Source organism: Pantherophis guttatus, chromosome 7 (assembly GCF_059756535.1).
Source record: "Pantherophis guttatus breed Tessera chromosome 7, ASM5975653v1, whole genome shotgun sequence".
NCBI lineage: Eukaryota > Metazoa > Chordata > Lepidosauria > Squamata > Colubridae > Pantherophis > Pantherophis guttatus.
The window spans coordinates 52634340-52778518 of record NC_142069.1 but is presented as its reverse complement, the minus strand read 5'-3'; the positions used below and the strand labels follow the sequence as shown (position 1 = coordinate 52778518).

The window sequence follows — 144179 nt, the reverse complement described above, 5'->3', positions numbered from 1 at the left end:
CACTTATTTCAGTCTGATTGGAAATATGGAAGACCAGCAACTGAAGGCTGTTATATGAAAAAGTCCAGGGGACTAAACAAAATGCCCAAATGATTTGCAATGGCTAAAAGGAAATCACATCTACCTAATGCAGTCAGAAGAAATGGGGTTGGTGTTGTCTTGAACAACTGTTTCTTTTCACTAGATTTGATACATGCTGAAAGCAGATAACATAATCTATTTCCCAAAGATGAAACAGAAGATCCTCTTTAATAATGGTTATTCTATCAATTCTAGAGTTTCCCAGTTTTTCTTTTTGCAGATTTTTCAAGTTTGGTTCTAGTTTGAACTAAAGATTGGTTAGTTGTTTAAATGACAGATTCAAATTATTCTACTTTGGACATATTATGTGAAGACCTAGTTCCCTGGAGAAGGGTTTAATGTTGAGAAAGGCAGAAGGAATGAGAAGAAGAGAATGACCAACAGCAAAGTGGATAGATTCAGTTATAGTAGCGATGAATGCACCATTTGAAGAGCTGAATGAGGAATTCAGGTTAGGGACAGATCATCATGGAGAAAATCTATCTATCTATGTGCTTGCTAAGAGCAACAATGTGATAGCATGTAATCATAATCGTCATCATCAAAATTATATGTAAACCAAACTACTTTCTCTTCTATCCCCAATGTTGATAGCTTCTACAAAGAAGAAATTCAAAAATACTGGTACCAATAGTAGAGAATAGGTTCTTGATGTCTCCTTTTTATATTTCTCAAAAGGTGTTGGCTAATCAGAAGCTTATGACTGAAAGCAATACCAACAGAAGACAACATTTAGCCTTCCCAGCCTTTTCTCTAAACTGAGTATTTGGTTAACAAGGTTATAACTTTCCTAATAGAAATTTGTGATATACGTTTGGCAGCTATTCAGCCATCAGTTGGATGGGAATAAATCTATTTTGCATTGTTGTTAGTTTATTGTCAACTCACACAATCAATTCATAGTAGTTTGAGTGCTAAAATAATGGAAACAATAATTGGTTAAATTACTTTTAATATTATTTTTGTATGGATATTGCCTTAAACACCACTGAGATTAAAATATTCCCATCCTATATTGCAGTTCATTCATCGATAATAAACAGTATCATTTTTATATGCAAATGTTCGTGAGACACCATCTGGAAAAGATAATGAATGTCAAATCCTAGATTAAGTCTCAATTCTTTAATACACACTCTAAAAATTGTTCAAAACTCATTTTATTAATACCACACTACAAAACTTAGATTTTTGTACATATGCATACACATACATATTTATTGAATGCCCAGTGGTATACAGTAACCACAGATGTATGTACGAAGTGAAATTTAGTCTACAGAAGAAACTGCTGTGTCCAGAATGGAAGAATTAACTTGTAATGCAATTTCATTAGAACATTTGCAAGGATAAATTGCCTAAGGGGTCATATAATATAGAAATTCTTAATAGATAATATGTTTGGGTTTGTAACAGAAAATAACCACAAATCAAACTCTTTGGCAAACAGTATAAAATAGATATAACATTGATCAGTGGAAGATATCCAATTGCTATATTAAGAAGAATGGACACAAAATTTAAAAAGTCAGAATAGAAGCTATGAGATTCAGCTGAGAGCACATCTTTTCAGCATTAGATATATGTAGGTTTATTGGTTCTAGTTGGACATTTTTAATGTTTCAAGAAAAATGTCACTTTAATGAGCAATATGTCTGCATAACTTGGAAAATACCTAATTTAGCCTTTCAGAAAGATATTTGGAATTATTTGTCTAGAGACAAATAAGTCTCTAGAAGATATCCCATGAACTGGATGTTCTAGATGGGGTTGGGGGCAGATTAGGCAAACAAAACCTCTTCTTTCTTTCTTTCCTTGGCTTATATGACATGCCAATGACAGTTGACTCTGAGTAGAGTTCATCCAGGAGACAAAGTTGGAAATTAATATCCACCCTGGAATTCACAGTGTGATTGTGCATAAAATAATAAAGTTAGATTGTGGTGTATTGATATTCAGGCCATGAAAAACTAAGGATGTCTTAAGAAAAATGTTGCATTGTAATTTGTTGCAATACTATAGTGTCTGACTATACAACTATTAGAGGTCAGATGACATCTTTTGCATTTGACACATAGAAGGAGAGCCATGTTAGTTTTTTGAGGCAAAAAAAATCAGAAGTCTGAATAACAAATAACAAAGCTACGATCTGCAGAAATCAGGCAATCTGGCCATTCCATTGTCCCTAGCATGTCCCATGTATCAGCTTATGCCAACAGCACTCCCAGTTCTCTAAGAGTCATCACATATTTCCTAAGAAAAATGAACTCCATAAGCAATTTCCCTAACAACACCATTTTAGTCACCATAGATATTGAGATATTATATACCAACCTACATGGACTTCAAGCCATCATGTACATCATCACTGATGCCAAAACAAAATGCTTTGTCACCAGACTGTGTAAAACATTATACAGGAAACTTATAGATTGCCAGGCATATGTGCATGAATCCATCTTCCACCCAGAACACAGCACCAAATCTATCAACAATTGCCAAGCTTCTATACTACAACTGCATTTGTTCTGACCCATGACAGAGATGCTCACCTAATGGAATTAATCATGGATTCAGGAGACTGATTTATGCACCCAACAAGATCAATACACAAAATAATAGAAATCCAGGAAAAATCTATTAAAACAACAGACCACAGAAACAAAATAACAGACCACCGCTGCTTATTGTTTGTAGCCCACACTCAAACTACTCAGCCATGTTATTAATATGTTATTAATAAGACACAGTTCATATTAGACAATGATGCTGTCTCAGGCACTGAGTGGCAGTTCATACTTGCATACAAACAACTATCAAATCTGAAACAGATTTTTACAAGCAATAAGAAATAATAGGACAACGATGCCAATATGGGAATCAGACACCGCAATAAGCCAGGTGTCTACTTTGCCCCCATATCTACATCAATTGCACTGTCACAGACTGAAGGAATGGTAGGCTAATAATATTTTGCCCAAATGTTTACAGCAGAACGATGATTTCAGTTTCTTGGTTCAAGCCCTTTTCTCCATGGCCTGCTTCTATGGCAGTGTTCTCAAACTTGATAATTTTAAGATGTGTGGACATCAATTCATAGAATTTCCCAACCAGCAGAGAGATCTCAGGAATTCTGGAATTGAAGTCCACATATCATAAAGCCACCATGGTTGAAAAGCACTGCTCTATGGTCTGCCTAACTGTGGTAGTATCTCTGTAGCAGTTACTTTTGCTGCTTTTGTTCAACATGTAACACAAAGCATTGCCAGCAAACACTGCTACAAAACTAACCCTATTCAGAGGAGCCCAATGTGCCCTCTCCAATCCAACCTGGGACCCACTTAAAATGTATGATAACAATGTCCTTGTTTTTAAGCAGTTTCACCTGAATCAGATTGTTTGTCTTTCAAATTTAAGCCATGCCCTCTTCGAATCCAAAATCTTCATTTTTTATTAAATCAAGGCTAATTCACACATATCAAATACAACAATAGTTTTGACCAGAGGTGGGTTTAAGCAGGTTCTGACCAGTTCTGGAGAACCGGTAGCAGAAATTTTGGGTAGTTCGGAGAACTGGTAGTAAAAATTCTGACTGGTCCCGGCCCCATCTATTCTCTGCCTCCCAAATCCCAGCTGATCGGGAGGAAATGGGGATTTTGCAGGAACCTTCCCCTGGATTGGGAAGGGAATGGAGATTTTGCAGTATCTTTCCCCCAGAGTGGGGTGGGAATGGAGATTTTAAAGTATTCTTCCCCTGCCACGCCCACCAAGCCACACCCACAGAACCGGTAGTAAAAAAAATTGAAACCCACCACTGGTTTTGACTATTATTTTCTGGTTACCATTGTTGCTATTTGCAAACAAAGATGAGTTTTTTCTTTCCCCCTTATTTTATCAAATATCTTTCAAGAAAAGTCAGCAGGTTTCCTTGATGTAAGAGGCTGCGAGGAGGCTGAGGAAGAAATGCTAGGAATTTTAGAAATAGACAAGTAATAGATGAGAAAGGAGTTAATTAGTAGTTTATCTTCAAAGTCTGGCTTGCAAGTGGTCTTATAAGAAGAAAAGATTCAGTACATTCAAAGAAATTTTCCATAATGAAGGCACTAATAAAAGAGACCTGCAACTTCAATATCTTGTAATTTAATTCTAGTTCTGGAATTAAATCTCTATAGAAATCTGTACTTATCCTACATATTTATTTATTTATTTAATAAATTTATAGGTCACCCATCTTATCTATATGACATTGAGCAGCTCACAATTAAAACAGAATTTTTTAAAAGTAAAAACCAAAGTTAATAATAAAATATAAAAATAGCAGCTAAGAAGACACAGTCTTCTCAAACAAGCCATGGAATCACTTATACCATCATGTACCAGACTCAAGGGCAAAGTCAGATTTTTAGTACCTTGTGAAAAGCCAGCAGGGTCAGGACAAGTTTATTTTCTTGGCGGCGGGGAGAGAAGAGATGTTGTTACAGAGAGTGGGTAGAGAAAGAGAAACTTCTTCTCCAGTGTCCCAACAGATGCTATTCTCTTGCAGATAGACCCAAAACATGTTTTTCCATCATATCTCATAGAACAAGTAGACACCACTGGGGAGAGATAATCCTATCAGCAACTCTAATTCTAGACAACACCATATTTTAAGGCCAAGGGTCATATTTAACTATTAGGTTGAATGCCAAGACTGTGCTTTAAAAAATAGAAAAGACCAGTGCAGAAAATGGAGGATTCAGAACAAAAATACATTTGTTTAATTTGTTTTCAATGTGATTGTCAAATCCCAGCGTGGGTTTGCCATACCTGAGGGAGAAGGGGGGTTGAGTGGTGGCAAACAATGGTGGTGCTCCCAGCTGCCTGGGACAGTTGATTGACAGCGTGCTGGGAGGCTGCGATCTGGCTACTGAACAGCTGACCAGCAGCAGCTGCATTGTTGCTTCCCCAGCAGTGGCGGCCAGCAATGGTGGCATTTCTAGCAGTCCAGCCCAGCTGATCTGCGGTGTGCCAGAAGGCCACGATTCAGCCACCGAACAGCTGACCAGTGGCAGCTGTGACAGCAGAGATCCACAGCCCTGATCCCTGGCTGGCCAGACTGTGTGGCTGCTGGGTTCGTCTTTCTGTTGTCTGCTGACTGAGGCTGGCTGGTCAGTTACCAGATGGTGGTTGAGTGGCTAGAGGGTTAGGTTTCGGAGGCAGTTCAGGAGCCGGGCAGCTCAGGAGAGTGGTGGCACAGCTCGGCTGTGGTTGAGGGGGTTGCCCACCCTAGGCATCTCCGGTGCCCAGCTGGCGGGAGATGATGAGGAAGAGTGGAGCTACTTGACTGCTCCAGGAAGCTACACCATGGAGGTACTGTGGGAGCAGTTCAGAGAGGCCAGCTTCCATGAAGTCCCTTCCTGGACACACTGGGATGTGGCAACAGAGGTGGCTGCAGCATGGCAGACAGAGCAGTTGGGGCCCCAACTGGCTCAGGCACCGCAGACCCGGTTCTGTCTGGCTTGGTCCCAGCCACACCCACAATGTCCTCCAGGTGAGGGCTTTGGAGCAGAGTTCCTTATTAGCTGACTTGGTTGGATGACCGGGAGCGGCAATGGAGGAGACTGCAACAGTGGGGGTCAGTAGGCCCCAAGGATGGCGGCCAGGACCAGTGGGTCACCAGGTGGTTCAGCAGGGTCTGGGATTCAGGGTTAAGGACCCATGTCCAGCCAGTGTGGTCTTGCAGGGTTCCACATGGCCAATGGGGTTTTTGGTTCAAACCTGGGCCTTGGAGTCCTCCACTCTTGCAGGCCTCCTTCGACAGGAACCCAGACTGCTTGGACCAACCACTTGGGCCAATACGCTCACTTCTACCCATTGCAGTGGGCCATGGTTATGGCGGTAACTGCAGTGCTTCAGGGTGAGATTGCTGAGTAGGGGGTAGACCTAATGAACATGCCCTGGAGTTGGCAGAGTTGGTGCTATGGGTCAGTTTAGAGGATGGGTCCTGCACCCAATGAGCTGAAGGAGAGCTTCTGGCACTGAAACAAAGGGGCCGATTGGCAGTCAAATATGTCCGGATGATCCACTGGGTCACCGCTAGGTTGTGGACCTGGCCAGAGTAGTTGTTGGTCCACCAGTTCAGGGCAGGTCTGGACCAGGATTTGCACCAGGCATGTGTTTACTGGGGCATCCTGCACTGGCTGAGTGATTGGTTCCAAGTGGTAATTGACCTGGACGCAGGGCTGCGGGAGTTCTATCCCAGGGGTGACATGAGTCCTGAGCCTTGGTGGGTTGTGGAGAGACAGACCAATAAAGCCTGGGGGGCCCTGCCCTGGTTGTGGCCCCAACAGCAAAAGCTGCTCAGCTATTGTTACGGTGCTTCTGGTGCAACCAATCGGGCCACCTTGTGGCTGAGTGCCTGGTGCCTGCTTTGCTAGTGAAAGCTGGAACCCCTGGAAAGGTGGTGAGTTCACCCTGGAAAGTTCCGGATAAGTCCAGGGTGGTGTACGAGGCAGAGGCCCCAGTGATAGCCCCAGAGGATGAAGAGGCGATGATTACATCAAAGTATCAGTTGGTTGCCCATGACAGCATGGATGAAGGGCCAGAAGACCCAATGGTAAGCAAGACCATCCACCCCTTCATTATTCCTGTAACCATAACGGGTTACAGGAGCCAGTGTGGAAGGTATGGGGCCCTGATAGACTCTGGGTGCACATGGTGCCTAATCAGCCAGGCAGTGGCTGTCGAGCTAGGGATACAGGTGAGGGAGATGGTCAAGCCTGTGAAGTTCGAGCAGGTTGATGGCTCTTTGTCATGAAGCCGGTGAGGCTGGAGATGGGGGAACATTGGGAAGTGCTTAGGTTCATCATGGTGCCACCGATGACCGAATCAGTGATCCTAGGTCTGGCCTGGTTGGATAAATGGGGTTCCACAATCTGGTGGGAAGGGGCATATAGGAAGATAGAGTCAGTCCCAAGCCTCCTCCTCATGAGCAGGCTCGGAGAGGAGATGACATCAGGGAGGAGGGGGTTCTCATGGAGGGCCAGACAGCAGCTGCTCCTCCTTTCCCCAGGTCTATACGAACTTGGCAGAGGTCTTTAGTGAGAGGGAGTGCGATATGCTACCACCACCACTACCCCACCAATTGTGCTAACAAGATCAAACTGGCACGAAACTTCCAAAACTGAAGATGTTCTCAATGACGCCAAGAGAGATGGAGGAGTTGCGGCATTACATTGACAAAAACCTGGCCAGGGGTTTCATCCAGCCAGCACATTCACAGATTGCAGCTCCCGTATTCTTCAAGGACAAAAAGAATGGGACCCTGAACCTGTGCATTGATTTCAGAGGGATCAACAGGGTTTGCATGGAGAACATGTACCCCCTTCTGCTAATGAAGACATATTGGCCCACTTGGTGAAGCTACACCTGCAGGACTCCTATTACAGGGTCAGGGTGAAATGCGGGGATGAATAGAAGAAGGCTTTCAATTGCCCCTTTGGTAGTTACCAGTTCCAGGTGATGCTGTTCAGACTACAGGGGGCCCCTGCAGTATTCATGCAGCTGATCAACAACGTGTTGCAGGAGCACCTATACTGAGGGGTACTGGTGTACTTGAAAGATATCCTGATCTATACCACCACCATGGCATACACACCCAGCTGGTACGATAGGTATTGCAGAAACTGCTGGCGGCAAATCTCTATGTGAAACTCTCCAAGTGCGAGTTTCACCAGACCCATCTAGACTATTTGGGCTACTGCATCTCCAACACTGGGGTGGAGATGGATCCAACCAAAGTCCAGGCTGTCTTGGAGTAGCAGGCCCTGAAAACACGCAGGCAACTGCAGAGTTTTCTGGGTTTCACCAATTTCTACCAGCAGTTTATCCCCTCATTCACCAAAATGGCCTTACCTTTGATCAATCTACTGAGAACTAAGCACACGGCAGCTAAGCCCTGACCCAGACAGTCACTTCAATGGACAATGCACTGCCAATAAGCCTTTGAGGCTCTGAAGGCCCTGTTCGCAGAGGAGCCCATCCTAAAACACCCAGACCTCAAACGGTCCTTTGTCATCCAGGCTGTTGCCAGTGATGTGGCCATTGGGTCCGTCCTTCTGCAGGTGAATGAGAAGGGCCAGTTTCAACCCTGCGTGTATACTTCCCACAAATTGACTGATACCAAATGGAGCTGGGCAATCAGGGAGAAGGAGGCCTTTGCTGTCTGGTGGGCATTGTTGATGTGACAACACTTCCTGGAAGGCACCAGAGAACCATTCAAGGTCTGGACAGACCACAAGAACCTTGAGGCTCTACAAACCCCACATGTCCTGTGGCAGCTGTGACAATGGCGAGCCACAGCCCTGATCCCTGGCTGGCCAGACCGTGGGATTGCTGGGTTCATCTTTCTGTTGTCTGCTGACTGAGGCTAGCTGGTCAATTACTGGATGATAGTTGAGCGGCCAGAGAGAGGTCCAGGTTGAAGGAGGGCGTGGCCCCACCTACAAAAAACACTGGGAGGCAGAAGGTCCCAGCACTGACTTTGCAACAAACTTTAACCAAAAGACTCCTTGAGTGCCAAGACTCCTGCCTAAGTAAATCTTGTTTCTGTTTACCGGTTCCAGAGCAATTGAGCTTCTGTTTTGCCGTGGTCCAAAGCTTGGACTTTTGAGAGTGATTTTTTAAAAAAAATAATTAAATGTTGAGAATCAGCATGTCTATGGAGATTCTCAGCCATCCAGGTCATGGTTGTCACAAAGGTACTTTTTCAAGAGGCAACTGGATTTTCCATTTTTTCTTTGATGATGTTTTATTTATTTTATTTATTTATTTTATTTTGTCGCATTTCTATGCCACCCAACTCCCAAGGGACTCTACTTGATCTCAAAGTCAACAGCATATAGAGTAAACTAGAGATTTGCCACTATGAGAAAATTACCAAGGGATGTCTTAGTTCATTTTGTAAGAAAAATAATGAGAGACCATGTTTTGTATTGCCACTTTAAATCCAAACTAAAAATGGAAAATGCAGACATAATTGTTTCAAAGGAAATCCCCGTAAGAATTCTGACAAAAAGAAAAGCCTACTCATTCCTTACCAATATTTTGAAGGAGAGAAAAATTCCCTTCCATTGGGATAAGCTTGAGGGAGTAATACTCACATACCATGAGCAAAGATTTTGACTGAATTCTATAGACAAAGCCAAGGATTTCTTGTACAGAAATAAATTAATTTCAGAGTCAGAGATGGAGACAGATAGGGCTTTGGAAGTAGACCAACTTCAAAAAGCTGACTTTGCAGAAGAAGAGACAGCTGAGATGTCCATATAGTAATTTGCCATTTCACTCAAAGATGGAAAGTAAATTTATTACATGGAACATTAATGGGGTTAATGCAGTGGTGAAATGTAAAATTTGTTACTACCAGTTCTGTGGGCGTGGCTTGGTGGGGGGAGGTAATGTGACTGGGTGGGCATGGCCAACTTTTTTTTTTTACTTTTAAAAGCATTTTTTCTACAACCTTAAGAGGTTGCAGGAAAAAAATGCTTTAAGAAGCCTCTGATGATCAGGCAACTCAGCTGGGATTGCCAGAGGCTTTTAAAGGCATTTTTCCCCCTACAATCTCTTCAGTCGAAGAGTTTGCAGAAAAAAATGCTTTCAGAAGCCTCTGACAATCCCAGCTGAGCCGCACGATCATCAGAGGCTTTTTTTTTTTACTTTTAAAAGCATTTTTTTGGCTGAAGAAGTTGTAGAAAAAATGCTTTTAAAGTAAAAAAAAAGCCTCTGATGAGGTGAGCGGGGTAAGCGAGCGGCTGGGGACTGGTTCAGGGGCGTGGCCAGCCAATGTTATTACCAGTTCGCTGAACTACTACAAATTTTTACTACCAGTTCTTGTGAACCGGTGCGAACCGGGAGCAACCCACCACTGATATAATGAATGATATACTACAGGGGGGAAAGATACCCCCAACTTGGAAAGAAGCTAATATTGTGTTAGTTCTGAAGGAGGGTCAGGATGTTACGGTGATAAAGAACCAATCTCATTATTAAATAAGGCCTATAAATTATTCACTGCAGTTTTGGCAGAAAGACTGAAGAAAGTTTTCCAGGTGATGATCAATCTGGCTTTCTGCCAAAAAAAACAAGTAAGGAACAAGGTGAGAACTGTTTTGAATATTATTGAATACTTAAGGTAAAGGTAAAGGTTCCCCTCGCACATATGTGCTAGTCATTCCCAACTCTAGGGGGCAGTGCTCATCTCCGTTTCAAAGCTGAAGAGCCAGCACTGTCCGAAGACGTCTCTGTGGTCATGTGGCCGGCATGACTAAATGCCAAAGGTGCACAGAACACTGTAATCTTCCCACCAAAGATGGTCCAGAGGTGAAATCCAGCAGGTTCTGACAGGTTCTGGAGAACCAGTAGCAGATTTTTTTTTTAGTAAAAGTTTTTTTATTTTTAAAACACACAAACAAGCATACAATGCATCTTTTCTGAACAGAATATTGGCCCAGTCATTAATTTATACAAATTCTTGTTAATCTTTAACACAATTTTATATATTCGTTTTTTACCATAGTATTTATTTATTTATTTATTTATTTATTTATTTAATTTGTATACAGCCCTTCTCCAACAGGACTCAGGGCGGTGAACAGCCATGGTAAAATATAACATATAAAATTTAAAAGCAGTTTAAAAGACATTAAATAATTTTGGCCATCAATTTAAAACAACCCAGTTAAAACCAATTTCAAATTAAAACCGAAAGGATGGGATCAAGCCAGCCTGGCTTGATTTCTAATTTTAATAAACCAATATTATCCTTCATTCTAACCTCTAATCTTGGTATAATTCAATTTTTCTTTTTACTCCCAAGATTGAACCCCTAAATTTAAATTCTCATAACATAATACAGTTCCCAATTATTTTCTTAAATTCCCTTATTCTGATCACAAAACCAATTAAGTATAAATCTTAACTCAGATGTTCCAACTATTACAGTCATATATATTAAGCTTATTTATATTTCTGAATCTTGTTTTAATTCTTAAACATTCATACATGTTGCCATTACTTCATATTAGCTTAATTAATTCATTATTACCATTCAATACCATCCAAATATCACAATTTTTTAAACCACAAATATCACAATTGCTTACCAATTCATTTTTTAATTTACATTTTCATATATATTCCATCTGTCACAATTTATTCTCATTTCTAAGTCCTAATACCATTCGTAATTTCTCAATTATTACCTTTTCTAACATTCATTTATATCCATAACTTTTCCATCAATTCATTTTAATTCTAAGTGCATACAACATATCACCATTCCTTACCAATTCATTTTTTAATTCACCATTTCATAGATACTCCATCTGTCACAATTTATTCTTATTTCTAAATAAATCATAATCTCAATTGTTACTTTTTCAGACATTCATTTATTTCTATAACTTTTACATCAATTCATTTTAATTTTAAGTGCCTATACCTTGTTTCTATCTTTCTTTCTCCCTTTCTCCCATTTTTTAAATTTCCTTCTTTTTCTTCTCCCATCTTTTTATTAGCATTTTATATATCTTTTGCTCTGTATTTCCCATTATTCTCCATCTCTTTCTCTTTTTTATTCTTTCACTGTTAATCCTAGTGTAATCATTCATATTTTTATTATTTCTATTCCACCCCTTTTTTCCTCGTCTTTTTCTACCCTCTCTATTTTTTTTATTTTTTCCATTGTTAATCCCAATGTAATCTTTAAATTTCACCTCTATTATTAAACTTCCTCCTTTACTCTTAATTTTCCTCTCTTTTATTATTATTATTACCAACATAATCAGTTAAGTTTTCAATGTCTTTGTCTTGATCTTCATCTTTATTCTTAATCTCTCTTTCTTTCTTCTCATTCATTATTTCTTTATTCACTTGAGTCTTGTCTAACACACTTTCATCAGATCTTCCCTGTAATATAGTAATTATTTCTCTTATTTCTGTTTTCAGTGACATATACATCATTTTCATCATTTCCGTTATTTCCTGCTCCATTTTGTTCTGTCTTGACTGTTATTATTCCAATTTTAAGTCCCACTGTAATCCAGTTTCTTTAATCATCAAATTTAAGTCACTTGCAGACAAAACAAAGCCTTCTTAGCAATTCTCACAGCTGGTTATCACCATGAAAGTTTTTTACATTTTTGAACCATAAGAGTCCAATGTTGTAATGATCCAATTTCGCCTGGAGGTGTCTCTCCAGAGTCCACAATTCCAATCAACAGTCTGTAAAAGTATCCATTTTGTTTATAATCCACATCACCAATCTTCACTAATTTTTTATCCTCTTCTTTTTTGTTTTTATTTCACCAAGTCAATTTATAGTCTAATTCAAAATTTCAAAGTCCATTCCCCCACCCCCCTTTTCCCCCCTTGATATAAAACTTCTATTACAGGGCTTTTTAGATTCCCCTTTATTTTTCATCAAATTAAAGAAAGATCTTTTCAATTTCTTTCTTGGTTCTTAATTCTAATTTTTTAAAGTTCTCCAAGTATTTTAATCCAAAAGAAACACTTTTCTGGTTGGGTTTTGTCACTTTGTAGCTTCTGCTTTAATCTTCTTCTTCCATCCTTTCCCCTACACCCGTTAGCTGCTGTTATTCCACTGGGACATTTATAACTAATTTAAAAGTCCTCTTTTTTTTCTGCCTATGAGCTAGTTGTCACTCACCCGGCCTCAAAGTTCTGCTCAATTCACTGCTTCTGCGCAATGCTTAGTCTGGTTGCCCCAGCTTACTAGCGGTCGCAATGGCCGCCGCTCCCTGCTGCCAAGTCGGGGAGAGTTTACTCTGACCTCCGAGGAACTTGCCCATTCCTCTTGGTCTTCCAAGGTGTCTCTCTTTCTTCCCTGTCCCTACAGGACAGGTCCGGTCCAAAGACTCTTCTGCAGCAGTTCATCAGCCTGGGATTTCGCAAGGCTCATCAGAGCCCACTAATCCCTGACTGTCTCACCGCGACGCTTCCAATCGAATCCCTCAGTAGCGGAAATTTTGAGCAGTTTGGAGAACCAGTAGCAGAAATTTTGAATAGTTTGGAGAAGAGTGGTGTGGGAATGGAGATTTTGCAATATCCTTCCCCTGCCATGCCCACCAAGCTACACCCACCAAACCACACCACACCCACCAAGCCATGCCCACAGAACCAGTAGTAAAAAAAATTGGATTTCACCACTGAGGTGGTCCCTATTTTTCTATTTGCATTTTTTATGTGCTTTCGAACTGCTAGTTTGGCAGAAGCTGGGACAAATAACGGGAGCTCACCCCATTATGTGGCACTAGGGATTCAAACCACTGAACTGCGACCTTTTGATTGACAAGCTCAGCATCTTAGCCACTGAGCCATATTGAATACTTACAATATCATAATGAACAATAGGCAGCTCTAATATTTTTAGATACAGAGAAGTCCTTTGACAACTTAAATTGGATCTTTATGTTTAAAGTCCTGGAAAAAATGGATTTTGGTGGGAATTTTATTCAAAAGGTCAAAGCTATCTATACATCACAGCAAACAAAAATTGTTATTAACAGTGACCTAACTAATTCATGTGAAATCCAAAAGGGTACAAGACAAGGATGTCCTTTGTCTCTTTTCCTGTTTATTCCAGTGTTGGAAGTTTTGAATAGAGATTTAAGGCAAGATGGAAAAATAACAGATATAAATATAAAGAAGGAAGTGCATAAACTGAGGGCCTTTGCTGATGATTTGGTGATATTTCTGCAAGACCCAAAATATAATATAGAATATTTGATGAGGAAATTAAATGAGTTTGGGTCTTTAGCAGGTTTTAAAGTGAACAAGCAGAAACATCAATGCTGATTAAGAATATGACTTCACAGGATGGTGACATATTGATTAAAAAGTCTGGTTTTAGGGTAGAGAAAAAGGTGAAATATTTGGGGGTTATGTTAACAAACACAAACACAAGCCTGTTCCAAAACAATTATGTACCTCTCTGATTGACATTAAAAAAGATTTATTAAGATGGGATAAATTTCAGTTATCACCATTTGGTAGAATCTCTGTAATTAAGATTAACCAAAGATGCTTTTTCTGTTTCAGACACTACCAATACTTGCAACTGATATTCCATTTAAACAATGGCAGAGGGACATTTCAAAATTTATATGGCAAGGGAAAAAACCAAGAATTAGATATAGACTACTGCAAGATGCTAAGGAAAGAACGGGTTTGGGTCTACTAAATCTGAAATTGTGACTTTGATGCCTGATGTTTGGTCTGGCTAAAAGAATGGGTGAACCTTCAGAATAAGAGGCTACTGGATTTAGAAGACCATGAATTAAGATTTGGCCGGCATGGTTACCTATGGTATGATAAAGTTAAAATGTTGATTTCAACAACCATTTTGCTATTTTGAGAATTTGGAATCAATATAAAACAAGGTTGTCCATGAAGGTGCCTCTTTGGGTATCCCCACAGGAAGTTTTTTTTAGAAAAGAAATGGTGATGAGGCCAAACTGGTGGACTTATGGTAAAATAATTTATTTTAACTTAGGGGACCCTGCCCTCAAATCTAAGGATGAGCTAGAATCAGAAGGTCATGTCTGCCATTGGTTTACATATTTACATTTGAAAGAAAGATTTAAATTAGACAAAAAGAATCATGACTTTAACTTTGTTAAAAATGAATTGGGAACCCTATTGTGTAATAGTGATGAACATATTATTGCTAAAGTCTATAAAATGTTATTGAATTTAAATCTGGGAAATGAACAAGTAAAGCATTGTATGATTCAGTGGACAAGGAACTTTGGCTATAATGTAATGCTTGAACAATGGGAAAATATGTGGAATAAAGGTTTAAAATTTACATTAAACTATAACTTAAAAGAACATTTTTATAAGATGTTGTATCATTGGTATTTAACTCTAACCTAACCTCTAACCCGACTCAGATCCCGGATTGCTCTTTGGTTTTCCATGGAGCTCCGGGAAATGAAATGTCAGAAAAGACGCCTAGAGGAGAGTTGGAGGTCCTCCCGATCTGAATCTGATCGAACATAGTTAAGAACCCATATTAGGTCTTATCTAGTGGCGATGAAAGCGACGAAATGAGATTACTTCGCTGCCCTCATTGCATCTGCAGAAAACTGCCCAGCAGCCCTGTTTCGTGTGACCAGCTCCCTCCTCAATCAGGGAGCGAGGGAAGACCCTTTACAGGGCAGAGCTGAGGATTTTGTACAGTTTCTGCATGATAAAATCGCTCAGATCCGGATCGGATTGGACTCTGACTGGGCAGAATCCAATCGGGAGACTAGGGTGGGTCTTGAGAATAATATCTGGATTGAGTTTGACCCTGTTTGTCAAGGAAGTGGACACGATTATGGGCAAACTTAGTTCCTCCACTTGCTTATTGGACCCTTGTCCCTCCTGGTTGGTTTTGGCTGCCAGAGAGGTGACTAAAAACTGGATCCAGACAATTGTCAATTCATTGAGAGAGGGGAACTTCCCCACCTCTCTTAAGGAGGCAATGGTTCAACCTCTCCTCAAGAAGCCTTCCCTGGATCCAGACTCATTTAATAACTATCGTCCCGTCTCCAACCTTCGCTTCATTGCGAAGATTGTTGAGACTGTAGTGGCGCAACAGCTCCCACAATTCCTGGAGGAAACGGAATACCTTGACCTGTACCAATCGGGCTTCTGACATGGACACAGCACGGAAACAGCATTGGTCGCTCTGGTGAATGATCTCTGGCGGGCTCGGGATGGTGGTTGTTCCTCCATCCTGGTCCTATTTGACCTCTCAGCGGCTTTTGATACCATCGACCATGGTATCCTACTGCAGCGACTTGTGGGGTTGGGGTGGGAGGCACTGTCTTACAGTGGTTCTCTTCCTACTTCTCTGGTTGCTTTCAGTTTGTATGGGCAGGAGGGCAGAGATCCACCCCGAGGCCCCTAAATTGTGGGGTGCCTCAGTAGTCGGTTCTCTCCCCCCTACTCTTTAACATCTATATGAAGCCACTGGGTGAGATCATTCATGGCTTTGGGGTGAGATATCATCAATATGCTGATGATACCCAATTATACATCTCCACCCCAAACCACCCCAGAGATGCCCTTTCCGTGATGTTCCATTGCCTGGAGGCGGTATGGGCCTGGATGGGCAGAAACAGACTCAAACTCAATCCTTTCAAGACTGAGTGGCTGTGGATGCTGGCATTTCGGGTTTCAGAGGCCCCATCACTTTTGATAGATGGGGAGAAACTTGCCCCCATTGATAGGGCTCGCAACTTGGGTGTCCTCCTGGATGCTTGGCTGTCCCTAGAAGACCATCTAATGGCCGTGACCAGGGGGGCCTTCACACAGGTTCTCCTGGTGGGCCAGTTGCGCCCTTTCCTGGACCGAAATGACCTTCGCACAGTCACTCATGCCCTGGTTACTTCCCGCTTGGATTACTGCAATTCCCTCTACATGGGCCTGCCCCTGAGATGAACCTGGAGACTCCAGTTGATCCAGAATGCAGCCACACGGGTTGTTACGGGAGCCCCTCGTTACTCCCATATAACACCCCTCCGTCGGGACCTGAAGATTTGGTTGTTCAAACAAATAGGCTGACTCTGATTCCGGGTTTTATTATTTACTATTAATTAGTTATTTGGTTTAAAATGGGATTTTATTGTACTTGTCTCTTAACTTGTGTTCGCCGCCCTGAGTCCTTCGGAAGAATGGTGGCATATAAATACATATAATAAATAAATAAATAAATAAATAAATAAATAAATAAATAACTCCAGATAAATGGTCAAGAATGTATAAAGGTATTTCAAATGAGTGTTGGAAATGTAAATGTAAAGAAGGGACTTTTTATCATTTATGGTGGACATGTGATAAAGCAAAGAAATATTGGAATAGGATTCATATCTTAATACAGAACATTCTTAAGATGAATATAAAAATAAAACCATAGACTTTTCTTTTGGGTTTAATGGAAAAAGACTTGGGAAAAAAATGGAACTCTGATGTTATATATGTTGATGGCAGAAATCAACATATGTTATATATGTTTATGTACAGAAATGGAAAGTCATCTTGATCCCGACAATGGATGAATGGCTGCAAAAACTGATGGAGTTAGCAGAGATGGCTAAATTGACTGTTTTGATCAAAGAAAAAAATACAAATACTAGCATTTAGACTTATATACCACTTCACAGTCCTCTCTAAGTGGTTTACAGAGTCAGCATATTGTCCCCAACAATCTGGGTCCTCATTTTACTGACCTCAGAAGGATGGAAGGCTGAATCATCCTTGAGCCTGGTAGGATTCGAACTGCCAAATTGCAGGCACCAGCAGTCAAAGTAATCTACAGGGAGGAACCAGAAGCGTCGTAGTGAGACTGGCTGGAAAATAGCAAAGTTCCGATGAGCTTCATGAAAATCCAGCCAGACAAACCACTGTCGGGGGATCTTTAGACCGGAACTGTCTTGGAGGAATGGTGAAGAAAGAGAGGCACCTCGGAAGACCAAGAGGAACAGGCAAGTTCCTCAAAGAGTCGGAGGCAGCTCTTTGATCCAGCGGTGGGGGTCATGGCCATTAAAATGACTGCTCTAAGCTGGGGCAACTGGACTAAGATTTGTGCAGGAGCCGATGTTTGAATGGAGTATTGTTACCGGATGAGTGACTTGGCCAATTTAAAGGTAAAAAGAAATTCTTTGGAAAAAGCTTAAAAGAGGTCCCAGTGTGAAATGAGCAGCTAATTGGCACTTTGGAATGTTAATTGGAGAGAAAAGAACAAAGAGGAAGTTAAAAGACTAAAGCCCAAAAAAGAAAACTTTCTTCCTGGACTTAAAATTGAATTTGGAGAAATTAGAAATAATAAAAGAAAAAGAAAACTGAGAGAAAGCATTTTTTAATAATAAAAGGAAAACAAATTGAAGAGAAATTATTTTCTATGTGGATTTAAAAGTGATATTTTGTTGCTTGGGGATTTGTGAACTGGAGAGAGAAGAAAGCACTACAACAAATGCTTTAAACATTGAAGGAATACTTGTTTAAACAGCTGGATCCCGACCTTGAAAAGAAGTGAAAAAGAATAAAGCCTTAAATTGGAATGGTCTAGATAAATATTTGAATTGGATACTATTTGGAAATAAAAAAAAGAGAGACACTATATGGACTTGAATTTTAACTACATATAAATTAAAATTTAAAAAATTGAATTGACAATATGGAACATTGGGAATATGAGGAATTAATGGAAATGTTTAAGAAGGTGCGTGAAGCATTTAAGGGTGATAAAGAAATGGAAATCTGGTTAGAATACAAAAAAAAGGAAAAAGAGAATATAAATGTGAAGCAAGAACATAATGTTGAAAGGAAAATAATTGAAGATGAAAAAATAGATGATTACACTGGGATTGACAGTGAAAAACAAAATGTGGATGGGGGGAATATCACCCAAAAAAGAAAGAAAGAGAAGGAAATGGGAAAACACTGAAGGAGAGAATTAAAAGGGCAACAATTTTAAAAATGAGAGAAAGGATTCAGGGGAAAAGATACAATAAAAAGAAAAAGAAGATAAAAAAGAAAATAAGAGAATGGGAGAAAGGAGAAAAATATTAAGAAGTGGAATTTTGGAGAGAAAATGGGTAAAAGAGGAAGAATAATGGAGAGAAGGAAGGGAAATAAAGCATTTATTAGTTGATTTAAGGGAAATGTATTAATAGTAGAAATTGTATGTAAGAAGTAAACAAGAAGTATATTATTTATTGTAAAATGGATCAGCAGGTGTAATATGAAATGTAGATTGGTTTAAATATGAAAATAATGGAAATTTATTTATTTATTTATTATTTAAATTTCTATACCGCCCTTCTCCAGAATAGGACTCAGGGCGGTGAACAGCCAGAGTAAAAAACAATACATACAAAATTTAAAAGCAATTTAAAATAATTAAATATTATTGGCCGTAAATTAAAACAACCCAATTTAAAATCAATTTAAAATTAACTCAAGCCAGCCCAGCTAGTTGAAATAAATGGGTTTTCAGGGCCCGACGAAAAATCCGGAGGTCTGTTATTGTACGTATCTCTGGGGGGAGGTTGTTCCAGAGGGTGGGCGCCGCCACAGAGAAGGCTCTCCCTCTGGGAGTCGTCAGCCGACATTGTCTGGTGGACGGCACCCTGAGGAGGCCCACTCTGTGCGAGCGTACTGGCCGGTGGGAGGCTATTGGTGGCAGAAGGCGGTCTCGTAAGTACCCCGGCCCTAAGCCATGGAGCGCTTTAAAGGTGGTCACCAACACCTTGAAGCGCACCCGGAAGACCACCGGGAGCCAATGCAGCTCACGCAAGAGAGGTGTTACATGGGAGCGCCTCGTCGCCCCCATAATCCCATAATATAAAATTAAAGGCTAGTAAATGATGTATGTAAGAAGTAAAAAAGAAGAAATATATTGTTTATTGTAAAACGGATTAGCAGATGCAATATGAAATGAAGATTGGCTTAAATGTGAAAATAACTGAAATTAAGATATAAAATTGAAAGACTAGTAAATGAGGAAAATAATTGATGTTGGAATAAGAAATTAGGAACTAAGGAAAATAAGAGGCGGAAGGTTAATTAAGTTAAAAGGTTTCAATGTAAAAATGGAATGAGTTGAAATACTTTGTTAATAATTAAAAAATGTGATGGGGACTTTAAAAAATATAGTTAATAAGTGGGAAAAAATTGGGGTTTCCTGGATACCATTGTGGAAAATATTGAATTGAAAATGAATACAACAATGGAAAGAGAATGGAAGGAGGAGTAGAGGGAAGAAGGAGAAGAGAGGAAGGAGAGAGAGAAATAGAAGAAAGGGAAAAGGAGAGGAAGAAAGGGAGGGGAAATAAGAGTAGGAGAGAAGGTTAGAAAGGGAGGAAGGAATGGAGGAGGTGGGGAAGGAAGGGGAAGTAGAGAAGGAGTAGGAAAGGAGGAAAGCGGAAAGTAGAAAGGGATAGAAGAAAGGAGGGAAGAGAAAGAGAGAAGAGAAGAAGAATTGTTGTAAAACAATGGAGATGAAATGGTAGAAAGGCAACCCTGAGAATGTTCAAATTTATTAGGATGAAGAATGAATTAATATGAAAGTTAAAAGGGAATATACTGTATATGATTAACAATGGATAAGATAAGATAACTAATTGAAACAATGTTAAGAAACTAGGATTTGAGGGCAGATGGTGATGCTGTTTATATAATAAGTATAGAAGTATTAAGATAAGATAAAAAAGTATGGAAAAAGAATATTTTGGCAAAAATGGTAAATATGTAAAATGAAATTGGATATGATAAGTGGTATAAGATATGAGACAGTCAATACTCTGTTCATAAAGTGTGCGTGTGTGTGTGTGTGTGTAAGAAAAAAATAAATAAAATTTGATATATTTTTTTTAAAAAAGTAACCTACAGTACTGCATTCTAACCACTGCACCACCATGGCTCATGGTGGTATAATGCCTTACTTTACTGCACCAAAGGAGTCGGAAGTCAATGCCTTTTTTGCCCCTTTGCTTTCCCTCGCTTTTCTCTTCCCTTCTCTCTTCCCTACTATTTACTTTTGCATTTTCTTTGTATGCTATATTATAGACTAATAAAAATTGTTTTAAAAAAGATAATGTTTCACTTCTTGTCCAAGAAGTTTCTTCAGCTCTGACTAGATGGTGGGGAATGAAAGGATTCATACTCCTTGCAGACAGCTGGTTATTTGCATTCTTTTAGTGAGTCATTAAGGTCACCTGAGGTTTATCTGTGTCATCAGGATCACCTGAGTGGTGCAAATGGGTGTGGAGCCTTCTTGGAACTGCTGAAAGGACTGTGTTGTAGTTTGGAGATAGATGATGTCATATCCCTCCCCCTCTGTTGAGAAAGGGCTGTTCAACTTTGACATAAATAGCCTCTTTAACCCCTCTTTCAAACCAGCGATCCTGTAAGGACCAGCTTCTCCCCCCCCCGCCCTTCCAAGAAAGTATGAACTCTTGGGAACTTTGTATTTCAAAAGGAATCTTTTATTGAAAGGGATGGAAGCAAGTCAAAACTCAAAGCAGGCTCTGGGGTCCCTCAGGGCATGTAGTTCAGGATAAAGGAAATTAGGTACCCCTGCCCACCTTCCGATGTGGATTCCAACCAAAAGATTTAAATATGACACTCCAAATCCCCCCCCTTCTTCCACGAAGAATGGCAGATACACGGATCTGACAGATCCTCTTTGTCCAAAATATGGACTTTGTCGTCTTCAAAAGAGTGGCCTGTGTCTTTTAAATCCAGATGGACTGCTGAATTTAGTGCTGGTGTGTTGGTTCTCCTATGTTGTGCCATGCACTTATGAAGTGGTTGTTTCGTTTCCCCAGTGTATAGATCTGCACATGGCTCACTGCATTGTACTGCATATACCACATTGCTCTGTTCGGGTCTGGACATTTTATCCTTGGGGTGGATAAGCTTCTATCTTAGTATATGTTGCATATATGCAACATATGTTGTGTTGATTTAAGACCCTCCTGAGTTTTTCCAATATTCCTGCATCATAAGAAATGACAAAATTGCAATGACAATGGAAAAGCTCAGGAGGATCTTTAGCCAGCTCAACTTACATGCCTGGCCTGGCATGGGGGGGAGGGTGTCTTGTGGTGGGCACATGTGGGCACACACAGCTCCATTGGTATGAGCAGTGAGTGTGTATACCCTCCACTCATGCAAATGGAGCTTTGCACATGAGTAGAGGCTTGTGCCCATGCTTGAAGCTCCACTTGTGTGAATGGTGGGCACTTGTGCGAAGTTCCATTTGTACAAGCAGAAAGCATTTGTGCTTGCGTGCAAAGCTCCACTTGCATGAGTGGAGGGCGGTTATGGGCAAAGCTCCACTCATGTGAGCACCTTCTGCTCACACAAGTGGAGCTGTGCACACGAGCACAAGCATCCTCTGCTCATGCAAGTGGAGATTCATGGCGAGCACAAGGGCCCACCGCTCACACGATAGAGCTTTGTGCATGGGTGCTTGTCCACCATTCACGTGAGTGGAGCTTCATGCGCACTTGCCCATTGCTCACACAGCCTGGTTTCAAACAGGCCACGGCCCAGTAATGGGCCATGGCCAGGGGGTTGGGGACTCTTGCTCTAAATCATCTATTGCTAATCTGTCATAAAACATAAACAATTTTACACAGGGGTCATAATGACCAACTGGCTGAATATTGCTTCAGAGTGGAGAATTTTAATTTTTGTTTTAAATTTCCTAAGATAAGTTATTATCTTTTAATCAATTGTGAGTATGGATTTCGAACACATTACAAAGTCACTTTAGAAACATGTTAACACAAAATTGATTAATGTGAATGATTTCTGACTGTCAAGAAAAATGTAATAACATGACTAAATAGATGTGTAATACTGTTGCAGTGCAATCAGTATCATTTATGGGAGTTTTATAAGCAGCTCACCGCCCTGAAGTGAAGTGGTTGGATTAGGACTAGGAAACCTTAGGTTCAAGTCTAGCCTCAGCCATGGAAACTCTCTTGGTAATTAGCCCATGTCAATCAGCCCATCTGACAAAGTTGCTTTGGGGAAAAATTGATAACTTGATGTTTAGACTACTTTGAGCTCTGAAAAAAAGAAGGAATAGAAATTTAATTAATGTATTGATTATGGTTTCCTCAAAACTTTCAATTTATTAAGTTTGTTTAAACTCTCTGAGAAAAGGCTCTTCAAATTAGTCAAATTTGCTAATGTAGCAAATCATTTCTTCTTACTTAAATATACCAGAGTTCTTCAACCTCAGGAATGTTAAGATGCATGGGCTTCATCTCCCAGAATTCTCCAGAGGTAGTTGAAGTCTACACATCCTGAAATATAGATGAAACTAAACTATAAATCATTTTGCAATAATCTACTGATCATTAAACAATGGCAATCTAATGTAAGCACTAATCTAGGTTTTAAAACAGAATTTAGTAGTAAGTGAATGCAACAAAAATGAAGTTAAAAGGATCTTCTCAATAAGATCTAAATCAGACCTTTTCCAAATACATTTCTGTAATGTATCAAGTTTCAGCGGGAAGTTTAAAGGTAAATGCACATTGGTGATTGGCTAGCTCCCTAGCCAGAAAGGTATATAAAGGGAGCTGTTCCACTGTATCTTTTCTTGGAGTCACACCGTGAATTAAAGAGCTGTTGTTACTGATGACCTAGCTTCTGTCTCCTCATTCACCTGACCTAACATTGGTGACGAAGGTGGGATCGAGGTAGACAAGAAGGAAACCAAAAAGAGCTAACCGTGATGAATCCAGCCCAGTGAACGAGCCCACAATAAGTGCAAGGCAACCATGATGTCTGCTTTCATACCACCAATGCCGTTCGACCCAGCCAGAGAGAAGTGGGGGTCGTACATGACTCGGTTTGAGTGTTTTCTTGAGGCAAACGACCTGCAAGAACTCTCTGATAACCGAAAGAGAGCTCTCTTCCTGAGCCACTGTGGCCCAGAAGTTTTCAACATAGCTGAGTCACTATTGGAGCCAACCCCGGTTCAGTCGGTACTGTGGCAGGTCTTACAGACCACATTACGAGCACACTATGCCCCGGTACCCTCCAAATTCGTCCAGAGATATGAGTTCTGACAGCGGCTACAGCGAGAGGGGGAACTGATCAGTGCTTGCATGGCTGCCCTGCGCAAGGCCACTAGGCACTGCGAATACCAAGACTTCAATGACGTGCTCCTAGAGCAACTAATCTGCGGCATTAGAGATATTCGCCTACAAAGAAGACTTCTAGCCAAGTCGAACCTAACCCTTCATATCGCGCTTGATGAGGCAAGAGCACACGAGTCATCCACTAAGGCTGTGGAGACTCTACAAAGACCGGCACCATCTCAAGCCACACAAAAGTCAGTTCTGGTACACAGCGAGGTGACCCAAATGGACAGCGAGGAAGAATCAGACGAAGACATCTTCAAAACAGAAAAGTACAGATGTGATCCAAAGGATCATCGAGAGGTCTGCATGAGTTGTGGAAGGCCCCACCACCAGCAGACATGCCATTTCCGAGACACCATCTGTAGACGCTGCGACAGAAAGGGACATTTGGCGAGGGTGTGCCGGGCAAGCCAGCCAGCCAACCAGAAGCAAAGAACTACAATGAGCCAACCCGAACTGCAGCAACACAAGAAAACAGTTAAATACGGCCACCCAAAAAAGAGGCACAAATTTCAAAGGTCCAGAGACCTGCAGCACCAGAGTAGGCCAAGCAAGCACGGTTCCTGAAAAGACACCATCTGTAGACGCTGCGACAGAAAGGGACATTTGGCGAGGGTGTGCCGGGCAAGCCAGCCAGCCAACCAGAAGCAAAGAACTACAATGAGCCAACCCGAACTGCAGCAACACAAGAAAACAGTTAAATACGGCCACCCAAAAAAGAGGCACAAATTTCAAAGGTCCAGAGACCTGCAGCACCAGAGTAGGCCAAGCAAGCACGGTTCCTGAAAAGAAACTACACATCGTGGTGGAGTTTGAAGGAAGTCTGTGCAAGATGGAAATCAACACCGGCTCATCTCTATCCATCATGTCCTGGACCAGCCTGAAGACAGCAATACCTAGCCTGAAAAAGTGTCAACTACAACCACTGCGGCTACGAGACTACCAAGGGAATCGCATCCCCGTAAAAGGTGTCGGCACGTTCCAAGTCGAGTTCGGCCAGCACCAGAAGAAGTTACCCCTCACCATGGTCTGCGGATACCTTTCGAGCCTCCTGGGCCTGGACTGGTTCAAGGCCCTGGGAATGGGAGTCACCAGCATCAACCGTACGAGTGGCAGCCTACAAGACGACCTGATGCAGGAGTTCCAGGACGTGTTCGACGACAGCCTGGGCAAGTACATGGGGACCCCTATTTCCTTTAATCTAGACCCTAATGTAGCCCCCATTAGACTAAAGGTGAGAAGAGTGCCCTCCGCACTAAAACCAAAGAGTGATCTGGAACTGGATAAACTCATCAAACAAGGGGTCTTACTTCCCGTAGATCACGCTAAATGGGAAACCCCGATTGTGACACCTATCAAGCCAGATGGGTCAGTGCGCATTTGCGCTGATTACAAATGTACAATTAACAAGGCACTCCAACAGAGTGCCTACCCAGTTCCAATTGAACACCAACTACTCCATTCTCTGGGGCCTGGCAAGATTTTTACAAAACTCAATCTTGTGCAGGCCTACCAGCAGCTGCCGGTAGATGGCGCTACCACTGAGGCACAGACTATCGTAACTCACAGAGTTGCCTTTAAATCAGTGGTTCCCAAAGTGGGCAGTACCGCCCCCTGGGGGGGCGGTGTGATGCCTTAGGGGGCGGTAAGAGACAAGTGGGTGGCAGGGGGGTGCTAGAGGCAAAAGGGGGTGGCAGAGGGCGCTAAGTAGCAAGGAGGGTGGCCCCCACCCTTTGGCCTGTGCCTCACAGCAGTTACCTCCTTGCAAGCAAACAGCAAGAAAAAACAACTCCTTTTAGCTTCAGCATAGGCTAATTAGCCCATTGATTAGATTGGCCTCCCGACTCTCAGCTGATTTGCTCTCAGCTATTTTGCACAGGACTCTGCTGCTTGCTGCAAAGAGCTAAATTGCTGGAGCAGATTTTTTTTCTCCTTGTGCTAATCAAGCTGAAAATGAAACCGAAAGTAAAGCAGGCTGTTGGCTGTTTGCTGCAATGTTTGAAAATTAGGCAGAGGCAGATTTCTTTTTCTTTTTCCTCACCAAAAAAAGTAGATACAAACAATGGGAAATTTAGGGCAAAAGAGGAGAGTTCAAGATTTTAAAATACAAAAGAAAAAAAGGAGAAAGAAAAAGACAAAAAGAAAAATGGGAAGAAAGAAAAAGAAATGAAAAAGAAAGATGTTATACATATTTAAAATTGAAATATGAATAGTAGTAAGAAATAAATGGGAAATCATGATTGTAAAAATGAAATGAATAATAATTGGAATATTTGTCTTTGTATTTTTGAAATCTAGACAATGATAAGTTTTTATTTTTTTATTTTTTTTAGAAATATGAATAAGTATAAATTGTAACAATTGAAATACCTTTAATGGTATATGGTGGTGAAAGTAAAAAGGATTAAGTTGTAGCTTGGATAACAGCTAGAACATTTTTAAATTTAATTAAGGAAATTGTAACGATTGAAATATTTTAAATTATATATTGTAATGAAAGCAGAAATGATTAAGTTGTGATTTGGAGGATTATATGGGCAAAACTATTTGGGTTATTGGGAGAGTTTAAGATGTGAAAATGAGTAACATAAGGGGAAAGCTCTATTTAACTAGGGAATTGTAATAATTGAGATACTATTAATTGTCTATTGTGTTGAAAGCAGAAATGGTTAAGTTGTGGTTTGGAGGAATATATGGGGAAAATTATTTGGTTTATTATTATTGGTAAATATAATTAATTGATTTGTACGAAATTGGATTGCATGGAAATAATTGGAATATTCATATTCATATTGATTAATATACAAAAAAGATAGTTATATAACTAATTGATTTATATTAAAATGTTGAATTTGTATTAAACAACTGTAATATTACATAATTAACCAATGTGAGGATGGATATAAAAATAAATGACTATGGGAAGGGGTATAATATAGAATAGAAGGGAAAAATTGAATTTGATTAAGATTAGAGATGAGGATGAAGGGTAATATTGTTTTTTTAAAAAAATAGATGAGGAATAAATATGACAAAAAGGAAATATAGAAATTGTAAATTTAATTGAAATGACTAAACACAGTTTAAATTTGTGAACCGGCCAAATACTCTGTTCAAAGAAAATACATTGTATATTTGTATGTGTGTTTCTAATTATTGCTATTTATTCATATTTGTTCTCTTTTATTCTTTAAAGTTTAACAATTCATTCTTTATCTTGATATCTTTATATTTGTTTGGGATTGCCTTTCTTCCATTTCATCTTTTTTATTGTACAGCAATCTTTCTCCTCAAACCTACCACCTCTCTCTTTTCTTTCCTTCTTACTTTCTCTTCCCCCCTCTTCTTCTCCTCCCTACTTCCCCTTCCTTTCTCCTTCTCCTCCTCTCTTCCTCCCTCTCTTACCCTCACTCCTACTCTAATTTCCCTTCCCTTTCTTCCTCCCTTCTCTTCTTTCCCTCTCTCCTTCCTTCTTCCATCTCTCTTCTCCTTCCTTCATCTCTTTCTATTGCTGTGTTCATTTTCAATTTTATATTTTCCACTATGGAGTCCAGGCAACCCCAGTCTTTCTTTCATTTATCAAGTATATTTCTCAAAATTTCCCCTCATCTTTTTAATTATTAGCAATATATTTCATCTTATTCCATTTTTTCTTTTAAATCTTTACTCAAACAATATTCCAATCCTTAGACTTTTTACTTTTAACAATATATTTTTACTTTACTTCTTACATTTGAATCATTTTTTGCATTTCAATTTCATTCAGTTTTACATTTAATTTCCATATTCCATCTTATTCAATTAATTCTTATATTATAATTTATTCTCTCCTTTTAGTGCTTCTTTCAATATCATTCTTTCTTTCACATTACATTGTTCTATTTTTCTTTTAACAGCATTTTCACATATAATTTCTACAACTAGCATCCTTCTCGTTATTAACAAATTAACGTTTTCACTAACTCTTAACCATTTTCTCTTAGTCTCTCCACAGTTCTCTTTCTTGATGTTTTCCTCCCTTTCTCCCATTTCTTTACCTTCTTCTTTTTCCGGTTCTTATATCTCCCCTTCAGCCTTTTTCCTTTAATTTTAACTCTATTACTTTTCATTCTCAATCTTACTCCATTTATTTATCTTTTCTTCATATTTGAGATGTATTTTCCCATATCCATTTTTATTCTATCACTATTGAACCCAGTGTAATCATCTTCATCTTTTTTTTCAGTTATTTCCTTTTCAATATTATCTCCTTGTTTCTCTTGCTTCTCATTCATCTTTTCTATTTTTTTTGCAAGCCAACCAATTCTCTGCTTCTTTATTTCCCTTAAATGCCTCCCTTACTCTTTGAAACATCTCCCTTAGTGTCTCGTATTCATCCTCCCAATTCTCCATATTTTCAATTTTAAAAGGCTAAGATTTTTAAGCTTATTCTTTTCATTTACATATGGGGGCGGGCAGGATGCTTTTCAAGGAGCCACAAGGGGGGCTGAGAACAGAGTCATTCTGACAGTGTCTTTTAAAATTGCTTGGAAGACCCATTTTTTCCCTAACAATAATGATTTGTATACTTTGGAATAAAACATATACCTGGAAAAAGTACTTGCAAAACTTGGACAGAAGGAAAAGAAAGGCAGGACTGGACTCATTATCAGTAGCTAGTTAGTTCATTTTTATCAGTGACTCCCACTGATTGGTGGAAGTCACCAATCCCAGTTTAAGACTGGGATTGGTGACTACTGAAATTTAAGTATTCAACAAAATTAAGTATTCAACTTTGGTCTCAGAAATCTTTGATCTGAACTATCAAATCTCTGATTTGAACTATCAAATCTTTGATTTGAACTTTGATTTGAACTATGGCAAAAAAAAATTGTAAAATGGGGCAAAACTCACTTAACCATAATAATTTCTAGATATTTTAAGTGTAGAGAATTCAAGTGTTGAAAATGACCCATTATTTCATCTCTTTTTCCGCACTAGGTACCACTATTTGATGTTTTTTTCATTTTATTCAAATAACAGAAAACCCAATACAGTTCAGTATGAATTGGCTTTCCAGTCCTTACTTGATGCACTTTTTCATATTGGTTATCTAGTTTAAATGCCAAAGAAAAATCAATGATATATTTTTCAGACCTTTGGAGGATCACACTGTCAATTGTTCACACTGCTCAAGCAAAACTAACAGGTGTGAATTAAGTTTTAGCTAAAAAATGAAGCTTTAATTCCAGAAATCCATTCTTTAAACTTGGACTTCTGGAATTAAAAGGCTCTGGATTAAATGGTACTCCAGACAGAAGATGGAGAAGAGTATCTTGCTTTTAGACATGATAATAGCTGTCTAGAAAGGTGAGTTATGAGCTATTTTGACATCATCAGAAATTTAATTTATTACCTGTTAAAAATGCAAAGACAAGGAGTACAAGGAGCAAATAAAAGACCTTCATGTTGGGGTTGGTTCTGGACCAAATCTTACTTGTGGGACAGAAACCAGCTCTCAGCCCTCCTTGTGACTTCTTGAAAAGCATCCCCCCCCTACATGCTCCACCGCCTGAGGAGGCAGGGGAGAGCTGCAGGTTGATCCCAAGAGAATGGGTGTGAATTCATCCCACAGCCCTCTCCATCCCCTCCTCTGTGGAACTGCTTTCTCCCACTTGCTGGTGGTCAGCAAATTCAAAAGGAACCCCCAGCTGAGAATCCCTGCTCTAGATTAGTTGATTCAGGGGATTTCTTTAGTGTTAACTAATAGTGTTAGCTATTTTTGTTACAGGGATAGATTTGTATTGGAGCAGCCTGCAAGCCTCCCAAAGGCTCTGCGCACCCTGTTTTTGTGAAAAATGGGCCCATTTTTCACAAAAACGGGACATGCGGGGCAAGGCTTCAGGAGGCCAAAAATGGCTGTATTCCATATATAAGATGCACCAAAATTTCCAACCTCTTTTTTAAGGGGGAGTGCGTCTTATACTCTGAAAAGTACAGTAAATTGCTGTGTTGGCACTCTGAGATAAATATGTGGGTTTTGGGTTGTGGTTTGTGCACTCGATTTCAAAAAGGTTTGCCATCACTATTGTAAGTATTCTGATTTTCAGAGCAGAAATGGCAAAGGCAGAGAAATCAAAGAAGAAATGCAGACAATATAGTCTGGAATATCTGAAGTATGGATTTATACCAGCACCATCAAACCAGCAGCTGCCACAGTGACTACTATGTGAAAAAGTATTTTCTAATGAAGCAATGAAGCCTTCCAGACTGAATGAACATTTGCAGAAGGCACATCCTGACAAGGCAGACAAGAACCTAACTTTTTTTCAATCACTTTGTGACAAATTTCAAAAGCACCCAACACTGTCACAGATGTTTTACAATGCTTCCCAACAAAACACTGATGGTTTGCATGCATCATACAACATTTCATTGCTGATTGCTAAGTCTGGAAAGCCACATACTATTGGTGAAGAACTCATCCTACCAGCCATTAGTGAGGTTTTGAGTACTGTTTTGCATAAGTCACCACATGATATAATTAAGACAATTCCTTTCAGCAACAATTCAGTGCAAAGACACATAGATGAAATGGCTGAGAATGTGGAAGATGTATTGTGCAGCATACTACGGACAACAGACTTTGCATTACAGCTGGATGAATCAACTTTGCCAGGCAATGAATCTTGCTTCTTGCTTATGTGCGCTTTATTAAAGATGAAAGTTTGACTCAAGAGTTGTTATTTGCGAGGCAACTAAAAACAGATACTAAAGGGGAGTCAATATTTCACATTGTTGAGCAGTTTTTCAAAGACAAGGAAATTCCACTGACCAACACTGACTTTTGCGTGGCCCCGCTGTAAACCAGTAGTAAAGGTAAGTAGAACCCACCCCTGGGTGGGGGACACTGAGGATGAGTTTGTAGTACCAAGGGGGCGGTGGACTGAAAAAGTTTGGGAACCACTGCTTTAAATGCACTAGATTGCAATTTGGAGTCAGCGTAGCCCCCGGCCTTTTCCAAAGCACAATGGAGCGTCTGCTGCAAGGACTTCCAGGGGTAGTCCCCTACTTTGATGATGTCCTCATTATTGCAGCAGATGAATGACAACTAGGGCACCACCTAAGACAAGTACTAGAAAAATTCAGGAGTGCAGGCCTCCGGGTAAAAAGAAACAAATGCATGATAGCACTACCGTCTGTTGAGTTCCTGGGGTATAAGGTGGACGGAACTGGCATTCACCCGACTGAAAGCAAGATTAGGGCCATTAGAAACTTGTCAACCCCCCAAAACAAAGCGGAACTGCAAGCTTTCCTGGGTCTCCTGAATTTCTATTCAATCTTTCTGTGGGACAAGGCAACAGTAGCAGAACCCTTCCACTGGTTACTGGCAAAGAATGCACTCTGGGTTTGGGGGAAGGCTGAGGCTGCCGCTTTTGCTGCGGTGAAGAGACTTTTGTCTGCAGACAGCCTCTTAATCCAGTACAATGCAACGGTTCTCCTTGTATTGGTCTGTGACGTGTCCCAGGGCCGTATTGAGTCACAGACTACCGAATGGGCTAGAGGCAACCATTGCTTACTATTCCCGCACCCTGTCCAGCACTGAGCGGAACTACAGCTAGCTGGACAGGGAGGCCCTGGCAGCTGTCTCAGGAGTGAAGAAGTTTCATGAATACTTGTATGGGCGAACTTTTGAACTAGTTACTGACCATCAGCCGCTTTTGGGCCTCCTGGTGGGGGACCGACCAACCCCTGTTGCATTGTCTCCACGAATGACTAGATGGGCTATTTTACTAGCTGCATACTCTTACCGACTTGTACACCGACCCGGCAAGACTCTAGGGCATGCAGATGCCCTCAGCCAGTGCCAACTACCAGACATTCTGGAAGATCCAACCCCGGGAATACCAGTTTTACTAATTGATGTTCTGGACTCAGGGCCTCTCACTTCCGCTGAAGTGGCAAGAGCCTCTGCTAAAGACTATGTCCTGAAAACTGTAATGAGCTGGGTTGCAAGGGAGTGGCTGGAAAAGATGGAAGGCGGGGAATTTAAATCTTTTGTAAACAAACGAACTGAACTGTCTATGCAAGGGGAGTGTCTCTTGTGGGGTGATTGTGTCATTGTACCCTTATGTCTAAGGGAAAAGGTTTTAAGCATGTTGCACATGGGGCACTCCGTAATCGTAAGAATGAAAGGGCTAGCTAGAAGCTACGCCTGGTAGCCAAAAATGGATGACGACATTACCGAGTGGGTGGGGAAGTGTCGGCCTTGCCAAGAGTCCAGGCCAGACCCACCTACAGCCCCGGTGAGGGAGTGGGAACTGTTGTGATTCGTGGAGGCCCTGGCAACAGGGATGCTGCCAGTGGATTGGCTAGAGGGGAGTGGCTAATGCGAGCGGGAGATTGTCTGAGCTCCTATGATTGTCTGAGCTGCCTGCAATTTCTGCTGGTTCGAATCTCTCCAAGGCTCAAGGTTGACTCAGCCTTCCATCCTTTCTAAAGTAGGTGAAATGAGGACCCAGTTTGTGGGGGCAATAAGCTGACTTTGTATAAAATATACAAAAGAATGAAGGCTATTGCTTAACGCATTGTAAGCCGCCCTGAGTCTCCGGAGAAGGGCGGCATATAAATCAAATTAAATAAATAAATAAATAAATAAATATTGGTTAAGCTCGTTGGACAGCTTGGAGTTTAAAAGAGCTGTCAGTTCCAGAAAGCCCTCTGTTCTATTCCTATTGTTGCTGTTGTGATAAATAAACTGTTCTTGTTCATGCTACCTCACCTCATTAATGTCTCAGCTGACAATGGAACACTGGCGACAAAGGTGGGATTGCTGTGGTAACACCTGCTGAGACATTAGAGGTAGGCAGAAATGGCACCGCCAACATTTGCCCCTTATGATGCACTCGCAGAGTCGTAGGATGCCTACATGGAGAGATTCGAATGTTTTCTTGAGGCAAATGATTTCACTGATCTCTCCAGCAGCAAGAAAAGGGCACACTTCTTGAATTCCTGTGGCCCTGAGGTGTTCGCGACCGCCCGAGCATTGTTCGCACCCGCCCCGGTGCACACGGCCCCATGGGACTTGTTACGTGAAAAGTTGAAGAGCCATTACTCCCCGGCCCCTTCTAAAATAGCTCGCCGTTTCAAGCTGCGGCAAGTAGTACAGGAAGAGGGGGAGTTGATAAATCATTACATGGCTCGTTTGAGAATGGCTGCTCTAGATTGCGAATACAGAAATTTAGACGATGCACTAGTGGAGCAGCTGGTGTGCGGGGTCAGGGATATCCGGCTTCAGAGGCAGCTGTTGGCCAAAAAAAATCTGGACCTGCAGACTGCTCTTGAAGAAGCCCAGGCGGTGGAGATGTCAGAGAAATCTACCACGGATATCAGGAAATCTTTTCCTCCGTCAGCCCAGGCAGCTGCCTCAATGAACCTGCAGGACATCGCATCTGACAACTCCACTGATGAGGAGGAGATGGATGTCAGCCGCCTACTGGCATCCAAACCCCGGCGGACTGCTTCAAGAATAAGTTGGGACCTCCCGCCGGCTGCCTCAGCTGTGGGGAAGACCACCCCAGAGCGACATGTCGTTTCCAGTCGGCCGTTTGCCACCGTTGCGGCAAACAAGGGCATATTGCTAGAGTCTGCCGTTTGATGGCTAAGGCGCCTGCTGTTCCAAAGCCTCGCCGCCCCGGCAAGGAGAGCTGTTTCTCCATTGTCCGCGAACGCAGTGTTGCTGAGGTGACCGCACGCCCGTTTAAAACAAATGGCGCTAAATTCTCGATGACAGTAAAAGTAGAAGGTGCCTCCTGTCAGATGGAGTTGGACATGGGTTCCGCTAAATCCATAGTGTCCTGGGAGGTCTTGAAACAACTGATCCCCACTATTACAAAGAGACAGCTACAGCAGTGCCCAATTAAACTGCGGGACTATCAGGGAAATTTTATCCCAATCCTAGGACAGGGGCATTTCCTGGTTGAATCAGAGGGTTTTGTGGGGCATCTTCCTTTAATTGTGGTCAAAGGGGTCCTGCCTAGTCTGTTAGGCATGGATTGGTTCAGGGCGCTAGGGTTAAAAATATCTGGGATACACTCCACGTCGGTATCTGGGGTAGATGGCCTTTTCACTGAGTTTGCCAATGTGTTCGCAGGCACTTTATGAAAATACGTGGGGTCTCCCATTTCCTTGAACCTAGGTCCTAATGTAGCGCCAATACGGTTTAAGCCGCGCAGAGTCCCTCTAGCACTCAGGCCCAAGGTAGACGCAGAATTAGACAAGCTAATTGCCCAAGGGGTCCTGGAACCAACTGACCACTCCAAGTGGGAGACACCCATAGTGGTCCCCATAAAACCTGACGGCTCTGTGAGAATCTGCGGAGATTTTAAATGTACTTTAAATAGGGCCTTGCAGGCAAATCCCTACCCTGTCCCTGTAATCCAACACCTGCTGCACTCCCTGGGGCCTGGGTCCATTTTTGCTAAATTAGATTTGGCCCAGGCATATCAGCAGCCGAGGCATCATCGGCTGAGGCTCAAACCATCGTCACCCACCGGGGTGCGTTTAAGTGCCGGCGCCTGCAGTTTGGGATTAGTGTTGCCCCTGGCCTTTTCCAAAACCTCATGGAGCGGCTGCTCCATGGCCTGCCAGGAGTAGTGCCCTACTTTGACGATGTGCTCATCTCCACTTCTTGTCGGGGTGAGCTCATCGAAAGAGTTAGGGCCGTCCTTCACGGTTTTCGCTCCTGTGGCCTCAAACTGAAAAGGTCCAAATGTGTCATTGGGGTTTCCAAAATTGAGTTTCTGGGATATTTGCTTGACGCTAGGGGGATCCATCCCACCCCTTCCAAAGTGGCAGCAATTAAACACGCTGCCACGCCCACTTGAACTGCAGTCCTTCCTGGGGCTATTAAACTTTTATAATGTGTTCCTGCCCCACAAGGCCTCCGTCGCCGAACCTCTTCATAGGTTACTAGCAAAAGACACCCCATGGTCCTGGAACCACGAACACGACCGTGCCTTTCTGAATGTGAAAGACTTGTTTTCCTCCTCTGCGGTTTTGGTGCAATATAGCTCAACTCTACCTCTCACGCTAACAGCGGATGCCTCCCCCTATGGAATTGGGGCTGTGTTGAGCCATCATTTTCCCAACGGGGTTGAGGCGCACATTGCGTTTTATTCCAGGACCATGTCTTCCGCAGAACGTCGGTATAGCCAGCTTGACTGGGAGGCTTTAGCCATTGTGGCCTCTGTTAAGAGATTTCACAACTATCTGTATGGTAGGCAATTTGAGCTAGTAACAGACCATAAGCCCCTACTGGGGCTTCTTGGAGGTCACTGCCAAACGCCTCAAGTTCTATCCCCCCATATGGCCCAGTGGGCTGTTTTCCTAGCCGCATATAATTACTCTTTAACTTACCGCCCGGGGAAACTAATTCCCCATGCGGATGCCCTGAGTCACTGCCCCTTGCTGATGCCAGTGTTAGATCCTGCACCTGCCCTTCCTGTACTTCTGGTAGACGAGGTCGCTTTGCCAATGACCACAACCGACATCATTGCCCACTCCCGCCGTGATAGGGTCCTGTCCCAGGTCCTTGACTGGTTGGGAAGGGGGTGGCGGTTAGGGCGGGTGCCCAGTCAATTTGACCCATACCGGGCCCGGCAGCACGAGCTATCCGTACAATTAGGGTGTCTCTTGTGGGGGCATCGGGTGGTGGTTCCCCCCGATCTACGGGTTAAGGTACTAGAATATTTGCACGCGGGCCACCCCGGCATCATCCGGATGAAGGAGTTGAGCCATAGTTATGTGTGGTGGCCTGCGTTGGACAGGGATGTCTCTGAATGGGTGGCTAAATGTCCTAACTGTCAGGGGTTGAGGTCAGCGCCACCTTCCACCCCTCCCCGGGAATGGGAAACCCCTAGGGGGCCCTGGTCTAGGATTCATCTAGATTTCGCCGGCCCATTCATGGGCCGGACCTTCTTGATAGTGATAGATGCCCTGTCCAAATGGGTCGAGTTGGAACTAATGGGTTTCACAACCTCCGAGGCAACCATTCTGGTGTTGTGCCACCTATTTGCTACCCATGGCATTCCAGATGTGGTGGTGACAGATAATGGGCCACAGTTTACGTCTGCCACATTCCAGTGCTTCCTTGCCAGTTTGGGAATTCGCCATGCCCAGGTTGCCCCGTACCACCCAGCGGGAAATGGATTGGCTGAACGAGCCGTGCGATCTGCCAAAGAGGCTCTCACCTGGCTATCGCCAACGACCTGGCAAGAGAAAGTGGCCGTCTACCTAACCGCCCAGCACACAACCCCTTGCCCAACTACTCACAGAAGTCCCGCCGAAGTGTTGATGGGACGACGGTTGCGAACAGTCTTAGACCGTCTACACCCCACTTATACCCCAGAGGGTCCCCAGAGTTTTGAAGGGAAAGCCAGGGAGTTCGTAGAAGGGGATACGGTTTTTGCACGCAATTTCGGGGGGGAGCCTCGTTGGCTACCAGGACTTGTGAGTGCTGTAACTGGCCCCTGCTCTTACAGGGTACTTTTGAATGACTGCCGACTGTGGCGTAGACACGTGGACCAATTAAGGAAGTGACTGACAACGTCCCCAAACATTCCGGACAAGGAGGCCTTTCGGACGGCTCCCCAAGCAGAGCCTAACCTCCTGCCTGTTCCCGCAGCAAATCCGCCACCGCCCACACAGGAAACTCAAGTGTCAAAATGGGACTTACCAGTTGTCGCCACACCCACCGAAGAGCAGGAGGAGCTACCAACAGCATCATCTCTGGAAGCACTACAGGTTCTGGGTAATAGTTCTCCAAATGTTCCTTTCACCAGAGGCAACTACAACGGCTCCTATCCAAGCTTAAACTGACTTATTTTATCTTCTAACTGTTTTTAAGGTTTCTGTTTTAATTTTTAAAATTTTTTAAGTTTTAAATTTTAAATATTTCTATATTTTATATTTTTATATTTCTCAATTTACCTTTAGCTATACCCCGGCTATAGTAGCTGTATTTTTAACAACTTTTAACTACCTGAGCTGGCCTCAGTTTTGGGAGTGTTTTTGCTGCCGCTTTTGTTGTTGCTATCTACGATTTATTGCTTTAGCTTGGAAGCCAAGTACTGCCAAGCTTTGATCTGACTTCTTCTATCTGACAATTATTTTTAACTATCGTTTTGTTACTCCATTTATCTTATTATTTTTATCTACTCCCTGCTCTTTGCTCTGCCGGGAGGGTAGGATCCTTGCCTTACTCGTGAGGAGTTTTGTTGTTATTTGCATCAGGGCTTGTTTCCTCTTGATCCCTCTGCCTCTGGACCTGGACTCGTCCCAGGAACTAGATTTTTCACCATATTATATAATGAAGTCAAGGAAAAGGACCAGATCCCTTACTGACTTGGCTCCCCAACCTTCCTTGAAGCAATCTAAGATTGAGGACTTTGCTTTAATTCGACCTCCCTGCCTGGAAACTCTAGCTCCTTTTTATCTGACTGCTGGTGGTCGTCGTGATCTTCCGTTGGTCGAGGATGTCGTCCCCGAGTTGAGAACAAAGGCTCTTCAAAAACTACGGCCCCCACTCAACCTTCAAATGAACCTACTCTTATAGAACTCTTGGCCCAGCAATGTTTTCTGGTTGCAGAAACAACTGCGAGTATATAGTCACAGCTTGATAAAATAATAAGTACTTTAGATTGTCTAGTTTCCTTGATTACCGCCGGCTGCCCTGGACGGACTGCTCGGCAGCCCGGTGCAGTGACAGGGCCCTCCCTGTCGGGCCCCAGCAAAAGTACCAGATGGGGTGGCCCTGCCAGTGGGTTGAACTCTACACTTCCAGGTGTGAGAAGCCACCTGGTTTTACAGCCAAGACAGGTGGCCCTTAATATTAATCCCATTAACGGCAATTTGCTTTACTGGGGCTCAATTCAGCTGGCAAGGGGTCATATACTACAGCTACTGGGGTTGACTGCTGATGATCTGAAGAAGATTGAACTTTTACCCTCCCCTGCATACTGCTCCAGAGTGTTACTTAATTTCAGCACCCCGAAATTATTCTTCAGGAGAAGTTCTCTGCTAAGATCTTTCGGCATCATGCCAAGCAGAGTCTTCAAAGATATGTCGATTAAGCTACTCTTAAGAAACCGACAATCTGTGACCAGCAGGAGACTTACAGCCCCCAAAAGACCCTTAGCAGCACATACTAATGTGCCAATTTTGAATGCCATCCCTGATACTAGACCATCTATTAAACACAGATCCATTCCTGCAAGACTTCTCGATGGCATCTTCTCAGATGGTACCTTGTCTGTTCCTCCTACAGCTGGTCAAATCTTCTCCCTTCAGCAAGGCCCATCTCATCAGGAAGTTTGTCACGATCTGATCAGCTGGGAAGAAATGGCCCCAAAGGAAGCGACACCAGCCCAGGGTCTCCAAAGTTCCTTAGTGAATAAGCCTCAGGCTAGTGCCTCTGGGATTTCACCCATCTATGAAACCAACCCATCTCAAGACAATTTTTGGAATCTGGAGGAGATACAGCTTTTCGACTCCTTTCGTGCACTTCCACAACCAGAAAGGGCCCAAATTATAAAGCGCCTGTCTGCAGTTAAATCCAAGCTTTGGAGTCTTTCACTACCTGATAAGGATCCCCCTGGACCCCAGGGAGTCCACATCAATTTATCAGAGGCAGTTCCCTCGGCCCTCCCTCCAGAATGTCCAACTTGTAAACTTGAAGGTCCAGGGCTACTCCAAACCCCGTCTGTTGATGTCACCGAATGCTTGCCAGGTAAGCAACCAACGAACGATAGAAGCATAAACTGGACTGCGTGTAGAGCCCTACAGCCTCATGAACAAGGCTCGCCTCCCTTCCACTTTTCTTTGCCTTTATCTCCCAAAAGGGTGACACTTCCATCGAATAACGGCTGTATTTTTTCGGATTTGAAGGGCTCTCTGGAAAAAATTAATTATACAGAATGACTAGCAAACCCGGCATCCCCCCCTTGCACACTTAGATGTCTTTCATGGAATATAGCAGGTTGGGGGAGAAGGTGCAGCACCACCAATTTTATTAACTATATTCAGTCATTTGATGTGGTCCTGCTTCAGGAGACCTGGGCATGCGATAAGATATCCCTTACAAGGTTTACGGCCATTTCTTTGGCTGCTACCAAACAATTCAAGTCGGGAAGACCTAAGGGTGGTTTAGCTTGTTTGGTCTCTACCTCCCTGAAAGTGGAGACAGTGGAGCTGCCCCCCAGTGGGTCCTTAGCTATGGCGCTCCTAATTAAGAGAGGACACAGTAAAATGCTAGTGTTCAACGTTTACCTTCCCCCGACGGTGAGGCAAGCCGACACTAAGGCTCAATGGGGCGAACTGGAGAGCTATATTACCCGTACAGAAACTAAATTTCCAGCGCCGTACATCTTTATAGGGGGCGACTTTAATGCCCGATTGGGAGGCCAAATTCCCCCACCAATTGAGGCACTCTACTCCCAAGAAATCTGCCAGGCCATAGGACACCAGATCTCAGCCAGGCATTCTAAGGATGAGCTAACAAATTTTGCCGGCTTCAATTAGCCCTCTTAGCATCCCAACACAATATGACGGGAGTACGGGAGTACCCCAGGCAATCTAGCAGGTGAATTTACTTTTAGCTCTTCATGGGGGAGTAGTGTTACTGATTTTGTGATGGTTTCCCAGTACCCCAGGCGATCTAGCGGGTGAATTTACTTTTAGCTCTTCATGGGGGAGTAGTTTTATTGATTTTGTGATGGTTTCCCAGCCACTAAGACAGGCAGTCCATGTTTTTTTTGTAGACTGCCTCACGGAGAGCGACCACTACCCCCTGGTCACAATCATTGGGCTCTTTACAAATATACATCTGCCTAAGGGCCCCCAAATACTGGATCCTTATGTGACCTCTTATGCAAGGAGGATCAAATGGTCTCCCAAGACTGAAAGAAAGTTCCACTCTCTTTTATCATCACCGGAGTGTCTTAGCCTATACAATCAGGCCTTAACATGCAGTGACTCAGCGGCAATCTCGACCTTCGAATCATTAATTAACAGTATTCAAAGGGAACTAGGAGCTGATCGTAGGCCAAGTGGCCCATATAGTCCAAGAAGCAATCCCTGGTTCGATGAAGAATGTGTGCTGCTCAGGAACAAGATCAGACAGGTTTACCTGCTCTATCGTAATCAAGGGGATAAATGCCTACCCGAGGACTATTACCGCCTGAAGCGGGAGTATAAAGGACTAATTGTTAAGAAAAAGAGGGCTAAAGAAAAAGAGAAGTGGGACCTACTTCTCCTCTCTATCCAGCAGAAGAACACCTGACTATTTTGGCAAATGGTCTCCTGTTCGCTGCCTGGTCATCAAGAACTCCCTCTCTGTTGTATTTCCAACAGAGATTGGGAAAGCCATTTTGGATCAATCTTCCAGCCTTCAATAGTCACAACCAGACTCGGACCACAACTGCCCCCTGCAATTCCGGATTGGCACCCTGTGACTCATGCTGAGATCAACGAGCTTATCTCTGAACTTAAGTCAGGCAAAGCTCCTGGCCCTGATTCTATACCCCCTTATCTGTTAAAATCTAATCCCAAGTGGTGGTCTCCTCTTTTAGCAACACTCTTTACCCATATCAATACCTCTGGCAGGATTCCTACCTCCTGGAACCAAGCAATTATTGTCCCTATTTTTAAACGAGGAAATAGGAACAACCCAGCCGATTATCGTCCTATAAGTCTGCTCTCCATCATTGGGAAATTGTACGCTAAATATCTCCAATGCAGACTCCTCACCTGGGTCGAGGAGTCCAACATTATTGGTGCTGAACAGATTGGGTTTAAAGCAGGCTGTGCCACATTGGACCACTCCTTTGTCCTAGCGCACATGGTTGACAAATATGCCACCATACCAGGTGGTAAACTTTTTACTGCTTTTATCGATCTAAAGGCAGCATTTGATTCAATCCCAAGGGAATTGTTGTGGACAAAATTGCTCAAAAGCTCCATCGACAGACGTCTGTTGTTCCTAATTAGATCCCTATACAATCAGACTTCTAGTCAGGTCAGGTGTAGTTTGCAGGGAGAACTCTCTAACCCCATCCCGATAAAGAGTGGAGTAAGGCAGGGCTGTCTCCTGGCTCCTCTTTTGTTTAACCTATTTTTATCTGATTTGGCCTCTTATATTGGACGTATTGAGTCTCACGCCCCAAAGCTGTCAACAACGAAGATCCCGCTTCTCCTTTATGCTGATGACGCGGTCCTCCTATCACTGACGAGGCTTGGCCTGAAAAGGCTTCTCTCTGCATTTGGGTCCTACTGTGCTGAGAATCACTTGTCCATTAACTACGACAAATCAAAAGTCTTGGTGTTCTCTAGTGCCCGGAAGTTACACAACTGGGCTATTAAGGGTAATGCTGTTAAGCAGGTTTCCCATTTTAAGTATTTAGGTATACATTTTCAGAACATTGGTGCTTGGACTAGACACCGAACCCAGATGCTGAATTCAGCTTTTTGTAGCCATCAGCAGATTTTAAGATTTTTCTATACCCAAGGTGGCCAATTTATTCCTTCTGCTCTGCGTATTTACAAAGCCAAAACCTTGGCCCAAACTCTTTACGGAATTCCTATATGGATACAGGGCTTCAAGGAGTGTATTGAAAGAACCCAGGCTGCTTTTTTAAGGAAACTTTTGGGTCTCCCTCCCTGTGTTGGCTTTGCTCCGATGTATCTGGAACTGGGCATTCAATCAGTCGAATGCATGGCGTGGATCAACACCTTTAAATGGTGGTTTCGGGCACTCTTTTTGGCAGCCCCTGGCAGCTACCTCTCCCTGGTGTTAGCTGACCCCTATACGTCTCGATGGGAGAGGGATCTGACGAAGAAACTCCACCTGTTAGGTTTTTCGGGGGATGCCATGGGAGACTATGGCCTTAAAGATGCCCAATGTAGGGTAGTCCAACGGCTTGTGGACATAGACTTACAATATCTGAGAGCTAGAGCTAATAAAACCTGCTCCCCTCTGGTCTTCAGCCAACTTAATAATTTTGGACTGAGGATGGCCTCATATTTCTATACTCTAACCATCCCTAAGTATAGAAGAGTCTTCTCCCTTGCTCGTTTTAACGTCTTGCCTTCAGCATTGCTCGATGGTCGATTCAAGAGGCTTCCGAGGGGCGAGCGGCTATGTCCCTGTGGTAGAGCGGAGGTTGAGACTGTGGAGCATGTCCTTTTACACTGCCCCATGTACAACGTAGCCAGGACTAATTTGATGTCTCTCTTAGAGACAGATTTCTGTGGGCCCAATGATAGTGATTTGGCCTTGTATTGTTTAGGGGATGGCTCTCATACACTACCTCTCAGGTCTCAAAATTTTTTCTATGAGCCGTAACCATTAGAGGAGAGCGCTGTGGTTCCTCTCGGCCGGGGCTTCCGGTGGCCGGCTGTTCGTGATGTTCTTTTTCCTATGTTTTTCTGTAGCTATGCTTGCATTTTGGTCTGTGACCGTAAATAAATTTATTATTATTATTATTATCTCCGGAAGCAGACCCAGGCGACATCGTACCGGCACCTGTGCTAAGACGTTCGACCTGAGTGCACAAATGCCCAGAATATCTAAAGGACTATGTATGTTATAGCTGGGGATGAAGGAGTGTTGTGATTCGTGGAGGCCCTGGCAACAGGGACACTGCCAGTGGATTGGCTAGAGGGGAGTGGCTAATGCGAGTGGGAGATTGTCTGAGCTCCTATTGGTTAAGCACGTTGGACAGCTCGGAGTTTAAAAGAGCTGTCAGTTCCAGAAAGCCCTCTGTTCTGTTCCTATTGTTGCTGTTGTGATAAATAAACCGTTCTTGTTCATGCTACCTCGCCTCATTAATGTCTCAGCTGACAACAGAACAGGAACAACCCCAGGGCCCCTGGTCTAGAATCCACATTGACTTCGCTGGCCCTTTTCACGGCCAAACATTCCTGGTCCTCGTAGATGCATATTCCAAATGGCTTGAAGTCATTCTAATGCAGTCCACTAACTCTGAGGCGGTCATCAAGATACTTAGAAAACTCTTTGCCACACATGGGTTACCCAACACCATAGAGTCGGACAACGGACCCCAGTTTACAGCCACCTAATTCGAGGGGTACCTGGCAGAGCTGGGGATCAGGCATGCCCTTTCTGCACCTTTCCATCCGGCCAGTAATGGGCTGGTTGAAAGGTTCATAAGAACAACCAAAGAGGCACTCTCACGATTAGGCCCAGGGGATTGGCAGGCCCGGGTAGACAAGTTCCTGGCCGCCCAACATGCCACACCATGTACAGCCACAGGACACAGCCCGGCCGAGCTCTTAATAGGCAGGAAACTGAGGTGCATCCTGGACCACTTACAGCCCAACTATTCTCCCGATGGTTTCAAGGGGACCAACAGGTAACTAAGAGAATTCCAGATAGGGACAACAGCATTTGCCCGGAATTACGCAAACAGACCCCTATGGTTGGCTGGGACAATAATGGGAATCTCAGGTCCCAAATCCTATACTGTTGACATGGGGGATGGGAGGATCTGGTGCAGGCACATAGATCAGATTAGAAAATGAATAGCCATCGAAATGGAAAACCCAGAAATAATGCCAGTCCCTAACTCTCAAAAACTTCCAATGGCAGCTAATTCAACCCCAAAGTGGTCGGAAGACTTACCTGAGGACTTTGGTGTCCAGTGCTGCCTTCTCAAGAAGCCAGTCCCAGCCGAAGAAATCAATGCCCCCAAAATAATCCAGGAGGTTCCATTGGCGGAGCTGGGAGAGAAGACAGGTCCCTCCGACCAGCTCGACACCATGCCTCAGACTGAACTGCCCAGGTCAACTAGGGTGCGGGTATGCCCTAGTCACCTGTGTGATTTTGTATGTAAATATGTAAATACCGAGCCTAAGTGTTTTCTGGGAAGGGAGGGATGTAATGTATCAAGTTTCGGCGGAAAGTTTAAAGGTAAATGCACGTTGGTGATTGGCTAGCTCCCTAGCCAGAAAGGTATATAAAGGGACTGTTCCACTGTATCTTTTGCTGGAATCACACCGTGAAATAAAGAGCTGTTGTTACTGATGACCTAGCTTCTGTCTCCTCATTCATATAGTAACAATTCCCATTACTATAATATGTAGCAGTGGAAATCCACTAAGATCTACATATGTACTCAGCATACTGTTCGTTTTCAAGCTAAGCAATGTTATGTAAAGCACCAAGAGTGAAAAGAAGTGGCCAGAAAAAATTAAAGATAAGAGATAGTGTCTTTGCAGCTGATTTAAAATAGTATTTGCTACTAAAGATAATCTTTGGGGAAGCAACATTTTTCCCTTGCTCATTTATTTGTCCAATTTACTCCTACTGAATTGATAGATTCTTGACAGGTTGCAATTATATTTCAATAAAACTTAATTGTATAAAATATATATCCAAAATATCAGAAAGTATAATTAAAACCACAAAACCACCAAAAAAACATACATACATGCATACATATGAATATATATGAGAAGCTAAATTCTGGTCCTGTTTTAGAGAGGAAGCTAGCTGAGTGATTTTGGGGTTATCATTGTCTATCAGATCTGTGAAGAACCCAATGGCAAGCCACTTCAAAAAATATTGCCAAGAAAATTGCAGGGATTTGTCAACAACATAAAATGATCTATTATAAAGCCCATTGTAAATAATTATGTTTTGAGTAATTTAGAATAGAATAGAATAGAATAGAATAGAATAGAATAGAATAGAATAGAATAGAATAACAGAGTTAGAAGGGACCTTGGAGGTCTTCTAGTCCAACCCCCTGCCCAGTCAACGACATAAAATCATCTATTATAAAGCCCATTGTAAATAATTATGTTTTGAGTAATTTAGAATAGAATAGAATAGAATAGAATAGAATAGAATAGAATAGAATAGAATAGAATAGAATAGAATAACAGAGTTAGAAGGGACCTTGGAGGTCTTCTAGTCCAACCCCCTACACCACTTCAGACAAATGATTATCCAACATCTTAAAAATTTCCAGTGTTGGAGCATTCACAACTTCTGCAGGCAAGTTGTTCCATTGTCAACAATTAACAACAGTTAATTGTTGACAATTGTGTAACTGTTCTGCAGGCAAGTTGTTCCACTGATTAATTGTTCTAAATTTCCTATTATAATTTTTTAAAGACAATAACATTTATTCATTTCATTTCTATTCTATATCATATCATGATGAAATCTCTATGATTCTGTTTCCCACATTATCTCATTTCAATTTCATCCCAAATAACTCCATCATTCTTTTTCTTAATTTTCATAGTTTTGTGGAATTATTGTTGAGCCTTTTCCACCTATTTCTGAAATTATATTTAAAATTTCCATCAAAATCTCTCTTCGTGGACGCTATAAGTTTTAAAAGCAACTGTTCTTCCCTATTACTAACTTTGACATCCTCAAAACAAAAAACAAAAATATAAGAATTATATATTTTATGAATTACTGAATTTTTATGAACCAAAATAAATGGGCCATTCTAATTCAGATGATTCTATAATGTATTTATCCAAGGAATGTGTCTAGATAAAGTCATAGAATGGCACTGATACTCCAGAAAAAAATTTAGAAGGTTTTTATTAATATTTGAAATCCAAAATATTAACATGCCACCTATATTATCAAGATGAAAACAATGTAGTGACAATTAGGATATTTATATACATGCACTTCAACCACTGTGCCACCAGGGATCCAGAGAACCACATCTGCAACCCTTTTGTTAAGCAATTGGTTAAACAGAGATTACAAACACATGTCTGCCCTTACTTTTATACCCCACCCCACAGCAAGGCAAATAGTGAGGTATTTTTCCCATTAGCAGATGACAAACATCCTATGCAAGAAGAAATGAAGCCAGGAAAACCGCCATTGGCTTTTGCCACTCTAAAACAATGAGTATAGCACTGGTTGCTGGTCTTGCTACTATGGTGGGCTAGGACTTGGCAATTAAGGCAACAAATGTTATATTTTTTTCTCAATGAACAGTGGGCAGCACTTTTTGCCTTAGGCTGTACTCCTGTAATAAAATTTTAGAAGGTGTTTTTTTTCTGAATTGACACATACGGGATTGCTCCATTAACCCCATTGGTATCTCTTAGCAATTCTTGTAATTTACAAGGTAGTGCACTTTAATATTTTAATAATGCTATAGGCTGAGGAATATGGAATGATCAGAGACAATTATTTTCTTCTTAATTCCGGATTTTATCATGTTCTGAAACCATTGCTGAAACAGCTATGAACTTGTCATTAAGATTTTTTTATGCAACCTCATGAAAAACTGCTAGTGCTGATCAGAATAAAATGTATGGCCACACATGAATATTTCAGATAATGCTAAGACTTTCAGCTGATTTTCTAAGATAAATAGCTGCAGTGTATTATTGTACAATGGCATTTTGTTTACATTAATATATTATATTCCTGCCTCACAACATTTATGAACATTAAAAGGCCCAAACCATTTTTAATCTATTTTGATTATAGAAGTACTGGAACAAAATATTGGATGAATATTTGGGATCATAAGGTAGCAACATATCATCTTGTAGTTAATTTATTCACAAATGCTTATTTTGATTTAAGAATACAAAGTGAGAAATATTTCAACTAAAATTGAGCTGATTTATGCTGTGCAGCTATAGTATTAGAAAGAAATATTGAAACATTTCAATATTTAAATATTGAAAAATCATATGTCAAGTTAATTAACATTGATACGAAAATTAATGTAGTACTTTTTAAAAAAATACTTAACTCAAGTGGATTTAACTATTTAATAATTATTAAATTATTATTAAATAATAATAATAATAATAATTGCAAAAGGTAGGCAATAAAAATGCAATCATGCACCTGAATTATGCAAAATCAAGACTGAATTTAAAACATGGTATCATATATTATTATTTGGAAGGAGAGTAATGTTTACAATTACTTATAAAATGATAGTTAATTTTTTTTTCTATTTTAAAAATCTAATATGCTCACTAATTGGCTTAACAGTATAAAGCAATGATATCATCTTTCAAAATTAAAATGTCAAATAAGACAAGTTGGCATTATAAACAAAAGCAAAAGGGAAATCTAAAATAGTAAAGATGAAAGAGTATTCTAATGAATCTCAAACGAGAGAATTCATTCATACTTTTAGAAGTATCAAGTAAAGAGGCATTTTGCCAACTTACAAAAGCAATTGTTAACCTTTATAACTGTTCTTAGTTATAACTGTCTTATTGTAACTTTAATAAGATGAAATCACATAGAGATCTTTAACTGGACTTCTCTAATCTCATTTCTTCACCATCCAGTTTTTGAGTATGAACTTGTTCAAGGAATAAGAATATAGAAGACTTATGAAAAGAGTAATATAACCATGCCCGAAACTTGTTTCAAATAAAACAAGTAATATGCTTTCTTTGTTTTGATTTTTCCTATGATATTTTACAGAAGTGAAATTGGACTTTGAAGAAACAGGAGGGAACAAATATTGACCATTAAACTTTGGTGTTGGAGAAAACTCTTGAGAATACAATGGATCATAGCCAAGAAAATAAAAAATGGATCATAGAACAAATCAACCAAAATTTTGACTCATGTCACAATGTTCAGGCTCAGTTATCATATTTTGGGCACCTGCGGAGACCCAGATCCATTAAATCCATAAAACTCGGAAACATGAAAAGAAAGAGAAGAGGATGACCAGCAGCAAAGAGAGCGGACTCAATTACGATGGCAATGTATGCATCATGAGAAGAACTGAAGAGCCAGATTGGAGAGAGATCATGGTGAAATGTGCTCTTCCTTTTCATGTTTGCATTTCAGTATCATGTGAAAGTATGTGTAGAAATGAGATTTGTTGCAATGTTGCAACACTTGTTTTATTACTTTCCCCTGTTGTTCCCATCTCCTCTGGATACCTATAGCTACAAAAGAGTTTTTTTTTTTTTAAAAAAAAGAAAATCTTTAAAAACTTTGGAGAAAACTGATGAATCTCCATGAAAAACTTTTAAATTTATTTTAGTGGACATAAGAAATGACAAATAAAAAAGGCACTAGTGGAATTGTACTCCATTAAAATGATATTCATAATTTTCTTTCTAATTTTAGTGGCAATGTTATAAGCAAATTAACACATACTTTCATCCTTGGTGAATGTCATATAAGCCAAAGTTTTAGCCTAAAGTTGATTACAAACTTGATTACATCATACAGGTTTTAAAGCAAATCCTGTGATAGGATTGTTGTCTATGTTTCATACAAAATATTAAAAACTTGCACAATTCACTTCCTCAGTTCAATTTTTATTGTTAGCAGTCAGGTTTGTTACAAAAAATGGAAAACAAAAGCACTCTGGTCATTGGCTCAACAATTTTCTAAACTGAAAGAAATTGAATTGGCAGAAAAATCAACTCAGCAACAAAATCATTTGGAAAGTGGACATCTTTTTTATTAGTTACATTAATAAACTAGATTGCATCCATTGGCCCGGATGTCGTTTTGGATGAATATATTAAATGTCGACTATTATTCTCATATATTCTCTTTAATGATATAAATATTAACAATTGTATACTACTTAGGTAGCAGCATTAACTTGGTTTCTATTTGATTGTTTTTATTTCTGGCTTATTTTTGTAAATTTGATTTCTTTTAAAGTAAGGTGACCAGATTTTAACATTGGTAAAGCAGGACACCCACCATTTTGTGGGCGTGGCTTGGAGGTCATGTGACTGGGTGGGCATGGCTAGCTGGTCATGTGACTGGGTGGCCATGGCTATGTGTATAGAAAAATGTCATTTCTGACAGGTCCTCACACTTTTGACTGGTCCTCACACTTATGAACATCCTCACATTTATGCCCGTGCAGCATTCTTAACAACCATGTCACTCATTTCACAACTGCTTCTCTTCACCATGGTGATAAGATAGGGCAAAAAACGTAAAATGTGAGGACAGTCGTAAGTTTGAGGACTGGTCAAAAGTGTGAGGACCAGTCAAAAATAAATTTTCAGCCCTCTGAGTAGTCCATATGCACAAAAGGACTAACCAGAGGGCTGAAAAAAGTCATTTCTGACAGATCCTCGCACTTTTGACTGGTCCTCACACTTATGACCATCCTCACATTTATGCCCGTGCAGCATTCTTAACAACCATGTCACTCATTTCACAACTGCTTCTCTTCATCATGATGACAAGATAGGGCAAAAATGTAAAATGTGAGGACAGTCGTAAGTTCGAGGACTGGTCAAAAGTGTGACGACCAGACCCGACAAAAATAACTTTTTCAGCCCTCTGAGTAATCCATATGCATAAAAGGATACAGCAATAGAGAGGGATGAAGGAAGGGAAATTATTGTAGGAGTGAGGGTAAGAGAGGGTGGAAGAGAGGAGGAGAAGGAGAAAGGAAGAGGAAGTAGGGAGGAGAAGAAGGGGGGGAAGAGAAAGTAAGAAGGAAAGAAAACAGAGAGGTGGTAGGTTTGAGGAGAAAGATTGCTGTACAAAAAAAAAAGATGAAAGGGAAGAAAGCCAACCCCAAACAAATATAAAGATATTAAGATAAAGAATGAATTGTTAAACTTTAAAGAATAAAAGAGAACAAATATGAATAAATAGCAATAATTAGAAACACACATACAAACATACAATGTATTTTCTTTGAACAGAATATTTGGCTGGTTCACAAATTTAAACAGTGTTTAGTCATTTCAATTAAATTTACAATTTCTATATTTCCTTTTTGCCATATTTATTCCTCATCTATTTTTTTAAAAAAACAATATTACCCTTCATCCTCATCTCTAATCTTAATCAAATTCAATTTTTCCCTTCTATTCTATATTATACCCTTCCCATTGTCATCTATTTTTATATCCATCCTCACATTGGTTAATTATGTAATTATGTAATACAGTTGTTTAATACAAATTCAACATTTTAATATAAATCAATTAGTTATATAACTACCTTTTTTGTATATTAATCAATATGAACATGAATATTCCAATTATTTCCATGCAATCCAATTTCTTACAAATCAATTAATTATATTTACCAATAATAATAATAAACCAAATAATTTCCCCCATATATTCCTCCAAACCACAACTTAACCATTTCTGCTTTCAACACAATATACAATTAATAGTATCTCAATTATTACAATTCCTTAGTTAAATAGAGCTTTTTTTCTTTTGTGTTTTAAAATCTTGAACTCTCCTCTTTTGCCCTAAATTTCCCATTGTTTGCAGTTTTGCACCTACCTTTTTTGGTGAGGAAAAAGAAAAAGAAATCTCTCTCTGCCTCATTTTGCCACGTTGCACCCTGCTTTACTTTCAGTTTCGCTTTTAAAGCATAGTTAGGGGAAAAAAATCTCCAGCACTCTGCAGCTAGCAACTACAGAGCCCTGAGCAAAACAGCTGAGAGCAAATCAGCTGAGAGTCGGGAAAGCCGATCTAATCAACTTGTGCTAATTAACCTATGCTGAAGCTTTAAGGGGTTGTTTTTTCTATTTTTGCAGGCATTGGTCTACTCATTTGTTTTCTTTTAACACTGATCAGCTGTAGGACGGCCCTTTGAAGCCCCGCAGCAAGAGTTTAAACAGTTTTTTTCCCTCTAGCCAAAAGCTGGGACTCAGGAGGCAGCCGGGAGCAACCCACCACTGCGCCGTGCATTCTTTCCAAAAATCGGGACTTTTTAAAAACGCCGCGGGATGCGGGACAAATTGTTCAAAAGCGGGACTGTCCCGCCAAAAGCGGGACGTCTGGTCACCTTATTTTAAAGGTTATGTCTGAATATTGTGATTGTTTAATAAAACTAAAACTAAGTTACCATGTTTGTTCAAGCAGGTGTTAGCTTTGGAGTTTCTTTCCAGAAAAAAGGTATCGGTAATATTTTGTCAGTATTTTTCATGGCCATTAAAATAGACTAAGAACAGAGGACATGATGAGAAAGGATACTTTTGAGGATTTTCCCTCCAACTTTACTTCCAATTAGTTGGAGGTATGTTAAAAGTATACTCACCAAATTTATAGTTCTTCTTCCCTGTCCCTTACCAACATACATATATTTACCACTTAAACACTTGCACTGCCTCCTTCTCCTCCATTCATACATGCATATGAAATTTTTGGCTTTTGCATTAGCTGATCATGGATGCTTCCCCTGTTCTGGTAATAGACAGTTAAAAATTGCTCCAAGAGAATGAAGAAAGAGTCAGAAGTAATTCAGACCTAAACCATTTGTCTTATTTCATCCACTTCCTTTTTTTGTCACCTATTCTGTTATACTACCATAAGGCCTTTTGGACACCAGCCAAGTCAGTCCTGTGGAAGTGTGTTATTTTGCTGCTCTCATTTTCTCATCCCCTGAATCTCTAGAGAGTCAGATTGTTCTATTTGGATTGTAAAAATTCTAACAATCCCTAGAAACAGACAATTCTAAACTCTTTGTTATCCAAATATTTGCAACTTTGATATAACAGATATATAAAAATATAAATCTACCCAAAGGTGATGATGGATGAATGTTAAACTTTAATAAAACTATGCTGTTTACAGCAATTCTATATGACTGGCCATCCTACTAAAGCCTATTTTGTTTTGGAGAAAGCAAGTAATAATAATAATACTTTAGGTGGAGAGATCTCTTCAAATTATGAAGAGATATCTTCACAACATAATTGCTAATAAGTAAGCACTGCAATTACTAGTTTATTTTTTTGAGGGAATTTATTCTATAGAATAACACTGTCATCTTATAGTTTTGTAATAGAATGTGTGGGTGATCTTGGGGAAAGAGGGGAAGAGATGCTACCTAAGAAATAGATAAGAAAGGCAGGAGATCCAGTGGTTAAAAATAAATCAGAAAAACGAACTTGGGAACCACCCACCTAATGGATCAAGCAGTTAAAAATAATGGTGGGAAGTTTGTATTTTCAGACTTGCAAGATTGGTGTCAGCCCTCCAGGTAAACCTGAAAACACAATTAAATGAACTAATTCTACCTTATTGTAAGGCTACATTAACAGAATCCTGCCTCTCTTATCTGTTTTCTAGGCAGTATCTCTTCCCCTCCACATCCACATATTCCATTAGAAGTATTTATGTATTTATGTGTGTGTGTATGTATGCATGCATGCATCCATGCATGCATGCATGTATGTATGTATGTGTATGTGTATGTATAGTATGTATAGTACGTACTAGGCAACCTGTGACCTTTGCATCATAATTTCAGTATATTCATTAATGCAGAGGAACTGCTGAAGATCGTGCGGGTGCAGGAGATTTACCTGAGCAACTTATGAACCTCCCTACAAGGTTCCCCATTGACTTTCTCTCTATATGTTTCCCAGGCTTCCCCACTCACTTATGGGAAGATGTCAGAGAACATTGTAAAGGAGGATCACATGACTTCAAGCAGCACAGTGGTGACACTGAACAGTAGCAATGTAGTGGCTCTGAAATGGCAAGAACTCTTCAAAATTTCATTCTCATAGGAATAATTGGATTTTGTAAGTTATCCTATTTGAGATATCTTGGTTGAACAAGTTTTGCCCTCTGGTGTCCCATTTTCCCAATTAAAGGTTACAGTCACAAGAATTTTAGTAGTATATAGATATTATAACCCCTAGATGGAAAATCTGAGCTAATAAATGTGGAAAATCTGAGCTAATAAAGTGGAAAATCTGAGCTAATAAATATTTTTCTCTGTGGACATCTTCGAATTTAAGTAATCTTATATTCTGTCAACAAGTTAAGAGAACTGTCAGCCCTGGAAGCCACTTGGTGGATGGGCATGCTGTGGAAAATAGGAGGGGGTGGATGAAGACAGGATGAGAAGCATAGCCATAACAATATTCTTTTCCCTGGAATCAAGGACATTCAGCCTGCACCTGGAGAGGCATGACTGGGAAACAACTCCAGTCAGGATAGGGACCATGTGATGGACATGTGGGTTCAGGGTGCTCAGCTGGATCCTTCCCAATGGGGCAAAGCCATGGGAGTCGTGCCATCTCAGGAGTTGGCAGTTGGGGTGATGCAGCAGAAGCCTCAGATTGCAACAGCCAGAGTGGAGCATGCCTAGGTCTTCAAATGGAGAACAATGAGACCTCTTGAGCCCAGTGACTCTAGGGAATGGGGTCTCCCACCGCTGTCACAAAACCAGTCGCTAGCAGGTCTTCCAGAATGGTTTGACCAACTCACCATGGGCAGCATCACCCAGACTCCCCCAAGTGGCCAGCCCACTGGGTTCTGGCCCAACCCATATTCACCTTCCCAGACCGAGGAGTTGCAATCATCCAGAGTGGGACATTGGCTTTGTTTCACTCGGTGCAAAGCGGATCGTGCCTTAGCCTCCCTCTCTGGGCCCAGTCTACTGGGATGACAGCTCCTGCAGCAGGAAGGGCCTCTAGGCCAATCCAGCCCAGGATTGCAGCTCACGTTGGGGCTGCCAAGACCCAACACCCCCCTCCCTCGCCAGCTGGTCATCAGACTTCCTCCTGCCAATCAAATCCCCCATGGCTGGGCCTTTTACTCTGGCCAGGGCTGGGTGCAGTACCAGTGGATGCCAGTTCTGGCCCCACAGTCTATACCGGCCCTGCAACCTGCACCACCAGCTGCCCCTCCCCTGTATTTCAGAGTGACGTTAGCTAGCCTACTTCCTGAACTGTCTTTGGTCCCACCTCGACCGTTATGGGGACCAGTACCAAGCTGATCAGAACATAGTTTTGGCAATCACTGGCAGCATGATGGAGGGGGAGGCAGCAGAGCCCAATTACACAATGAAGGAACCCCAAAATTAGAAGACACTGAAGGGTTCGTGCAACTGCTCTCAGTCCAATTTGAAGATATGGCCCACAAAGAGGAAGCTGAAGTGGAAATCAAAAGCCTGAAGCAGGGGGGTCGACCTCAAAGGAATTTGTCTGGGAATTCTGGATGCTGGCTGAAAATGGAGAGACTGGCCTGAACACCTTTTCGGCTACCACTTCAAAGAAGTGCTGGACCAGGACCTCAGGCAAGCTTGGGCCTACAGAGGGGTCCTGGACAGCATACAGGACTGGTATTGGATGGACCTAGAGATCCACCTGCACCAGAAGCCCATCTCAGAGAAGCCACCTAAGAGAGCCCTGGGCCACCGAGCCCTTGCAAAGCTGGCTGAAGCACCACAACCAGCACTGCCAGGAATAATCAAGTGCTTTCAATGTGGCCAGCATGGTGACTGGGCATCTGAGTGCCTGGCTCCAGCCCCAGTCCCCTAACTCTGGACTCCATCTGCACCCCAGGGTAAGAAAACCCCAAGGAAACCGCCAGACAAGGGAAGAATCACTCAACAAACTGCTGAGGTTCTTCCCCTTTCTGCTAGAGGGGAATGGGGAAGAAGATCCAATGGTAAGTGAAGCCATCCACCTCTTCTCCATTAAGTCCCAGATAGTAGTGCCAGGAACTGGGCCCCAAGGGTCATAGAGGACATCATAGACACCGGCTGCACCAATTGTCCAACAGCTAGGGATAAGCACGAAACCCCTTGTGCACCCCATATGCTTTGAGCAGGTCTCTATGGCCCAGGAGGAATGACCTGGGGAGGAGGCAGTCCCAGGTCCCTCAGGCCTCAGAAGAGTAGGCAGGGAGGAAGAAAGGACACAGGATGATCAACTGAGGGAGAGGAGAGGGAAAGGGCAGGCAGCACAGCAGAAGGGCGACAGAGCTCCAGAAACAAGCAACTGCCTCTCCTGCCTGATCCCCAAATGTGGAAAATGGAGAGGAGGAGGGGTCAGCATAGGGCAGCCCAACTACTTGGGAGGAAGGCTCCCAGTGATGGGATTCAGCCAGTTTGCAGCAGTTCAGGAGAACCGGTTGTTACGTTTCTGAGCAGTTCTGTTGGAAGAAATCGCCTTCCAACAGCCTTTTGCTTTTCCCACTTAAGGGGTTAATCCTGTTAGGAAGGCAAGAAGGAGACGTTCTAGTATGCTTCTGTTTGTTGTTTCTAGCCTAATCCTGCTTATCTTTATTGCCCTGCTTAAGTGTTTTCCGAAACTGCCTCTTTGGTTAAGCCTTCTTACATTGTAACAGGTGTTAATGGTTCTTACTATGCCCAGACTTTCTCTAGCCTGAGCTGCTTCTCTGGAGGTTTTTTTTTCTTCCTTTGCTGGTACTTTTATTCCAGGGCTTGGATTTTTTAAAGGGGAAGGGTTGTTTTAAGCTTTTTACACTGCTTTGGTGGTTCCTGGCACTGTCCTTTTGGGGTGTACTTCCAACATGGCTGAATCCCCTCCCAGCCACTCCTTGCCTCCTCCATCCCTAATTAAGGGTGGGAGGGTACAATTGTGGGCCTCTTTTTTCCCTGGATCCATAATCTTCTCTAAATGAAGTTATCTGGCTAGTCTTTGCCTTCTTGGTTTGTTCATTACCAAAAAGGGGGGGGGGCTTTGGGAGGTCTCCCCCCCCTCACTGATGAAAAATGATGAGATAATTTTTTCGGACCACCACTGCCTGCCTGATCAAGTTAAGCAATGCTGCCTGGAAAAAAATTTTTCAAGCTGTGTCTTCCCCTCTTCTCTCCAACACAATCTGGATGATTTCCTTAGGATATCTTGTGAGGTGAGTGAGACCAGCTGGTATCTTTAAGTGGTGCAAATGGATCTAAAGGATTGCTTCTCCTAGGTGGAAAAAAAGCCGCTTTGACAGTTCATAGAGCACAGGAGTCTCCTGTCTATGGGGATTCTTCAGTCATCCAGGTCATGGTTATCCTAAAGGTGCTTTTTTCAAGAGGCAACTGGACTTTCTTGGTTTCCAGAAAGTCCACTTGCCTCTTGAAAAAGCACCTTTGGGATAGGAGACTCTTGCATTGCTTCAGAGTGGCCAAGGCACATGATTGCTCACCGATAGTAAGGTTTTAAAAAATAGGAGGTAGGGGTATGGATCTTGCCTCCAATTCATTTTAGTTTTCTCTCATGATAATAAGGCTTAGTAACATGGCACCAGGCTTGAAGTTTGTTTAGATATCTGTGGCATGTATTAATTTTCTTGTGATCCTGACAAGCTTGGGAGGGCAGACACTTGAACCTGGGTCCTCTATGTACTTTGTTAATTTGTCTCTTTAGCTTAGCATTTTGTAGCCCAAGTATGCCCATCCACTTTCTGGAGACCTTAAATGACCTCTCTGGTAAAGGGTTTCACTTTATGAGCAAGAGTTGGCTGCTGATAGTTATCATTGTATTTTAACTGTTTAAGTTCCTCAAGGTGCTCTGGCACCCTGCCTGATTTGTAACTCTGGGTTGCAGGTATAGCTGATAAAAAAGAAAGTATTTGGACAGAATGGTTTAGGTTTCCATGATGGCTGTGACTCATTGATCTTCAGTGTGTATCCCTCATTTCTAATCTAATGATTGGTATTTAGGGCAGCTTTTTGCAAGCAAAAAAGCTGTTTGTATTTTTGTACAAATAATCCTTGATTTACAAAGTGACCATTCAAAGTTACAATGGCACTGAAAAAAGTGATTTATGACCAGTGGTGGGTTCCAACTGGTGTTACCATCGGTTCTCTTCGCACATGCACTTTGCGCATGATCGCTTGCTCTGTGCAAGCACATTAGGTTTCTAGGCCAGCTGAGGTACAGCAATCCACCCTGCTGTGCCTACCAGCTGGGCCAGGGGTGAAATGCTCCCGGTTCAGACCGGATTGCCTGATCCGGTAGCAATGGTGGTGGGTGGTTCAGAGAGCCAGTAGCAAAAATCCCTGCGCCCCCCCTCCCCACCATGCCCAGCTGAGCCGCACGATCATCAGAGGCTTTTTTTTTTTTACTTTTAAAAGCATTTTTTCTACAACCTCTTCCCACGAAAAAATGATTTTAAAAGTAAAAAAAAAAAGCCTCTGATGATTGCGCGGCTCAGCTTGGTTCGTCAGAGGCTTTTCAAAGCATTTTTTTAAAAGCCTCTCTGACGATTCCAGCTGAGTTGCCTGATCGGCAGAGAGGCATTTTTTAAAAAGCCTCTCTGACGATCCCAGCTGAGTTGCCTGATCGGCAGAGGCTTTTCAAAGCATTAGAAAAAATGCTTTGAAAAGTTTTTTTTTTAAATAAAGTTGGCCACGCCCACCCAGTCACATTACCCCCCACCAAGCCATGCCCATAGAACTGGTAGTAACAAATTTTACATTTCATTCCTGAGCTGGGCTAAAAAAACAAGGAATAAAGGTAGGAATAAAGCAGGGGCGGGCAGGAAGGCCCAGCTCCCATTCAAAGAGAACTGGTTCAGTGACGTCACATCATCACCACTACCAGCTTGGCCAAACCAGGCCAAACCGGGAGCAACCCACCACTGCTTATGACAGTTTTTCACACTTATACTATTGCAGCATCTCCACAGTCACATGATAAAAATTCAGATGGTTGACAACTTCTCACATTTATGACAGTTGTAGTCTCCTGGGTCATGTGATCCTCTTTTCAACCTTCTGACTAGCAAAGTCAATGGGGAGGCCAGATTCACTAACTTAACAACTGCAGTGATTCACTTAACAAATGTGGCAAGAAAAGTCAGGAAATAGGGAAAAATTCACTTAATAAATTTCTCACTTAGCAACACAAATTTTGCGCTCAGTTGTGGTCATAAGTCGGGGAGAAGAGAAGCCAGGCATGACAAGGAGTGGCTGGGAGGGGAGGGGAGAGGCGGGGCCAGACATGGTGGTAGAGGCTTGGTGAGGTGAGGCACCCATCGACAAGACGTTGAGTTAGCCACACCCACCCAACCACATGCCTACCCAGCCATGCCTACCCAGCCAGTCATTAGGGCAGAGAACCGGTTGTTAAATTATTTGAATCCCACCGCTGAGGGCACCCAGCCAGTCCTCACAAGGCCCACATGGGGAATAGTATTTAGGGAGATGCTGTGAGAAGGGGCTTTTGCCAGTGTTTGTTTTCATATTACACTACCTCAGCTTTGACTCAGACTTTTTGCCTTGCTTTGAGAACTGCTTTTGCCTTGCTTTGAAGATTGCTTTTGCCTTGCTTTGAGGACTGTTCTTGTCTTGTCCCAGCCTTGAAGACTTTGCCTTCAAAACTGCCCTTGTCTTATGCTTGGACTTTTGCCTTGTGGCCTGGCTGGGTAATCTATGAACTGTTGTTTGGGGGACTGAGGTGGAGCCTTACTGGTTGGTGGAGGGTCATTTGTTTAACCATTCCAAGAGAAATAAAGACCTCTCTGGAGGCTTGCCTAACCGTGACCACCTGGGTCATAACAATTGCAGGGCATCCGCCAGAGTAGGCAGTTGTGATACAACTCCTTGTTCAGTCCCTCCACAATTGGTAGACCAGCATACACTCAGGCCAATCTCTCAGGTGAGCCATCAGGCTATGAAAATCTTGGATGTTCTCTGCCACTGGCCGCTTGCCCTGCTGTAGGGAGCAGATGTACATCTCCACCCTGGATCACCCCAACGATGCCCTTGAAGTGATGTCCCGGTGCCTGGAGGCCGTACAGATCTGGATGGGGAGGAACAGGCTCAGGCTCAATCCATCCAAGACTGAGTGGCTGTGGTTTCCGACGTCCCGATATAGTCAGTTGGCACCATCACTGAATATTGGGGGCGAATCATTGGCCCCCACGGAGAGGGCTCGCAACTTGGGCGTCCTCCTGGACTCACGGCTGTCTTTAGAAGAGCATTTAACGGCCGTGACCGGGAGGATTTTTCATCAGGTCCACCTGATTCGCCAGTTGCGTCCCTTTCTGGATCGGGACACCTTACGCACGGTCACTCATGCCCTCGTCACCTCCCGCCTGGACTATTGCAATGCTCTCTACATGGGGCTCCCCTTGAGGAGCACCCGGAGGCTCCAACTGGCGCAGAGTGCGGCCGTGCGGGTGGTAATGGGAGCGACATGGCACTCCCATGTAACACCTCTCCTGCGCGAGCTGCACTGGCTCCCGGTGGTCTTCTGGGTGCGCTTCAAGGTTTTGGTTACCACCTTTAGAGCGCTCCATGGCTTAGGACCTGGTTACCTACGGGACCGCCTACTACCACCAATAGCCTCCCACCGGCCAGTACGCTCTCATAGAGTGGGACTCCTCCGGGTGCCGTCAGCCAAACAATGTCGACTGGCGGCCCCTAGGGGGAGAGCCTTCTCTGTGGGGGCACCTACTGTCTGGAATGAGCTCCCCCCGGAGATACGGGGGATCCCGGATCTGCGCACCTTCCGCCGCGCTGTGAAGACCTTTTTATTCCACCAGGCGGGCTTGGCCTAATCTTTTCCCTCTTTTTAATATGTAAATTTTAATCTGTTTTTAAATTATTGGGGTGTTTTAATTTGTCTGGGCCAAAATGGTTTAATTCGATTTTATCTGGTTTTTTAAATTTTTTGTATCTATGTATTTTATTGTTTGGCTGTTCACCGCCCTGAGTCCTTCGGGAGTAGGGCGGTATACAAATCAAATAAACTAAACTAAACTAACTAAACAGATGTGGGTCTCCACTCACCTGGCTGCTGTGTGGTCTTCGAATCTGCATGAAAGTGTACAGGTCTTATAGCTCTGGAGCCAGTGGTGGGTTCTAACCAGTTTTACCACCGGTTCGCATCGCACACACAGTGCATGTTAATCACTTTCACTATTGGGAAGGGCCCTATGAACTTTGGTCCTAGCTTCTTGCAGGGGAGTTTTAACCTCAAGTATTTTCTTGAGAGGTCCCTTCTTCTTCCTTGTGGCAACCCTGAAGCCTACAAGATGGCCTCAGCCAGGTTCACTTCAGGATTGATACATGGGCTGTTGCTCTGGCTTTTCAGCCCTCTGTTTGGGGCATACACTGGCCACTTGCATTCCAGGTTCATCTTGGGCCACTACCAGAATCTCTCGAGAGGGGGCTTTCCCTGGCCTTGCCCCCTCCCATCTATTTCTTTGTCAGCTGACAACATATCGAAGCTGCCAGCATCCTTGTGAAGTTCAGGTAGGCTGCTACATGGAGAGCTGGTTTAATGTCAATTGTCCAGTTGGCAAATCCAGAAAAAGGAGTTTGATGCGAGTTTGACACCCCTGGCCTAGGACATCCATGCTAATTGAGTCTCCAGGCCAGCCTTATGTGAGGATAAATATAACACAGCAGGGACAAATTACTTGTAATTTAAACTCAGACAGGGAGGGAGAAAAGTACACTTAATAGGAACAATTCTAAAAAGCAGATGAATTGTTTGCAGGTTCTTAGCCACCTGCTACTAATTATAATAGCTATAGGTTTCTAAGTCAACACAGATGTTACAGAATTAAAAGCCATAAAACAGGTAAAAGGGAAAAAAAGAATCCAAACACAGAACTCTGAAGCTGTGATTTGTGGTGTCAAAAGGGACTTCGCCAATCCCGCCTGTGCCATATTACTGGATTTATCATAAAAATTTTATCATCTCTATCTCTATTTTAAAGATTGCTTGGATCTTGTTTTGCTTTGGGTATATAATATCTTTTTCTCAATATGCAAAACAATAACAAGTAATAATAGTGAATATCTTAGTATTAAGTATTCAGCTAAAGACAAAAAGTGTCAGGTATGCTTCCTTCAATATCCAGGAAAGAATGACCCAAACTCCATATTTTAAAGAGATTAGTACTTTTACTGAATATGAATGATCGCAACCCAGGTAAAGCTGGAAGTGAGCAAAACGCGCGAAATAGCATCTAGTAAGCTTCTCCCCCCCCCCGTGTCCATTGACCATCATCCAATCCAAAGGTCTCCCAAAGGTCAGGTGGAATCACGTCTGGCAATGTCATTCATCAGGAATGTAGGGCAGTTGGTCAGCCGGCCCCTTTGGAGATTCAGTTTCATTTCTTGGAGAGACACCTCCTGCATTGGAAAGACACCTCCTGCAATCTTCCCCCCCCTCGCCCCCTTAACTGGTCCCTCCCCTCCCGTTTCTTATGGCAGCTGAAGCAGGCAAAGCGGAGGCTGACATTCGGCCCCTCTTGCAGAAGAGACGTTATTCCTAGATAGGAGGAAAAAACAGGAGAGAGAGAAACAAAGTATATACAAGAATTATGGTTTATCTGGGTATTTGGTATAGAATTGCTGTACTTTCTTGGGAGTTCGGACATCCCGTTTATTTACCCATTCAGCCTGAGACAAAGGGAAATGTTTCCAGGCTATCAGATATTGGACTTTACCATGGTGTTTCCTAGAGTCTAAGATTTCCTTAACTTCAAAATGTTGCTCCCCCTCTATGAGAATGGGAACTGGAAGGGGGCTTTGGTCAGCCCTTAGGGGAGACGAGTGTTCAGGTTTTAATAAACTAACATGAAATACTGGGTGTATACGTCTCAACGTTTTTGGTAAGTCCAACTCAACTGTTACTGGATTAATCAGTCTAATCATATGAAATGGTCCCACATACTTAGGGCCCAGCTTTTTTGACTTCTGGGTAGTCTGTAAGTATTTAGTAGACAAGTAGACTTTATCACCCACTTTATAGATGTGAGCTGGGGACCTTTTCTTATTGGCTTGCGCCTTATGGGCCCGGTGTGCCTCATCTAATGCCTTCCAAATTACTGCCCATGTGCTCTTTAATTGTTCAATCCAATCCATCAAGGAGGGATTCTGGGGATCATCTTGTGGTAGCTCGGGAATGGGTACGAAATCTTGCCCCGATGCGATCTTAAAAGGAGTGAAACCGGTGCTACTGTGAATGGAATTATTATATGCCACTTCTGCAAATGGCAACAGGTCTACCCAATTGTCTTGCTGGCAATTTACGTAACACCTCAGGTATTGTTCTAGCACCCCATTGGTTCTTTCACAGGCCCCATTTGTTTGAGGGTGGTGACTGGAACTCAGCCCCTGGGCGGAGCCTATCAACTTCAAAAACTCCTTCCAGAAACTGGAAGTAAACTGCACACCCCTGTCAGAAATTATTCTTTTTGGAGCTCCATGTAGTCGGTAAATCTGCCGAATAAATAGTTTTGCAAGGGTTTTTGCTGAAGGGATCTTTGAGCAAGGGATGAAATGTACTTGTTTGGAAAACAAATCTGTTACTACCCAAATGACAGTGCAGCCTTCACTCTCTGGTAGGTCCACAATAAAATCCATATATATTTCTTTCCATGGGGCATTCGGTCTAGCCACACCTTGAAGAAATCCAGGGGGTTTTCCTGGAGGTCTTTTAGCCGAGGCACATACTGGACAGCTAGCCACATATGCCTCTATGTCTTTCTTGAGTGCAGGCCACCAAAATTGCCTCTTAACAAGATGTAGAGTCTTAACAAATGCAAAGTGTCCTGCGGCCTTGGCATCATGGGCATATTTCAATGCGGTTATTCTTAATGTGGTCGGAACATACAATTTCGATCCAATCCAAGCTAGTCCGTCACGATGTGTACATTCATTCAAGTGGTTCTTAAACCACTCGTCAGTTTCTAGCGCTTCTTGCAATTTTTTTTTATTGCAAAAGTTTTACAATTACATTTTCACCCCTTTTTCCCCCCCCACCTCCCCCCCAGACTTCCCAACCTCCCTAACCCTCCCTAACCCTCCCCTCCCCCCAGACTTCCCTATAATATACTCATACTCATAAAAAACCCTTAATATAACACTTATATATAAACTTGAACCCCTCCCTCCCCTGTATAATTTTTCTCTTTACCTCATTACGTTAAAATGTTTCCAATACATTATTTTCAAATAAAAGCTATTTGATACTTTCTAGTTTGATATTTGTTCTGAACATATTCTATCCACCTTTTCCATTCCCATTCATAAGTCTCTTGTGAACAATCTTTTAAATATGCTGAAATCTTCGCCATCTCTGCAAAACTAGCCATCTTCAAAGTCCATTCCTCGATAGTGGGCAAAGCTTCATTCTTCCAGTATTTACCTATCAACAATCTTGCTGCTGTTATCATATACAATATCAATTTTGTTTCACCCAATGTAAAACCCTTAACTATACCCAATAAAAACAATTGTGGAGAGAATTGAATTTTTTTCTTCAAAACATTCTGCATGACCCACCAAATTTTTATCCAAAAAGCCTTAACTTTCCTACAGGTCCACCAAACATGATAATACGTAGCATCCAAACATTCACATCTCCAACATTTTGGCTGAACATTAGGGTACATACATGACAACTTTTTGGGATCTAAATGCCATCTATAAAACATTTTATAGAAATTTTCCCTCAGGTTCTGCGACTGTGTAAATTTAACATTCTGAACCCAAATTTTTTCCCATGTTTCCAACATCACTGGTTCTTCAAAATTTTGTGCCCACTTAATCATACAATCTTTAACTAATTCAGTTTCTGAGTCCCTTTCTAGCAAAACATTATAAAGCCTCTTGATATGCATTGGACCTTTCTCTCTTATATGTCTAACCAATTCTTCCTCATGCAACATAATACCAGTTTTTTGGTCCTCTTTCCATCTCAATTGTAATTGATTATATTGTAACCAAGTTAAATTAATCCCTTCGTCCAACAGTGTCTGCAATGTCTTCAGCTGCCATCTGCCCACATCTGTAAAAAGAACCTCTTTGTATAAAAACCCCCCGAGTGACATTATATTTGTATTCCACAAAGTATGACCAAGATCCAACCATAACGGTATTTTATAATCCCATTTGAGTCGGTGCTTCTTCCAAACTCTCATCAAAGAGTCTTTAAGTATATGACTTTTAAATACTTTATCAACTTTGTCATCATAAAATAAGTAAGCATGCCATCCAAATTCAAGATCAAAACTTTCTGCATTCAATATTCCAACCTTTTTACTTCCAAACCAATCACTTGTTAAAGTTAAAGCTGCTGCATCATAATATAGCTGTAGGTTTGGAAGTTTAAGACCTCCTCTTTCTGGAACATCTTGCATAATTTTCAATTTCACTCTCGGCTTCTTCTCGTTCCAGATGAACTTATTCACTCCAGATTGCCAAACTTTCAATTGTTTATCACTTTTAAGCACCGGAATCATTTGAAACAAAAAAAGAAATCTTGGCAAAATATTCATCTTAACTGCTGCTATTCTTCCAAGTAGAGACAGCTGCAGTTTTTTCCAAGTCTCCATATCTTTCTGCACCTCTCGCCACAACACCTCATAGTTATTTTGAAACAATTTCATGTTTGATTCTGCAACCTGAACTCCTAGATATTTTACCTTAGGTACAGTCTCAAAACCTGCCCTCCTTTCAAGCTCATGTTTACGATCTTGTGTCATGTTTTTAGCTATCATTTTAGTCTTTTTTGGATTCAGTCTAAAACCTGAAACTTTACCATAGTCTTGTATAATGTCCTTCATCAAGATTATTGATTCCATTGGTTGTGATAGGGTAACAACCAGATCATCTGCAAATGCCTTTATTCTGTAATCCTCTTGCCTAATCTTTATACCTTTCAAGATATTAGAGTCCCGTATTGTATTTAGCAAGACTTCTAGTGTTAAAATAAATAAAAGTGGGGACAACGGACATCCCTGTCTTGTTCCTTTTTCAATTTTAAACTCTGTTGTCAGACTTCCATTAATAATGATCTGTGCCTTTTGCTCTTGATAAATTGCTGAAATCGCCTGTATAAATTGATCCCCAAAGTCCATCTTTTTTAAAGTCTTTAGTAGAAAATTCCAATCCACTCTATCAAAGGCCTTCTCTGTGTCCAAAAAGACCAGCACTGCAGGAATCTGTTTATTCTTCTCAAGATATTCCAATAAATCTATTACTTGCCTTACATTGTCCTTCATGTATCTGCCCTCGATAAATCCCGCTTGATCATCATGAATCACCTTTTGAATTACTGGCATCAACCTGTTGGCTAGTACTTTCGCAAAGATTTTATAATCTGTATTCAAAAGAGATATTGGTCTATAGTTCTCTGGTTTTTTAGGACCGATTTGTTCTTTTGGTATCAAAGATATGTAAGCTGTTGTCCATGATGGGGGTATTTTACCCCCTTGCTGAATATTGCAAAATAAATCTCTAAGTTGTTCTACCATTTCAGCTTGCAAAGTTTTGTAATACACTGCGGTCAAACCATCCGTGCCAGGAGCTTTGGCTGTTTTTAACTGTTTAATTGCTACTATTATCTCCTCCTCTGTTATAGGATAATTCATTCTTTCCTTTTGTTGATCAGTAATTTTTGTAACTCTTTTATCGTTTAAATATTTTTCTATAAGTCCATTCTGCACCTCCTCTTTAGCATATAATTTAGTATAATAGTCCACAAAAGCTTCTTTAATTAATTTTTGTTGAAAGATTTCTTTCCCTCCAATATCAATACTATCAATAGTCTGTATACTTTGTTTTTTCCTCAATGTGTAAGCCAACCATCTACCCGGTTTATTAGCGTTACAAAATGTGTTATGCTTCGCATATTGTAAGTTTGTTGCAACTTGTTCCGCCATAAGCATTTGAAATTGGTCTTTCAAAAGTTTTATAGCACTACGTATTCTTTCATCTGTTGGATTTTTAATAAGTAACTGTTCTTTATTCTTTATTTCTATTTCCAGTTCAGATCTTTTCTTTTGTCGGAACAGTCTATGTTTAGAGTTCATGTAGATAAGTACCCCTCTCATATAAGCTTTACTTGCGTCCCACACAATTTCAATTGGGGTACCTTTGTTCAAATTTATTTCAAAAAATTCTTTCAAATGCTTTTTAAGTTCTGTTGTATTTTTTTCATATCTAAACAAATTCTCATTTAATCTCCAAGAACGTCTCTCAACCTTGTCCATCTCAATTTCTATCCATACTGGGCTATGGTCAGTCAAAGTTCTTGGAAAAATCTTTGTTCTTTTTGTCTTAACAAGTAAATCATCTGTCAACAAAATGAAGTCAATCCTAGAGAAGGATCTGTGTCTGTCAGAAAAAAAAGTGTAGTCCAATTCTTTTGGATTATGTATTCTCCAAACATCTTTTAGTTCCATATCTTCTTTCATGTCAAAAAAGGTCTGTGGTAATCTGATCCTAGACTTTGCCAAACTCTTTTTATCTAATTTAGAGTCGATTACTCCATTCCAGTCTCCCATAATTAAAATAGATCTGTAATCCCATTGCAATATTTTAGTATGTAACATCTTATAGAAATAATCCTGTTGTTGATTGGGAGCATAAATTCCAATCAGAAGAATTTGGCCATTTGCTGTAAGCAATTCAATTGCTACAAACCTACCATCTTCATCTGCTTCTATAACTTTAGCTGTTAACTTTTTATTTACATAAATAACCACACCATTCTTTTTTTGCGAAGTTGAAGATATAAAATGTGTTCCTACTTTGGAGTTTATCAAATATTTTTGATCTTGAGTTGTGATATGCGTTTCTTGTAAACAAATTATATCATTATTAAATTGTTTCAAATATGTAAATAATTTCTTCCTTTTCTGTGCTGAATTCAACCCATTAACATTCCAAGATAAACACTTAAACATCATCACCCTCTTTCTGGAGCAAAGAGCAAAATAATTGAAGGTCATCCGAAAGCTTCGATCTCGCTCCCCCCATGGCTCCAATCTCTTGTGCAGTACTCTTAACTGCCTCCTTGTCTTGTCTTTCCTGTTGTTGTTGTTGCTTTTGTTTAAGTAACTTAGATTGAGCTCGAGTTATACGTTGATCCTTAACTTCAATCATCCGAACCGGGTCCAAGATTGGAGAAGATTCCAGCAAGGGCTCATCCAGAAAACCTCCTTCTGCACCTTGCACTTCCTCTAATTCCTGCTTAGACTGTTCTTGCAATTCTCGTTGAGGTTGCTTCTCTTCACTCTCTTTAATCTCCAAAACTGTAAATGTACGTGGAGATGGTGTTCTTTCCTTAAGAATAGTAGTATAGAAGTGCTGTGCCTTCTCCACGGTATTCAAACGGTATCTTTCTCCCTTGTATCTGAAAATTATGCCAACTGGTGCGTCCCACCGGAAAGGTATCTGTAAATTTTGCAATTCCTTAACAAGAAAGCCAAATTCTTTTCTAGCTTTCAGCATTTTAGGAGGCAATTCTTTATAAATTCCAATTCGTGAGCCCCCCACTTGTACAGAAGTGTAAAAGGATTTTTGCAGGATATCGTTTCTTATTTCTCTATCTGTAAAATATATGACCACATCTCTAGGTAATTGTCTTTGTCTGGCCACCCAGGAGTTCACTCTGTAAATTTTGTCTATTTTGTGAAAAACCACATCAGGATTAACTTGTAGAATCTTGGCCAGGGCCTCAGAACAAACTTGTCTCAAATCCTGTCTTTCCTCCTCTCGAATTCCTCGAAGCCGTATAGCAAACTCCATTGCCCTGAATTGTATCATGACAATCTCGTTTTCAACTCTTTGCATTTTATTATCAACATCAGCAATTTTATAATCATTGTCTTTCATCTTAACATTAACTTCTGATTTAAGTTCTTCAACTTTAAAATCAACTTTCCCAATAAATTCTGCCAGGCCAGATGCCACTTCTGATATTTTTTTGGTCACCTTGTTTTGGTTCTGTTTCACCATATCTTTAACTTCATTAATTTCCTGCATAAATTCCTGAAGTTTATCATCTATCTCCTGTTGAGATTTTTGAAATTTATCATCCAAAGTTTTAGAAATAAATTCTTTTAAATCTCCCACATCAAATTCTTTTTTCTGAGTCTGTAGCTGTTGAGCAGGGGGAAGCTGCGTTTCATGTTTGTGTGTGGGGGATCCCCCCCCCGTTGCCTTCCCTTCCTGCTTCTTTGAAGCCATCCTGCCACGTGATCTAGTTTTTATAAAGAGGGAAGTTCCTTTTCCTTTCCCTCCTGCACAAAGACTTCTAAAAAAGTCCCCCAGATTTGATCAAATAAAGGTTGAAGTAAAGCAAAGTCAAGTATTGAAAAGGGAGAAATTTTCCACTTGTTTCTCTTATTACAAACAAGGCAACTTTGTAGCAACTTGGAAACTTTGTAACAAAGCAAGATAACTTCACCAATCCACACTCGCTGGCTCGTTAACTCTAAGGCTGAGCGCCATGTTTTTTCAAAGCACTTTCACTCATTCGCATTTTTCTCAGATTAAAAAGTCAACAAAGCGCTAATACTTGCGTTTCCAAGTTTCAGGATTCAGGTAGTTTCGCTGTTTATTAAAGCTGGTTCTTTTCGCTTTGAGTTTCCTGCAGCCGGCTTGTTCTGCAAAAGCAGAATCGTCCCACGTCGCCCGGAGTTTCAGCAGGTTGGGAGGGAGCCACGCCTGTTCTCTCCCCAGAAACTTCCCTGGGGGGTTACAGGGGCTCGACCTGTGCCCTGCGATCTCTACTTCATCAATCCTGTGGATTTTGAAGGTTTCGAGCCGCTTCTTCGTCGCGAAGCGGCTCTACAGGCGGCGGGGCTGGCGGAGCTTCAAAAGGCACCGCCGTCGCCGAAGACAGGGAAACCGGAAGTCCCATGCCTCTATGTCTTTCTTGAGTGCAGGCCACCAAAATTGCCTCTTAACAAGATGTAGAGTCTTAACAAATGCAAAGTGTCCTGCGGCCTTGGCATCATGGGCATATTTCAATACGGTTATTCTTAATGTGGTTGGAACATACAATTTCGATCCAATCCAAGCTAGTCTGTCACGATGTGTACATTCATTCGAGTGGTTCTTAAACCACTCGTCAGTTTCTAGCGCTTCTTGCAATTTTTTGAGTAAATCCCCCGAGAGTTCTGGCTCGGTTTTTGCCTGCGCTCTGGTAGTAGCAGGTATTGCCAATTGTGTCGAGGGGATCATAGGTTGAACCACCTCCTTCTTGATGCTGTTGTACTGAGGCAATCTGGAAAGTGCATCCGCCATGAAGTTCTTTCCACCAGGAAGGTGACGTAGGGTGAAATTGAAACGATTGAAATGTTGGGCCCAACGAGCCTGTTTTGGTGACAGTTTGCGTGGTGTTTTTAACGCCTCTAAATTCTTGTGATCAGTCCAAACTTCGAAAGGGTGCTTCGCTCCTTCTAAAATTTGTCTCCATGTTAACAGCGCCCATCTAACTGCAAAAGCCTCCTTCTCCCATATGGCCCATTTCCTTTCCATTTCTGATAGTTTACGGGATGTGCAGGCACAGGGTTGCAATACCCCCTTTTCATTCTTTTGCAAGAGTATTGCTCCTACAGCTACGTCACTGGCGTCAGCTTGTACTACAAAAGGTTGTTCCATGTCTGGGTGTTTGAGCACTGGTTCAGCCGCAAACAGCCGTTTCAATTTTTCGAAAGCGGCTTGACAGTCCATAGTCCATTCCAGTGGTTTCGAGGGTTTGGGCTTTACTTCCCCTTTCGTTTTTAGCAAGTTTGTAATTGGTAGTGCGATTTTCACGAACAAGGGGATAAATTGTCTATAAAAGTTAGCAAACCCCAAGAAGCTCTGTAATTGTTTACGGGTGCGTGGTGCGGCCCATTCCAACACTGCCCGAACCTTTTCAGGGTCCATCTCTATTTCCTCATGCGATATACGATATCCAAGATAGTCGATTTTGTCTTGGTGGAATTCACATTTAGAAAGTTTGGCATAGAGTTCAGCAGCTCTGAGTTTCTTCAAGACCGTCCACACCAATTTTACATGGTCGGCCATGTTGTCAGAATAGATCAGAATGTCATCCAAGTAGACCAATACCCCCTTATACAGGTGCTCATGCAATACTTCGTTGATCAATTGCATGAATACAGCAGGGGCTCCCTGTAGTCCAAAAGGGAGCACTCTGAACTGGAAACATCCCAGTGGGCAATTAAATGCTGTTTTCCATTCATCCCCCTCTTTTATTCTCACTCAGTAGTATGCCTCTCTTAAATCAAGTTTGGTGAAAAATTTTCCCTTCCCTAAATGGGCTAACATGTCCTTCATAAGTGGGAGAGGGTAGACATTTTCTACGCAAATAGCGTTGATATTTCTATAATTGACCACCAAACGAAAGGATCCATCTTTCTTTTCGCGGAACATTACTGGCACCGCCACCTTGGGTTTGGCTCGTTTGATGAATCTCCGTTCTAGGTTCTTGTCAATAAAATTTCACAATTCCCCTAATTCTCGAGGTGTCATGGGGTAAATTTTTGGTTTGGGAAGCTTCACCCCAAGGAGTATTTCAATGGTGCAGTCGGTAGCCCTGAGGGGAGGCAGAGCATCCGATGCCTTTTCGCTAAAGACTTCCTTGAGGTCCCAATATTCCTTTGGAATCTTCTCTTCTCCCTCAATATAGTCAATGGCTACTGCCGCCCTTTCTGGTTTTATGTCGTCCCTCAAGGGGGAGCCTTCCTTCTCCGGATTCGGTTCTGCCGTACGGATGCGCAGGACCCCCATCTTCCAATTCACCTGTGGGTTCCATTTTCGAAGCCAGGGCAGTCCTAGAATGAGGGGTCTCTCCATGCCAGGGGCCACAATAAATCTGAGATTCTCTACATGATTCCCCAACTGCAATTCAAGGGGTTCGGTAATAAAACTAGCTGGGCCCCCTCCTGCAATCGACCCGTCTAATTGACAGAATGCAATGGGTCTTTTTAAGGTTTTTAGTCTTAGACCCATTTCCTCCACCACCTTGGGGCTAATTATGCACCTAGTGCACCCCGAGTCCAATAGGGCTATCATTTGCGCATGGGCCCCTGTGGATGGTACCCTTACTTCTACGGGGGTGAGCAAGGGTTCTTCCGTGTGACTCACCCGATCATCGGTGTCGGAGTCGGAGTCCGTCTCGCTGTCGTCATTGTGGGTCGGAGTTCCCAACTCACCCTGGTGTCGGGGAGCGAACTCAACGACTTCTCCTTTCAGGGCGGTGCCGCGGGTCTTGGCGGGTATTTTGTCGCCTTTCTTTGGCCCGGCCCCGGCAGCTTTTGGCAATTAGTGCTCAATTAGCTGGAAAAATAAAGCATCAAATGGAAGATGCTGAAAGAACACGTTTGCCAAAGCTGAACTAAGTGAACTGGAAAGAATTGAGAAATGTACTAAAAAAGGTCAATGAGGCTGTGCAAACTATTCAAACCACTACATTAGCCGAAACAAACCAACTGATATATGCAGCAGATGTCATAACCACCAAAGAACTGGGGTTGAAAATACAAAAGAATCAAAGAGGCAAGAAGGGGAAGCCTAAGTGGAAAATTTGGTTAGAATTGAAGATCAAAAAAGTACATGGAGATTTGAGCAACTTGAAGAACCTAAGGCAAGGTCAGTTAAAGAACAAGCAGGTCAAAAGCAGCCTGGAAGCAAGATACGATCTGAGGAATAAGGAGATTGCAGTAGTAATTGAAGAGTTGAAGCAGAGGGTTGTTGCCATCGCTGAAAAGATTAAAAGGTATGAAAACCGAGTAACTCAGTTCAAGGAAAACTCACAGTTCAGAGCAAATCAGCACCAGTTTTATAAAAGCTTAGAAAATGGAGACGGAGTAACAACAAATGAAAAGCCTGATAAAGAAAAAGCTCTAAAATTCTGGAAGAATTTGTGGGAAAACAACAAGAAGCACAACAGAAATGCAAAATGGATCAAACAGGTTGAGGACTCTATTAAAGTGCATAAAATGGAAGACGTGAAAATAACAAAAGCAATGGTGCAAAGACAGTCAAGAAAAGTGAAGAACTGGAGTGCACCTGGACCGGATGAGCTGCATGGCTTCTGGTTAAAGGCACTTACAAGTCTGCACAAAAGATTGGCAACCCAGATGAACCAGATCCTAAAAACACCTGAAAATGATGAATGGATGACAACTGGAAAGACATTTTTGATCCAAAAAGATAAAGAAAAAGGAAAGGACCCTGGAAACTATAGGCCAATCACCTGCTTGCCAACAACATACAAGCTTCTTACTGGTATCATTGCAAACCAAATCTATGGATACCTGGAAAGAAATAACTTGCTTCCTGTAGAACAGAAAGGATGCTGCAAAAACTCAAGAGGAACAAAAGATCAATTGCTGATCGACAAGCTAATCCTAAAGAACTCAAAGAAAAGACGAACCAACCTGTTCATGGCTTGGATAGACTATAAGAAAGCATTTGATTCAGTTCCCCATAGCTGGATCAAGAAATGCCTGGAAATATTAGGCATCAGCAGCAACATACAAAAATTCATGGAATCTTCAATGAACCTCTGGAAAACGAAACTTATGGCTAATGAAGAAGAACTGGGTGAAGTTGAAATTAAACGAGGCATTTTCCAGGGCGATTCCCTTTCACCCCTACTTTTTATACTCTCAATGCTACCACTGACAATCATTTTGAAGAAGATGAACTGTGGATATGAACTTGCAAAGAAAGGACTGAAAATCTCGCACTTGATGTACATGGATGATTTGAAGCTGTTTGGTAAAACAAAAGCTGAACTGAATTTATTAATTGAAAACACAAAAGAATTCAGCCAAGACATTGGTATGCAGTTTGGAATTGACAAATGTGCAACAATAGCAACCAAAGCAGGCAAGATCATAGAAGAGGATGGAATAGAACTAGAGAATGAAGAAATGATAAAGGCAGTAAAATCAGAAGAAGGCTACAAGTACTTCGGGATTTTAGAAGCCTCTGACTTAATGCATAATAAAGTCAAGGAATTAACTTCAGCCAAGTACATTCGACGAATTCGTAAGATATTAATGTCCAAATTGAGTGGAGGAAACATCATAAAAGCCATAAATACCTGGGCTATACCTGTGATTAGATACTCTGCAGGAATAATTGACTGGACCCAGATGGAGTTAGACAATTTGGACAGAAAAACAAGGAAGCTTATGACAATGAATCATGCCTTGCACCCTAAAAGTGATGTTGACCGATTATATTTACCAAGAGCAGAGGGTGGTCGAGGACTCCTACAAGTAAAGCAGAGTGTGGAAGAAGAAAAATGCAGCTTGAATGGTTACATCCAGAAAAGTGAAGAACCAATGATTAAGGAAGTAAATAAAGGAGGCCTTTTAAAGACAACTAAAACAAAAGCAGAATATAAGAAAGAAGTAATTGAGCAGCGAGCTGAAAATTGGAAACACAAAGCTCTGCATGGCCAATACTTGAAAAGTATTGAAGGCAAAGCTGACCAGAAACTAACTTGGAACTGGTTAAGATCAGGAGTACTGAAAAAAGAAACAGAAAGCTTTATTTTGGCAGCTCAAGAACAAGCCCTAGCCACAAACTGTATGAAGGCAAAAATTCAACATGTTACCACCAACAGCAAATGCCGCCTCTGCAATGAAAAAGAAGAGACAGTTGACCACCTGATCAGTGGGTGCAGCAAAATTTCACAAACTGACTACCTACAACACCATGACCGTGTCGCTAAAATCATTCACTGGAAATTGTGCCAGAAGTTTGGATTTGAGTACAGCAAAAACCACTGGGAACATCAGGTTGAGAAAGTTTTAGAGAATGAGAAACTCAAGATCTTGTGGGACTTTAGGATTCAGACTGACAGGCACTTGGTCCACAACACACCTGACATAACAATAATTGAAAAGAAAAAAGTATGGTTCATTGACATTGCAATACCTGGTGATGCACGAATTGAAGATAAGCAGCAAGAAAAAAATCACAAAGTACCGGGACTTACAAATTGAAGTTGAGCGACTGTGGAAAAAGAAATCGTGTGTTGTCCCGATTGTAATTGGAGCCCTCGGAGCAATACCCAAAGGGCTACCCCGCTATTTAGAAATTCTAAATTTGCCAGACTTGAACATTTTGACTCTACAAAAAAACCACCTTACTCGGAACAGCTTACATCCTCCGACGATACCTTAACAGTTCCTAGGTCCTTGGTTAGGACTCGAGCTGCTGAGCTATTAATCAGCCTCAAAGGCTGTGAATCTCACTAAAGATTAACCAATAAATAATAATAATAATAATAATAATAATAATAATAATAATAATAATAATAGTAGTAGTAGTAGTAGTAGTAGTAGTAGTAGTAGTAGTAGTAATAGTAATAATAATAATAACAGACTGATAAAGTTTTGGAACACAATACCCCGGATATCACGATTGTGGAGAAGAAAAAAGTGTGGATCATCGACATTGCCATATCCGTTGACAGCAGAATTGACGAGAAACAACTTGAAAAAGTCACAAGATATCAAGATTTGAGAATCGAACTGCAGAGACTCTGGCATAAACCAGTGCAGGTGGTTCCAGTGGTACTTGGCACACTGGGTGCTATGCCTAAAGACCTAGGCAACACTTAAAAACAATTGGTGCTGACAAGATCACCATTGGTCAGCTGCAGAAGGCCACTTTACTGGGATCTGCTTGCATAATCCGCCGATACATTACACAGTCCTAAACGCTTGTGAAGTTTGGGATATGAAATCCAGCATGGTCATCTCATTTGCTGTGTATACTGTCATTATTATTATTATTATTATTATTATTATTATTATTATTATTAGTCTTTTTTGTACCTGGATGTGTTAATTTAATTTTGAGACTTGATAGTACAGTGGTTTAAGCACCCTGTTATTAACACAGCTGCCTGCAATTTACTGCTGGTTCGAATCTCTCCAAGGCTCAAGGTTGACTCAGCCTTCCATCCTTTCTAAGGTAGGTGAAATGAGGACCCAGTTGTGGGGGCAATAAGCTGACTTTGTATAAATATACAAAAGTATGAAGGCTATTGCTTAACGCATTGTAAGCCGCCCTGAGTCTCCGGAGAAGGGCGGCATATAAATCAAATTTTTTAAAAAAAATTAGAATGTCTTTGCTATACAGTACTTCAATGTAAAAATGAGATAAATAAAATGCATATGCCTGGGATCAGATACAGGACTGGCATCAAGATGATCTCCCCTCCAATACTGTATAGTTGGTCATATCTGTTTGACAAATCTGCATGAGTTAAACCTCCACAAAGCATTAAAAGTGAATTTCTGAGAAAGAATTACAAGAGTGAAAGAACTGGTGCATCTTTTTAAAGAAAAAAAATTAAGCAATTGCAATAGGTATCTAAGCTTTAAAATGACATCAGACTGTGGATCAAATACTCATGATTTTGCTTTTTACCCTTTGGGGTCATTTCTCTAATAAATAATTCAGAGACTGCAGTGGCAAGTAGTTTGCATACTGACAAGATTAAAAAGAATGCTTTGTCTGAGTTAAATTTACAATCTGAAACCTTCCTTTAAAATGTCAAAAAGGTAATTAATTTAAGATGGTTTGCCAAGCAGAATCCTCCTGATCCTGTCAGAATAATTTCATTTCCTAAGGGTGAGGAAGAATGTTGCATTTTTCTTGGTGAAGCTTTGGTTCTATTTTCTTTGCTTTCATTCCCCTATTTCATTTGTATTAACGTATTCCTCATAGTCTTTCTGAGTAAAAATTAGTTCTACAATCTTTTCTGCAGAATGCCACACCCCCCCCTTCAGTCTCCCACAGATAAAGCAAATAGGGGCAACAAATTACCACTGAACAGGGACTGAAATACCAGCCAGACCTTTTGACTTGAAAAGAAGACAAGTATTTTCCACAGAGAATGCCTCTCCCCCTGCCTGCACATTCAGACAAGCATTTCTGAGGAACAGCAGGACACGCATAAATTCAACAGCATGACAATTCAGTTTGGGCAGAGCAAAAGCTTTCGGTCCCACACCAGCACAGTAGCAATTACTCTTATGAAAGAGTGCCTAAATGTACTACAATCAGCAGGATTTTTTTTACATCTGCTCTTCAAGTCATGTTTACTGGTGTAAAAATGTTTTTGTAGTTGTGACACCTCAGTTAATTCCCGCAGGGCAATAGGAATTTGATTAAACAATAGAGCATCATTTGGAGACTTCTGGCAATTTCACTTGGCTTTAGGAAAGAAAGTCATTTTTATTTTTATTTTCCACTTGTATGAACATGTGATGTTTTATATGTTATAATAACTCATAATACTTTGAGTTATTCAGATGTGCCTATTGTTGGAATGTTGACACCTCACATTCCATTTTGCCTTTGAATAGAAGGTTTGAGCTGTTTAAACCAACCTGCTACAGATTTCATTGGGACTGAAATTGTGCAATGCACAGAAATAGATACAATCACAAAGGTGAGCAGTGAATAGTGCCTTCTAAAATCTGTCATTGTACAGCGCAAATTTGACTGGCGAAAGGACGAGAGACGGAAGGAAAGGATTACAAGCAAGCGGTGGATTATAATTTTATAAATAACGTGTTTTGATTTCACAAAGAATAAAGACTATTTGAGAAAGTGACAGTAGAAAGTGAAGCTTAAGAATTAAGACTCTTTAAGACTGTTGCGGGCAAAAGGGAATCAGCGGAACGGAGTGAAAGGTGGACTGAGGATCGAGGACTTGGAGAAGGAGTTTTTACTTTGTATCCAGCAGTAATAATAAATCCAAACCACAGATAAAGGGCTTGTAATAAGACATTGGACACATTGATGCTGTCGGCGGAGGAGATATAACTTGCTACAAATCGGAACAATTATTTTACTGTTTCAACGGAAGTTGCTGCAACAGAACTGTGAAAGCTGGGCGAACTGAAGGCGAACTGAATAACGAAGGAAGAAGGAGAAAGAAGTAATTCCAATTGGTCTGAAAGTGATTTAATGGAGAACTTTTAACATCCAATTATCAAATATAGTTATTCTATTTATATTACAAAATCCAACTACAGTTTAATTAACTTTGCCTAAATAATATTAATACCAATTTTGAAGTTATTATAATATATATCAAATTGACTTAAGATTAATTTTTTTTTCTTTTCATTTCCTTTTTCCCTTCTTTATTGTCCTATGGTTTCCCACCCCAATGAAATAAGATAATAGATTCTATAGTAATATATTGATTAAGGGAATTATATTGTGTATTGATTGGAAATTTAGATATTAACATAGACATTGTAAAGAGACTGTTATAGATAATATTAAGGAATAATAAGGAACAATAATTGTGAGAATTAATATAAGTACTACATATTGGTAACTGTGATATAACCTAAATACATATAGAACTTAATAGAATATCTTATATGACTCATAGGGAATCTTAGACTATATAAGTTTATTACATAAAGGTATATATGAATTGTTTAGGCTTAAAGTGAATTTAAGTATTGGAATAAGTATGATCATTAATGTGATTTAGTATTAATATAACTTGGCATTTAAATATTGATTATATTACACTGTTTAGGAATAAGAACAGGAAAATGAATTGCTAAAACACTGTATTTCCCCTTAACCCCACTGAATTAATCAATTTGACTTCTATATAACGATATTTCAAATACCCCCAATCAGTGTATGAAAATTTGGGAAAAAATAATACAAAAAACGATGGCAACATCCTCAATAACAATAACTAAACAAGGGAAAAAACCAGCACCCATACAATCTTCACCTGCACAACAAAAAACCATAGACACGATGCTAACTACAGACAAAGATAAAGCTGCTACCACACACAACATACAGAATATACAGTCTATATTGGCTATGATACAGGAGGGGATGAACAAGACCCAAGAAACAATAGCGAATAACCACGAAGAAACAAAAAAGAATCATGAGGAATTGAAATTAGAAGTAGGACAAATAAACGACAATATAAAAAAAATGGACGATAAGATTGAAAGAATACAACAAAACATAGTTAAAAACGAAGAGCGAATTCAAAATATGGAAGCCAAAATGGTCCAATCGGAGAAGAAGATGGATAACATCGAACAAAATCAAATGGAGGTAAACAGAGAACTTGAAGAATCAATTACCCATTTAGAATTAGAAAAGGCATCTTTCTTTTTACGGTTTCAAAATATTGCAGAAATAAAGGGAGAAGATCTAAGAGACCTGATGACAGATATATTAGTTGAGGCTACCCAAAAGGAAAAAAACGATATTAGTAGGGAAATTGACGAAATTTATAGAGTGCATACGAATTACGCTCGTAGGCACAAACTACCTGGAGAAATACATGTCAGATTCGCACGTAAAACCGTAAGAGAAGAGATTTATACACTAATGAGAGAGGAGAAACCATGCTACAAAGGGAAAGAAATAATAACTTTAAAACAAGTTCCAAGAAGAATAAGAGAATATAGGAAAAACTACAATTTCTTGACAACCCTACTGAACCAACATAAAATAATGTTTCGCTGGCTGGTGCCAGAGGGAATTCTAATATCCTGGGATGACAAAAAATATAAAATAGACACGATAGAGAAGGCACAGGAATTTTTTGACACGCATTTCATAATAGAAGAAGAACAGGAATCTAGGTGTGACCCAGATAATACAAACCAGGAACACCTTACGGGGGAAACAAAAAAAGGAAAGGAAGAAAAGGAGTCTAGGGAAAAGGAGAGGAGTGAAAGAGAAGGGGCTAGGGGGAAAACACAAATGGTAACAAGAAACACAAGTAAACTCAAACTAACAAAGAAAAACTAAAGGAAATGGGACAAGAGTTGAAATTAATTTCAATTAACATAAATGGCCTTAATCTACCAACCAAAAGAACACACACCTTTAAAAAACTTCAAAAATTAGATACAGACATTATCATTTTACAAGAAGTACATATTAAAAAACAACACAAACAATTATTAGAAAACAGAAAACTTGGATCACTATTTACCTCACTATCAGAACAAAAAAAAAGAGGCATTGCAATATACACTAAAAATCATATTCAGGCAAAACAAATTTACACAGACGGAGATGGTAGGATATTAATGGTCAATATTAAGACGGAGGCCCGAAACATGCTACTAGTATCAATATATGCCCCAAACGGGAACCAAAAAGAATACTTCAAAAAGCTACACGACAAAATTAAAGAATTAGACTACGAACACATATGTATAATAGGGGACTATAATGCAATTGTAGATATGGACTATGACTACCAAAGTAACAAAAAAAACAAATCTAAGAAAAAGACACTACCGGACACTTTCAAGGACATGACTCAAGAGCTACAACTGAAAGATGCCTGGAGAGAATTGAATAAAACCAAAAAACAGTATACATATTATTCAAATCCCCATCAGTCTTGGTCCAGACTAGACATGGCCTGGATGACGGCAGAACTAAGAGAAAGCATAAAAGAAATTGAAATCACACCGAACATATGGGCAGACCACAGTCCTATAACAATAGTCTGGAAAGGCCGGTCAAAAAGAGGAAGATGGATGATGGATAGAGAAATTACCAAAGATAAAGAATACATAGAGATGATAAAGAAAGAGATGGAGATATTTTTTCAAATAAACAAAAAGGAACATACATCATTACAAATTCTATGGGATGCCACAAAAGCATATATAAGAGGATTAACAATTTCATTCAAGGTGAAGAAAAACAGAGAGAAACAGCAAAGAAGGAATAACCTAATGACTGAGCTCGGAAAACAAGAAGTAGAATTACAGAACAGACCAGATGGGAAAGAGATTAAGGAAAAAATAAACCATATCAAACATGAAATAAACTTAATAACAACAACAGAAATAGCTAGAAAGATTAGAATGGCAAAGCAAAACCAATTTGAATTCGCTAATAAAACAGGACGTTGGTTGGCATATAAACTAAAGAAAGAAAAGGAGAAAAGACTAATACACCAACTACAAGACGAACAAGGGCAACTACAGCATATGAATGAGGCAAAAAAGCGAATTGTAAGAAATTTCTATCAGGAATTATATACGCAGGAAGAAATCCAATTGGAGAAAGTAAAAGAATATATAAACAAAGCCAATATCCAAGAAATAAAAGAAACTCAAAGAGAAATCTTGAACAGACCAATATCGATGTTAGAATTAATTGAAGCGAAGAAGAAGCAGAACAACAATAAAACACCAGGCCCAGATGGCATCCCGGCAGAATTCTACAAAATCGAGAATCAGCCAATGGATGACATTCTATTACAAGTCCTGAACGAAGCGATTTTAGAAGCTAAAATTCCCAAATCATGGGTAGAGACAATCATTACACTGATACCTAAAGAAGACTCAGACCTAACTCAAACCAAAAACTACAGACCCATATCACTTCTAAACGCAGACTATAAATTATTTACATCGATCATGGCTCAGAGAATGAAGAGAATAATTGTGAATTATATCCATCCAGACCAAAATGGTTTTATTCCAAATAGGCAAATCAACAAAAACACAAGAACAATAATTAATATACTGGAATACTATGAACAAAAATCAGATGAAAAGATGGCCTTACTCTTCCTCGACGCACAGAAAGCCTTCGACAATCTTAACTGGGGGTTTTTAACATTGCAACTAGAAAAAATGGGAGCTGGCGAGAAATTCCTTAATATGATTAAAACAATATACTCAGATCAAATTGCAAGAATATGGATAAATGGAGAGACAACAGACCAATTTAAAATATCCAAAGGAGTGAGACAAGGATGTCCCCTCTCTCCCATACTATATATACTAGCACTGGAGCCCCTATTGAACGAAATTAGGAATGATAATGAAATAAAAGGATTAAGAACAAAAAACCAGGAATATAAACTTCAAGCATTCGCGGATGACGTAGTATTTATATTAGAGCAACCGAAACAATCAGGACTGAATTTATTAAGGAAGCTAGAACAATATGGCGAAGTGGCAGGTTTGAAAATTAATAGACAAAAAACTAAATTACTAACCAAAAATTTGACAAAACCCCAGGAGGAAGAGCTGGAAGAGGCACTAGGAATACAAACAACAACTAAAATAAAATACTTAGGAATTTGGCTCACCAATAAAGTATCATCATTAAAAGAAGATAACTACATCAAATTGGTTAAACAGATACAGAAGGACTTAGAGGCATGGAGTAAATTAAAACTATCATTATTAGGCAAAATTGCGTCAATTAAAATGACTATTCTACCAAAAATGTTATATTTATTTAGAACAATACCGATAAATCCGGGGAAAACATATTTTAAAGACCTCGACAAAATGATATCCAAATATATATGGCAGGGGAAGAGAGCCAGGATTAAACTGAAACACTTGCAAGATACCAAAGAAAGAGGCGGCCTGGGATTACCAGATTGGCAAACCTATTACATTGCAACAGCCCTAACCTGGATTAAGGATTGGATGACACTCAAAGATAAACGAATATTAGCTCTAGAAGGATTCGATCTGTTCAAAGGTTGGCACGCATTCCTATGGGAGGAAAAGCCCAGACAGCATGAACACTTTAGGAGACACTACATTAGAGGAGCACTGGCAAAAATTTGGATTGAAATAAGAAGGAAACATTACGATAAAATTCCAAGATGGATATCAACCATGGAAGCACAAATCTACCCGAATACAATGGATATGAATAAAATGAAGACCTACGACGAATTGCTGAATACAGAGGGAGATATAAAAACAACAGAGGAACTGAGACAACAGGGCACGGACATTGATTGGTGGACGTATTTACAGATAAAATCAAGATATAAAAGTGATATGAAAAAATTTGGAATCCAAAAAGAAAGAAATGAATTAGACAAAATTATAATGCAATCAGATGACAAATTAATAACTAAAATATACAATTATTTGCTTAAATACAAACTGGAAGAAGAAGTGGTGAAGGAAAATATGATTATTTGGGCTAAAAATTTTGGATATAATATTAATCTAGAAAAATGGGAAAAAATGTGGAAAGTCAATACTAAACTGACAATGTCCGTGCCCTACAAGGAAAATACATACAAGATGTTTTACAGATGGCATCTCCCCCCTGCACGGCTGGCAAAGATGTTCCCCAACACCAATCAAAATTGCTGGAAATGTAAAACACAGAAGGGGACTTACTACCACATGTGGTGGTCATGTCCAAAAGTTAAAAAATTTTGGAAAACAATTCAAAGCCAATTAGAAGAAATCACCACCCAAAAAGTACCCCTTAGACCGGAAACATACTTATTAGGAATACTCACAAAAGATTATAAAAAAGAGATACAATACTTAATTATACACATCCTAACCGCTGCCAGAATCGCTTTTGCACAGATGTGGAAATTGGAAAATACGCCAACACAAGAAAAAGTAATACAAAAAACAATGGAATGTGCGGAAATGGATAAACTGACCAAAGAAATTCAGGGAAAAGAAGACTCAGACTATTATCTAATTTGGCAAAAATGGTATAACTGGTTAGAAAAAAAGGACACGAATTAAGGAAATACCATCCAACTATATCCAAATACAGAAACAAAATGAAATACCGTTATATAAATATTGATATATGATGAAGTATAATATGTACAGATATATTGATATACAATTACCGAAGTATCTCCACTTCAAAGCTCAAGTCTCAGGACTTGATTTCATTGTATAGTTAGTTTATGTATAGTTTGTTTAAATGTTTGTGTTTGTCTGTGTATGTTGGACTATAATAAAAATTTAAAAAAAAATAAAAAAAAAATAAAATCTGTCATTGTTTGTTCAAAAATTCACACAAAGAACTGTAAATCTGAGAAAGATGTATTCCAAAAGAAATATATACATGGGAAAGTTGTACACAGAAAAAGGACTGTTTCTTAAACTTGACTTTGGTAATGACTATGGGCAGAATACAATATTAAAAATAGTTCAAAACAATAATAAGAAAGAACAATAAAGCTCCAGACAGAACAATAAGCTACAAAATTAAACACAAAACATTTCCATTAAGGTCTGTTATATATCCTACCTCTGGGGAAAGACATAAATTTTATGGCCTGCTTAAAGGAGACAGGATAGGGGCTGTATGGATCTTTATCAAGAACAAAAAAGTCCATTTTAAAACATATACTGAGGGAAATTTTGATTGAACCTACAACATAGGTCTCATCTTCCTCAGAGCACAAAGCCTCACAACATCAAGATAGTGCCTCATTAAGTGTATTATTATTATTATTATTATTAGTTAATCTTTAGTGAGATTCACAGCCTTTGAGGCTGGTTAATAGCTCAGCAGCTCGAGTCCTAACCAAGGACCTAGGAACTGTTAAGGTATCGTCGGAGGATGTAAGCTGTTCTGAGTAAGGTGGTTTTTTTGTAGAGTCAAAATGTTCAAGTTGTTGTTGTTGTTGTTGTTGTTGTTGTTGTTGTTGTTATTATTATTATTATTATTATTATTATTATTATTATTATTATTATTATTATTATTCATTGCATAGTCAGCAAAATGTTTAGACTAGATTTGGCATTTTTATCCATCTATTGATCCATCTATCCAACCACCTGGATAGGCAGATGTTGTTTGATAGTGTTAAAGGTATTTTCACAAGATGCAAGCTTGTTGTTCCAAATAAAACTGCCTTTTACAATTATTATTATAGAGTACTTTGCTTCAATTTGTATCTAATTTGTATTCTCATGGGATCAGCATTCTGTTTTAAACTTTACAATAATATCTGGTCAGGCTTGAAGACTCAAAGAGCAAGCTAACACTTGATATTGAGCAAAGCAAGCCAATTGTTCTTATAGTTTGTGAAACATTCATAATTTATAGATAGGGCTATTAGAAAACATTTCCTAGAACTGTCCCAAAATTCTGTCATCTTCTATCATGATGAAAAAGTATAGTATTATGAATATGATTAAAGTGTTTTGGAATAGAAGAAAACCATCAGTTGCCACTCCAGTTCACTTCACGGTCTTGCTGTAACAGCTAGAGTGAAGGGAAATGTTGACAGCTCATGTCACAGTTAAACCAAAAGGAGGATATATTTTTTACCACTAGCAGTATCAGAAAGCTTGGCCCTTGCTGCTTCTCTCCACTTTACACTTGATTTAAAAGATTAGAAACATTAAAAAAATAAAAAAGATTCAATCTTTTAAAATGCCTTGACAAATACATTGGAAGAAAATCATACCGAGATGAGTAAGAACATTCTACTCAGCACATAAATAGGCAAGGCACTGAGAAAGAGATTATTTGGAAATCTCTCTCTCTCAGGACACTCTATGCAAGTTGATCTCATTGTCAAGACGGACTTTCAGACATTACTCTGTAGATATACGATTAATAACTTTTTACTGGAACAAAGGCTATTTCCCTTGTCTCATACAGACTAGAAAAACCTTATCCAGCATAATTCTATGCATAAGAGTTACAAATTATTATAATAATTCCCTGACATTTTTTACTTACTGAAGAAAAGATTGCTCTCTCGAAGTAGTCATAAATGTTCTTTGTAGCTGCACTTAACAGCATGCCATAATTTATTCATTTTATCACCATCAGGGTGAAATGTGCTTGTGCAAGGAATGATCTTACAGATCCAAGAAATTACAGAGTGGATCTTACTTTAGAACCTGTTGAATTTCAGAACTGAAATAATCCCTCACTCCAGTGGTGAAATGTAAAATTTGTTACTACTGGTTCTGTGGGCGTGGTTTGGTGGGGGTTAATGTGACTGGGTGGGCATGGCCAACTTTTTTTTTTTACTTTTAAAAGCATTTTTTTTACAATCTCTTCAGCCGAAGAGGTTGTAGAAAAAATGTTTTTAAAAGGCTCTGACGATCCCAGCTGAGTTGCCTGATTGTCAGAGGCTTTTGTTTTCTTTTAAAAGCATTTTTTTTTGCTTTTAAAAGAAAAAAAAAGCCTCTGATGATCATGCGGCTCAGCTGGGATCGTCAGAACCTTTTAAAAGCATTTTTTCTACAATCTCTTCAGCCGAAGAGGTTTTAGAAAAAATGCTTTTAAAAGTTTTTTAAAAAAGCCTCTGATGATCGTGCGGCTCAGCTGGGCATGGGGAGGCAGGGATTTTTGCTACCAGTTCTCTGAACCACCCGCCGCCATCACTACCGGATCGGGCGATCTGGTCCAAATCAGGAGCATTTCACCCCTGCCACACTCCTTACAATCTATCTATGTCCTACTAAAATTCTCATGTCTGTAATCTTTAAATGGGCAAAATAGTGCATCATAGTGCAACAATTTTTGAACCAAGATATCTCAATTGGGCTAATTTACAGAATGCACCCAAATTCCAGGATCCATGACTGTCATGGGATTGAAATTTGGCAAATTTGGCACCACCAGGAAGTTAAGTAGACTGATCCTACCCTGGCCATCTGACTTTAATAGACTGATCTAACCATCAGTTACTGGAAGGCATTCAGCTGTAGTCAAGTCAGCAATAAGTTGGAAGTTGCTCCTGCTCCCACTGGTTTTTGCCTTTGTCCATTCTGTTTCTCTAGTTAGGTAAGATAATATCTCTGAAACTATCACCTCTCCTCCTTTCCCAAGAAAGTATAGACTCTTGAAACATGGTATTTCAAAAGGAACCTTTTATTGAGAAGAAGAGATAGCAGAACAGGCCATCTTGAGAAACAGATAAGGAGGCATTTCCAGGATCTTCTTCTGCTTTCAGCAAACTGAAACAATCCACATGGCCCTCCCCAGTGGTGGGTTGCTCCTGGTTCGCACCGGTTCCCACGAGCCGGTAGTGGTGATGATATGACATCACCGAACTGGTTCTCCCCCCCCGCCCCTCCACACACCCCCGGCGTTATTCTTACCCTTTATTTGATCCCATCCCCAATCTATTGCTGTCTCCTGAGTCCCAGCTGATGACTAGAGGGAAAAAACCTGTTTAAACTCTTGCCGCGGGGCTTCAAAAGGCCGCCCTACAGCTGATCAGTGTTAAAAGAAAACAAATGAGTAGCTATGCTAGGGAAAAAACGAAACTGAAAGTAAAGCAGGCTCTGCTGCAACGTGACAAAATGAGGCAGGGAGAGATTTCTTTTTCTTTTTGCTCACCAAAAAAGGTAGGTGCAAACAATGGGAAATTTAGGGAAAAAGAGGAGAGTTCAAGATTTTAAAACACAAAAGAAAAAAAGCTCTATTTAACTAGGGAATTGTAATAATTGAGATACTATTAATTGTCTATTGTGTTGAAAGCAGAAATGGTTAAGTTGTGGTTTGGAGGAATATATGGGGGAAATTATTTGGTTTATTATTATTGGTAAATATAATTAATTGATTTGTGAGAAATTGGATGGCATGGAAATAATTGGAATATTCATGTTCATATTGATTAATATACAAAAAAGATAGTTATATAATTAATTGATTTATATTAAAATGTTGAATTTGTATTAAACAACTGTAATATTATATAATTAACCAATGTGAGGATGGATATAAAAATAGATGACAATGGGAAGGGTATAATATAGAATAGAAGGCAAAAATTGAATTTGATTAAGATTAGAGATGAGGATGAAGGGTAATATTGTTTTTTAAAAAAATAGATGAGGAATAAATATGGCAAAAAGGAAATATAGAAATTGTAAATTTAATTGAAATGACTAAACACTGTTTAATTTTGTGAACCAGCCAAATACTCTGTTCAAAGAAAATACATTGTATGTTCGTATGTGTGTTTCTAATTATTGCTATTTATTCATATTTGTTCTCTTTTATTCTTTAAAGTTTAACAATTCATTCTTTATCTTAATATCTTTTATATTTGTTTGGGGTTGGCTTTTTTCCCTTTCATCTTTTTTATTGTACAGCAATCTTTCTCCTCAAACCTACCACCTCTCTCTTTTCTTTCCTTCTTACTTTCTCTTCCCCACACTCTTCTTCTCCTCCCTACTTCCTCTTGCTTTCTCCTTCTCCTCCTCTCTTCCTCCCTCTCTTCCCCTCACTCCTACTCTAATTTCCCTTCCCATCCTTCCTCCCTTCTCTTCCTTCCCTCTCTTCTCCTTCCTTCATCCCTCTGTATTGCTGTATCCTTTTGTGCATATGGATTACTCAGAGGGCTGAAAAAGTTATTTTTGATTGGTCCTTGCACTTTTGACCAGTCCTCGAACTTACGACTGTCCTCACATTTTACGTTTTTCACCCTATCTTATCACCACGGTGAAGAGAAGCATTTGTGAAATGAGTGACACAGTTGTTAAGAATGCTACAATGGGCATAAATGATGACCAGTCATAAGTGCGAGGACCGGTCAAAAGTGCGAAGACCTGTCAGAAATCACTTTTTTCAGCCCTCTGGGTAGTCCTTTTGTGCATATGGACTACTCAGAGGGCTGAAAAAATCATTTTTGACTGGTCCTCGAACTTACAACTGTCCTCACATTTTACTTTTTTTGCCCTATCTTATCACCATGGTGAAGAGAACCAGTTGTGAAATGAGTGACATAGTTGTTAAGAATGCTGCACGGGCATAAATGTGAGGATGGCCATAAGTGTGAGGACCAGTCAAAAGTGCGAGGACCTGTCAGAAATGACTTTTTTCAGCCCTCTGAGTAGTCCCTATACACGTAGCCATGGCCACCCGGTCACATGACCAGCTAGCCATGCCCGGTCACATGACCTCCAAGCCATGCCCACAAAATAACCCACACCCACAGAACCGGTAGTAAAAAAATTTAGAACCCACCCCTGGCCCTCCCTCCTTATTACATTCCAAAGAAGGTGAGACTACTGCAGGCTGTTAGATGCCAGGAAAAAGGTTATAAAAATACAGCTTATCCTCATGCTCCCCCCTCCCTCCATTTGAATGGCAGTATCAAATTAGGGATCTGACACAAAGTTTCTGTGAGCAGCTGGGCACACTAGAATACTGGAGGCAAGGCTATCTACATTATCTCAAAAAGTGAGTTGTGGTGATTACTCCTTGTCTAGGCTGAGTATTTCCCATATTGGTTTATTTTGTAAACTCACTCTATGCAAGCTACCTGGTTTATTGAGAATGTATTAATGTGTAAGCAACAGCATATTTCCTTGTGATACAAAGGGAAATTACTAGTCTAAAAAGCTGTGATTTAAAAAGTTGATCTGCTATTATTGATCTTCCTATTAAGAAATTACTGACAAGCTTTCCAGAATGAGGTTCTTCAGAAAAGCTGTTAAAAAACTGGATGGTAATTTTCTGTTATACAGTAATTAGCATTAGGCAGAATTTGAAAACTGACATGCCTACAAGCTTAAAGTGATTAAAGTCTGATTGAAAATTAACTCCAAACTATGGTGCATGGCGGATATGGACATTCATCAATTTTTTGTGAATATCTACACTGAGGAGAAAGTTAATGTTAGGGCATTTACTATTCTACATTCAAAAAATAAGAAATGGATGAAAGTCAGTGATCTGAATCTTCGGGACACCCATGATTCTATATTTGCCATCAGCATCCATTGTCAGAAAAAAAATAATATGACTTCCTATGAAACAAAAAACCTTAAGGACTAGCTAAAATGGACATAAGAGTTCCAGCTTGCAAAATAGAAGAAATATGGAGGGCAAACTGGAGAAAAACAATGTAGATTATAGTAATATACATTAAACTGCTGGAGATATTCAATTCCCTATCGTGATATTTGCAAAGACTTGTGGAACAAGAATGACTATCACCGTAAGTGATGTTTTGAAGGAAAATTGTAGTGTCACCTTGCAAGATCTGAAAAATCCAGTGGTGTATGATGGCCCATGAAGATCTTATATATCATGCATGCAACAAGACAAATGGAATTCCTTCAGATTTCAGGAATTAAAACAGAAGCTTGGAAACAAGTATAGCAAGTTACTGAATCAAAATACAAATAGTATTAGAGGTGCTACTTGATCAGCAAAAGGATAAACAATGAATTGAAAGAAGAGTTTGACACAATAAAAGAAACTGGATTACATGGCACTTTTTACTGGAAACAGTACAGCTTTTCAAGGGCAAGCAGATCTGGAGAAAACAGGGAAAAATGCTATGTCACATAAAAAATCCAAGATAACCTTGTAGTGGATGTGATCATGATGAAACACTAGCTGGCTTGTGAGTCAGTCTAATTAGCTCATAACTGGGATCTGTCGTCCACAATTAAGCTGGACTCTAACTCTAGTTTGGTGCTAGTAGGGTGAAATTTAATGGAAAATTGGTAGAAGATTGGTTACCAGATTGTCTAGATCGGTGGTGTCAAACTGGTGGACCGTGGGCCGGATGCATCAGAGGCAGGCCACGCCCACCCAAGCTCTGCAAATGGGGAAAACATCGAGAAACATCACATGATAGCAATGTGATGTGGTGAGTTTGACACCCATGATCTAGATAAACAAACTGAAGGCTTTATTAATCTTTTTTTAAAAAAACAAATCCATTTCATCTCGTTTATGAAAAAAATGGAACTTTCTGCTAAATTTCTATTTTATATACATTTGAACATAGATAAGATTATACTTTCACATCCTTCTCCTTTCTTCATTGTTTCACAAATAATTAGAATAGCTACTATAAAAATGAACATTTTGCCAAGACTATTATACTTATTCCAAACAATACCAATAAAACTGGAGAATTTTTTAAAAAAGAATTAAATAAAACAATATTAAGATATGTTTGGTTAGTGTATTATAAAACTTTACAAGCAGAAATGGTGGAACAACTTAGAGACTTATTTTGCAATATACAACAAGGGGGTAAAATACCCCCATCATGGAAATCAGCATATATTACTTTGACAGAATGGACTGGAATTTTCTACTAAAGACTTTAGGAAAAATGGGATTTGGAGACCAATTTATACAGGCGGTCTCAGCAATTTACCAAGAGCAAAAGGCACAGATTATTATTAATGGAAGTTTGACATCAGAGTTCAATATTGAAAAAGGGACCAGACAAGGCTGTCCGTTATCCCCATTGTTATTTATTTTAACACTAGAAGTCTTGTTGAACACAATACGGGATTCGAATAACTTGAAAGGTATAGTGATAAGGCAAGAGGATTACAGAATAAGGGCATTTGCAGATGATCTGGTTGTTACCCTAACACAGCCGATGGAATCAATAATCCAGATGAAAGACATTATACAAGATTATGGTACAGTATCAGGTTTTAGATTGAATCAGAAAAAAACTAAGATGATAGTTAAAAATATGACACAAGATCGACGACATGAACTTGAAAACAAGGCAGGTTTTGAGATTGTACCAAAGGTTAAATATCTAGGAGTTCAGGTTGCAGAATCAAATATTAAATTGTTTCAAAATAACTACGAAGTACTGTGGCGAGCTGTACAGAAAGATATGGAGATGTGGAAAAAACTGCAGCTGTCTTTACTTGGGAGAATAGCAGCAGTTAAGATGAACATTTTGCCAAGATTTCTTTTTTTGTTTCAAATGATTCCGGTGCTTAAAAGTGATAAACAACTGAAAGTCTGGCAAACTGGAGTGAATAAGTTTGTTTGGAACGAGAAAAAACCGAGAGTGAAATTGAAAATTATGCAAGATGTTCCAGAAAGGGGAGGTCTTAAACTTCCAAACCTACAGTTATATTATGAAGCAGCAGCTTTGACCTTAGTAAGTGATTGGTTTGGAAGGAAAAAGACTGGAATACTGAATATAGAAAGTTTTGATCTTGAATTTGGATGGCATGCTTATTTATTCTATGACAACAAAGTGGATAAAGTATTCAAAAGCCATATACTTAGAGATTCTTTGATGAGAGTTTGGAAGAAGCACCAATTCAAATGGGATTATAAAATACCGCTATGGCTGGATCTTGGTCATATTATGTGGAATACAAATATAATGTCACTCGGGGGGGTTTTATACAAAGAGGTTCTTTTTACAGATGCGGGGAGATGGCAGTTGAAGACATTACAGACACTGTTGGACGAAGGGATTAACTTAACTTGGCTTCAATATAATCAACTACAATTGAGATGGAAAGAGGACCAAAAAACTGGTATTATGTTGCATGAGGAAGAACTGGTTAGACATATAAAAGAGAAAGGTCCAATGCATATTAAAAGACTTTATAATGTTTTGTTAGAAAGGGATTCAGAAACTGAATTAGTTAAAGACTGTATGATTAAGTGGGCACAAAATTTTGAAGAACCAGTGATGTTGGAAACATGGGAAAAATTTGGGTTCAGAATGTTAAATTTACACAGTCGCAGAATTTGAGGGAAAATTTTTACAAAATGTTTTATAGATGGCATTTAGATCCTAAGAAATTGTCGTGTATGTACCCTAATGTTCAGCCAAAATGTTGGAGGTGTGATTGTACAGATGCTACATATTATCATATTTGGTGGACCTGTAAGAAAGTTAAGGCTTTTGGGATAAAAATTTGGTGCAGAATGCAGAATGTTTTGAAGAAAAAAATTCAATTTTCTCCACAATTGTTTCTATTGGGTATAGCTAAGGGTTTTACAGTGGATGAAACAAAGTTGATTTTGTATATGATTACAGCAGCGAGATTGTTGATAGGTAAATATTGGAAAAACGAAGCTTTGCCCACTGTTCAAGAATGGACTTTGAAGATGGCCAGTTTCGCTGAGATGGCGAAGATTTCAGCATATTTAAAAGACCGCTCACAAGAGACTTATGAATGTGAATGGAAAAAGTGGATAGATTATGTGCAGAACAAATATCAAACTAGGAAGTATCAAATAGCTTTTCATTGATAGTATTATATTATATTAAGATAGAAATATTTGAACTATGTGAAGATGAAAAATGATATGGGGGTTGGGGGGGTTCAAGGTTTTTATATAAAGGGGATAATGATGGGGTACATTCTATGGAAGTCTGGGGGGGGTTAGGGAGGGTGGGTTGGGGAGTTTGGGGTGGGTTAGGGGGGCGAAAATGGGGTGAAAATGTAATTGTAAAACTTTTACAATAAAAAAAAAAGATATGTTTGGTTAGGAAAAAAGCAAGAATAGGCTTGAAAATTTTGCAGGAAACCAAAAAAAGAGGGGGCTTTGAACTACCAGATTGGGAATTGTATTACCAAGCCTCAGTATTCACATGGGTGAAAGAATGGATCAGCTTGAGACACACAAGATTATTAACATTAGAAGGACATGATCTCCAACCAGGCTGGCATGCCTTCTTATGGCATGGGAAGAATAAGATACATAGTTATTTTCAGAGACACTATGTTAGGAATGCATTTTTATTAGTCTGGTTTAAAATAAAGGAACAACACTATTTGAAAATACCAGTCTGGCTTTCCATATTGGAGGCATTGGTACATCCTAATGTTATTAACATGGAAAAAAATGTAAGATATAAAGATATTTTGAATTATAAAGGGGAATTAAAAACTAAACAGGAACTTAATACCCAAGGCATAGACATTGCATGGTGGCCACATATGCAGATACAATCCCATTACAGGAAAGATGCTAAAATGTATGGTTTTAATAAAGAGTTAACAGAATTAGACCAGATATTAACTGGAACAGATGATAAACTAATAAAGAAATTACATTGTTATTTATTAAGTATTAAACTTGAAAGTGAGCAGATAAAGGAGACAATGATTGCTTAGGTTAAAAACTTTGGATATGCAATAGAATTAGATAAATGGCAGAAACTATGGGACAGAAATATTAAATCAACTATGTCAACTGCATATAAAGAAAATTTGTATAAAATGTTTTATAGATGGCATTTTGCACCGGCAAGACTGACAAAAATGTATAAAGATAGATCTGCTAAATGCTGGAAGTGTAATCAACCATCTGGTTCATACTACCATATGTCGTGGACATGCCCAAAAGCTAAAGAATATTGGACAAAAATACATACTTGTTTGGAAAAAATGCCAAAGCAACACATAGACTTGAAACTAAAGATAATTTTGTTGGATATTTTACTGGAAAAATATGATAAAAGGACTATATATCTGGTTTTACATATACTAACCGCAACTAGAATTGTATTTGCACAGCAATAGAAAAATGATGAGATTCCGTCAGAGGAGAAGGCAATTAAGAAAATATTAGAATGCGCAGAAATGGATAGATTAATGCTCACTATTAAGGATAAAGGAGAAACTGAATATTTTTTGATATGGGATGTATTTTATCAATGGCTAGACAACAGAAACAGAAGTTAGAAAGGAGGAAACATAAAAAGAGGAAATGTTAATGTGGAGAGTTGTTAAAGAAGATGATGTTAAGTATTATTGTTATTATATTATTATACTATCAATATTATTGTGATGAATATTACAACAAATATGTGGATTATGACTGTTCAAAAGTAACTGTACCCAGATCACACACTGGTTGATGGAAATTGAATGTTATATAAATAAAATAAATAAAGCATAAAAAAAAGAAAGAAACAGTTTAACACAATAAAAGAAACTGGATTACATGGCACTTTTTACTGGAAACAGTACAGCTTTTCAAGGGCAAGCAGATCTGGAGAAAACAGAGAAAAATTCTATGTCACATAAAAAATCCAAGATAACCTTACAGTGGATGTGGTCATGATGAAATGCTAGCTGGCTTGTGAGTCAGTCTAATTAGCTCATAACTGGGATCTGTCGTCCACAATTAAGCTGGACTCTAGCTCTAGTTTGGTGCTAGAAGGGTGAAATTTAATGGAAAATTGGTAGAAGATTGGTTACCAGATTGTCTAGATCGGTGGTGTCAAACTGGTGGACCGTGGGCCAGATGCATCAGAGGCAGGCCACGCCCACCCAAGCTCTGCAAATGGGGAAAACATCGAGAAACATCACATGATAGCAATATGATGTGGTGAGTTTGACACCCATGATCTAGATAAACAAACTGAAGGCTTTATTAATCTTTTTTTAAAAAAACAAATCCATTTCATCTCGTTTATGAAAAAAATGGAACTTTCTGCTAAATTTCTATTTTATATATATTTGAACATAGATAAGATTATACTTTCACATCCTTCTCCTTTCTTCATTGTTTCGCAAATAATTAGAATCATTGGACCTTAGGGTGAAGGCCCTTAATTGGATGCATGTGGACACACTATAGTTGTTACAATACCAGCCTGCCTGACCAACTAACTAGTTTATTTTTTTGTATGGCCACGCCCACTACATTTATCATTTTGTGAATGGATGAAGAAAGATGGGAGTCATCATACACACAGTATTCTTATGAAATTCAAAAATGCACCCTCTAACCAACAGAATTGAGGATTCCTGGCTTAAAGATCTTAGACATTGCACAAATATGCCTAGTATTAATGTGAACACCCCAATATATATGTTCAGATATTCAAACATCTGAGAAGAGACACTTCTCAGGAAGACATCATTTTCTAAACATTTATGAACAGGATCACATGAAGAAGACAAAAGGGTTGTTCTAAGTCTCAGGTCCTAAAAGAAACAAACTCCGAGACAAGAAGTTCATGATATTACTTTTGCTTCTTATTTATCTCCCTCAAACCAGGGGTGAAATCCAGCAGATTCTGACAGGTTCTGGAGAACCAGTAGCGGAAATTTTGAGTAGTTCAGAGAACTGGCAAATACTACCTCTGCCTAGCCCCAGAGTGGGGTGGGAATGGATATTTTGCAATATCCTTCCCCCAGGAGTGGGGAGGGAATGGGGATTTTGCACACCCACCATGCCACACCACACCCACCAAGCCACTCCCACAGAACCGGTAGTAAAAAAAACTTGGATTTCACCACTGCCTCAAACTATATTTTTAATCCTGAAAAACGGAAGAGTGGCAGGTCTTTAACACTCCTTGTACTCATCACCTTTGTTATATGTTCATTTTTAAGAAAAGCTAATGCATGCATCTGATGAAATGAATTATTGTCTACAACAGGATATGAGAACCATGCAGTCTCAAAACTGCCCTAAGAAATGCTTTTCTTGTTTTTGCTGCAAGAAACTAACAGAACTAGCTTTCAGAGTAATGTCTGGAATGTGACCAAAGCCTCAAACCCTTTCAGTACACATTTAACATTGGCCTTTATTCCTGCACCAAATAATGAGGTATTCCTAATATCAATTTGATATATTTGGATTTAGAAATATAATAACTTTAGTAGGAGATTCTGGAATGTGCTTATGCAGATAGGCTCTTACCAGTGGTGGGTTTCAAAATTTTTTACTACCGATTCTGTGGGCGTGGCTTGGTGGGCATGGCATGACTTGGTGGGTGTGGCTTTGTGGGGGTCCCAGGGGAAGGATACTGTAAAAACTCCATTCCCTCCCCAATCCAGGGGAAGGATACTGCAAAATCCCCATTTCCTCCCTTAGCATCTGGGACTTGGGAGGCAGAGAATAGATGGGGGTGGAGTCAGAATTTTTACTACTTGTTCTCTGAACTACTCAAAATTTCTGCTACCGGTTCTCCAGAACTGGTCAGAACCTGCTGCAACCCACTTCTGGCTCTTACATATATAAGGACATTTATATGTGAAATCATTTTTCTTTTCTGATAAATGAAGCCAGTTTACCAGAGCAAGCAATTCTGTAAAAAAAAAAAAAAAAAGTCTGCATTTACTGAAAGGGCAAAACTTAATATTAAAGCACACTGGATAAGGAAAAATACTTTCCTTTATTTCACCAAGAAATAGGAACTTACGTTTTGTGAATTCATTAACAAATGTTGTATTTTACAAGTATCTAAACCAATATTTTTCAAACTTGGCAATTCTAAGGTTTGTGGACTTCAACGCCTAGGATTCCCCAATTAAACTCTACACATCTTAAGAGTTGTCAAGGTTGAGAACACTGATCCAGGCAGTAGATGGCACTCAAACACTTCCAAATTTCTTACTGGGGCAACAAATCTCACTGCTGACATTTTCTTTTGCTCAGTGATGACAAAAAATAAAAAGCTGCAGCCTTCACATAGACCTATCCTCTGGCCACTGATTTAACTAGGCTGGTAGCTCTCTTATTTTATGACACAGCATTGACTACATGAATATTTCTTGGAGATGGAAGAAGCACACATTATTCTCCCTACCCTTAAAAAGTTTTTAGTCATTTCCCAGCACCAGTTAATTTCAGGATTTACATGTTTCCCTGAATAAACATTGAACATTGAGTGTGGTGGCGCGACAGCTTCCACAGTACCTGGATGAAGCTGTCTATTTGGATCCGCTCCAGTCCGGCTTCAGACCTGGGTACAGCACGGAAACGGCATTGGTTGCTGTCATGTATAAATGCCTCACTCATACCAGATGAGAAAACATGCTTTGGGATGATAAGGGTTAACTCACTCCTCCCTTCTAAATGTATTATTCACAAACCACTCCCTACCTTTAGTTCCGCCTCCTTGGTATAAAAGGTGGAGCACATCACTTTTTCTCTTCTTCCTGCGATCACTCTGTGAATGAAGAATGATATCTGTAAATAAATTATCTTCTGTTTGAATGAAAAAGAAGTCTGTGTCTATTATTGAGTCAGATCCTCGAATTATGGCAACAAATTGGTAGCAGAGGATGGTTTAGTGACTCAATAAAAAAGCAGACATGCCAAAGAAAGAAAACTCCAGAAATAAAAAGGAAAGACCCAACTCCAGGGCACACACCAAAGAAATGGAAACAGATCAAGAAGTGATCAGCGAAATTCCAATGAAAATGACAGAAGAACCTGAAAACCTCACTACAGATGATGAAGAGGTAATCGATGAATTGAGCGACCAAGAAGCAAGCACGCCCGAAAGCAACACACTGAGATCAGAAATACTAAAGCTACTAAGGAACAAAAAAGACAACAAAAATCTCATTGCGAACCTCCAGGACATCATAAAAGATAGCGGAGCAGCGAGAGAAAGCTACATCAACACACCAGAACCAGAAGACCACGAACTGGTAAGCGATTTACCCATAAACAAAAATATGACTAAGGCAAAGGCTAGCGATCCCACGCAAAATTTTGAATGGCAGCCCGCCAAAATGACTGACCAAGAACCAATCAGAAAACAGAGTTCAAAATGGCCGGCGCAAAAAACTCCACACATCAAAAAGAATATAAAAGAAAAATTCTACTGGTCGGAAGAATCCGATACAGACACCGAAGAAACTCCAACTGAACTTCAAATCGAAACAGCTATGAAAACGCTTTTCGCAGCTTTCGGCCCAAATCTAAAAATCTCAAAAGAACCACCGAAAACGCCAAAAAGAGCCGACCAAATAACAAAGAAAAGACCAGCCGCACGTCCAAAAGAAGAAGGCACAGAAATAAACACACAAACATCCCAGCGTCGATTAAAATCAACTCCGATCCAATCGACAAGGCCGCTAACACCTGAGCCCAGGGGATCTTGCAAATACTCACCCACACCGCAGATGTATCCGGGAGCCAGGGACCTCCACCATGACGACTACGAGAGGAAAGGACAAGCCTCGCTTCACCACTGGACACCCAAAGCCGAACCAGAAAGCGAATCTTCAGAGGAAGACCACTACGAGGGAGCTGCAGCGGCAAGACCCTTCCCCGACAGCTTCAGAAACGAAATGAGCTTCGCGCACGCGCAAATACATCTAGACAAACATAGAGACAGTAAAGAACAGAAGGAACCGTTCAGACTGGCTGCGAGTATACCTACACCCTTCTGCAATTACCAGCATATCCAGCACCATGGACAGCCACCAGCTGTGAGTAACATAGCAAATAACATTGGAAATCTACCTAATGATTTTCCCAAATTGAGAATAGATGGTGTTAATTTACTGGAGTGGAGTCAGCAACTCCAGGTTGTTTTTTTTAAAGAAAATTTATTGTTTTTCATTACTAACCCTCCTAAAAAACCATGGACACTAAAATTGGACTTCCTACATCACAGAGCATTTTATTTACTAATCTCCAGTATTTCACCTGCTATTTATCATAGTATTAAGCATAATTTAACTGTTTTAGAAATAATTCATTGTATGTTTAAACTGTTTCATAGTGAGAGTGTAGCAACCACAACCAGAATATCTAAAAACTTTTTCTCAGCTAGGATTAAGCCAGGAGTCACTATAAGTGAACATCTATTATCATTAAATACCACCAGAGCAGAATTACATTTAAGGGGAGAAATTATATCTGATCAGAAAATGAAAAGCGTTATTATTAATTCATTAGACTCATCATGGGATAACTTTATATCACATCTAGATACAATTAACTTAGGCTATCTATCTATCGAGAGTTTATCAAACAGGCTAATTGCTGAGGATAATTTGAGAAAAAATCGCTATAATACACACAAAGAACACAGACACGTCAAAAGGGTAGTATTCCAAGATAGACACCAGGACACGATAGAGTGTTATAACTGTGGGTCCAAAGAACATTATAGGAGAGACTGCCCCAAGCCTCCTAGAGAGAAACAAAGACAAGACATAAGGAACAGATATCGTGATAGACAATCATCCATTGACAGGTATAGACACAGAAACTCTCCAAACTTTAGAGAACCAAGGGGAAGCAGAGATAACTCAAGAGATAGAAAATCTGGGTCACTATATGGGATAGAAAAACATACAAAACCCAAGAATCTAGACACAAAAGACAGTGCATGGCTCATTGATTCTGGAGCAACAAATCATACAACGCACGATAGGAAAATATTATCTTCTTTCATTGAAGAGAAATTTTTAATTAAAGTAGCTAATCAAGATGAAGTTCAAGTTATTGGAAAGGGAAACATAGAACTACCCGGATTAGGAAAAATAGAGGGGGTACTATTAGTACCTAAAATACCCCATAACATTCTTAGTGCGATCAAATTAAGCAGAGAATCAAACATAGACATAACATTCTCAAAAGGAAAAGTATCACTAGAGAGAAACAAGATAAACATAGGTAATGTAACTATCAAAGGGGATCTACCATACCTAAATACAGAAGAAAAATGGCCACATAACATAAATTCAAATATAGAATCAAACACTAACATAGAAATAGAAGAAGGTAAAAATAGTGACAATGACGAATGTGAAACAGAACATGATGATGAAGCTGTACTAGACAACAATACATGCACAAACAGGAAACCCATAATAGGAAAGCCAATACATGATGAATGTGCACACATACTCCATAGAAAATTAGGACATTCCAGTTTTCCTGTAATACAAAAAATGAGTAATCATGCTGAAGGTGTTAAAATAAAACACTGTAAAAATTACTTGGAATGTTCAGTATGCAAACGTTCAAAATTAAAAACCAAGCCCAGACCCAAAAAGGCAACAAGATCAACCAATCATATTTTCAATTTAGTACACATGTATCTAGTTGGTCCATTAACACCATCAATTACATATAAAAAACGATACTTCCTCACTATTGTAGACGACTTCAGTCGTTATGGTTTTGTCTACACTTTAAGGCATAAGAATGAAGCATTTCAAAAGTTTAAAGAATTTCATAAGCGTGTAGAGACACAACATCACATACAAATCAAACAAATTATGACAGATAGAGGGTCCGAATTCATGTCAAAGGAATTCTCTCATTGGCTTAAACCAAAAGGAATGTTACATTTTAGCTCTAGCCCCTTTTCAGCCTTTCAAAATGGAGTCGTAGAACGACGAAACTCTACATTACAAACCATGATTAGATGTACATTAGAAGATGCAGAATTAGGTAAGCATTTCTGGTCAGAAGCCCTGGTATATTCCAACTATACACTGAATCGACTTTGGTCTCTTGTCATAAACAAAACACCATACGAATTGATGTATAATAAAAAACCCCAGATAGCTCATCTGCATGTGTTTGGAGTTACAGCAGATGTACACATACCAAAACAATTACGACGTAAAGGAGATAAGGTGTCCAAAAGGCTTAGATTCATGGGTTATGAACCAGGTACAAAAGGTTATAGGTTTATTGACAATAACAACAAATTCATAGTATCTAGGACTGCCGTGTTTCACGAACAAACTAATTGGTCCAAAATACATCTCAATGAAATACATTCAATAACAAGGCCCAACTTTAATCGACAAAACAAAACAGAGAAGAAGGAACAAACATACAAAACACAGGAAGACACTACCAAGGTATGGGTAGGAAATCGCCCCAAAATTAAAATAGATTCTCTAACACAAAAAGAAGCAAGATACTTACATGATAGCAATGATAAATCAGAAAGAACAATTAGATGCAACAGAAATCAAGTTCCAAAATGATTCGAAGACTATATAATGCACATACACAATGACCCAGTTACACCAAACACATATGAAGATGTATTAAAACTTCCTCTAGAAGAAAGAACCAAATGGGAATTAGCTATGTCTAAAGAAATGGACAGTTTATGGGAATTAAACGTATTCACTCCAGCCCCAGTACCAAAGGATAAAACAATCATAGGCACCAGATGGATCTTTAAGATCAAAAATTTGGAAGAGGGTAACACACTATATAAAGCACGATTAGTAGGGTTTTGCTCAAAGATAAAAGTTTTTCAAACCCACCACTGATAGAGACTTCAGATGTGGCTAGTCGGAGGGAGAACGGCTGTAAGGAGCTCTCTCAAAAGCAAATTAGGTTTTCCTTTTTTTAACGTTTTAAAGTATTTTTATATTTTTAACTCATTTTTAATCTATTTTTAATCTATACCGGACTCTAACAAAGCACATATAGTGTGGCTACTGTTTATTTTAGACATATTTTAACAACACTACAACCTGCATTCCTGGCCTAGGCTACTCCCGTGACTCCTCCTCGCAAGGCCTGAAATTCGGATTATCGGACTTGTTGACAAACCTCACTGGAGGCCCCTAACTTCGGAGGGGATTTTGAGCTGTTTGTTTTTGGAACGAGTACAGTAAGGAACTGGCTGCAGACGCTCCCGGTAGGACTGCCTTTAATGAAACCCTATCAGCTTTTAGTCTGCTTCCCCCACATATTTCCCTGTGAAATAATTTAAGCAATTTAAACAATTCTGAAAATAGATGATAGCAAAGAAGTAGGAGTAAAAGACAAGCCGTTGTTTGGAAAGGAGATTGGTTTTTATCTCTGTGGTGCCTCGGCTGAGACCATCATTAAGGCCTACCTTAACTACGATGGCTGAGGGAGGATAAATGATTGCGATATTTAATTCCGCTGGGAGAAGCTGGATCAACTGCCTACCAGAATGGGAAAGAAAAATAAGAGGCAGAGAGCTTGTTCTCTCTCCCCAGAATCTATGACGGAACTTAATTACTCCAAGCCTCTTAAAAAGCTGAAATTGGATGACTTTATGGAGAGGTGTAATCCAGAACTCCAATCTGAACTTCAAACTTTGTCTCTGTCGACTGTATCACTGGTAGAGGGAGATACAGAAGGGGAGTTTTCTTCCCGGATTTCAGATTCAAACTTGCCTGCTAGAATGGGTGATTTTTCAAGCTCTATCCCCTCACCTACTTCTAGCTGCCTAAAAGAAGTTCTGACATATTCAGACCTCAGAGAGATGGTCTGTACTCAGAGTATGTTAACTGCGCACACAGTAGATTCAATATATGACTTACTGACATCGATCAAAAGAGAGGATCTTCCAATTCTTAAATGGCCCTCACTCTGCAGCTAAGGAGGGTGAGATTGCACACCGTCCTCACGAGCGGAGAGAATGGGAGGGTGTAAGACCTCAACCCAAACAACAAAGCATTGCAAGTACTGATGCTAACCCTCATCAAGGAAGAAGGTTGTTAAAGAAACAAATCGCTTTAAGGATAAGGAAAATCCCATGCAATAGAGGACGATGGACTTCAAAGGAAAGGATAATCCTCTCACTTGCACAGCTATTGAAATCTGATCCTTTATTAATAGATCTACTCAGATATGAAAAACTTCCCCAGCATAGCAATTGTGTCCGACTAATACTGCATTTTGACAGCAATACTATACCGAATGCTGTATAGCATGAAAAGAAAAGAAAAGGATCCCTGCTCAGATTTGAAGTCATTCCTACAAGAGTCTTCTCGAGTGGGCCTATTAAACCGCTTTTACAAGGATTTAACCAAACATCAAAAATGGTACCTAGGAACCACTCTGCTACCTCCAGGGTCTTTCCTCCAGAATCCGGAGAAACTATGGAGGCAGGCCAGATCAGGGAGGTCCCATATATGAAGGCAAGCACCGACAAGCCAGAGGATGTTATAATCAGCGAATTTGTCTCCTTGTCTCCTAAGGAGCAAAGGTCAATGTTAATTGAATTTGACTTATTAAGACCTTCGCTAGCAGAAGCCTGCAGTTCAACAAGAAGGCCATCCAAGTCGGAAGAATGGGGAAAGCACCTGCAGACAAGGCCTAAAGTCGTAAAGTCTGTCCAGCGGGATAGAACGGAAGGCAAAAGTTTTTTCAAAGAAACAAAGACTATGAACGTAGCGGCAGAAGTTCACCCTCCCCCAACAGTGCAACTGCCCTCACCTGTCTCATCTTCTTTGAGAACGGAGGAGGCACTTCCGCAACAAACAGAGGCCACTTTTGACTCCTTTGGCACTCCAGAGAAGGCGGTGGTAGTAATTCCGAACCCCTCCACCAGAAGGGTGGAGGAAGAGACACAAGGAGTAGTGCCTCGGGGTGATTGACTAGACAACAAATGGCCAACAACTAGGGTACCTTATATCCCCAGCCTTTCCTTCCTGTCCTGGAATATAGCGGGCTGGAAAGGCATTGCAAACCGGATGGATTTAATAAAATTGATTTCAACACATCATCTTATCCTCCTTCAAGAAACCTGGCTGACTACTAATGATCCACAGATCAGCTTACCGGGTTTTGCCTCATGGCATAAACCAGCAGGCAAAGTCAATTTAAGAGGGAGGGCAATTGGGGGCTTAACCACGTTGGTCAAAAGGGATATGGGATGGAAGGGTGAAGAAATTTCTTTAGATCCTCAATTCCAATATATTCTGCCTATTAGATGTACGTACAGGGGGATGGACTTAATCTTAATCAATGTATATATCGCTCCTTTTTCATTCCACCTTCTAGGAAGGGATTTGTGGGATGAATTAGACTCAGTATTAGCTACCTTAAAGGGATGCTTTCCCGAAGCAAAAATTATATTAGCTGGAGATACTAATGCAAGACTAGGTCCCTCAATGAAGAGCTATGCTAACCGAGGCCTGGTACCAACTGGATACTTTTATAATGAGTTCACTTGGTCCTCAATGGACAAGAGGACCAATAAATATGCCCAGAGGTTAATTTCCCTCCTGTTTATGAATGATGTGCAAGTACTAAGCGGCTCGAGTGATGGGTATATATATCCCTATACTTTCTCATCCAACAAAACCTCAACCTCTATCGATTATATCTGCACTTCCTCTAGTTTAGTACACCATTTTTCAGAAGTAAGAGCTATATTTAGAGAGGAAAGTGACCACTTTCCCATCACGGCTCTGGTTTCACTCTCTTCAGAAGTTAGGCCTCATTCAAGAGAGGAAATTGACACCTTAGCAAACGCCCGGGTTTATAACTATAAAAGGTTATATTGGCACAGACTTGATGTCAAATCTGTTACCACTTATTTGGGCTCAGACGAAGCCAGACACCTAGCAAGGGAAATCTCCCAATCTAAGCCCGGAGACAACACCCCAATGCCATCTTATACAGAGCTAACTTCTACTCTTAGGAACTTAATGATCTAGAATGATAGAAAAGTAGATGGGATCTCTAGAAAGTGGTTTGATGATGATTGTCATAACTTGAGGTCAAATCTAAGAGCCGCAATTAAGAAAGTTAACCGATCCAGACAGGATGGTGATTATTCAAATATGGTTCAACTCAGGAGAGCATACAAATCCCTCCTGAAAAACAAGAAAAGTAGCTATAACACCAGGATGTGGAAAGAGGTAGAAATGGCAGCGAAATCCCAATTCCCTACGATCTTTTGGCATAAGATAGCCGGTATATTAAAACAACGTTCCCCTTTATGGACACTGATATATCAGCAGTAAAATGGGAGAAGCACTATCTTGCTTTATTTGATGGTAACAATACAACAAATGTCTTGCAGTTGGACATCCTCCAGCAAGAATTAAGGAAATGTCCGGAATGGACACCAGTTACCCCTACCGAAGTTAAGCATATAATTCAATCCTTAAAGGCCGGGAAGGCCCCTGGAGAGGACTTGTTGCCTCCTGAACTCTTTAGGTCCAACATTGACTTTTGGGTACCGGTGCTGGTAGCACTGTTTACTTATATCGATAAAGTAGGGATAATCCCTGAAGGGTGGAGGTTAGCTATAGTTTTTCCAATTTTTAAGAAAGGTGACAGAGCCGCCCCATCCAACTACCGACCCATCAGTCTTCTTAATATAATTTCAAAAATGTATACGAAACATCTCCTAAATAAAATAGAGGACTGGTGCTTGGATAAGGAAATTCTGGCAAATGAGCAGGCAGGTTTTAGATCAGGTAGGTCTACCATAGACAATTGTTTTGTCCTTTCCCACTTAATTAATAAATACAAGACCCAGGGGAAAAAGCTGTATACCGCCTTTATTGATCTTACTGCTGCTTTTGATTCTATAGATAGGAACCATTTGTGGAGGAAACTACAAGTTATGGGGATGGACCCCAGACTTATTTTGTTGATCAGGATTCTCTATACTAATACGGCAATTAGAGTCAGATATGCAGCAAATGGGGCCTCAACAAACAGCATACCGACAACTAGAGGAGTGAGGCAGGGCTGCCTGCTGGGCCCTACTCTTTTTAACCTTTATATAAATGATATCCCAGCGCAGCTGGATGATCTTATGATGCACAGCCCCCAAATAGGCTCTAGATTTATTAACGTATTAATGTATGCCAATGACTTAGTGTTGTTTTCTAGAACCCAAATAGGAATGAGGAGACTTCTTGACAAGCTCACACGTTACTGTACTGCAAACCACTTGACTATAAATGTAGCTAAATCAAAAGTTTTAGTCTTTGGCAACAAAAATAAAAAACACAATTGGCAGATTAACGACACAAAAATTGAACAAGTTACCCAATATACTTATCTTGGAATTGTTTTTTTCCAGTGCAGGAGGTTGAACTCCGCACCATCAATACCTTTCTCAAAAGGTTAGAGCAGGAGCAAGCCTTGTATCTAAATTAAGTAAACGAATCCAACCAACCTCCATTTTACCTCTTCGTAAAGTCTTTCAGGCTAAACTTGTTCCGATCATGCTCTATGGTGCTGAAATTTGGGGTCTTACAGAGGCCCCCATATTAGAGAGAACTCAAAATAATCTGTTAAGGAGGATGCTTGGGGTAAACAATTCCACTTCAGCTGCAGCCGTCAGAGCTGAATTGGGACATTTCTCACTATACACCTATACAATCACTAGGGCGGTAGCCTACTGGCTAAAAATGACCCAGATGGATGCCAGCAGACTCCCTAAAATATGTCTAGAGGAACAGCAAATTTCAAATCCTCAAAGGTATTCCTGGCTAACCCGGCTGTCAGAAATATTGAACCGATATGGCGTAGGGTTCCCGTTGTGTGACACACTGAACCAAGTTAAACAATGGATTAAAGATATACACGGGCAAATGGATATGGCAACCCTTTCAACTAATCATTCCCTTAAACTGCTGACAGCAGTTAAAACAACTTTCACCCTGGAAAAGTATTTATATTTAGAAATGCCATCAGTGGAGAGACAGTTATTTGTTAAGTTTAGATTCGAACTTCTAGATACCAACGTTAGATTCGGCCGTTATCGGAAAATCCCGTATGACAAAAGAATATGCATATGTGGGGTAAATGTCGTGGAGGACACGGCGCATATAATATTCGAATGTAGTCTCTATCAGGAAGTTAGAAATCAATATCTGTCCCCAATTATAAATAAATTTCCCCACTGGAATATAAGCCAAAAATTAGCATTTCTGTTGAGGGCTGACTCTCCTCCCCTGGTAAGAGCGATCACTCGATACCTTAAAAGGTTGACGGCAACATGAGCCAGTTATATCAAGGAAAATTTTATCGATTGTAAGAAAGATGAGCTCAGTTAGAGAGGAGCTATCCTATTTGGGTTATCTAGTCTTCTAGTCTTGGCAACTTAGCTATTGAAATTTGATATGGTAAAATTTTAATGTCATCTATCATATATTTTTAGATTGCTATTTTTGTAACTGTTTTATCTTTTTCCCTTTTTCTCTTCTGTTTTGTTTGAAAAGGCCTTCGGGCTATTCAATAAACTATACATGCTCAAAGATACCCTGAGGATTATACCGACACATACTCTCCTATGGTGAGAACAGAAAGCGTCAAGACAGCTTTAGTAATAGCATCAGCACTTAATCTTGATGTTTTTCAGTATGATATACAGACAGCATATCTACACGCCAAACTTGATAAAGAAATTTATGTAAGAGCCCCACACAGTAAAAACACAAACAAAAATGACACATGGTTACTCAACAAAAGTCTATATGGATTAAAACAATCCGGTAAACGTTGGTACGAATGTCTGGTTAATGTACTCAAAACCATGAATTTTAATGCCACAGCAGCAGATAATTGTTTTTTCATTAGGAGAGAAGGCGAATCATTAGAGTTTGTATTAATATATGTGGACGATATTCTATATATTGGTAAACATAAAAATAAGAGGGACATTTTTGTAACAAAACTAGGGGAACATTTTTCATTGAAGTCACTGGGAAAGGTAAATAAATATCTTGGAGTACATATCAATAAAACTGAAAAAGGATTTAGCCTATCACAAAAGGATAAAATAATCGAACTCTTAAACAAATGTAACATGATTAATGCAAAACCTTGTGACACTCCCATGCAGGTTGACTTTATAAAAAATATGAACGAATCATCTCCAGAATTTAATGACAATACGCTTTATAGATCAGTTATCGGTTCCCTTTTGTATATTGCTAATTGGACCAGGCCTGATATTGCTTTACCTCTTAATTTGTTATCTAGGTATGTAAGCAAACCCTTAGTATATCATTGGGAAGCGGTAAAGAGAGTATTAAGATATTTGAAACACAGCTTAGATTTTTGCTTATTATTAGAACCAGACAATATTAAAGAACCTATTCTCACTTGTTACGCTGACGCTGACTGGGCAGGCGACACTAAGAGTAGGAGGAGTACATCTGGTTACGTATTCTTTCTTAACAATTGCCCAGTCTACTGGTATACTGGAAAGCAGAATTTAGAAGCAACTTCGACTACGGAAGCAGAATACATTTGTTTATATAAAGCAGCTAACAATCTTATTTGGTTTAATGATTTATTAACTAATATCTGGAAGAACCCATCACAACCCATTATAATATATGAAGATAATAAGGCTGCAATAGAAATATCAAGAGCAGACGCTATTGGGCAACGATCTAGGCATATAGACATCAAATACAAACATGTAAGACAATTATCTGGAGAGGGGTTCATCAAAGCCATTCACTGTGACACTACAGAACAAATAGCTGATATATTAACTAAACCGTTACAATCTAAGCAACATAAATATTTAGCATCAAAATTATGTGTCCAATATTATTCTACTTCTGAATGTAATTATTGTTGTGTATCAGCTCGGCATTTAGAGGGGGATTTGTCATGTATAAATGCCTCACTCATACCAGATGAGAAAACATGTTTTGGGATGATAAGGGTTAACTCACTCCTCCCTTCTAAATGTATTATTCACAAACCACTCCCTACCTTTAGTTCCGCCTCCTTGGTATAAAAGGTGGAGCACATCACTTTTTCTCTTCTTCCTGCGATCACTTTGTGAATGAAGAATGATATCTGTAAATAAATTATCTTCTGTTTGAATGAAAAAGAAGTCTGTATCTATTATTGAGTCAGATCCTTGAATTATGGCAACAGTCGCGTTGGTGGATGATCTCTGGAGGGCTCGGGATAGGGGCTATTCCTCTATCCTGGTCCTGTTAGACCTCTCAGCGGCTTTTGATACCATCAACCATGGTATCATGTTGCGCCGGCTGGAGGGACTGGGAGTGGGGGGCACCGTTTTGTGGTGGTTCTCCTCATATCTCTCCGACCGGTTGCAATCCGTGTTGACAGGGGGGCAGCGGTCGACCCCGAGGTGCCTTGTTTGTGGGGTGCCACAAGGGTCGGTCCTCTCACCCCTCCTGTTCAACATTTATGTGAAGCCACTGGGTGAGATCATCCATGGTTTTGGGGTGGAGTTCCATCAGTACGCTGATGATACTCAGCTGTACATCTCCACCCCAGACCATCCCAACGATGCCTTGGAAGTGATGTCCCAGTGCCTGGAGGCCGTGCGGGTCTGGATGGGGAGAAACAGGCTTCGACTTAACCCTTCCAAGACCGAGTGGCTGTGGCTGCCAGCGTCCCAGTATAGCCAGCTGACGCCATCGCTGGTTATTGGGGGCGAATCACTGGCCCCCACAGAAAGGGCCCGCAATTTGGGCGTCCTCCTGGACGCATGGCTGTCTTTAGAAGGGCATATGACGGCCATGGCCAGGGGGGCTTTTTATCAGGTTCGCCTGATACGCCAGTTGCGCCCCTTTCTGGATTGGGACTCCCTACGCACAGTCACTGAAGCACTCGTCACCTCTCGTCTGGACTATTGTAACACTCTCTACATGGGGCTCCCCTTGGGGTACACCCGGAGGCTCCAACTGGTGCAGAATGCGGCTGCGCGGGGGATTATGGGAGCGACGGGGCGCTCCCATGTGACTTCTCTCCTGCGCGAGCTGCATTGGCTTCCGGTGGACTTCCGGGTGCACTTCAAGGTGTTGGTGATCACCTTTAAAGCGCTCCATGGCTTAGGGCCAGGGTACTTATGGGACTGCCTTCTGCCACCAATAGCCTCCCACCGGCCAGTTCGCTCCCACAGAGAGGGCCTCCTCAGGGTGCCGTCGGCTAGACAATGCCAGCTGGCGACCCCCAGGAGAGCCTTCTCTGTGGGGGCACCTACCCTTTGGAACAATCTACCCCCAGAGATACGAGTGATCTCCAACCTCCGGACTTTTCGCCGGGCCCTGAAAACTCATCTCTTTCAGTTAGCCGGTCTCTCTTGATTTTATGATTTTATGGTTGATTTTAAATTTTGATATGGATTTTAAATTGATAAATTTTAAACTATGGGCCAAATTTAATTATTTTAAATCTATTTTTAATCGTACTTTATGTATAAATGTTTTATTTTGGCTGTTCACCGCCCTGAGTCCAAAAGGAGAAGGGCGGTATAGAAATTTGAATAATAAATAAATAAATAAATAAATAAATAAATAAATAAATAAATAAATAAATAAACAAACAAACATTGTGGGTGGAAAAACTTGTAAAAATCTAGTTCAGATGGCAAAAGCAGCTGTATGAAGATATTTCTGAAATATAATTACATTTAAAATTCAGGGCCAACAATGAATACAAATAACACACAACTACACTTTAACCATTTAAAATCACCGATCTGTTTGTAATTGCTTTCTCTTGATATACATGATATGCACCTGGATTAAATTTGGTGTTTGATTACAGGAGAAATAGCTTCTCCATTTTTTATATACAACTATGCATCTGAATAACAGTAGTTCCTTTTCATTTATCAAAGTTTGTCTTCCATCTGGATTGGTTCAAAATTCTATGTTGTGAGAGGAAAAAGTAAAAAATGGCAACCTGATTTATTTATTTATTTATTTATTTATTAAATTTATATACCGCCCTATTCCTAAGGGACTCAGGGCGGTGAACAGCGAACGATAAAAATACATGTAATACAAACGTTAATAATAAAAAACCAATTAAAATATACTAAACATTCTGGTCCTAGATAATTCAAGACATCCCAGTTTAAAATAAAATCAAAAAGCAATATAAAGGGAAAGTTAGGCCAGGCCGGCCTGCTGAAACAGGAATGTTTTGAGGGCACGGCGGAAAGTGCCCAGATCCGGAATCTTCTGTATATCTGGGGGGAGCTCGTTCCAGATGGTGGGTGCCCCCACAGAAAAGGCTCTCCCCCTGGGGGCCGCCAGTCGACATTGTTTGGCTGACGGCACCCTGAGAAGCCCCTCTCTATGGGAGCGTACTGGGCGGTGAGAGGCTATTGGTGGCAGAAGGCGGTCTCGTAAGTACCCCGGTCCTAAGCCATGGAGCGCTCTAAAGGTGGTAACTAAGACCTTGAAGCGCACCCGGAAGACCACAGGGAGCCAGTGCAGCTCGCACAGGAGGGGAGCCACATGGGAGCGCCATGCTGCTCCCATAACTACCCGCGCGGCCGCATTCTGGACCAGCTGGAGCCTCCGGGTGCTCTTCAAGGGGAGCCCCATGTAGAGAGCATTACAGTAGTCCAGGCGTGAAGTGACGAGGGCATGAGTGACCGTTTTTAACGAGTCCCGATCCAGAAAGGGACGCAACTGGCGAATCAGGCGAACCTGATAAAAAGACCTCCCGGCCACAGCTGTCAAGTGTTCTTCTAAAGACAGCCGTGAGTCCAAGAGGACGCCTAAGTTGCGAACCCTCTCCATGGGGGGCAATGACTCATCCCCAATAGTCAGTGATGGCACCAATTGACTGTATCGGGACGTCGGAAACCACAGCCACTCGGTCTTGGATGGGTTGAGCCTGAGTCTGTTCCTCCCCATCCAGATCCGTACAGCCTCCAGGCACTGGGACATCACTTTAAGGGCATCATTGGGGTGGTCCGGGATGGAGATGTATAGCTGAGTATCATCAGCATACTGATGATACTTCACCCCAAAACCACGGATGATCTCACCCAGCGGCTTCACATAAATGTTGAACAGAAGGGGTGAGAGAACCGACCCCTGTGGCACCCCACATACAAGGGGCCTCGGGGTCAACCTCTGCCCCCCTGTCAACACAGACTGCGACCGATCAGATAGAAAGGAGGAGAACCACTGCAACACGGTGCCTCCCACCCCTAACTCTTCCAACCGGTGCAGCATGATACCATGGTCGATGGTATCAAAAGCTGCTGAGAGGTCTAATAGGACCAGGATAGAGGAGCAACCCCTGTCCCGGGCCCTCCATTTCATGTACTGGATCAGCAAATAATGGTGATGGGACTATACCCCACAATGCTACAGACCACCCAGCTAACTTTAGAGTTATATCTCTTCCATCTTCTAAATTCTCTACTCTTTACCTCTGGTAGGTACCATTTTAGTTTTCTCTCTCAGATAACCTAATTGCAGCACTGCACCTGCCTTTCCTGTATATCTTGGATTAATCATATTCTAGCAGACAGCTCTCTATAGGGTTTAATAATTTTTAAAATAAATTTATTTTAAGTTTTAATGAATTAATCTTTCATTCCATGGCTTAAATCTAGGTTGTCCCCACCACCTTATCCCAAGCCATCTTTAAGCATGTAAGTTTTTAGTAATGAAAATATTAAGATCCAATTTGGTGTAGTTTTTAAGATATCAAGCTAGAAACCAGGGGACTCTGAGTTCTAATCCCATTTTAGGCATAAGGCCAGCTCAATGACCTAGGGCTTTCTCTTAGCTCTAGAAAGGAGGTCATAGCAAATTACTTCACTTTTGCCAAGAAAACTGCAGGAATTTGTCCAAGCAGTCTCCAATAATCAGACATGATTGTGTAGGAAGTTAGCACTTACCTGCATAGCACTTACCTACCTTTCATTCTTAGAAGAATGAAATATTCTAGGAAATATTTAAAAGGCAGAATATTATATTTAAAGGAGAAATATGTTTCTAAAGACATAAACTCAGAGCCTCAGTGTTATGTATGTATCTATTTTGTGCAGGAAATTCAAATGCAGCAATGCTTGTGATTGGTTAACGGGTATTTCAGAACTGTATATAAAGAGGGCTGTTGCCTGTGTTGCTTTGCTGAAGTCTCACCCTGAATTAAAGACCTGTTGTCACTAGCTTGCTTGTGCCTCTCGTTATTCCCATGCTACAACATTGGGACAAGGATGGGATTGAGGCCACAAGAAGCAAATCAAAAAGAGCTCTGAATTTCAGCCAGGGTGACGAGCGGTCCACGGAGACATATTGCGATGTCTGCCTATGTTCCGCCAAAACCCTTCGATCCGACCTGAGAGAAATGGGGGTCGTATCTGACCAGGTTCGAGTGTTCCCTGGAAGCAAATGAGATGCAAGGGCTCTCTGTGAATCGAAAAAGAGCCCTCTTCTTGAGCCACTGTGGGCCAAACATTTTCGAGATGGCCGAGTCCCTCTGTGAGCCAACTCCAGTCCAGACAGTCCCCTGAGATGTCTTACAAGCAAACCTGAGAGCCCACTACGCTCCCGTTCCTTCGAAGTTTGTACAACGCTACGAGCTCCGGCAATGAGTACATAGAGAAGGAGAACCGGTCAGCGCATATGTGGCTGCCCTTCAAAAAGCTGCAACGCATTGTGACTACCAGGATCCAGACGACGCGCTCCTTGAATAGTTGATTTGTGGCGTGAGAGACACTCGATTATAGAGGCGCCTGCTAGCGAAGCCAGATTTGACATTAGCCGGCGCGTTAGATGAAGCAAGGGCGCACGAAGCGTCCACTAAGGCTTCTGAAGCACTACAACATCCACAGCCGAGTAAAGACGGCCCAAAGTCAGCACCGGTTCATCGAGAGGAGGCGCGAACCAGTACAGAGGAAGAGTCAGATGAGGATGTCTTCCACACTGACAAAAAGAAGGGCGAGCAAAGTCGTCGCAGAGAAAACTGCTTGAGCTATGGTGGAGCTCATGAGAGACAATCCTGCAAATACCGAGACGCCATTTGCAGGCATTGTGAAAAAAGGGCCACCTGGCTAGAGTCTGTAGAGCTCAATTTCCTCAAAATAACAAGTCATGTGACTATCTCGACCAACCAGAACTGACACGTTCAAACCAGCCAACCAGAGATAGTGGCGCGAGAAAACGGCGCGAGAATCAAAAGTGAGAGACCTTCAGCACAAGAATCGGCCAAGCCAGCACATCTGTAGAGGAAAAGGTCTACACGAGAGTAGAAATTGAAGGGAGACCATGAGACATGGAAATTGACACCAGGTCTACCCTATCAATCATGTCATGGGCAACACTTAAATCGCTTCTACCGAAGTTCCAGAGAAATCAGCTTGCACAGCAATGAGTTTGCCTCCTCGACTACCAAGGAAACCGAGTTCCTGTGGAAGGCGTGGGCACATTCCGGGTCACCTACGGTGAGTTCCAGAAAGAGCCTCCCCTGACCATCGTCAGCAAGTCGCTGCCAAGTCTCCTGGACCTAGCTTGGTTCCAAGCCCTCGGTATGGGCTTCACGGGTGTCCACAGCATCAGCGGACCATCCCTAAAGGAAAGCCTCCTGCACGAGTTCCAGGACGTTTTTGAAGAGACGCTAGGCAAGTACGTGGGGGACCTCTATCTCTCTTAATTTAGACCCTAATGTAGCCCAGATTAGGTTAAAGGCAAGACGGGTACCATTTGCCCTAAAACCAAAAATAGACGCAGAACTTGACAAACTGATCAAACAAGGGGTGCTAGTCCCTGTAGATCACGCTAAGTGGGAAACCCCTATAGTCACGCCAGTAAAGTCAGATGGATCAATCAGAATCTGCGCTGATTATAAATGCACGATCAATAAGGCGTTGCAACAGAGCGCCCATCCCGTTCCAATCATCCACCATCTACTTCACTCCCTGGGCCCTGGCAAGATATTCGCTAAGTTAGACCTTGCCCAGACGTACCAGCAGCTGCCGGTAGATGATGCTACGGCAGAATCACAAACTATAGTAACGCACAGAGGTGCGTTCAAATACACTAGACTGCAGTTTGGGGTTAGCATTGCCCCAGGGCTTTTCCAGAGCACTATGGAGTGCCTTCTACAAGGACTCCCGGGGGTTGTTCCCTATTTTGACAATGTCCTCATTAGTGGCCAGAATGAGGCGCAGCTTGGAGATAGAGTTAGACAAGTACTAACCAGGTTTAGAGAAGCGGGACTTAAACTCAAAAAGTCTAAATGTAAAATTGCGGTACCCTCCGTAGAATTTTTGGGCTACCGAATCGACGGCACAGGAATTCACCCCACAGAAAGCAAAGTAAGGGCCATCCAAAATGCACCCACACCAAAGTCGAAGGCCGAACTGCAGGCCTTCCTGGGACTTCTGAACTTCTATACCATGTTCCTCAAAGACAAAGCCACCATTGCGGAACCATTGCGTAGACTACTAGGAAAAAACGTTCCCTGGGTTTGGGGCAAGACCGCAGCGGCCACGTTTAAGGCTGTTAAAAAACTTTTGTCTGAGGACAGCTTTCTTATCCAGTATAACTCAGAATTGCCACTTATACTTGTCTGCGATGCGTCCCCTTTTGGTGTAGGCGCTGTGTTGAGCCATAGATTACCATATGGGTTAGAGGCGCCCATTGCCTATTACTCTCGCATTCTGTCCAGTGCAGAATGAAATTACAGCCAGCTGGACAGGGAGGCCTTAGCAGCTGTTGCAGGGGTCAAAAAATTTCACGAATATTTGTTTGGCTGGATTTTTGAACTTATTATGGACCATCAGCCATTGTTGGGACTTTTGGCTGGCGACAAACCTACCCTGGCCGCTCTCTCCCCCCCGATGGCCAGATGGTCAATTTTCCTGGCCACTTACTCATACAGACTAATCCACTGACCGGGCTGGACTCTGGGCCATGCTGAAGCCCTCAGCCGATGCCTCTTGCCCGATCTGTTGGAAAACCCGACTCCGGAAGCCCCTGTATTATTGATCGATGTTGTATCCCTGGGGCCACTCTCGTCTGGCGAGGTGGCGAGGGCATCTGCCAAAGACACTGTTTTACGAACTGTGATGGCCTGGGTCATGAGGGGTTGGCCAACTAAGGTGGACAGTGGGGATTTTCAAGTGTTCTTTAACAAAAAGAATGAGTTGTCTATGTTGGGAGGCTGTTTATTGTGGGGCGACAGGGTGGTTATCCCCCTCGATTAAGGCATCGGGTGCTGGAATTGCTACACGAAGGGCACCCTGGTATAGTTAGAATGAAGAGTCTGGCTCGGAGTTATGTGTGGTGGCCACATCTCGCCCAAGATGTCACTGAGTGGGTGGGGAAATGCAGGCCCTGCCAGGAGTCCTGCCCGGATCCCCCTGTAGCTCCTGTTAGAGAGTGGGAAAAGCCTAAGGGACCATGGGGGAGGATTCATATCAATTTTGCAAGTCCCTTCCATGGCCAGAATTTTCTTATAATTGTAGACGCTTTTTCCAAATGGCTGGAAATAGCTTTAATGCCATCAATCACTTCTGAGGCTGTAATTAAGGTCCTCAGGAAACTATTTGCTACCCATGGGTTGCCCGACACCCTGGTTTCTAATAACGTGCCCCAATTCACGGCAATTCAATTTGAAGGCTACCTGGCCGAGTTAAGAATAAGACACGCATTATCTGCGCCGTTCCATCCGGCTTCAAATGGCCTTGTAGAGAGATTCGTACGAACGACCAAAGAAGCCCTGTCCTGACTCGATGTGGGAGACTGGCAAGCTAGGATTGATCAATTCTTAGCAATACAACATGCAACCCCATGCACTGCCACAGGGCGCAGCCCAGCAGAGCTTTTAATGGGCCGTAAGCTCAGGTGCACTCTCGATCGCTTACACCCAAACTATTCCACAGATAATTTTAAGGGGGAAGAGGGAGGTTTAAGACAATTCCAAATCGGAACCCCAGTATTCGCAAGAAATTATGCTAGCGGTCCACTGTGGATTGGGGGAATTATTGTGGGAATCACTGGTCTGAAATCATACACAGTGGACGTAGGGCAAGGTAAAATTTGGAGAAGGCACATAGATCAATTGCGTAAACGTTTGAATTGTGAAGCCTGTGAAAACTCCGATATGGTTAAACCTAACTTCCAAAGTTTCCCTGAAACAGCTATCTCAAGCCCGAGTAAACCGGATTACTTATCGGTTAAGCCTGAGTTCCAGCGCCACCCCAACGAGTCAATATTCCCAGCCGGGGATGGCCACGCCTCTGGAGAAATCCAGGAGGTTCCATTGGCGGAGCCAGGAGAGACGGGAGGTCCCTCTGACCGGCTCGATGCCTCACCAACAACTGAACTGCGCAGGTCAACCAGAGTGAAGTCACACCCTGGTAACTTGCGTGATTTTGTATGTAAATAGATAGGATAAGTGCCTTCTGGGAATGGAGGGGTGTTATGTATGTATCTATTTTGTGCAGGAAATTCAAATGCAGCAATGCTTGTGATTGGTTAATGGGTATTTCAGAACTGTATATAAAGAGGGCTGTTGCCTGTGTTGCTTTGCTGAAGTCTCACCCTGAATTAAAGACCTGTTGTCACTAGCTTGCTTGTGCCTCTCGTTATTCCCGCACTACAACACTCAGCTCCCTGCCTCCCCACCCCCCACAGATATTTTGGTGCCAACCTATCTACAAGACAAAAGGCTGAGCCAGCTTATCTACAAAACAAAAGACCTTCACCCTCAGGACATGATAGGATTAGCCCTCACTCAAGATCCAAATCAGGACAAAGATATTAAGCCATAATAGGAATTGCCCAACCCCCTTCATTACATCATCACCCAGCAAGATTCAACCAAGCTTGGGACTCAAGACAACCTACAAAGTTACCTGTGCATGGCCCCATGGAAGTCTGACAACCAATGGGATACCTGCCCTTACACAGGAATAGGAAGCTCCAAGGCAGGCCCCAAGAGAGGGTATAAATCTCTCTTTGTCTCTCATCCATGTACTCAATTGCCCAGGACCTCAAACCATGTGGCCCTGTCCACCATTAAACCATCTTTCGAAATAGCCTCCATGTTTCCAGTGTCTTCCTCCCCACTTGGAACTGAACCCAAATGGACATTTCTTCCAACAATTGAATGGAAGAAAAGGAAAAAGAAAAAAATGGAAAAGATGGGTAAAATGATATAAGGCATTTTAGGATAAAGTGATTAGATATGTGGCCAGATGGCCTTTTTAAGAAATACTGAAACAGTAGCTACAACCTTCAAAAAGTCTACCTCTGCTGGTTAATTACTTTAATAGTTAAAAAAGGTTAAAATAGACACCATCATCTTATAAAGTTTAAAATTAAATGTTCATCTGTCCCTAATTAATCTGATGAATTTCTACACTTTTTAAACAAAATATAAGAAATAGGAAGACTGCAACTTTGTTGATAAAAGCAGACTCTAATATTCTATCTGAGTTTAGTATGACAACTTCGTACTTCACTAGCCTCAGCCCCTTACTCTGTGCAAGATTGCTGTTTTTATGTGAAACTTTGGCATTTCATGCAAGATTGAATTCAGCATTCTATTATAATTTGAGAGCTCAAGACATAATGAGGCATTACTAAACTATTGTAAAAATTCACACAATTTTATTTATTTTGAAAAGTATCCTAATGGGTGGTACCAGCAGATCTTTTCAGAGAGTACAGTTTTGTAGGAATCTACTACTGAACCTAGAAAGAGAATTTGCATGGATTCTTTTTGGTTGAATGTCAGTTTAATAAGTTGCTCTAAATATTTCTCATAAATAAATAGATCTTCCCACTTTTCACAACATAAAAAAGTTAATAATTTATTATTGTCCTGCATATGTGTCACATGTTCATTTGATAACTAGACAGCCCGTGCCCCATTGGATCATTGTTTCAGAGATATTTCCTTACTGAAACAGACAAAAAGAATAGTCACAGATGGGCAAAAAATCAGTGGAAGTGAGAGTGACTTCTGATTTATTGCTGGCTTCTCTGTTCACTTTCCTTGTGGGAAGCTGGCAGGGAGCATCCAAAATCTTCCTTCCTTCCTTCCTTCCTTCCTTCCTTCCTTCCTTCCTTCCTTCCTTCCTTCCTTCCTTCCTTCCTTCCTTCCTTCCTGAACAAATATACTTTTAAATCTTATATTGTACATATGTTTATGAACAGTTTTGCATAACATATTTTATAAAATATCACAGTGACTTTATGTCCATTAAAGGTTTTGAAATTATTATTTCTTCAAATATTTCAGTTTTCAAAAATGATAATTTCTCTACATCGAATGTAGGATTTCCTTCCACCATGCAAGCAATATCACAGATAGTTTGCATATTTCACCCTATATTTTATCTAAAAATTAGAAGAACCAATATTGATCACTATCTACCCGTATTTTCTGGAGTATAAGACACACTTTTTTCCCTCCTAAAAGAGGCTGAAAATTTGGGTGCATCTTATACTCCGAATGTAACCCCACCCACCCACCAGCCCCCCATCCTTCAGCCTCTGTGCATCCTCTTCCTGGCTGCAGAGATTGCCACCGACAATGACTTGTGTTTTTGGGCTCTGTGCATCGCATTTTCAGCCTCCAAATGCTCCGTTTGACAACCCTTCAAGGCTGCGGGGATCGCCAAAGCACATCACTGCCAATTGCCACACGAAAACACAATGCATTTGGAGGCTGAAAACGTGACATGTGGTGCCCAAAATGACTACCCGGAACAGCTGCTGCCTTCTCTTACCCCTTCCGTGCTTTATCCGCTTTACTCACTGGAGCTCCCTCTGATGATCAGCTGTGCTTTTGAAGCTGTTCTTGAGCCCCAACGCGGCGCTTGCAAGCAAAGCGATCTTCCGCGCTTTGCCTGCTTTTCTAATTGCTGATCCCTCCGATGATTAGCTGTGCTTTAGAACTGTTTTTTAGCCCCCCCCCCAGTCCCAACCTCAAGACCAGTGAGCAAACTAATGTGCTGAAGCTGACCAGGCTAAGGATTCTAGCCAGATGAATACCTGGTAGGCAGATTTTTTTCCCCTATTTTCCTCCCCCAAAATTAAGGTGCGTCTTTTACTCCGGTGAGTCTTTTACTCAAAAAAATACAGTATATAACTGGGCACTAGTGATGAGAATAATAAAAAAGGCTGGAAAAAACCTGATTTACCTCTGGATTTTCTTTAGATAGCTCAGAATTTATACATATTATAATTTCCAAGCCTATGAGAGCAAGTAGAAGCATGCAACAAAAAATCCTTATTGAGTAAAATAGGTCCTATACCACAATCTGGGCCATTTCCAGGAGCACTAATTGTTTGGAATAAATTCTGTAACAATTTTTTAATGAATTCGCTTAGCACATGCAAGAAAATGATCCTTCTACTTTGTTCTACCACTTATTCTGAAATGTAAATACCTAATAATATTCATATTTTATGATTTTTCTGAACTTTGAAATTATATATTATAAAATCAATGGACATGTGTGCATGGTAGTATGTGTGTATAGTTAGAGGATGGATGGATGGATGGATGGATGGATGGATGGATGGATGGATAGATAGATAGATAGATAGATAGATAGATAGATAGACAGATAGATAGATAGATAGATAGATAATCTGTCTATGCAGGCAGTCTTCTAAGAAATACTGGATAAAATGATTATAGAAACTAGCCATACTGAGAAACAGACTAATTAAAATCCCAACAGATAGCAAATAATTAAAATCTTTATTATCATTTCACCAATAGTAGTTCATTCACAGGTAAATTTCAGAAAATAAATATGTTTTATCCATCCTTCTGCTAGCGATTAAAGGTTTTCTTAATCTACTTTGGATCTATTTCTTCAGGATTCAGTTTGATAAAAAAAAGTTGTAGCCAAGTGTACCAGCAAAAACCCTAATTCTTGAATCATGTTATTTTCTATTCCCTTCCATTATACCTAGGGATTTAAGATGGGCCCAACCTGACTGTTTTTCTAATGTTTTCTATGTTTCCTGAACTTGCAGCATGTTTTGTAACATACCCATGTAGTTTCTTCTAGGTCATGTCTGTAGCTCTCTATAGATCAGGCATTAAAATTTGATTTTCAAAAAATATATTCAGAAGTCAACTTTGATTGAGTATGAGGAGTGTAGGAACAATTCAAAATAAAAAATAAAATTTCCTTGTTGGAGTATGAGAACATTTAGTTGATAAGAATTAATAATACCCGTTTAACTCCCCAGGACATTGTGATCAATTGGCAAAATATAAAAAGTAAATGTTGCAATTAAGGCAGGAGATTTAAGGCAACTGTAGAAGGGAAAACAATTGTCTTGAAATGAGGAAGGAGAGTGTTGGATATGTTAAGTATGAATAGCTCACCTGCAGATTCCTCAGGACAATTTATCCTGTTCCAAAATGGTAAAGGTTTTATTTCATAATTACAGTGGGAATTTTAGATATCTATTTTGTTTGGATCCTGAAAACTAACAAATGCTTGTGGTATTTATATGGTTTTATAAAGTGCCCTCTCTCACTCTCTCTCACTCTCTCTCTCTCTCTCTGTGTCTGTGTGTTTCAAATAAAACATTAAGCAAGAGGGGTTTTTTCCTCCCAAGTGAAAGAACAAAACGGAGAAATCTGCTTCCAATTCATGGTGACAAATGTAATAAAAAATACAAATCAATACATATTTAATTTTTAAAATAAACTTGTAAGTTTATCTTAAGTCCCTGGTGTTCTATCCTGGCAAGTTGCTAGACAAACAAACAATCTCCTTTGCATGTAGGAAGTCTGAGCTTTTAATCAATATAACAAAATATTTCGAGGCCTCTTGGCATGAGAAAATGTTTTGCAATCAATTATTTTTATCATAAGCCTGCCCTGCTAAAAATGTAACTTAATATATTCTTCAGTGTAGTTACAAGCTGATTTATAATTGGACTTAATATTTTCTGTAGAGTGAATCAAATGGAGGGCAAGAAGTGATTTGTGAATATCTCATGAGTCTCACATGTGAGTACATGAAAACTCAGATGACACAAGATATCAAAAGTGAATGGCTGCACATGAAAAAAAAATCAAAACAAAAAAGATGTTTATCTAGTATGTGACAGGTCCCACCACACTTATTACACGGGATACAATTAAAAAATTTGACTGTACATGTTAATATCTCTTCAAATGTTACATTAGATGTTATCAAAGATCTGAGCATTCAGAATCATAATTTCTTAAGAAATGTTAATATTGTTTCATTAATATCTTTTTTTAAGCCTGCCTTCAAATTTTATGCTTTTTTAAAATATTAGGCCAATTTCTAGCTCATAGAGATAGAAATTATGCTCCTACTACCTTTCTACTTAAAGATGAAACAACTGTGAGCTATATGCAGTTCTCAGCCAAAAATTGTATTACAATATTAATCAGAATTCTCTGATTTGCTTTAAACACCTGTTTGCTTTAAAATATGGCAGAAATAAAATTCTTCTTCATCCTTGTATACATTGGAACTAGTTTTCCCTTGGCTTTATTTTTACCCATGAAAAATGACTGAAATCAGAATTTTAAATACTATTAGTTATTTTGTACAGTAATGGTTTCACATACCTCAAAGATTGGGGAGTGATCTAAGGAACTGAGTAATTTGTTTTTTTCTATATAGAGATGGACTTTATCAATTGTAGTATTGATAATGTAAATTTCTATATAGAGGGGACAAATTACTCAATTTCTTAGATCTGTCTGGATTAGACCAACTGGATGGATGGTTTGTGGACTCTTTTTCTGCCTGCAAGTGGCAGAAACATCAACCTCTTAACTACCAAGCATCAACTTGATGCTTCCTGAAATTAACACTGTCAGAGGGAATTAGTGACTCACACCATTACATATTCAAAGGGCCTCTAAAGAAAGGGCATCCATGAAGAATGATTGCACAGTTGTAAAAGGGGTAGAACTTGATTGCATAGTTTTGGCTGCTGTGTTGAGATATTTGACTTCATTGTGGACACTACTGAACATATGGAAAATATTTCCAAATAAGATGATGTCAACTGGCTTTTGTTGTTTCAGGAAGAGGAGAAAAAGAAAGATTTGAGACATTCTCTCAGCCTCCCTGTGTATACTGTTGTCTAGACTTGCTTTTCTTTGTCTACCTCATAACAGACATGTTTGTGTCTGCAGAGAGCTCCCATAAAACTCCTATGACAATCCATTCTGCAGAAGTAATCAGGGAGGAAAGCTGGTCTCACCATTTGCAGTCTGACTTAGAGGAGGTGATAGTTATGTGTTTGTATATGTGCATGAGTTCCTATTATTTATCTATAGCCTCCTTTTTATTCAGTGTTCAGCCTGCTCTGTTTAATTTTTTCCATTATATAGCTTTTAAAAAGATATCTACATTCACACCATTTTCATGAATATCAATTCCTGGAATAGGCACCTTGTATCCATTCCACCTAATCTATGCAGTTTTGTAAATAACATTGCCCAAATGTTTTCCACTGAATTCAGTTGTCTAGATTCTGTGCTTGTTTGGGTCATAATGCATTTCATTTTGGCAGATCATACTGTTAAAATATTACTAAGATGGTATCTTTTGTTTAAAAGCAAAGAACCAGCCCTCCACTGTCTATCCCCCATCTCAACAGAAAAAAAAAATCCCAAACAAAATTTCAGATATTTATGCTCATAAATGTATATGTGGCACAGTTTTGTCCACTTTGCATCCTTCCTTCGTCCACTTTGGATCTCAACTTCTCTCCAAACTTATTTTATTGTAATTTCCTCCATACCACTGCTTTAGTAACTTTATTGAACTGCATACTGTATATCATTTTTAATGAATGGAAGCAATGGAACTTATATATCAGTAGACATGACAATGATTTTATTGCTAGCCTTTCTTTCCTGATTAATAAAATTAAAATCTGAAAACTATAAAATGCTATAAATTGTGATATATAAATATTGTGATAGATTGCATTTGGAAAAAATTATAAGGAAATTTAAGTAGAAAAAAATCTTCATAAACAGAAGATGCTTGGAAGGAACCAAAAGGGAATGCATATGGAACATTAACTTGGCTCCCAAACAACAATGTGCAATAATTGAGAAATGGCTTAAACAATTATTATTTCAGAGATGAAAACATAGTACAGGGCTTTACAAGAACATCTGCTTGTAGTGCACTGATGGGGAAAAAACTCCTCTAACAAAAGGAACTGTGGTCCAAATGTTTACTCAGATCTTGACTGAAATCCAAACTGTTCTGATGTTCCAACATGCAGTTACATCACAAATGTGCCAACTTTATGTGAAAGAATCTGTTATTATAGTAGATGTAGGGTATTCTAAAAATCTCATAACTGCAGTTTTCCATTTCATTTTTTTCAGATCTATTTGAATGTTTATCACTGTATCCAGATTTCAAAAACATATCTGAATGGAAATGTTTAGTGTTCAAAAATTTTAGCTTTTTTAATATATATACTCTTCCATCTCTTTTGGGTTTTTTTGAAGGTGGTTTAAAAAATCTGGATTTTTCTCTTGCCCCAGATATGTCTTTATTTAATGTGTTTGTTTGTTTAAATAATAGTCAGATCTTCCATTCTAAATCTAATCTCTGGGACAGTGGTGAAATCTGGCCAGATCTATCTGGCTTGCGCGAACCAGTAGTGCCACTGGCGGGAGGCTCTGCCCACCTGCTGGGACGTCATTACGTCCTGTTTTTGACCCTCTGCACATGTGTAGAAGAGGCAAGCACAAACATAGTGTGTGCATGCTCCCGTGCGCTCCCGTTCCTGAACCGGTAGTGAAGGTAAGTGGATTTCACCGCTGCTCTGGGGTATAGTTGTACAGATCTGGGGGGAATTGGGGGCCTCATATAAACTTTGCAATATGTCAAGGGTTGTTAAAAGGACAGAAGACTGCAAAGATTCATGAAATAGAGTTAAAAGTTATTTGGCTACAGCCTTAACAAAAATAAGTCTTAAAAAAAAAAAAAAGCTGAGTCATTTCTGGTAACTACAAGAACATATAGTTCTTTTGGCAATAATAATAGCCTTCTTTTGGAAAAAGTTTGGGGGGGAAAAAAACCCCTGCTTCAGGGGTGGGTTCCAAACTTTTTTACTACTGGTTCTGTGGGCATGGCTTATTTGGTGGGCGTGGCTTGGTGGTCATGTGACTGAGTGGGTGTGGCCAACTCAAAGTCACTCATGGCAAGGTTGGCAGCACCTTGCTGTGAGTGACATCAAGTTGGCCACGCCCACTCAGTCACATGACCGATGCTGCAGAGACAGAGCAATTTCCTATGTACCTTCCCCTGACCCTTGGGCTGACAAAATAAAAGCCTGCCTGCCTAGCAGCCCAAACTGGAAAATGATGGGGGGGAGAGACACTTAATATCTAGAAAAACAGCCTTTCTTTTAATTGCCTCATCAAACCACAAACTCCTCCGATCAGGGCTTCAGTCTCTGAGTAACAGGTCGGACGAAGAGTGGGGAAGTGACTAAAGGGGGAGAGAGGGACAAAGCCCCCTTAACGTGGATGCACATAAAAAAAAGGTGGCATTTTGACAAACTTCTCCCCCAAGACCAAGAAGAGATTTATTTCCCTCTCGCCCTCCCCCCAACATTTCCAAGAGCCTCCAACTTTGCAGCAGCTGCTGCTCCTCACCTCTCCTGTCCCGGAAGTGGAACCAGGCGTGTTTCCTCCCCCAAGTCATTGTTGGAGCATCAGAGATCTAAGGAAAAGTCTTCTAGCTCTTCACAATCAACTTTAAGAGAGGCGAGAAGCCAATGCAAAAGAAGCAGCAGCGGAGCCGATAGGGATTTTTGTGTGTGTGTGTGTGTGTGTGTGTGTGTGTTTGTCCTTCTGCGGTCCTCTCCCGGGGGACAGCCAGGGTTTCGCCGCCGCCTCTTTCCTTCAGAGGGGCTGCCTCCAAGTCCTTGCGAAGGGATAAACACACACACACAATGTCTCTGACGTTGCACAATGACTTGGGGGAAATCTAAGGAAACGTCTTCCAGCTCTTCATGATCAACTTTAAGAGAGGCGAGAAGCCAACGCAAAAGAAGTGTCAGTGGAGGCAACAGGGCAGGGCATGTGTGTGTGTGACAGAGAAAGAGAGAGAGAGACACATCCAGCCACCCTCCCCCAGCATCGCTGCTGCTCCTGCCCTGCTCACCTCCAGCATAGCAGCTCTGTCTCCCTGAAGGGCCGCCCGCCCACCCACTGGCCGGGCTGGAAGGCAGGCAAGCATGGTAGGGCCATGAGGAAGGGAGCTAGCTAGCTGAGCAGCCCCGACATGCTTGCCTGCCTTCCTGGTGGTCCCCGTTGCTTACCTTCCTCCCCCACCACCGCTTCTTTTTTTGGCTGCTTACCTTCCACGGTGGCTGGTCCAGAGTTGGGAAAGCAAGCTAACCCGAGTTTTTGGCAGCCCCCAACCAGCTGTCAGTGCTGGAAAGTGGCTGGCCAGAAAGCCTCCGAAAAGGCTTTTTTGCCAGCCACTTTCTCCACAGGCTGCCAAAAAGCATCTGCTATTGTCGACATGTTCTTTGAGCATGCACATTCCATTGGACTTGCAAGGCAATAGGATGTGCATGTGCAAAGAACATGGCGGTGATGAACCGGCCACGGAACCGGTTCGGGGGTGTGGCCAGCCAGCAACTACTACCAGTTCTCCGAACGATGAGAGATTTTTACTACCGGTTCTTGAGAACCGGTGCGAACCGGGAGCAACCCACCACTGCCCTGCTTGAGTTGGATTAGATGACCTATAAGGTCCCTTCCAACTCTGTTAATCTGTTTTTTAAAAAGTTGTTTTGTTGTTGTTCTCCCCAATTCTCAACTAGCCTTGAAATGGAGATTCCCGCATCCAACCACTAACTTGGCCAATCCTACTTAGCTTCAAAGCCCAGACAGGGTTGGCTAAATGTTGGCGTCTGGTTAACAAAGACTGTTTTTTTATGTTTCTGCTTTACACAACTATCTTGAACAAAATAATGAGAATTCCATTTTCATTATCTAATATCCCAACTTCAGGATGACAGTCTATAGTATCATTTTATCCTGAATCAAAGTAATGTTGGCTTAAATTAGACATTTAAAATTTAAATGTTCATCAGTATTTATGGATGCTAGGCTTGTATTTCTCATTTAAATAACTTTATAATTATTGATACCAATTATTGATATAGTTATAATTTTAGTTATAATTTTATAGTTAGTGATAGCAACAATGTGAAAATGATCTGAAGATGTTACAAATAGGTTGGAATTTATTTGACACCTTGTAAATATGGTGCCTGCCAGATCTCTTCAGGGAATATATAATATTTATTTGACTTTGAAGACAAATATAATAGCTCCTGCATTCACCCAAGTCATATGCTAATATTTGTAATTTCATAAATTTGCAAAGCAGTTTCCATTACATGTATTAAGAGAAACATTATGCAACCCAGTTCAACATTTTTTGCAAAAAAATTGTGTGTTGGGGGAAACGTATATTCAAAAACATACAGGATGAACAAAAATATGCATCTAGGAGAAATGTAAACAAAAATGTAAAGAAATATTCAGGCTATTTTGGGGGGAAATGGGCAAATCAGTGCAGAAATAGTCTATAATGAAAAAGTGATTGAAAGTGACATATTTCGTTTTACAGTCCTCCATTACTATTTCCTTCTTCAATAATGTTTCGTTTAAAGATATATTTTTTTAGAAAAATATGTATATACTTTTATATCACCATTTTTGTGTCTTCTTAGATCTACTGACTCTAAATTGTCCATTATGTAAAAAAATATATACTTTCGGTGATTTCCCTTGTCTTATTTTAATGTCTTTCTCTGAGGCTCTGTCCTTTTGTGGAGAAATTCCTTCCTTCCAGTCCCCCATTAAACACCAATCTTCATATGGTAAGTCTATTAATTTGTCCATAAATCCTTTGTAAAAAGTAACCTTGTATTTATTTGGAACATAAATTCTCATTATCAGAGTCTTGGTTCCATACAAAATCGCCTCCACCCCCATATACTTAACACAATCATTAGTCAGTATCAGTTCTAGGTATAATTGAGGTATATATGGTATACAAAACAACTCAATTTCTCTTTTTAAATCCTGCTGAAATGAATCTTTTGCCCAATTTTTTTTGCAAATCAAATATTTTACTTCCTTTTTTCCTAATATATGTTGCAATTTTTTAAAATTGTGAAATAATTTTTGAGGAGCTCTATCTATATTCCATGTTAGACATTTATAATCCATTTTTATGACTAGAACTTAGAAAAGTTAAGATCTGTAGCACTTAGTGTGGTGGTCTCCTTCTCAGCTTTTTGTTGTAGCCGTTTAGGGTCCAAAGTGCCAAAGCCCTTTATCATTTCATTTGCATTTCTTCTACTTCCCATTTGAACTTTTCTAGAAATTTGGGACTGAGTTCAATCTGAACATCTCTTGTTTATAAGTGACCATTCCTTCCAATTTAGTCCATCAAAATGGCATCTTTTATATTTGAGTTTGACAGTCAAAAATAAAGATTATTTCCATTTGCAATGTTTAATTGGGATTTCTTTAACTATAATAACATCTGCATTGGGTTTTTTTTGTATAAAAGTTTTTTATTTTAAAACAAACAACAAAAAACAAAACATAAAAACATTCATCATTCTATACAATCACAGACAGTATATCAGTCGGTGACATTCTTTTGTGCTCCTCCACTCTTGTAATTATCACTAGATGTCCCAAGCTCATTTCCTTTAGAAATTATATCACTTAATTTATATCAACTTCCACTTATTACATAGTTATCTCCAAGATTTATTATCTATCCATTGATAAAATAAGTCCCATATCAAGTAATATTGTTTATCTTCCTGTTCTCTAATTTCAAAGGTCAGTTTACTCATTTTAGCACATTCAATCATTTTGTTAATAATTTCTTCATCAATAGGTATCTTTTCTCCTTTCCAATTTTTAGTAAACACAATTCTAGCTGCTGTTAAAAGATTCACAATTAAATATTGCAATTCTTTACTGTATGTCTCTGGTAAGATCCCTAATAAAAATGTCTCTGGTTTAAAGTTGATATGTCTCTTACTCATTTTATCCAACCATGTGTGTATCTTAATCCAATATCTCCTTGCTTCTGCGCATGTCCATCACATGTGGTAGTAAGATCCTGGAGTCTGATGACACTTCCAACACTTCTCCGATTTATTCTGGAACATTCTAGCTATCCTCGCTCGGGGTAGATGCCACCTGTAATATCTGCATTGTTAATCTTCAATCTGGTAGTAAAATGCTGGTGGAAAACCTGATCTCTGATCTTCTTTCTGACAAAGCACATAAGAATATTCCTTGGTACATTTCTTAATCTTTCAAACCATGTATTAATTCAGTAAATGTTATTATTTTTAAGCTTTCATTTGGGTTTTCCCAGATATGCCAATATGACATCTCTAATAAAGTGGAACTTTGAGGAAACTCAAGGCAGGAAGCTGTGGCACCACTAAGCAGGGCATCTACCTCCTTTTATTTGATGTCCAGAAGGTTGTTCCACAGTCTCCCGCACCGGGCTGAGCTACTAGAATGACAGCCACTGTAGGGATTGGAATGGCGCAGCAACAGAGCTTACTGAGCCAGCCCGGCATGGTGTTGCAAGGACCACAACCAGAGCTGCTGGGACCAAGTGCTCTACCCCAGCAACCTGCATTCAGACTACCTCCGGCAGACCAGATTCCTCCTGGATGGGAATTTTATCCCAACCAGGGATGGGTGCAATACCAATGGACGCCTGCCCCAATCCTGCAGCCCATATCCATCTATCAACTTCCAGCCACTGGTCCTGGGATCCCAGCCAATACTGGCCCAACCACCTGTGCAGCTCCAACAACTGGCCATGGCCCCATAACAGATTCCAGCCCAGCAGCCAGTGCCAGCCCAGAAGCCAGTGCCAGCCCAACAGCCTGCGCAAGCTCATCAACTGGCCCAGCAGCTCCCCCCTCTCACTTCAAGGCAGCCTTTGACAGGACTCCAGGGAAGCTAGCCTATTTCCTCAACCAGGTCTGGGATTAGATTGACCAATATGGAAATCAATACCCATCGGATCACAGATGGCATGAACAAGGGAGAGGCGATGAACTGGATAGCGGAGCTTCATGACGAAGAAGCCTCTGACCTGGACAATGCCGATGAATTCATCCAACTACTCTGAGGCCAGTTTGAAGACATGGTCCACAGAGTAGAATCTGTGTCCCATATTAAGGCACTAAAGCAACCCGGCCGGGCCCCCAAGGAGCTAATTTGGGAATTTTGGAGACCAGCTGGGAAGCTGAGAGACTGCTCAGAATGCCTACTGGTCTACCACTTCAAGGAAACCCTCAGTCCAGACCTTAGGCAAGCTTGTGGCATCAGGGTAGTACCGGAAGGCAGACAACCATGGTACAATACCACTATGGCCATAGATCTGTAAATTCACCCCCACAGAAAGCCTACTACAGAGAAACCCATGAGAAGGCCTTTGGGTCACCAAACCCCAACAAAGCTGCCAGCAGTGCCACCTCCCACACCATCCGGGACCATCCAGTGCTACCAGTGTGGCCCGCATGGGCACCCGGCTTCCGAATGCTTGGCTTTGGCCCCGGTCCCCCAAGCCCAGACTTCAGCCACACCATGGGCAAGGAAGACCCTGCAGAGATCATCCGATAAAGGAAGAATTACCAAGCAGGCTGTGGAGGTTCCACTCCTTCCCACTGAAGTCGAGGGAACTCCAGCCAAGGAAACCCTTCCAACCCTCGCTGAGGGAAGCAGTGGCAATGACCACCTGATGGTAAGTGAAGCCATCCACCCCTTTACTATCAAAACCCAGATAGTAGTGCCAGAAACAGGGGCCCAAGGGGAAATAGAGGCCGTCATGGACACCGGCTGCACCAGATGCCTAATCAGCCTCCCCGTAGTCAAGCAGCTAGACATACACATGAAATCCCTAGCTCACCCCATCCACTTTGAGCAAGTTGATGGGACACTAATCGGCAGAGCCCCTGCCACACTAGTCACAGAGCTGATCAGACTAGAAATGGGCTATCACTGAGAACTCATTTGATTTGTCATTGTGGTCTGTAAGTGCCAAGGGAATACTGGGACCTATCAGGAGTTTTTAGTGAAGAAGATTGCAACTGCCTCCCCCCTCACTGTGCAACAGATTGTGTGATCAAATTCATGCTGGAGGCCAAGCTGCCCAAACAAAAGATGTACTCCATGACCCCCAAGGAAATGGAAGAGCTGAGAAAGTACATTGATGCCAACTTAGTGCGGGTCTTCATCCAACCCACAAAATCCAGGGTGGCTGCCCCACTACTGTTCAAAGAAAAAAAAGATGGGGGGATAAGGCTTTGTGTGGATTTTTGTGAAATTAATGCCATGTGTGTAAAGAACACCTGCCCCCTCCCACTTATGAAGTACATGCTAAACCACTTAGCCAAGGGCAAGATGTTCACAAAACTAGACTTGAAGGGACCCTACTACTGCATCAGAATCAAAAAAGGAGATGAATGGAAAACAGCCTTCAACTGTCCGCTTGGCAGCTTCCAATTCAAAGTCATGCCATTCGGTCTGCAAGAGCCCCAGCAGTCTTCATACAATTAATCAATGAAGTGCTGCATGAACACTTTTACAAAGGGTCCTAGTCCTAGTTTACCTGGATGACATTCTCATATTCAGCAAGACCCTCAAAAAGCATGTAAAGCTAGTGCGGCAAGTGCTGAAAAAACTCCTCGCCGCTTAACTCTACGCAAAGCTGTCAAAATGTGAATTCCATCAATGTTAGGGTTCCAAGTAACACCCCCAATGAAAGAAGACTCTGAGGCCAGAACTTCCTCAAAATTTCATTTTATTAGAGATGTCATATTGGCACATCTGGGAAAACACTAATCTGAAAGCTTCCAGGTTTTCCCCACCCATAGAAAAGTCCAAGTCCCTTCCCCTGCACCCATATGTCCATCATATGGGCCAATCAACGCACCGTCCCAACTGGAGATGCCTCCCAATCACGCCATTCCAGGTGCAGGCTGGATGTCCTTGACTCTCAGAGAAAAGAATATTATAGCTAGATATCCCCGCAACTCCATGCAATCCCCGCTCTCAATTTCCCACAGCTCTAAATGTGGCAGCCCTGAAGATCTAAAGAAAAAGATGGCCTCCAGGGCTGACAGGCTGCCCCCCCTCAACCGATGATCATGTCCTGCAACAAGAGGAACATAGGGGGTTAGTACCATATTCCCTAACCACCTCCCCCCCCAGGGGTACCCTTTGGCTTATCAGGAAATTTATCAGGGAATTGTTTCACTAGTCTTTCTGCCTTTACATCCCAGCTCTTAACTCAAGTAGCTTTAGACAAAAGGTACCCTTTCCAACGAACTAAATATTGTAACCAACCTGTATACAATATAGAGTCTTGGGTTCTCTTAACTTCATAATGAGTCTCTCCTTGCACCACTATAGGCTTGGGTGCTGGTCAGTCCCAGTTCTCTTGTTGGTAATCCATATAACATCTTATATATTGTTCCACCATTGCGTTCACTCATTACACGGCCCTGTTCATGGAAAGCTGAGCTAAGTCCCTGAGTGGACCTGACCAATTTCAGGAACTCCATCCATGTTGTGACCTAGGCCAAATAGTGATTACCAAAAACAAGCCAGAACAAACTTATTTTATTAAAACAGCTGAGAATTAATTCATTCTCAGCTTAGTCCAAAACAAATTCTTCATAACCAGTCCATCGGTCTTATCACCAACCTTTGATGTCTTTGGCAACCTGCCAAAGGCTTTTCTTGGCAAAAACCCCACAAGGTTCAAGAGACGCTGACAAGAAGCACTGGAATCAACGTTGCTTTTCTACAAAGAACCCAACGGCTTGTTGCTGCTCTTTTAAGCCTTATGGGATTGGCCAATCATCTTCTGGCCTTACTCCCGAGTTGTCCTTTTTGCTTCAGCTACTCTTGCCTTCTGGCAGCTCTTCACATGCATGCACTAAGAACAAGCTCCTCCTGTTCCTCTGCCTCTCTGCTGTCCACCTCTGGAGGCTCTGGAGTCCGTGCATTGCTCCCAGATGGCCCTGGTCCCATCTCTGCCTCCAACACAGAGCCCTCGTCTGGGCCTTCCCCTGACTCCAGGACAGGCCCATTGTCCTCCCCAGCCTCCTCACTGTCTGATTCCACTGCCAGGACCGCAGGCTGCTGGTGGACCACAACAATCCAGAACTTAGCGGTGAATTGGATCGAGATTACCCGGCAGGGTGAATTGGATTGAGATTACCTAGTGGGGTACTCCATGCAGTCAGTAAATTTGCTAGATAAACACCGTTGTCAGTTTCTTCACTGAGGGTAATCCTGAACAGGCAGTGAAGTGGACTTGCTTCGAAAACAAGTCTATCACTGTCCAAATCACTGTATTTCATCCATTCTCATTGTGATTTCCTCCCAGGGTTGGCTGGGGTTGGCTACTTGTTGGAGGAGCCAAGGAGGTTTCCTTTTTACATAATCTTCCACATTGGCATTCATCTTTGGCCACCTAAACTGTCTTCTGGCCAGGTGCAGAGTTTTCAAAACCCAAAATGGCCTGCCAGTCATGAGTTGTGGCTGTACTGTAAGACTTCCAGCCTCAAGCTGGCAGGGACATACAGTTTGGACCCTTTTCAAGCCAGCCCATCCCTCATGGTCAAGACATCTTTATTATTGGTGAGTCATTGGTCGGCTTGGAGTGCTGCTTTCAGTTCAGCTGTCACTTTGTCCTGTGCAGGATCGGGTTGGTGTCTGGCTTGGCCCATAGTAGTGAATTGCACTGCTAGTTGTGAAGGAGGGATGATGGCTTGGATGACTTCTTCCCTCCAACTATCAAACTGTGGTTTTCTCGATAATGCATTAGCTAGCAAGTTCTTCCCCCACCCCGGGATGTGTTTTAGCTCAAAGTTAAACTGCCTGAAGTATTGTGCCCAATGGATTTGTTTGGGAGAGAGTTTTCTAGGGGGGATTTAGGGCTTTGAGGTTTTTGTGATCGGTGCAAACCTTGAAAGGCACTTTATCTCCTTCAAGAAATTGTCTCCAGGATAGGAAGGCCCAGCAGACTGCATAGACTTCCTTCTCCCAAATTGCCCACCATCTCTCAGTGTCGGTGAGTTTCTTGGACACATACACACAGGGCAAAAGCTGACCCTGTGGGTCCTTCTGTAGGAGCACAGCCACCACTACCATGTCACTGGTGTTCACCTGGACAATGAATTGTCTTTCAGGGTCAGGGTGTTGAAGGATTGGCTCCTCGGCAAAGAGCCGTTTTAATTTTTCAAAGGCCATTTGGCAGTCCATTGACCAGGTGAGCGGTTGTGATGGTTGTGGTTTTGTGGGAGAGGCCCTGTTTTTAATAGTTCTGTTAAGGGCAACATGACTTCTGCAAATGCTGGGATGAATTGCCTATAGAAGTTCACAAAACTCAGGAAACTTTGGAGTTGTTTGAGGGTGTGTGGGGGCTGCCAGTCTAGCACTGCTTTCACTTTCCCTGGCTCCATCTCCACCTCTTTGCTTGACACTTGGTAGCCCAGGTAGTCTAGGGAGATTTTATGGAATTCACATTTTGACAGTTTCACATAGAGCTTTGCGGCTAGGAGTGTTTTCAGTATTTGCCGCACTAGCTTAACATGCTCCTCTATAATCTCACTGAATATGAGAATGTCATCTAGGTAGACTAGGACCCCTTTGTATAGGTGCTTGTGCAGCACCTCATTTATCAGCTGCATGAGGACTGCAGGGGGCCCTTGCAGGCCAAATGGTATGACTTTGAATTGGAAGCTGCCAAGTGCACAGTTGCAAGTGGTCTTCCATTCATCCCCTTCTCTAATACATATGTGGTAATAGGCTTCCCTCAGGTCCAGTCTGGTGAACACCTTGCCCTTGGCTAAGTGACTTAGCATGTCTTTCATGAGGGAAAGGGTGTAAGTGTTCTCATGCACATTGCATTAATTTCACAAAAATCCATTCAAAGCCTCATCCCCCCCCCTTCATCTTTTTTCTCTTTAAATAGTATGGGGACTGCCACTCTGGATTTGGTTAGCTGGATAAAACCCCGTGCTAGGTTGGCGTCAATGTATTTTCTTAACTCAGCTATTTCTTTTGGAGCCATAGAGTACATCTTTGGTTTAGGCAGCTATGCCCGCAGCATGAACTCAATAGCACAATCTGTTGGGTGGTGAGGGGGGAGAAAGTTGTGATCTTGCTTGCTAAAGTTGTCAGACAGATCTTGGTATTGCCTTGGTACCTGTGGGCTGCCAGGAAATTTGTCTGCAGTGGCCGCTGCTGTTTCCCTTTTGCTGGGGCTGCTGGGGTTTGTTGCCTTTTGGCAGCTGTCTGGTTTGATGGACGGCAGTGGGCCGATGCCTATCTTTAACTTTTAGTAGCCGTCTTCCCATGTGATCATTGGTCCCCATTTGTCTAGCCAAGTAAGGCACAATATGATTGACTTGGTCATTTTGGGAGCTATGATGAATCGGATGAGCTCTCAGTGGTGCCCTATCTCAGTCTAATGAGTTTTGTGACTGATGTGGCAGGGGTCCACCTATCAATGTCCAATCGACCTGTTCAAAATGGATGGGGAGCTCTAGGGGTCTTGTGCCTATCCCAAAGCACGAGACCCCTAGAAATATGTTGAAATATGGGGAGGTTGATCAGGCATCTGATACAGCCAGTGTCTATGACAAATTCTACCTCCCCTTGGGCTCCCATTTCTGGCACTACAATCTGGGTTTTGGTAGTGAAGGGGTATGTGGCTTGATCATCCTGGACGGCATGGGTTGCGGTGTGTCAGCTTGACCAGAGTTTGGTGGCCTAGAGGTTTTTTTGCCGGTTTCTCAGCAGTTGGCTTCTGATGGGGATGGATTTCCAGATCCATGGCCACTGCTGTGTTGTACCAGGCTTGAATACACTCCAGAACTCCCCTGATGCCACAGGCTTGTCTGAGGTCTGGGTCAAGGGCCTTTTTGAAGTGGTAGATGAAAAGGCATTCAGGCCAGTCTCTCAGTTTTCCAGCCAGCCTCTGGAATTCCCACACTAATTCTTTGGGGGGGGGGGCTGGCCCACTTGTTTCAACACTTTGATCTGGGCTTTGGCTTCTATCCGATGATCTGTGTCTTCGAACCTGCTTCAATGAGCAGTTGGACAAACTAGTCCGCATCTTTTAGCTCTGGGGCTCCTTCATCATGTAGTTCAGCTATCCATTCCACTGCTTCTCCTTCATTCATGCCATCCACAATTGCCAAAATCATGTCCTGATTGGTCTGCTATTGGTCCCCATAGTGATCAATGTGGGACCAGACCTGATTGAGGAAGTAGGCCAGCTTTCCTGTGGTCCCGTCAAACGTCGCTCTAAACTTTGGAGGTGGAGCGGCTGGTGGGGCCATTTGCAGTGCCGGCTGCAGTGCTGGCACTGGTTGCAATGCCGGTGCCAATGCCGGCTGTGGGGTTGGTGCCTGTAGCGGAGCTGGAGCTGCTATCCATTGGTATTGAACCCACCCCAGCCAAGGTAGAGGGCCCAGCCAGGAGGGATCTGGTTGGCGGGAGGCAGTCTGAGGGCCAGTGGCTGAGGGTGTGTGTGTTGGGCCTAGGCAGTTCCAATGGTGGTCCTTGTAGTGTCAGGCTGGATTGGGCCAACAAGCCTTGCTGCTGTATCATTCCTACTCCAACAGGAGCTGTCATCCCAGTAGACTAGGCCCTCTGAGGAAGGCTAGGATGTAATCCACTTCGTGCTGAGTGGAATGAGGCTTATGCTACACTGGGCACCAATGCAGTTCCCTGGCATGGAAAGGTGAATGTGGGCTGAGTCAGAATCCAGCCGGGTGGGCTGGTACTAGGAAGCTGTGCGATGCTACCCATGCTGAGTTTGTTGAACTGCTCCAGTAGTCCTGCCAGCGACTGGCTTCGTCTTGGTGGTGGGAAGCCCTATTATCTGGAGTCACTGAGATCAGCCAGTTCTGGTGTTCTCCACTCGAGGGCCTGGGTGTCAGCGTTTTGATGCTGGCATAGAGAGCAGAGAGAGAGAGAGAGATAAGCTCTGAACTTTTGCCTGATAAATCCCTTTGATGTCGAGTTGTCATGGAAATGAAGGGGGGAGACATTCCTGGGAAATGACGAGACAAGGAGTCTGAAGAATGACTTGGAAGATAGCCAATGAGAAGCAGAGATTTGGGGATCGGAAAGGGAGGGATTGGGGGGCAAAAGGTCAGTCTTGTCCGCATCGAGTCATGATCCGGTGGCTGTGCTCAATTAAAAAAAAGATTTCCTTAAAGATTGGCAGTTTGGAAATTCATTTTATTTTGAGATAGCATCGAAGTCTGACAGACGGACAAGACTCAACTTTCCAAGCCAAACTGGCAAACCTCCAGCCCTCCAGCTCCCTACCAGATGTTTGGACGAATTGGAGGCAAGGTTCTGAAGCCATGGCAGCAAGCCAGCTCTCTACTGAAAGTCTACTCCAAACAGCTGTGAACCAGCCACCCCTCCCTACTCCAGCCAGCTTGGATGCAACGGGGCCACCCCCTCCCCCAGCAAAGCTGCAACCCCCCCTCCCCCCCCCACTGCCACAGAATTACCAAGGACAGACGATCGTGCTCCAGCCCAAGAGAAGAAAAAATTATGAACCTTGGTGGACTTTGCCAAAATCTGCAGAAGCTGAATTCCCCTTTCCAGATGCTAAAGGTAAGGGGAAGCCCCTGAGTGAACTGGGAAGAGCGGATTGGTTATGGGATTGGCAGAAGGCCAGACAGAAAGAAATTTCAACCCTGCCACTCGAAAGCCCCATGGAGGAGTTAAAGCAAAATTTTGAACATGCCGTCAGCCTGGAAGATGGTCCATCCTGCAGGCCCAAAGATAGAAGGAGGCCAGCTGACCCTGTTGAACTAAGTCACCATAGAAGGGGGCCCAGCCCTTCCCCCTCCCACACCAGAAGGAAGGAAAGTCCCAGTTTGCACCATGGGTTACTCCTCTGCCCAGCAAACATACCAGCCTACGCAAGGCATCACCCCCCCGCCCCCGAATGAGAGATGAGGAAGAAGCCCAACGATACTCCAGACAGGCACACAGAGCCCGGCCATGGGAGGATGGGCTACCGAGGGCAGAGCCATCCCGGTTCAGAGGGAAATTTGATGGGGATCCAGACCAGGTGGCGCAGTTCCTCGATGCAGCTGAAGTCTATATCGAGAGCTATGGGCACCTTTACCCATTCCCCAGAGCCCTGGTCAATACCATTTCAGAAGGGCTGGAGGGAGAAGCAAAGACTTGGTCATCAGCCCTCTACAAGAATAGAGCCCCCCAACTGCAAGACGCAGATGATTTCTTGCAACTACTGCAGGCGACATACGAGGAAGTAGGGGAGGACCCATATGTGGAAGACGAACTCAGAAGCCTAGTCCAGAGAGGGAAGCCCATCAAGGAACACATTCGTGAATTCCGAAGAGTCGTGGGCACCTTGCCTCCCCTACCTGAGCGACTGCTAGTGTATTTTTTCAGAACAAGCCTAGATAAGCGGATCGCTCAAGTGACCGTTTATCGGGACATCCCGAACTGACTCTCTGAATGGTTCCGCGTGGCGATGCAAGTTGAAAGGGGACTGCGCGCCAATGACATGCTAAAGCAACCAGAGGCCAGGGAGAGATACCAATCAGACCCGAGGCCACAAACCAGACGAGGAACCATGGCACCATGGCCTACCCAAAGGCCTTTTGTTCCGCGGAGCCCAATGAGATGCTACAGATGTGGAGGAATGGGCCATCTAGCAGCAGCCTGTGGAACCCCGGGCCTGAGACCAAACCCTCAGCCAAAGGCACGATGAGAATGGGGCCCCAAACGAGCCACTGATGAGCCACAAAGTCTTCTCCCCGGCACAGAGGTCTTCGCCCACCTGACTGAGACAAAGGGAGTCCCAGATGATGGAGACCAATTCCCTGACTCATATGACAGTGAGGATGAGAGTGAAGATGACCCAATGGTGAGTGGACCCATCCACCCTTTCCTTTTCCCCATACACCTAACAGCCCCAAAGACAGGTACCCAAGAGACTTTCCAAGCCCTGATAGACTCGGGCTGCACTAGGTGCCTGATTAATCTACCCACAGTCCTAAAATTGGGGATCCGAGCTAAGAAGCTCAACCACCCAATTCGATTTGAGCAAGTTGATGGGACCCTAGTAGGCGGAACTTGCGCCACACACCTGACTAAACTTCACTAGTTCAGTGAAGCTAGAACTAGGGGATCACTGGGAGACGATACGGTTCATAATAGCCCCCAAGATGGCCAATCCAGTCATACTGGGACTTTCCTGGCTAGACAAGTGGGGTCCAATTATCTGGTGGCAAGAGGGGACCCACAGATTGAGGATAGCCAAAGGGCCCCAACTTCTGCCGTTCCAACCAGAACAAACACCCCCCATACTCGGGCCCCAATGTCTCACAGCTGAACAAAAGAAAATGGCACCGACGCAAGGGCCCCTCCCGAAGGGCACCGCAAAGCAGCTGGGGCCCACATCCCATGAAACAGAGCAGATCCCAACAGACTACTAAGACGTAGCACAGGTATTTAGCGAGACTGAGTGCGACGTCCTACCTCCCCACCGCGATTCCGACTGTGCCATCGAAATCATCCCTGGGGCAAAACTACCTAAACCTAAATTGTATGCCATGATGCCCCGTGAAATGCAAGAAATGCGGAACTACATAGACAAAAACCTACGAAGGGGCTTCATTGAGGCAGTCAAACCGTGGGTCACAGCACCGGTCCTCTTCAAAGAGAAGAAAGACAGCTCTATGTGTCTGGTAGTTGACTTTCGGGACATCAATGCGGTCTGCGTACACAACTTATAACCCCTCCCCCTCATGAAAGACATGCTAGCCCACCTGGCCAAGGGGAAGATTTTCACCAAACTAGACCTCCGCGAAGCCTACTACTGAGTGTGCATCAGGGAAGGAGACAAGTGGAAGACAGCGTTCAACTGCCCCCTGGGAAGTTACCAATTCAAGGTGATGCCATTTGGGCTACAGGGAGCCCCAGCCATGTTCATGCAATTGATAAACGAAGTTCTGCATGACCACCTGTACAAAGGGGTCCTCGTCTACCTAGATGACATTCTCATTTACACAGAGACCATAGACGAACACATACCCCTCGTACGCAAAGTTCTGGAAAAACTGCTGAAAGCGAACCTCTATGTCAAACTGTCAAAATGCGAGTTCCACCGATCGCATCTGGACTATTTAGGTTACCGAGTGTCAAACGAGGGGATAGAGATGGACCCGGCTAAAGTACAATCAGTCCTAGACTGGCGACCCCCGCGCACCAGTAGGCAACTACAAAGCTTCCTGGGGTTCGTGAATTTCTACAGGCAATTCATCCCCTCCTTTGCAAGAATTGCCAAACCTCTGATGGACCTCCTAAAGACAGGAAGTCCGACAACGAAACCCCGCCCGGAACAGCCTCTACAATGGGACTCGGCCTGCCAACAGGCATTCGAGACACTAAAACAAATGTTTGCAAAAGAACTGGTCTTGAAGCATCCTGACCCTGAACAACCCTTTGTTATCCAAGCAGATGCCAGCGATGTGGCAGTAGGGGCAGTCCTACTCCAAAAGAACAGCCAGGGGGACCTGCAACCTTGTGCCTACACATCCCACAAACTCACCAACACAGAAAGACGATGGGCAGCATGGGAAAAGGAAGCATTCACGGTGAGATGGGCACTGTTAACCTGGCGACACCTGCTAGAAGGAGGCCAGACACTCTTCAAGGTCTGCACTGACCACAAAAACCTAGAGGCCCTCAAGACCCCACGGAAGTTATCACCCAGGGAAGTCCGGTGGGCCCAATACTTCAATCGTTTCAACTTCGAGCTGAAGCACATCCCAGGGGGGAAGAACTTTCTGGCCGATGCCCTCTCCCGAATGCCTCAATACAAGAGTAAATGTGAGCAGATAGTGAATCCCATCATCCCTTCTGCCCAGGGAGTGGGCCAAGTAACCACCTGACGGCAGCATCGAGACCAGCAGGGCCAACCCACAAGTGACCTAATGACGAGGCTCAAGGCAGAAACATTGGCGGACCCCTGGTTCCATGACAATCAACATCTCTTGACAAAGAGAGATGGCCTAGCATGGAGAGGGATGAGACTTTATATCCCAGACACCTTGCACACCTTAATCCTCAAGAGAAGTCACGATGTCAAACCAGCGGGACATTTTGGCTTCCTAAAGACTCTGCACTTAGCTCGGAGACAGTTTTGGTGGCCCCACATGAGAAAAGACGTGGACAGCTATGTAAAAAGTTGTACCATCTGTGCCACGATGAAAACCCGACCAGGAAGGCCCCTGGGGCTGCTGCAGCCAGTAGCGGAACCGTCAAGGCCATGGGAGGAGATTGCTATGGACTTCATAGTCGAACTGCCGAGGAGCAGCAGAAGCACAGTGATCTGGACTGTAATAGACTTGTTCTCCAAACAGGCACATTCCATACCCTGCAGCAGACTACCCTCAGCCCACCAATTGGCCAAACTGTTCGTAAAACACATCTACTGCCTGCACGGAGTACCCAGCAGAATCATCTCTGATCGAGGGGTCCAGTTTACAGCGAAGTTCTGGAGGGAATTCCTTCGATCCATAGGATCATCCCAAGACCTCAGCTCAGCGTTTCACCCGAGCACCAATGGGGGAGCGGAGAGATTGAATGCCATGATAGAGCAGTACCTGAGGTGCTACGTGGACTACCAACAATCGAACTGGGTGGACCTCTTATTGTTTGTGGAGGTTGCATATAACAATGCTGTCCACAGTAGTACAGGACTAACCCCATTTAAGATAGTGAGTGGCATCGATTTCGTCCCCATGCCAGAGCACCTGAGGGAGCCTCCTTCCTCAGTTACCTTGACTGAATGAATGGCAATGCTAAGAGAAACCTGGGAGAACGTCAAGAGGGCGTTAGACAAGGCAGCACGGTCTTATAAGACACAAGCAGATAAGCACCGAGCCCCCCAGAGACCATTCCAAATGGGGGAAAAGGTCTACCTCTCCACCAAGTACTTGAGACTCAGACTCCCGACCAGAAAACTGGGGCCGAAATTCATAGGGCCATTTCCAATAGTAAAAGTAATCAACCCGGTTACAGTACAACTGCAGTTGCCCCAGTTACTAGGGAGGATACACCACGTTTTTCACAGTAGCCTCCTGAAGCCTGTAGTAGGGTCAACTTTAAGGCCGGTGCCATGTGATCCCCCAGGGCCCTTAATTGTTGGAGGCCAGACCCACTATGAAGTACAGCGAGTTCTCAATTCGAGGTGGCACAGAGGGCGCCTCCAGTACTTAATTAAGTGGAAGGGCTACCCTTTGTCAGAAGCTTCCTGGGTGAAGAGCACAAACATCCAAGCTGACCGCCTCATAGCTAAATTCCATGCAGATCACCCGGACAAGCCGGGAGGGGGTGGGGTACCCCCTCGGAGGGAGTGAGGTACTAAACTTGTTGTTTATCTCATGCAGGCCCCATTGGGAGAGTGAAGGGAGAGGGGCCGGATGTCAGCGTTTTGACGCTGGCATAGAGAGCAGAGAGAGAGAGAGAGATAAGCTCTAAACTTTTGCCTGATAAATCCCTTTGATGTCGAGTCGTCATGGAAATGAAGGGGGGACCTTGAGCTTGTTTGGAGGTTCTAGCAGGGGAGCGCAGCTATCGTATACCCTTGACCGAAGATCCGTACACTCCTTCTATCTGGGATGGTCGTCCTCTTCCACCGAGCGTGCAGCTTCGGGAGGGACGCACATGGAGTGGTGAAGGAGGAAGGGGACACCCGCCTAGCCAGCCAGATCAGCCGAATCAACCCTGGAGATCAATGGGGTGACAGATGTCGCAGCCAGATCGCCCGCAAAGATTTTGATAAGATTTGGATGAGTACAGATAATAAATTATTAGCTAAATTGTACAACTATTTAGTAGAATATGACCTGATGGAAGAAGTGGTTAAAGACCCAATGCTAGCATGGGCCAAAAATATTGGGAAAAATATAAATCTGGAAGAATGGGATCAAATATGGAACAACAATATAAGATTTACCAAGGCAACCACTTATAAGGAGAACCAGTACAAGATGATTTATAGGTGGCACCTAGCACCAGCTAGGATTGCCAAGATTTACCCCAACTCAAATCCAAAGTGCTGGAAGTGTGGACACCAGCAAGGTACTTTTTACCACTGCTGGTGGACCTGCTCTCAAGCAAAAAAATATTGAAAGATGATTTGCAATTGGCTTTCAGAAATAATAGGTGAAACCTTTGAATTAGATCCTAAAATACTTCTCCTGGGAATTCTCAAGACGGAAATGGCAAAAAAGAAGAAATACTTGGCAGTGCATATAATAACAGCAGCAAAAATCGCTTTCGCTCAACAATGGAAAGAGAAAAAAATACCAACTAAGGAACAAACAATCGGCAAAATAATGGAATGTGCCGAGATGAATAAATTAACATTAGAAATTAATGACAGAGAAGATTCTGATTATTATAGCGTATGGGACAAGTGGTACAGGTGGTTAGAGAAGAGGAAGTTGAAATAAAAAATAAATAAAAAAGGAAAGAGACCAGAGCAAGTACAAGGAATAGTTAAATGAAATAGAAAGAGAAGACGTACTGTAGTTGGTAGGAAATATAATAAGGCAAGGAAAGGTTACATGGGTAAGCAAAAGACATGACTTATGTATTTACTAATTTATCGTTAAAGATTATTATATATATATACACTAAGAATGACATGAGAACACAATTTTTTATACCATGTAACTGGTCTGCAAAGATTATCTATATATGTACAACATGTAACTTGTATTTATTTCTTTTTCCATACTATGTAACCAGATGGACAAAAATTGTATTATTATAATTCCTTAATAATAAAACATTAAAAAAGTAAAAAAAAAAAAAAAGGAAATGAAGGGGGGAGATATCCCTGGGAAATGATGAGACAAGGAGTCTGAAGAATGACTTGGAAGATAGCCAATGAGAAGCAGAGATTTGGGGATCGGAAAGGGAGGGATTGGGGGGCAAAAGGTCAGTCTTGTCCACATCGAGTCATGATCCAGTGGCTGTGCTCAATTAAAGAAAAGATTTCCTTAAAGATTGGCAGTTTGGAAATTCATTTTATTTTGAGATAGCATCGAAGTCTGACACTGGGTCTGTTCTACTTCTGTCTGCTCTTCCCGGAGCATCGCCCCAGTCATCAACTCTCAGGGTGGTGCAGCTCCTGCAGCTTTGCCCCACAGAGAGGGATCCAGTTGAGCAGCTTGCCAGGGTGCTGGCTCTTTGGGCCAGGTGCCCTGTCAGTGGGACACTTTGGTGGCCTCCGCTGCCTTCACCACAGATTCAGAAGGGGAGTAGATGTTGTGGCCCACCAGTGGCCAGCAGAGCTGGCAGCAGAGTCAGACAGTGAGGAGGTTGGGGAGAAACATGGGCCAGTCCTGAGGTCTGGGGAAAGCTCAGACGAGGGCTCTGCGTCAGAGGCAGAAAGGGAGATAGACAGCAGTGAGACAGAGGAACAGCTGGCAGAGTTCCCAGTGTGCACATGCGCAGAGCTGCCAGAAGACAAGAACAACTCAGAAAGCAGGGCTGACTTGGGAATAGAGCCACACCTTGGAGATGATTGGCCCCTCCCATAGGAAACAAAAGAGGAGCGAACAGGGAGGGGGCTTTTGCAGGAAACAGTTCATTCATTCGGTAGTTTCAAAAGTGGAAGGTTCTGTTGGTGACTCTAAGAGACTCTGTGCCACATTTTGCCTTACTCTGCATTTGGAAACAAGTTACATGACAGCTTACCACATGAGATAAGGTGTGTTGCTAAATAATCCTTTGAAAAACTGTTTGGACAAACCTTGCTGACTGTGAATGAAAGTAATTCACAGTTGTGTAAAAAAAAGAGGTTTTGCCGGGACCCATTCCTGCTTCCTGCTTTTGAAGGGAGCCTAGGTCAGAACAGTAGATAGTTTCAACGTGGACCATTGAACCAGTCCTGGTGGTTCCCTCAGTGGTCATCATTTTCTCCTCCATATTCCCTGAGTCTTTTTTTTATTTATTTATTTAAAAAGTTTTACAAATACATTTTCTCCCCAGTTTTTCCCCCCAGTTTTTTGATCTTCTTTCCATCTCAATTGAAGTTGATTATACTGTAGCCAAGTTAAATTAATCCCTTCTTCCAACAGCATTTCTAATGTCTTCAGTTGCCATCTGCCCGCATCTGTAAAAAGAACTTCTTTATATAAACCCCCTCCCCCCGAGTGACATTATATTTGTATTCCACATAGTATGACCAAGATCCAGCCATAGCGGTATTTTGTAATCCCATTTGAGTCAGTGCTTCTTCCAGACTCTCATCAAAGAGTTCCTAAGTATATGGCTTTTGAATACTTTATCCACTTTATTCTCATAAAATAAGTATGCATGCCATCCAAATTCAAGGTCATGACTTTCTATATTCAATATTCCAGTCTTTATCCTTCCAAACCAATCACTTGCTTGCGTCAAAGCTGCTGCTTCATAATACAATTGTAGATTTGGAAGTTTAAGACCACCCCTTTCTGGAGCATCTTGCATTATTTTCAGTTTAACTCTCAGCTTTTTTTCATTTCAAATAAACTTATTCAATCCGTTTTGCCATTCTCTCAATTGCTTGTCACTTTTAAGCACCGGAATCATTTGAAACAAAAAAAGAAATCTAGGCAAAACGTTCATCTTAACTGCTGCTATTCTTCCAAGCAACGACAGCTGCAGTTTTTTCCAAGTTTCCAAATCCTTTTGTACCTCTCAACACAACACCTCATAATTATTTTGAAGTAATTTTATGTTCGAGTCTGCAACTTGAACTCCTAGATATTTAACTTTTGATACTATTTCAAAACCTGCCTTGCTTTCAAGTTCCTGCTTCCGATCTTGTGTCATATTTTTAACAATCATCTTAGTCTTTTTCTGGTTCAACCTAAATCCTGATATCATACTGTATTCATTTATAATGTCTTTCATCTGGATTATTGATTCCATCGGCTGTGTTAGGGTAACAACCAGATCATCTGCAAATG

The 144179-nt window shown here is 41.3% G+C and overlaps 1 long non-coding RNA gene and 1 pseudogene across 2 annotated transcripts; one reads left to right on the top strand and one right to left on the bottom strand.

Moving 5' to 3' along the window:
- The first annotated feature begins 23432 nt into the window (after positions 1 to 23432).
- On the top strand, positions 23433 to 24362 carry LOC148112845 (uncharacterized; annotated as a pseudogene).
- A 36053-nt stretch (positions 24363 to 60415) lies between these two features.
- Positions 60416 to 124584, bottom strand: LOC148112844 (uncharacterized). Of its 2 annotated transcripts, none has more exons than XR_015728750.1 (5): positions 124425 to 124584; positions 96715 to 96920; positions 95695 to 95761; positions 70426 to 70617; positions 60416 to 60805 (listed from the first exon to the last, which is right to left on the bottom strand). It is a non-coding gene; the product is annotated as an uncharacterized LOC148112844 (long non-coding RNA). The 2 variants fall into 2 exon arrangements; XR_015728749.1 differs by lacking the exon at positions 124425 to 124584 and adding an exon at positions 123718 to 123983.
- Between the last annotated feature and the right edge of the window lie 19595 nt (positions 124585 to 144179).